This window comes from Cinclus cinclus, chromosome 1 (assembly GCF_963662255.1).
Source record: "Cinclus cinclus chromosome 1, bCinCin1.1, whole genome shotgun sequence".
In the NCBI taxonomy this organism is placed as follows: Eukaryota; Metazoa; Chordata; class Aves; order Passeriformes; family Cinclidae; genus Cinclus; species Cinclus cinclus.
Window position 1 is genome coordinate 47,955,836 of NC_085046.1, and position 144,179 is coordinate 48,100,014.

General features: G+C 38.6%; 1 protein-coding gene across 2 annotated transcripts; it reads right to left on the bottom strand.

The window, feature by feature from the left end:
* Positions 1-21,083: 21,083 nt before the first annotated feature.
* STAC (SH3 and cysteine rich domain) lies at positions 21,084-90,010 on the bottom strand. Of its 2 annotated transcripts, XM_062497433.1 has the most exons (11): positions 89,894-90,010; positions 66,496-66,769; positions 46,537-46,637; positions 44,366-44,447; positions 42,830-42,945; positions 38,455-38,536; positions 34,199-34,263; positions 33,196-33,284; positions 29,478-29,529; positions 29,218-29,355; positions 21,084-21,182 (listed from the first exon to the last, which is right to left on the bottom strand). In XM_062497433.1, the coding sequence occupies exons 1-11, from the start codon at positions 90,008-90,010 to the stop codon at positions 21,084-21,086; spliced, it is 1,215 nt and encodes a 404-aa protein (XP_062353417.1). The 2 variants fall into 2 exon arrangements, with proteins under 2 accessions (XP_062353417.1, XP_062353426.1); XM_062497442.1 differs by lacking the exons at positions 44,366-44,447; positions 46,537-46,637.
* Positions 90,011-144,179: the final 54,169 nt, after the last annotated feature.

Sequence of the window (144,179 nt, forward strand, 5' to 3'; positions counted from 1 at the left end):
TCAGAGCCCACGGCAGTTATGTCTGCAACTTAGTGAAGCAAGTTTTTATCCCATTTTCACAAATGAAGATAAATCCCTGCTACTAAAAAAGGCAAGATAATGTTTTAATTATTTTTATTTTATATTCAGAAACACCTCAGTTAATAGAAACATCAGTGTAGGTACTGCAAACTGATCTAATGTGGTAAGGGAGACACAAGACAAGATAAGCATGGTAACTCAAAATGATCTTTCCAGTCATGTTTCAAAGATTTCTGTCACTGTGAACCTGAAAAGACAGGTATCCTTTCAAGCGCTTTGGATAAATGTCTGGTCATGATGTCAGAAATGCATGGGTGTTTCAGGGAACCAACACAATTCAAAGGACAGACATTAAAACACATTTTTAACTATATAGGACCTGTTTCCCCTTTCCCATATGTTTAGTAGATCAATATTAGCTCCTCTACAGTCAATAGAGCTCACTGATGCAAAACTTCTGAGTGCATGTTCTTAATGATTCATAGTTTTGAATCCTGACCAGTTCTGTAATTCAACCCTCACAAAAGCAAACAACCTTCTGCCAATCTGCTCTTTCTTCTCTCATCCTGTTATTTGTTAGGCATCTGTAGCCCACTAGCTGGCTTGATATGGTATTAATAAATCAGCCAGATCTGCTGATAAGAAATCGAATGCTCTGGTAAACAACTGATTATTTTTTGTCCGTGACATCAACAACAAAGTCAAACAGGGTACTGGAAAAAGGATAATTCCCATGACCATGCTAAAAGATTGCATGGTTATGTAGAAAACGAGAAAAGCTGCTTCAAAGCACTGATCAGGAATGTTCTGAGTAATTTCCAGCAGACACATGCCACCACGTCTTCTGCTCCACCAGCGACATATAAACTTACATGGCTGATCACTCCATGCCCAATCTGGCCACCAAGGGAACTTGTCTGATCTCACCATCTTTTCCTCCATAAAAGCAGTACCTCGGGGTATAGGAGAGCACAAGGGGCTATTGTATTAATTTACTTACCTACAATGAAACTGTTGCAAGTGGTTGCTGTCCCTCCCCGGCTAGGAGAGGGCCTTTGTGGGAAGATCTTTTGCGGCTGAGCAGGTGTCTGTCGGCACCCAAGGCTTCTTCTCACTGCTGGTGACTTGTGCCAGTCATGTTGGTATGGGCAGAATCCCCACAGTTAGAATATGTGTGATTTGCAATCTATGTGTGTTTTATATTATATGTGCTTTACATTACTGTGATATCTCTGGCTTTATTAGGGTTGCTCTGACACCCTGTGTGACATCAAACCTTTCTCCTCCTCCCCTTCCTCTCCCAGTGACTGCTTGATATTCAATGGTTTCGAGGCTGAGATTTACTGTGGTTAGAGAATTGAAAACTCTGACTAATGCTGTAAACACTTGGGCAGCTCTTCTTGACAAAGTAAGTGCCATTTTTAATTCTTAAAGTCATTCAAACTCTTTGTTCCTCTTTGTTCTTTGAATACTCTGCATAGGAATAAGGATACTTACAGGGAAATACCTCTCAGTGATTGAATACCATTTTAGGTCTCAGGTTAATAACAATGATTTTCAATGACAATTCAGATATTAAGTTCTGACATGACCCTTATACTGTCTTTCACATTTCCTGTGTTTTTCCTGGTCTGGCAGTGCTACTGCTTTTTTGAGGCTAGTAGGCTCTGTGCAGAATGAAGATATTTTTCTAAGTCTTCTCTTTGTCAAACTCTATCATTCTTCTGCCATCTTGTTCAATTCATCAGTTACCCTTGCTCCTCAAAACATTACAGAAAAATCTGAATTTTTCTCATCTTTGAGATCTTGGGGCTTTTTATGTCTTCTTTTGGCTGAAAGAACTTGTCACTGTCCTTGGCTTTGTTCTCTGAAAGCAATAACACGAGCTGAAAAAAAATTCTCAGAAACCATCTTTTTGATGAGTTTCTGAGTAACTGTCTTGCTGAAAGTAGTTTCTGATGCTTCTGCAATAATTTTTAATGCTTTTTCCAGCACAAGATATTTCAGCACCTAAATTGCAACTAGTTCTGTAGCTAGTATTCAACTTCTCTCTGTTGCCTGCACAGGTAACACAATATCCCTTAAAGGAGGTCACATATTATTTGTTTTTAAAGTGTGTTCTAGGATCTTTTATTGAATCCCTGGGGCTTCCTGCTGAAACTTCTTTTGTGCTGGGTGGGAAAGCCGTAGAACTTATATTCTTTTCAGTAAGTTTCAGAATGTGACTATCCTGATCTGAATGTCTGTGGTATCTCTAAAAGTCTGTCTGTGAGAGATCTTGTGTCTGTGGACTGTCAGAACACAGCATGTTTGAATGGGTCTGTTTACAGGTGATTCACCTCCTTGTGAGTATCTCTTGTTATGACTTTACAACAAGATTAGAGCTGTATTTGCCTAGTGATGAACTGGAACCTCTGCGTCAATATTAGCAGTTCTTAATATAACTTGAGTTTAACAGAGATACTCTGAAAACTTCTCTGTTCCAGTCCTGACCATTCTAGATCTTAAGCTGGTATCTTCAGCACAGAATTTTTATGTGTACAACATAAAAAATGAAAATTAAAGAATAAGGAGAAATCTAGAATAATTTTTATATGCTGTTATTTGTTCCATGTTAATTTCAACCAGTTTCTAGTCTTCTGTCTTGTAATATCATCAAATGCATCCTTTATTAGAGAACAAGACAGAGTGCTTAGCAAAGGATTACTTTCACATTGTTGCACTAGAACTCCTCTACAGACAGAGACAGGGATTTGATAGTGTCCTTGGGCTAGCATCCTTTTTTCCCAGAATGTATCTTCTCACACAAAAGTGACTTGGAAACTCAATCTTCTCTCCTGACAATCAGCCTCACCATCAACCTGGCTGTAACATCTTCTTAGGTGGGCATATATGAACTTCACTAGGTAGAGGATGTTTTTCTTTAAGGAATACGTATGTAGGAATCCTAAACATTCTAATTACTAACAGTGATGTTCCATTAATGGATCTCTTCTTGTCTTGAAATTTTAAGCTTTTTCCCAAATGCATGAATCTCCATCCCTTCCTTCTCTGCCTCTTGCATCGCACCTGTTTTGAAAAAAAAATTTCTTAATCCATCTTGTTTCACCTGCCCTACCCTGGCAGGGAGTGAGAGGTCAGATTCTAGTCTCTGTGAGAGTCTTTCAAGACTCCCAAGTCATCAGGAGAAGCAGGATTAGGACCTGTTTGGTCTGAGCCATGAGCTTTTGGCAGTTAACACTTTTGCCCACACAAAATCTCAATGGCATCTCTGGGATTTTACTCAATGGGGATGAAGGCCATCACATTTACAGCAAGGATGGAGCTCAAGTATTTCATTTATTCCTCTGGGATTCCATTCTTTTTCAGGATAATAGAGGCCATTGTCAGTGTTATTCTACTCCCAGTTGTTTCAAGGATAATCAAAGCTGAAGTGCCATATACACTTGCTCAAAGAAAGATGTAACCTGTTCTGTTGCCTTTCCAGTGGTATTAACAAAAGTTGTGTGTCAAGTGGGAGAGTGAGTGAGTGGGCCAACACAAGATGACTTTCCAGGGTATATATATCCTGGCATTTCTGAGTATGGAAAACAAGGCAGAACAAAAGGACAGGTGGCATGCCCAGTGAAAGGCTAAGGATAACAAACAATACACAAGTTGCCTAGATTTAGGTTTCAGCATTGTGGCAATTTGGGCATGAAAGCATACCAGCTCTTACAACAACATCTGATTTTTTTTTCCTAGAAGGTTGCTTATGTTCTAGAAAAGTCATTACAAAGTTAGTTTTATTTTAATTTAATTTAAAACCATCCACCCTTTGATAACATCATAGTCATTTGGAGAGAAAAATAAGAGGCCTGATAATTAACTTAGTTTTGTGTGTTTATCTACAGAGCCACTACAGAAGCAAGAGATTTGAGAGGACTGTTCCTTCTCTTTGTTTGCCTTCCAGTTGCTAAACATGCCATCTCTTCTGTTCTTCAAAGGAAGCAGCAGAGGTGATAAGTCACGATCTGCTCACTGTACTCTGCTTGTGTATTCCATTCAGTATGAAATACTGGAAATAAAAAAAGTACTTTCCTTAAAAAATGGGCAAAGTTTGCACAAATATTTATTAGTTGTAAGCAATGCTTGAAGTCACATAATGCCGTAAAAGACCCCACCCGACAAATACAAAGTTCATAGGAAGACCTTTGAAACAAATGTTTAAGTCAGATTATTCAATAAAGAAAACCAAACAAACAAACAAACCATCAAAAACAACTTAAAAAACTTGTGGTGGTAGTTGTACCATGGAGGTCTTTATAGTGGGGGCAAAGCTGGGCTGCAGCATTCCTCCCAAGGGAAGGTGTGTGGCTGGTCTTGGACCCACTACATCCAGAGCAAACAGGAGGTCTGCTGGGTGGGAATGGGTTGCAGTGCTGAGACCTGAATCACAGGGGAGTTGCTGTGGGTATCTGTCCTTCCAGGATGCCAGTGGGCAGAGCTGGCTGGTGGTCTAGGACTGTTTATCAGAGGACTAACAATGAGTGGATGCTGCAAAAAAAATACAAGTGTTTGATGCTCAAGAACCAGCATAACTTCACTTGGTAACAGGGGGCTTCATGCTGCACTTACAGTTATTTGACTATTCCTCTAGGATACTAGAAAGATAAACTGTGTCCACAGCCTACTGCCAGGGGTTGGATGACGGGCGGAAACTTATCCTGAGACATGTTTTCCCCCTTTAATTTCATTTTTCAGAAGCTCAATTTTCTCTAACTATCATTCTTATCATGAGTCATACCCCATGTACTCAGCAGTAATAGTGTATGCAAAGAGAATTTTACCAGCCAACATATACTGAGCAGTAATAGTGTATGCAAAGAGATTGTACCAGCCAACATAGCCGAAGAAAACACTATCTTGGTTTACAATACAATATATAAATTCTATTACCATCTGAGAAGGGTGATCATCCTTATCTCTGTGGGAAATGTCTTCTGTTGATGGGCCACTGAGTCCTACTGTATAACTGATAAGATTACATCATCCCACTGGGAGATGCTCCAGCCAGAAGAAGGAGCCAAGCCTTTCCTACCTAGATAAAAACTGAGGTTTAGAATGCCAAAAACAGCCTTTTCCCACTGGATTCCAGAGAAAGAACCAGGCTTTTTCCCCCACATCATCGCTAGACCTTTCGGAAGAAAACTGCACCTTCTACAATACCACTACTTCAACTGAACCGCATCTAAAATCCAAGAGGTCTATAGCTACCATCTGATTGGACTGCACCAGCACCCTGACTGTCAGGATATCAGGTTGTATTCTGACTCTGTCAGTGGTTTTCTTTTTTATTATTGCATATATTTTGTTTTTCCTTTTTCTCTTCCCTATTAAAAATTGTATTACTGACATGAAGTCTCACTGGTTTTGCTTTTCAAACCAGTACAAACAGCATTTTTGGAAAGTGGATCTGCTATATTGCAGCAGAGGTAGTTTCAGAGCAGAGCAAGTTCTTCTTCAGCAGAGCAAGTTCCAAATATTAATAAAATTGCTACCTGAAATTTTTTTTCCCTAGACGTACTTGCAGTTCTCTGAGATTTATTTCCAGTTCAAGAAAATGTGATACAGCAGCCTTAAAATACATCACAGATCATTGCAGAACAATTCCTCTCTGAAGCCATCAGGACTGTAATTAGTTTAATGTCCACTAAATGACAGCTCATTATGTGAACCTTAGTCACAGCTGCTTTGGGTGTTATCAGTCTTTCAAGACTTAGAATGAGCCAAGTAATGCATAAATGGCGTTTATCTTTGCAAAGCAAATATGTTAGAGACCTTATTACGAACTTCTCCAATTTCCTCCAGACTGATGCTTTAGATCAACCTGGCTCTGTATGCTTTTGCCTAGGAGCTGATCAGGATATGTATGCAAAAAAATGATAATTGCAACAAATGCTGAACTTTGAATAGAAGTCATCAAAGATTTATCAAAATCAGTCTTTTATATAACAGGAATTAAAAAGTAATGACTGGATTCATAACACACATAGCAGAGGAATCACTTGTCAGTTCCAAGGAGTGTGTGGATGCCTTTTTATAGTCATGCATGAAAACTCTAAGGGGATTCTTTAAGGTTTTTTTTCTCTTCTTTTTTTTTTTTTTTTTTTTTTTTTTAATGAAGGGGAGAGTAATGACTAATTTATCTGAAAACCACCATTCCAGGACCAAAGTCTGTTCCAAGAGGTAACTTCCAAGAGGTCCTGACCTTTGATGGTTGTGTGCCAGGATTCAGTAAGGGATGCTTATTTGAGGCACAGAGAAGATTAAAACTTCGTTCTCTGTACAGACTGTGAGTTATTCAGTAACAGCCAAGAGAGAAATTCTGAAAATATGACTGCCTATATATAAAATCTTAGTCCACTTTCCTTCTTTCTTCTAGATAGAAACAATCTATGAATTGTCAACAGATGATATTGATGAATTTATAATTAATTTTTCCTTCTGGAAACTTTTTCCTTTCTCAAGTTTCCTCTGAGACCAAAGGGTTTTTATAGCAGCTGCTTCAATAGCAAATTTGGATTGTGACAGCAGCATAGTGTGTTTTCCCTTTGTCATACCAGACCGTGGCTGAAAACACAAATAGTCTCAACAGGGAAGAATAGCAGACCCTGCAAATAGACACCTCATAACCTCCTACATTGTCTTTAAACATCTAAGTAAATAAGAAGCACCATCTATTACCAAGTTAATTTTTTTTCTATATGCCATTTTCTTATAGAAATGGCAATATGAAGTAGCTGAAGTTGGGATTTTTTTTTTTTTGATCTTCCAACTCAGAATACACCATCACAAAATTTTTTGCATGTTGCATGTTGTCCTGGTTTGAAAGACAGGTATTTGCTAAGAAAGGCAGAACCCTCGCTTTGCAATGGAGATAATCTCCCCTCCCTCCAAATTATTATAATTTTGGAATTCAGGGAGCTGTCATGCAAAGATATGGGAATAGGAATAACAGTTCTTTACTAATATATCTAACAAGACAAACAAAAACAACAACAGGTAAGAAATTAACAACAAAGAGAACAGTAATTCAGTCCCAGTCCTTTTTTGGCTGCAGGCACCCTCTCCCTGTGCTGTAGTTACCGGTGGTGCGGGCGGGCAGGTCCCGCAGAGCTGCAGGAGGGCTGGGGGGCGATGGCGGCATCCCATGTGGGAGAAGGATGGAGGAGACACTCATGGTGTCGGTGTCGGTTGCGACGCTCAGCAGGTGCCTGGAGATGGCAGGTTAGGAGCAAGAGGGCAGCAGTGCAGAGTCCGACAGCAGTGAGGATGGCTCCCAGTGCTCGGATGGCAGGGAATGGGGGGACAGTGGCAGTGGTTCTAGTTCTCCAACTCCGCAGCCAAAATGGGACAAGCCAGCGCCTCCCATCTCCTCTTCTGTCTTTTTGGATATTGTGGGATTTCCTTCTTCCCAACCCCCCTCCCCACCTTCCCCGTGCCACTAGGGCCAAGTCAAGATGCTTCTTAGCATGACAATGGGGAAAATTACACAGAGAGAAAATGGAAAACCAACCCCCAACACATGTACATGCTGTATCAAATTTATGTCATAGATGTGTGGAGCTTAATGAAGAGGGGAAAGTAACCCATGTGAAAACTGATTGCAGTTAAAAGATTGTTTGCTGGTCAAGTCTTATCTCCTTATGACTTTTATGAATGCAGCTTTTTTATTGCTGAACATGATAAAAAACATTTCATCCCCAATTGTTCTTAACATAAGACTTTTCAGAGGAAAGGCCTCATAGGAATCTGTTCAGTATTTTTAGATTGTGGGCAGGTTTTATTGTGTTGTGTTGGTTCTTCAAAGCAGTCTATTTCCTCAGTTTTTTGGCACCTCCTTCAGAAAGGACATAAAAGCTGAAGGTGTTGCAGTCATTTTGTCTGCCCAGTAAGACAACCTCCCTGTAAGTCTACAGCAAATGTGGGAGAGGTGTTCAGCAGAAACTTCCCAGACAGCTCTTTACACAGAGGAAAGCTTGTGTGAAAAGAAAGATGGTGGAATTGTCAGCAGATGTGCCAAAAGCACAGGATAAATAAAAAACAAAATTCAGCAAAATATAAAATGAGAGGTCATACAACTCAGCAGCTGCAGCATTCCAGGATATATACCCGGCAGTGTCTTCTGAGTTTAACTGGGATAGAAAACTTTGTCACAAATATACATAAAGCAATCACTGTAATGTTCTGCTCTGGGAGCCTGAAAGGTGCTGCTGATTGGTTCTCACTGCTTCATCTATGCAGTACGGGCACAGTACTACATATTAAGGAGGAAAGGCAGAGCCAGAGATTTCCAGATGAATAATTTGAAACAATAAATAAACTGGGATTATCACTATAAACTTTTTTCTCCATTCTTGTACTGTTTTTTCTTTTTACTTTATGACTAATTTTTTACTTTCCATCTTCATCAGCTAAGATTCTTCACTCATTTTTTCTTAATAGCAGTCCAAATCTGTTGCCTGTTACCTGGTATTTATTTTAAATGAAGAATCTGTCCCCATTTTACCAATTTCAATTAATTGTCATGCTTAAATTATCTTCTCCAATCCTCTTTAACCCCAAGGCAACTCCTATCTGCTGCCTTGACAGGTGATTAATGACTTTCCATTCCTGGGACCAATGTGAAAGACAAAAGAGAAATAATACAACCAAAGAAAGACTCTCTTTTTTAAACCTTTCTTTCACCTCAATAATTTCATATAGGAAGACAAGAAGGGTAATAAATGTTTCACTCTTCTTCAAGGAACATCAGCTTTGCTAGTGTCCAGTGCTAATTTCCTGAAAAACATTTAAATGAGGGAACACAACTTAAAAAGATAGTTATTTTCTCTTGTCAAGTTGAAGTGGTGGCACAAAATAGATTTGTTCTGTGCCTGTTGACACTGTTAACATCACCTTCCTTCAAGCTCTTATGTTGCTCCTCAAAATCCAGACAAGCCTAAGAACAAGAGCAATGCTTTTTGTGTGTGTAACTTCAGAGTTAATCTGATTCAGTCTACAGTGATTTATAGAGCACTAATTGCTGCCTAGTGTCTGTTTTGTGGTAACACTTTGTACTTAGGAGGTGCAAGACTCAAAGTGCTTTACAATCTGGACTCACCCATGGACATAGGATATGGTGTCCTATGTTTAATGGATTTTTATCACCCTTGTGAACTTGTTCTCAGTCCTCAGTAACATGGATGAACACAGATGCAAACTTCACACAGAATACAACTGTTGTGATATTCCATGCAGGAAACAGGGGATTAAAATTGATCTGTAAAGTCTTCTTTCTTCCCTTCATCTTCTCTAGGGCAACACCGAACACGCAAACACACCCTGTCTATTTGAGTGATGATCTGTCATGTTGGGCATTTTTTCAAGTGCTTGACAGTGATTTTGACAATCACCTGTGGCTTTTACACACTTGAAGGCTCCTTGTGCCATTCCCTCCATGGTGAGAGCTGCCTCTGTTCCCTCAGTGTCACATAATCTGACCAGTGAATATCAGCTGGGCCTCCTTCCTACAATAACATCAAACCCATGGTTAACTAGATGTTGGGGGTTGGTTCTTTCCCTTTTCCCTCTGTGGAATTTTCCCTACTGTCATGCTAAAATACCTGTTGACTAAGCCCTGGTGGCAAGGGGGAGAGGAGAGAGAAGAGGGAAACCCCGCGAGATTCAAACAGCCAGAAGAGGAAACAGAAGGCTCTGGCTCCGCCCATTTCCCCCACGGAGTTCGGACAAGAAAGACGATCGCTGCCTCAGCCCCATCTTGGCCATCCCAGCATCGGGAGCCACCCTCACTGCTGTCGGACCCTGCACTGCTGCCTTCTAGCTTTAACCTGCCATCATCCAGCACTCTGCTGAGCACTGGGACCGACACTGTGAGTGGAGGGGTCTGTCCATCTCTGTCTCCCCCTGGGACAGCACTGCCATCACCTCTAGTCCTCCTGCAGCTCTGCGGGACCTGCCTGTCCCCAGCACTGGGAACTGCAGCTCAAGGAAAAAGTGCCTGCAGCCAAAAAGGACTGGGACTGAGTTACTGTTCTGTTTGTGGCTAATTTCATAGCTCTTGTTGTTCTTGTTTGTCTTGTTAGATATACTAGTAAAGAACTGTTATTCCTATCCCCATATCTTTGCCTGAGAGCTCCCTTAATTTCAAAATCATAATAATCTGTAGGAAGGAAGAATCACCTTTTTCAGTTCAAAGGGAGGCTTCTGCTTTCCTTAGCAAACACCTGTCTTTCAAACTAGGACACTAGATTATTCTCAGCCTAAAGCCTAGTAGACAGTCACCATTCCTCAGCAGCTCTGTGCAAAGTGGATGATTCCATTTTGAGAATAAGGGACTTGTGGTGACATAATAGATTTGAGACAGATTCTCAGGAAGCAGGAATGCCATACTTGCTTTGTTTAAGAGTCATTTATGCCCCTGTTTACAGTTCCTGCTGGGACTTCTACTGGGAGCTTTGAGTATGGCTTTGATATCACCTACAGGTATTTGGTTTTACTGAAACCATGTAATATTTATTTAATTTAATTAATTCATTTTATGTTAATTCTTTCATTTAATATTAATCTGTATCTGGTGTGCCAAGGGATAGATCACATAAGCTGGTTAGCAGGTGTAGCTAATAGAGCAATAAACCGTAAAAGAAACATCTGTGCCATCCTACTCAGGCTTCTCAGATGATAATTACATCACCTGCTACATAGCTTATGAACAGCTCTTCCTTGGCTCCAAGGTGGGGGGAAAGCAAGGTACTTACTCTACCTGTGTTTGGATTTCCATTAAGCAGGTGTTGAATCTTCATCTTTTCAAAGAGAGACTCAGAGACTTTTATATTAGATTAGATGCTGCTCTATCTACTTGTCAAGACTTTGCTTGACTGGTTGATGTGAGACCAAAGCCACGGTGATATTGCTTAAAAGAAGGTGAAATCTGACTTACGAAATGGGACATCTTTAAAAGCTGACTTTGAAAATGGTATTACTCTGAAGGGCCAGGGAGTATCATCCTGATCTTGAAGCTAAAACATGCAAAGACCACTACCTGGTAATGCCTGCCTTCAGAAAGGACTTTTAGGGGCTGAGGATGGGGCTTAGTCTGGAGGTGTGTCCCAGTGCCCAAAAGTATGTATTCTATCACCATCTGCTGAAAGCATGTGGGACAGTGATCCTTATCTCTGTGGGACATATCCTCTGCTAATGGGCCAGCTGTTAAAATACAGGTGGGGCAATGTTCTTTATCTTTCCCAAGACCCATCCTTCCTCCAGGAAGATATCTTCTGTTAATGCGCCATTGATCGTCCCATTGTGAGATTCTCCAGCCAGGGGGAGAAGCCAAACAGTTTTACCTAGATAAAAACTGAGATTTGTAACAACAAGGCAGCCCTTGTCCACTGGTTTCCAGAGAACAAGAGCTACCAGACTTTTCTACAAGATCATTACTTCAACAAGACTACTTCATCTAGACTGCTACCACCACCCTAACTAGCGGGGTGTGAGATTGTAATCTGACTCTGTCAGTGGTTTTTGTTTTGCACTATTTCATGTATTTTATTTTTCTCTTTTTTTCCTATTAAATTATATTTCTGACTTCGAGTCTCTTGCTGGTTTTGCTTTCAAACCATTACAAGGTGGAACCTGGAACCCCCTTAAAAGATGGAGAGCAAAAGTGACCAATTCATATTACCTTCACTGCCCAATGCTACACTGATCTGGCAGGCAGAGGAGTTCATTCACAGAGACGGCACTGAAGGCCAGAGGCTCCTTTGATGCCTGTGGCATACTGCAGATTGTTTCATTAATTGCTAATATTAAATGTGACTAGTGACCTCTCTGAGGCATGCAATTGGAGCACTGAAGCAGGAAGTCTTCTTAAGGAGCGCCTCAAACTCCAGAAATTAAGGCACTTCCTTCTCAATTAGCAGACCTCATGTAACTGAAGTCTGAGGGATGAATACAGTGCAATCAGATGAAGAATTCTGTGTCTGCTCCAGCATCTGATCTCTTGGCTCATGTGATATGGTGATTGGATTTTTGTGATGGGGGATGCATTATGCAGAGAAGTGACATTACTGATGTCACATGAGCCAACATAAAGACGAAAGGGATTTTTGAGAAAGCAAGCTATAGCATCATGACCTGTTCTGCTGGTTATGCATTGAAGGCATCTGGGGGGAGGGCATACTAGGAAGTTTTCCTCCATGAGAACTTCCTCTGTGAATTGATGGGACCAATTCGAGGCTGGTTTAGTTGTTGACAGCCTGAGAAACCAATCAGAGAAATTAGTTCGCTCCGTAAATCACATTTTATTTGAAGCAAGTAAACCCTGGGAAAAGCTCTCTTTCATTTCTGGCCTCTCACAACGTAACGTCAACCTGGGCCAGGTAGGAATGGGCCCGGGAGGCTGCTGGGCCCCATTTGCAACCAGTGGCCCCGATAGCCTAAAGGAAGAAAAGCCCATTGATAAGATCCTAACCCTCCTCTGGTGTGGCTGCGGCATGGTGGGGCCCTGCCCTGCTGCTGGCTTGGAGCAGCTCTGGGGTGACTGAGCCTGCCCAGCTGCCCACACAGCCTGGGGGAAGGCAGATGGGCCCTAGTTTGGTGGAACCCCCCATGCCTTTGCTTGCTGGGCAAGGTAAAGGGAGTACCCGTGGCTGGAACTGGGTGCAGTTGGTGGTGAAGGGCAGCCTTGAAGTCAGAGGCTTGTCACCACTTTCTCCTATGGCTGGACTTTGCAGTTTTCATCCACACCCCTGCACCCCTCCCCACCCCCAGCATAGCCTGGGCGGCCTGAGATCCTAACACAGCTCCAGCATGGCCTGGCTCAGCCCCTGCAACTTCTGTGTGAAATTTTAACTCTTCCCATGCTCAGATAAGACTTACAGACCTTCAATCCTTCCTTAGGTGAGAGGAAAAAGAACAGAAAGGATACACCAAAGTCAATGAAGCAAGAGCTAAGTTTTTAGATGGATGGAGAATGAAACGCCATGAAGGTTGGCTGAAAAATCTTTTTTGTAAGCTATAGGGGTGGACTGTACTACACTAAAAATTCCTATAAACCATGGACAAAAGACATGGCGGGGGGGGTTTGGGGTGTTCAGAAGATCCTTTGCCCCAAGGGAAAAAGGGGATCTCTGTTCCTGGGAATGAACTATGAACAGAGAGAAGAGAGCTGAAGAGAACTTTTGCCTTTGAGCAGCTCATCCTTGAAAGTAATACCCCATGAGTTTGACATGGCCCACAAGCACAGCTCTGGGAAGGCTGTGAAGATGGGAGGAATTTCACAATTGCGGGTTCCCGGACGGCTGCTATTCATGAAAAAAGTGAAGTCATGAAAGAACTGGTTTTTTCCTCTCTTGAAAAAGATCCCTATAGCTGAACAAGAAGAAACTCCTCTCCCTAAAGTGAACTGAAAAAGATTATTTAAGTAAGGAATTGACTGTATGTTGTTAAGAAGGTGTGAAAAGGGGGAGGAGGGAGTGGTCAGAAGATCTATTCTGAATTGATTATTATTTTCTTTGCATTGTTACTGAAGTTTTCTTTAACCCCTTTTAAGTTTTAGGCCTGCTTTGCTCTTGCTCCTAATTCAGTTTCACAGCAGAAGGTGGAAATATTAAAATTGGCAAACCTAAACTATTATATTTATTGGTCCATTGGCTGGGAAATTCAAACTAAGCTGAGACACCTGTGAGTACAATATGGACAACCCCTGGCAGGTGCTGGCTGACCCCAGACTGGGAAGTTGTGCTTTCTGCACAGCTAACATTGCCCCTGCACTCCAGTCCTTCTGCAGTGCAGCTGAGACCTAGCCTAAGAAAAAAACTTCATTGTCTGCATGAGGTATTCTGTAGATACAGGAATGACCAGCTTGTCATCTTTTATTTGAACAAAATGCATGTAAGTGTGCAGGATACAGACATTTTCCCAGTTAACATTTCATGCAGGCTTGCATGTCCCATTGCACTCCTGGTACTTTGGTGGAGGATCAGCATGGCTTTTTTGTGGCATCTCTGGGTTCTTTAGAGCCGACCCTTGCCAGTGATGTGGAGGATAGCACAGATCTTGGTGCTGCAGTCTTCAGGAAGAAATGTCTCTCTTCCAGTCTGGGTATGTGGGAGCTTTTGCAGTCCCTAAGGACAACTGTAAGAAATGCCTTAGCATCCAATGAAGATTTATGTAAAGGAATTAAACAAATTTTCTGTTCTTTCCATAAAGCACCTGTGAGTTAATTGTAGGATGTCAGTAAAAGAGATTTGCCTGTCAGTTGTACTAATAATGTGTATTACAGTAACCTCCAGTAGCCGTAGGACTGTATGCATCTCTACAGAAAAACTACAGCAGGCAGTTGAAAAGCTGCAGGTATGAGGGATAAGAGTCTAGTAATTTTGTTTTGGATTATTTTGTGTTTATACTATTCTATTTACATGGTAAAATACTGCAAACTATATAAATACCCATAACACTGATGGGGGTCTGATCACACTCAATCCCTGAAATAAAATAATTCAGCTTCCCAGTACTCATCTATGGACTAATTGTGTTTAGGTGGTCTACTATGGAGTTTTAAAAAGCCCACATGACCCTATGTCACCTTTCAGCAGAATGAATTGTAAACCAGGTGGCTGCGCTGGCCATATTCAGCTCTGGCTAAGGTACAGCAATAGGGCTGGATGATGTTGCTGTACCTTGGATAATACACAGAAAGCATCACCTGTAGCAGGAGGGGAAAAGCCAGGGAGGGGAGACCTTTGCAAGACTGACCTGAATGACACAAGGTGACAGCTGATTAGGATGTGGAGTGAGTGAAAGAGAAGTCAAGAAAGGTTTGCATTCACTTTGCATTTCTTGAACCAAAATGTGGTGATACAGAGTAATAAAGAATGTGGATGGGCTAAAACCAGAAGTTGTTCCTCCATGTTTAGTATGACTCATGCAACACTTGGGCTTATAGACACAGACTTGTTCCAAATGCTCAAAATAACATAGCTCACCCTGTTCCAACCTTCATCATGTGGAAGTAGGCCCTGCCCATCCCCTGTGCTGGTGGGGATGGGGCTCACAGCAGGCCCATACCCCTTTGAAAGAGTCTTTTTCAAGCAGTTCATAGATAGATGTCCATGTGGGAAGGCTGATGAGCCAGGCTGCTGACTATTTTGAGACAACTAACTTGACAGCAAACATTTAACTGAGCAGATGCATTGGATGGGCCTAAAAGGACAGAGTGAGACTCAGTGGGTGTAAAATGAGGACAGCTTGTGAGAAAGGTGCTGCAGACTGCCCAGACAGAAAAGGACCAGGAGTAGAAGAGGTGACTGGCACCTCAGGGAGGCACAAAAAACCACTATTTTGTTTGCAGTGCAGTTTGCAACACCGTAGGGGCATGCAGGAAGGCCAGACTCCAAGATTTTGGGGACTGCTGCTTTGTTTGGTCACTGTTTTCCTTGAAATTATTTTCTTCTGATAGACACAAGGGCAAGCAGTTGGCAGCCAGAAGCTGAACTGGCATGACCCTTGAAATGAAGAATGGGTGGAAAGTTAGTGATTGAAATGAAGAGTTGCTGGCTCTGTTGGCAAGGGGTAGGCAGTCTGGAAAGAGCCCAGAGGTTTGCTTTTCAATTGTGCAGTTGTTCCTGCAGTGCTGCACTTGGAAGAGAGCAAGGGGTGGGATCTGCTGCCGTGGCCACCCGGACTGGGCCTGCCAGGGAGAGAAGGCTACATGGAATAGACAAGACATATTGAAGGACTTGCTTTAGTACCACTGCTGCACTGCTCCTTTTAAACATTGAATTTTACCCACAGCTGTGTCTCATTTTTTCCTGTTTGTGATGCAAAGCTGAAACAACTCTCATGGTCTCTCAGTAATGTGTTGTCAGCCTCTGATGCTGTCAGCTGGCAAACTGGTGGGTAGCATGGTAATTATCCAGATGTTGATTTACTTCATTCTAATGAAGGTAGATTTAGGTGTGCTCTCATGGTGTGCATGTGAGACTGATTAACACTTTTTAAAGCCTCCTGTCTTCCTCTCCTTCAGGCATCCCAGGAGAAGTTACTCTTTATTTTCAATAGCTCATAATTGTGAGGCTCTGGGTCAAAACAGTATGATTTACATGATGTTCTGACAATGTTTTTAGGCTGTCAATTTACGTGGCATGCAGTGTACGTGGCATGTACGTGGCATGCAGTGCTCTCTTTGCCTGATGAATGACACGCACTTCAGAGCTGTGAGCATCTAGACTGTGCTCAATGTATTGCATTATTTCCAGTTCAACTGATGAAACTCCAGCTTTATATATTATATACCTTGTCTAATACAGACAAAATTTCTAGACTTAGCCATCTAGCTGCCTGTCTCAATACTTACTAGGCACCATTCATTACTGTCACTTGGTGCTGAGCACAGTAAGGTAAGAAAAAACTCAGTCATGACAGAATTTTTAAGGGCATGTACTCTTGCAATTGGATTGATGTTAAAGTATGTAAGATATACATACATACATAAATATTTATGCATGTGTTGCCTGTATTACATGAATAAAATATGAAATTAATTTGGCTCATTTGATTGCAAAAAGGACATTAATGCAGGCAAGTGCTATGCAGAGTTTCTTGGGCCACTCAGGAGATGGATGTACATGCTGACCTGCAGCAGTCCTACTAAGGTTTTTCTGGGCTTCTTTTGTACCAACCCTGCCAACTGTTCATTCTTGAGGCACATAACAGTTTTCTATATAAAAGATGGTTTTAAAAATAACTCTCATGTACCTCTTAGATCCAAATACTCTTTTTAGCCATGGAAAACTGAACATTGTGATGGCATATATTCTTGCAGGGGAAAATATTTATTCTCCTTGTGTTGCAAAATATAGTGTGCAAAATCTGAGAATTTGTTACTGCATTTATTACAAAATGCCTCAAATATGAAATTAAACACTTGTGTTTGTCTGATCCTATTTGTAGTAGAACAAAGTACAGAAGGAGTATGCATAGGAATATCATTCACACTCCTCCCTCTTTATATTTTATGTGTTCTACTTAGGAAGCGACCCTTACCCACCAGACACTACAAGAAATTCTATAAAAAGAAAAAGGGGAAAAAATGCACCTCTTTTCTCATTTCTAATAATAATCATGAGCAGTACCTTCAGAGGTACGGTAAAAAGTACAAGATATGTGGTAGTCAGGTGTTACCTGGTACAGATATAAATAGATCAGACAAATGACATCATAGGTTTTTGGGACAATGCTAACACTGACAAGCCTTTTGCAAGACAATGAACTTCAGTCCCTATGGCGTTCAAAAGCTCTTTTTTACTTTGGATTTGAATGGGATAAGATTGATATGGCATACTGCATTTACTTGGCATCCTTTATGGAAAGATGTCTTTTAAATACTCAATAAATCAGAGTTTTCTGCACATGGGTTGGGTTCACTTTACAAAGGCATCTGTCCATAGTTCCATTTTAGAAAACCTACATGGTCTCCAGTAGCTTAGAAGGTTATGCTCTTCCAAATCTCCCATGACACTTTCTGCTCACCCTGTGCATGTTCCTCTGATGGCACTGAGTGCTATATTAAACAATTGAATCTGAACAAATAATTAGAAAAAAGGGCTGTAAGCAATTCTAAGGTATCTAGTGTTTGTAGGCAGTGTGGTAGCTCCCCTGGGACAATGAATCCGCAGCTGAATGGTGTTGTGCTGCAGCACTCATCTCCAGATGGAGTCACTGAGTCAAAATGGCCAAGTGTAGGAAGAGGTCATAGTAAACTGTGATGCTGTGTTATTTACTGATGGGAGATCATGATTCGTGCAGCTTACACTCAATTCGTATTTGTCAGCTGTTCTTAGCACACTGGAAAATAGTCTGTAGGCAGTTTTATGCTGTGATAAGATATTGAATGGCTAAAACTACTTTCTAATATGCCAGAAACAAGTGTTCAGGGTGGCCACACCACAAAACTTCCCTCTGAGTCTACATGTTACATACATTGCAGAAACATGTTAGAAATGGTTTGCTAAATGTGGCAAATGCAAATGCTGTAAATTTGAAATGGAAATGCTCAGTAACATCTGTTGCTGATGGGTTTAGTAACTGTGTTTCAAGATGGGTAACTGAAAATTCCATAGTCAATGCAAGAAAGCCAAGACACATAAACTTCTATTCTCCTTCCAATCATCAGATAGTCTTTATTAAGCTGAATATTAAATTAAGTCTGAGCAGTATTTATCTTCTAAAATTCAATTTTTCTGAACATATGTCAGAATAAAATATGTTCCATCTTCTGTCTGATTTTTAACTGCTTGTTAACACAGTATCTATTGCAAACAGCATATGGCAGTAAAAAACATGATGAGATACTTGTCTGGAATCAGAGTAAGGTATCCAAAATAAATCTGAGTAAAATTACCTTAATTTAGCAAAGTACTTCAGCTTTAAGCATGGAAATAGACAACGAATCACATGCTTAAAGTAAGACTCATGTATGATATTTGCTTCTTGCTAAATTAGGCATAAATTACATCTACATATTGAATGGCAGCAAAAGCCCAGTAAAAAGACAAAACCAATCAACCAACCAAACACACAAAGAAAAGACAAACATGAAAGCTTTGGTTCAGAAGCAATAATTTCTCAGATGTAACGCAGTCCACATAAGGCCTGTTTTGTTTTCCCTCAGTCACTTTATTATTTATTGCTCAGTATCAAAAGGAACAAAACTGACATTGATTAAAGGCCATTGTGATTTGTAGGTAATATTCATATAATTCTTTGAATAGTATGATGTACATTGTGGGGATAAATCAAAGTAATAGAAGACTGAAAAAGGGGGGAATCACAGTATGATGCAATCATGTAAATAATAGCCCATATGTAGAGATTAATACAGATTTCCTTTTGTCCATTTGACAGGCCTGATCAAAAGTAGCAAATATTTTAGTTGTAGCAAACAGGATTAATATGTCCCTACTTCTTTTCCTCTTGATCCTTAAGGATCATCAGAATCTTCTCCCACAGAGTTTATTGGTTACTTAAGAAAATGAGCTGAGCAAATGGTGTTTGAAGTGGAAAAAAAGCCCTGCTGATATTCCCACAGAAGATAAGAATTCAGATACTTTTGATCTGCCAGGAGTTTGGTAATAATCCATATGGACTGTTTGCATTACAAAGGGCCATGTTTCAGCAGTTGGTAGCTCTGCAACTTTCTCTGCAATTAAATGATGCATAAGAGCTGCAAAATATGTCTCTGAGAGGCTGAAGACCAATCTGCTCTGAGAACTTCTGGTCAAGTATAGAGTTCACCTGGATTTTATAGGGCTTTGAATAAGACCAACTATTCAAATAGGGCATTTCAGTTACTGAGACCTGGGCTATGCAACACAGATCTGACTCAATATATGGGAACAGGACAAGTAACTGCTTTTTTTAGAAAGAGCATCAATTTTGCAAAGACCTATACTAGCCTGGCATGCAGTATCAGGATACAGGACACCAATCTGTGGTTAGTCAGAGAAAAGACAGGCATTCAGTTTCAAGCTAGTCAAAGAAGGCATGAATTCAGCAGGGAGCTTTAGGATAGGGCTTAATCTCTATGTCATAATACATGCTAAGCTGTTTAAATGTATTTGGTGCGATTACATCCAATTAAATACTTGGAAATTAGGTTCCCTGTCTTCAAATATCAAAGGGCCCTTGCTCTACAACAGAATTGGCACTGACTGACTTGTGTAATTTAGTCAAGACCCACAGGTCTCACAGACTGCTCCCCAGTACTGAAAGGTTCCTGTGCCCAGAACACATTTGAGATGGAGGCTTATATGGAATAAACAGGGATGTCTGCACAGTCTCACTAGCATGGAAAAGACTCAAGGGATGATCATGGTTTATGCCAAGGAAAAATTTATGTAGGTGTATTTACTGCTGAATCTGCAAAACTTCTATTTAGCAAATGGAGAAGAGAGCTTTGATGTGTGAACACACCAAGACACTCTTTCTGTCATGACTTCTGCATTTTGATAATTACAGACTTCAGTCCTGCATGCAGCCTGTCCTTTCCTAACTATTTCAGCCTTCCCGTGGGTTATATAACTGTTTTATTTTTTTATAAATAGGATTAATATATAAAATGTTTTAAGTGAAATAAACACAGAAAAATATAAAATGTTTCAATCCTGTGACTGTCTCCCAGTATTTTACCCATTTTCTGTATCACCAGATAAGGGTGAAGGAAACACAGAGCAATTCTTCCAAGCAGTCTTGTGAATCCAAGGACCAGAAATTTTTGTGACCTGTGAAAGCAGCCAACACACACCCAACGTATGCTGAGAGCTTTTGTTCATATACAGAGAAAACAGAGGACACACAGATTTGCTACTCTTTCTTATGGGAAGATTGCACAGAAAGAAAAAGTTGACAGCTTCTAGGGCACAGTGCATTTCTTGAACTGACATTCACACGGTGTCTCCAAACTGATTTGTTGTGAGACTAAATACCAGGACTAAATGCTTAAATTCAGTTGTTATTGGGGACAAAACTGTAGAACCACAGCCACAATTAGTAAAGTGGATTGTACAGCAGTGTATAGCATTGGACTGTAGTACAAGGACAGTATTTTCTCCCCTCCCCCAAAATACACACTTCAAACAAGAAAGCAGTCCAACAGTTTTCCAAGACACAAGAACAGTCCTTTGGAACAAGCTGTCTCTCTCCATCAGGGTTGTAGCAGCCATCTTGCACTAGAAATCAGCCCAGGTTTTGTTTTTCTCCCTTCCTTACCTTATTCCTGTGAGAATCCAAGGACCTGTAATTTCTCTGGTGGTTTTTGACTAGATTTTCTTTCAAATATTCAACTTTTCATATTTCTAGTGCTACTGTGGCAGTCTGAATGTCTTTTTCTTCATGTTGCAGTTTTCTTACTATTTCCCTGAACATTTGCAAGACAGCTCATCTGGGTTGACACAGTGTAAGTTGAGGCAGACAGGCATTGCCAACAAAGGGCTCCCACTTCAGTGGCTGGGCTGTGGGAATCAGATGTTTTCTAAGACATCTATGGGGACAAAGCCTTTCTTCTTCCCGCTGTATACCTTGATAAAGCCACCATGTTCCTTTTCAGAAGTCACACAAATCTGAATACAAAAAAGGTGTGAAAATGTTAAACTCTTTGCCATGATCAAATAGTCAAATTATTCCAGGGTGTTTATCAAGCAGGTTATACATCCTGCTAGTTACTCCTACAAGTAGTGCAATCTCTGTTAGACTCTCACTGCTTTGATAAGAATCTCAAACTCATGTATTTAGAGTTACCTTTCCCTTGTCTCCCTGAATTGCCAGATAAGCATGAGAGATATCAAAATTGTTAAGAATAAAAGATTCTGAAATCTTGAGAAGGTTTGAATATCCTTGAAAAGGATAAAAGATTTTGAAACTTGAATTTTGACTTCAGCCTACTGTGATGATCATGCTGTAGTTGTCTGTGTATGAGAGAAATGGGTATTTCAGATCACAAGCTATCTGACTCCTTCAACACCTGGTGGTGAAATGTAATTGTGGGTGACTTGTAGCAGCTGACATGAATGCAAGCATATTCTCTTTTGCATGGTAAAGGAGCCTCAGTATGTCTGATTATTTTATTTGCTCAGTCTTTGCACCTGCAGATGTTTGTTTTGGATACCAAAATGTGTAACCAAAATCCAGGTCTGTGAGAATGTTTCCATAACACCTACTCCACAGGGAAGCAGTTGTGGAATCATGTGGTCTTTATAATAGCAGAAATATTACATTGTGGTAAAGGTTTTAATTTCCTCCTGACCTCTGTGATCTCTGGCATTTCCATTTTAAGGCCCTTCTTGAAACATTTGATAATGGCCAAGCCATTTGAAAGCCTAATGGCACAGGCACTTTAGACTGGGCACAGCACCACACAGAATACATACTTGTTTTCAAATGTCTGTGCCAAATAACTATATATTTCCTACCAATCAAGGTATTTCCTAGCAAACAAGGTTAAAATATAACTGGAAAACTGATGGTCCTATTGAGATCACTCCACACACTGATTTCTCATGATGTCAGTGCCAGCCCTCTATCAGGACTAACACTCATCTCTGTCTGATAAGCAATTATAATGTTTATTTACAATAATTCAGAGTATATGAAATGAACAAAAATAGCTCTAAAGTGTTCCTGGATAAATCCATTTCAGCATGACTATTATGGGTGACACCTAAATATAACATCTGAATTCTGGGCCAGCTTGTCCTGTTGTTGCATACATAAAATTTATTAGCAGCACTGATGCTGCCAGAATGAAATGAAAGGTTATAAGAAGGAGGTGATGCTGCTTCATATATTTACTACCTCTAGTATTTGGAAATAGGGAGGCAGATCTCTGTACCTGTAAGCAAAGTTTTGGAAAGCAAATGGACTCATTAATTTTCTTACTTATTGTGCCTACTCAACACTAACTGAATTTGGATCCCTGGGGCAGAATGACTGAGCACACCAACAGGGCTGACATGCGATTAAAAAGAATAATATATTGTTGTTTGGGCTAAATCACATGGAAAGTGTGGGAGAGGTCTAGAATTGATGCAGCCTAGTTTAGGTTCTATTGAAAAACAGCCAAGCTTATTTATGTCATGAATCCCCAGCACAGCATCTACTTCCTCTGCAGTCACATCACTATTCAAAGCAGAGAGGTGCAAAGCACATGGACGAGAAAGGTGTTTCTAACTACTGCTACGTGTTTGTCTCTGTCTCTGAGAAAGAAATGATTAGAGAAAAAGCCTGCAAAGAAGCCCAAGATGAAGAATAGCCAAGTGTAGAAGACTATCCAAGTGTGGGAAGGAGCATTAGTTGAAAAGTTACTCTTCAGTAGTTGATCATTATGGCCATGAGCCTTTGCAGCTTCTCCGTAATTAGAGCTGGCTGGTTAAAAGGAATGATTCACTACATGATTGTTTTTTCATCTTAACTGGAGATGTCTGCAAAACATCTAGCTTTTTGATAGGATCCCCAAAATAATCACATCTCCAGCAGGTCTACATTGCTCACTAACCCTGGTGCATTTTTTTGCTTAACCTTCCGTTGTGCAGAACATATTACGAGAACAGAGTGGTTTTCCCTGTTGTCTTGTATTGTCAACAGAATGATTTGTGGACAAAAGAAAAATGCTGAGTTTTCTGAACACTGGTTTTCTTTGTTTTTGGAGTGAAAAACATGGCATATTTCTTATTTTTTCAGTGGTGTGGAGTATTACTTTTTTCTGTTGCTTGTTTGAGTTGGTATCAGTGAGAGTGCTCTGCTACAGCAGTAACTTTAGATCTTCACTGGGCATGAGGAGTACAATGCCTTTATGCGAGAGGTCTCACTCTACGTACCAATACACCTGAATTCTCCCAAATTCCAGCTGAAATTCTCTCATACAAAGACACTAAGCCTTGCACATGCCAGACCCCAGATGACAGAGTTTTTTTTCCACTACTTTCCTAGGAAAGGAGGGTAGGGTTCAGGGGCAAAGTAAGCTCGGCCACACTTTCATAATCCTGTGCAACTCAGAAAGTGTCCTTGGTTTCTGACAGCTGCTGGAACTTGTCAAAGCCCTGGAGCAGCTCCAAATTCTGCAGTTTTCAGAGAAGACTGAATAAAACACCATCTATGGCCACTTCTCCTCTCATCTCATTTTATGTATGCTTCCAAGGATTCCACCAACAAGTTGTGGTCTGGAGATTTGGCTCTTGATTTTCTTATGTGGGTGTAAATTTGGAGTAATCCCAGATGAGAACATGGTAGCATTCAGAGTTTGGATTTCACCCACTGAATCAGCTGTTGTTGAGGATTAGCCCTGATGAGAGATGGCAAAGATGACAGCTGTGAAGGCACAAGGTGCCACAGGTACTGACAGGTGGTCATGGTTTTCTGGATAAAGTTGGAAACTGCTTAAAATGACAGCTACTCAGGCTGGCATGCTTTGGGTGGCAGGCTGCTGGCCTGACTAGAAAAGTGAGACAGAGAAACCACACTCCAGTCATTTTAGTAGGATCACAAAGGGTGATGGTTGGGATTTTTCCCTAGCACTCTGGCTCAAGAGATCAGTAGTGGAGAATGCCACAGGATAAGAAACCACATCTCAGGCTATTTCTCACTCAACAAGTTATCTGCAGAATTATCTGAAAATGGGATCTATTATTATAAAATTACTTCCCCACTCTTTAATCTCATTTTCTTTAAGAAATTGTCAAAACATTAAAAAAGCCCCAAACAAATGTTCAGATTGTGAATGTTGTCTGAACTTGTCAACAGATATCTTGAGAATTTTTTTATCTGTCAGTCAGCCCTGAGCAGGTGGGGGAGATGAGCAATTAGGAAATTGTCCTTTGACCTGCATGGTCATTCCTGTTCCTCTAAATCCTCTGCTTTCAGTTTGGGCTTAAATGGCCAGTTCTCTTTGGGAGTAATTTTGAACTTGCTGTAACTTTTTTGTAGCTGTCTTCTTTCTTCCACATAATTAACCCATCTGACAGCCACGGACAGGTTCTGATGAAATAGGACTTTGGTTATGAGGGCAGTACAGTTTCAAGAGCTGTCTTGGAGCCTGCAAACAGCGCGAGGTCAAGAGGTCTGCAAGTTTACGTCTTCTGTTTGCAAGAATGACAGCACAGGGACATGGTGAGCTCCTACATCTGCTGCTGCCAGTGTACCAAGAGCCTTGCCTATGTGACCCTTGTGGATGGAAATGCTAAGCAGTTCAGTTTCCACACCCAGACAGTCATAGTACAAATTATAATGAAGGGTTTTATATGAGCTATTTCACTAACCTTTGGACCTAGAACACTGTCTTGTTTTACCTATATCAATTAGAGTTTTAAAGAAGGCCTGGACTAGACTGGATGCATAATAATCTGTGCCCTTGTTTTGGACTCTTGGAAATCTTTTGTGCCACTCAGCATCTCTGAATGAATGGGGACATCCATCCCTTCTCAGCAAGACTGATATCAAAGAAAATCAGAGAGCTGGAAAACAACCCTGTTCCCTTTTCAGCCTAGCTGTGCAGCACTTAGAGCTGGGGAGGACATGAAGAACTGCAACATTGCTTTCAGTGATGAGTTTTCATTTAAGTAATTTAATTTGAATGCATAAGTCACTGTGATGAAACTGATTTTCAAAGGCAGCTGACTCATGCTCTTAGAAGCTCAGCTTCTTTTACAGCATCCCAGAAATATGGGGACATAAAGCAACTCCTAGGAAATGAGGTGAAAAGCCAGGCAGCAACAAAGCACCCAGGCTAATCAAAAGACCTGAGGGAGGTAGATTTCCTGAGTGTGTAGATCTGTCCTCCAATCCTGTCTTATTAAGCCTAGCCTTGCGGATATGTGACATTTGTAAAACACCCGTCAGAAAATGGGTCTGTTGCACTGACCTTTATGTAAACTCACAGTGCACTCTGGATGAGGCAAAGAGCTTCTGATTCCCAGTTTGTTACAAATGTCATGGTTTGGAGTAATTTCTGTTGCTCAAGATCACTTGTGCAATTTAAAATCAATTGTGCTATTTAATTACAAAAAAGCCCAGCTCTAAACTAATTTGGGTTAGTGTGACTGTAGATATCAGAGGCAGTCAGGCAAAGGTATAAGTAGGATGTTTTCCAAAGTAAAAGCAGATATTCAAGAAGCAGATTATTTTGACTTCTTTAAAAATAAGGATGATCAAGTACCTTAAAGACATTTTAAGATATGCTTTTCCAAACGTTGATATATTAGATATTGTGATTTTTTTTTTCTTTTGTGAGCAGAAGTCAAATCAGGGCTTGTTGTCATGCAAAGAAGTGTTTGTATAATGTTTGATAATGAATTTGGGTAGTCTAGGGCAGAAGTTACAGGCTGGAGAAAATTTTACATATATACAAGTGATGATACAATCAATCAGAGTTGGAAATTATGCAGTTCATATTGTTTGTGAAAACAGCCTAAAAGTGTGGAAAGCCATCAAAATTGGTCAGGTTTGGTTTCTCTATTGCTTTACTGATGTCAGGGGCTATGCCTGCCTACCTCCTACAGAAACCTGACTGAGCCCTGTGGTGCCCAGTCATCTTCTGAAGTGTTTTTAAGACTCAAAAATCTGTTAGTGAGCCCTCAACTCCAAGATATTGGCATCTCTGAAGCAGAACACTTTTCCCCCTCCAGCCTGGGTTTTATATTACATAGTGAAAATTTCAGGGGATGCTTTGTGAAGACTATCTCGTGCATATTGCTCAAGATGGGTGATGTGGTTATTCCTCAGCCCTCTCCCTGAATATTGGCTTTGCCAGAAAGGTTTGTATGAAGCTGAAACTACAAATGTTATTGTCAAGGCATGAAACTGTCAAATGACTCGGGAAAAGGTATCACTTGCTGTGCTTCAAATTTTGAAAATATCCCTGCTTGCCTAAAATGGCTTTTCTTAGGGTAGTCATGTGGCTTTGTTGATTTGAATTTATTGCCTTTTGCCTAACAAGAGTAGACTCTCTACCCAGAAAAATTAATGTAGGGAATGAGGGGGCAGAGACCTGAAGGATAAACTATGGAAGATAACAAGCAATGTGAAGAAAATTCATATTGTCACTGGGTATGTTTTTCTGTTAGTGTATCATTCTTGCTTTCATTGTCAGAATGGTTCTATACTCATTAGAACACACAGACAGTGACTCAGTGAAGTAACTTGGCCATACTATAGTCACAGGACTTGACAGGAATAAGTAGTGATGAATAATCTTCCCTGTTTGCTAATCTGGAAGTCAGTGCTTTGCACATAGTACATGTATTGCAGTCACAGCACTCTGAACACTGTGCCCAGAGACAGGTAACATGGTTGATGACATCCCACAGAAATTCTCAACAGAACAAAAGACAACCAAAAAGTTCTGCCAAAGTTTTCCCACAAGTCCCATTCAGATGACTTTGTTTTTTTCATGCCTTTCCCTATTGCACCTCTCTTTCTGCTTTACATGGAAAACAATGGAGAAATAAAACACAGAAAATAAGAGAAGTAGCTGAAGAAATAAGAAAGGAAATTTGACTTTGGAAATATAAAATAAAAAATTAAGGTAAAATATTCACAGTAACAGTTAAAATGTTTTTCATAATAAGAGTTTTTCTGCAGTGAAGACAGAAGTTTTTTAATTAAAAAAGATACAAAAAATTGTGCCTTGTATGGAGGGACAGCAGAAGCTGATAAGTGTTCATGGCCTCACTGTGGCTGTCCCACCTGGGAAGTACCCCAAATGGCCTTCAGGCTACTTAAATGTCCCCCTTTTGCATAATTTTTGTGAGAGTGGAGTGGAATCTGTTTGCTATGCTCCTTTCCTCTCATGTCTGTGTATTCATGTGTTTGTGAAGTCTGATCTCTGTCCCCTGTTTCACAACAAATATTTCTTTCTTCGTCTGAAGCCTCTTCCATGTAGTGAGCACCCAACAGCATTAATATTAAACCTCAGCATTTGTGTAGGCTTGAGATAGAGCTGAAAAAGTTTTTTTAATAAAAGGAGGTAGTAGAGAGACATGATAGATTAATCCCTTTCTTTACCTCCTGCCTTGCCAGAGATGATGAAGCACCCGTGACTCTGAGCCACCTTTGTGACACTATTATGAAATAGGGACAGTAGGAGGGTCCTTGTGTTTAGAGGAAGCTGCCACAGCTGCCCACTTGGAAACCATCATTTTGTGAGAACTGAGGCAAACAACTGTGCTTTCACTGCTTGCAGCAGTAGCCACGCTGACAGAGATGATCAGGTACGCCCCCTAATGAGAAGTGACACAGATCTTGACCATTCGCTCATGCTGGCATGCCATGCTCCAACACTACCATTTCCTACCTTTGCCCTTGTGTATTGCTTATTTTAGAACATAAAGACTCCAAAAGCTGTTGTTCTGCTCTGGTAATATTTCTTTTGTCTATGTGCACAGACATAAAAAAATGCAAAGAGATGTTGGGTAAGAAGAATTTAGGAACTTTCTTTCTAGAAACTGCAAAGCTGCCCAATTTCCTATGTGTACAGGGGCAGTTAAAATATATTCTGATCACTGTATTTCTGTGCCTTCCTTAAAAATCTGTGTGCACCCAAGTATTGTTAGCACTTTCACATTTTGCTATGGTACAAATCAGCAGCAGCCAAGCTGTAAGTTAATCTTATCTACCAGTGGAGTGAAGCACTAAAGAAGTTCTGAAAAATCTGCAGCCCTGAAGTGCACACTGGTTCTGACTTCTTTTCTACTTAATTAAAATCAGCGGCTGCTCAGGCTGTAAGGCAAAGGAGAGACCTAATGAGGCAGAAGAACACTGGGCTTCACAAGGTACAGTAAGAAAAAAATCTACCTTTATTGCATCCACGTTTCAGAGAACTCAAGCTGTACATCACCCTTAGCATGTCATCATCCTATTTAGAGGAGCTGATGCCACAAACCTGTCCCTTAGTGCAAGTATTGAGTCATGGCTTATGTCTAGTGAACCCACCTGAAGGACACAAAGTAGAAGGAGCTGCTGAAAATACACCAGGGTGAATGAACCCTGCAAGTCCTCACTATATGTAGTGTACTTAAACTTACAAGAGCACTTATACCTTAAAATATATTACGGCCTGTAGAGAGGGTATTTAAGTGGTGACACACATACAAAAGCATTAAATACACCTTGCAACTGGCAAACAGATGTTGCATTTAGGATTTACAGCTTTGTGTGATACTATCTTCACTCTGTTCCTGTTGAAGCAAAGACAATGGGCTGTATTTAGATCTTTTGGTAAGTTAAGGTCTGGGGAAGCAGGTACTATCTTAGATTAGCTCTAACAGTGAGGAGAAAACCAAATCATTTTTCAGGCACACAAGGTCTACTGCTAAGGTTCATCTCTCTGAAGTCAGTAAGAGAGTGAGAAATACGTTAAGCATATGTTAAGTATGAATGTCTGTGAGACTGAAAATTCAGCCTATGTTAGGCATCAAGTATGTGTTTGCACAAGGCAAACACTGCTCTTAACTGGCTACTAGACACTGGTTACCCTACGAATAATAAATCTTGCAAAATTGCAGTGAAAACATCTGCCTGTCCTCATCTTGCACAATTTTCTCTTCAGTCATTGGTAAGACTGCTGGATGCTCTAGTTCAGTGAGGGTCCAGTACAGAGGATCTTACCTGCTTCTCTTTCAGAGTTATCTGTCCCTGTTCCTTGCAGCCAATGAATGTCCTGATACACCTGTAAACCTTCTCATTTTGTTGCACTCTCTGAACAAAGTTAGCAGGAAAAAATCCAGTTCTGTCATCAATTCTTCCCTATGAAGGAAACATATTGATAGTAGAAGATTGTTAACAGTAGCAGCCTTAATAGAGTTCAGTATTGAAAACAAGATATTTTTCCTTTTGGAAGGAAAACATACAAACTGACTAGTACATACCTTCCACCAGTCTTCATTAGAGTCTTCCAGAAGTGTGATCATATCCCCTGGCCTGTAATTAGAAGAGGAACAGTATGTAAGATGACTCTTAATTGTCATGTTCAATCAGCTTCCAGTTCAATTCCCTTCTAATAAGAAGGTGGTCCTTCTTTGTTTATTTTTCTGAGCACTCGCTGAAGGTAGACTCAATAAGGTGGCAAGGTTTTCTTCAGTCTATATGTTAATGTAGAAAGAGAGTCTCTGTACCTGGGGGCTAGATCTTTAGTTGGAGACATCTGAGAACTGGAAGTTTTGCTCCCCGTTTATTAAGGAACAGTTTAAAATATAGTCCCTCTTTGTTAAAGGCATTATTGCTTTATTTTAAGACATTTCACACTGTTGGAACACACTACTTCATCTGTGTTTTCAAGCGGTGATTGCAGAAGGAAGGCAGCAGGAAAATAGTTCTATTTTACTGACAAAGGCAGTTAGTCAGCAGGAATATAATTCTGCCCAATAATGTCTTTTGGATTTGAATGGGACATATTTACGTTTATAATGTGTGGTGCTGAGTTGTGATTACGAAGTATCAGCATTCAGCTGACTAGTTCCAAAGCAGAGCTAGGAGAATAATTTGGCTTGGAAACACTAATAGCAAAATTTGCTAAGCTGATTTTGTGCAGTTATTTGACCTTCCATTTCCTGCTCTCCTCCCCCCCCCGCCCTTTGGTGACACATCATCAACATTCCTATGTAACTATAATAGTGGTATGTTGTTCTTAATAAAATTAATTGTTGACTCCTAATTATTCAGCTTTCCCTGTTATGCTCACTGTATTGCTGAGGTATCAGCACAAGCGCCTGCAAACACATCTGGAACATCTGTTATGATGGATAACAGGTCCAATTTAGCAGGGTGTTTCAGAGCATGCATAGAAAATGTGGATATGTCCAGGATGCAGCTGGAGGTGTGGTCAGTGGTGGGCCTCTTTGGTCCACTTTCCAAGTGGTTATTGTTCCTGCTGACAACTGGAGAAACAGGCATTTAGTCTTCTAACACTGCACAATCTGAAACAGGATTTTCCTCAAGCCCTTCTCAAGAAATTAATTCAATGTATTTGGTATATTTAAATGTTGCTGAGGTGAGGAAGGAAGCTAGAGAAAATGGACAATTTTGTATCCCAGTTGTGAAAGTTTTTTTTTTTTCAGTGGGAAAGAATATCTGAGTTCTTTTCTACAGTTAATATTTAATATGAAACACTAAAAGAGGTTTTAAGGGAACCCATAACTTCAAAGTGAATAAACTGGGGCCTACACCATTGGACCCCTTACACTGAAAGGAAAAAAACTTTCAATAAGAAGGATTTAGAGACCCTTGTCAACCCAGTACTCTTCAGCCTGTTTGTTAGAAAAATAACCCAGAAAATATAAATTTATTTGGCTGTCAGAGAAAGATGGCAGCTGGACCTAAACTCTCTCTCTTGTCACTTGTCTGAGCACAGAGAATTTTAGGTTGAAGGCCTGCTGATTTAGTTGATTTTTTTTTCCTAGAAGAGAGATAATATAGATGTCTTTAATCTCCAGAAAGGATTCAAAATAGAAATCCTATCTGGACCTGTTATTCTTATAGCCTAGATTTAGGCTGCTAATCCTTGATAGGGAGTAACCTGCTTGGTTCTTACTACTGGTTGTAATCAGTCTCTTATATTTTTCTTCTGTAAATCACAACTTTGGATAAATTGTTTGCTGTACCTCAGTGACCTAGATTTCAGGAAGTGGCAAGATAGGCACTCATGTAGGTCCCTTCCAACTATTCTATTCTATTCTATTCTATTCTATTCTATTCTATTCTATTCTATTCTATTCTATTCTATTCTATTCTATTCTATTTCTATTCTATTCCTGCAGTGTTTGAAACATGGGGTAGCTTGCCTTCAGGTTTCTCTCTTGTAATATAAGGCCATCTCTTAGAGTAAGTGTATTACTGCAAGTCCTACTTATGCTGAAGCACTGAAAAATCTGACTGACTGCTCCCACTGTTAGGGATGAAATCCAAGCTGTGGTAAATTATCATTTCAGTTGAAATCAGGGTTACACATCTTCATTGCAGTAATCTGCCACTCACTGTGTCCTCTCAGAGATGAGCTGGCAACTCCAGAAATCTGCCCTAACTCTTCCTCTCAGCTCAGGTCATTCCTCTGCCATTTGCCTTTGTTATGAAGGAGCTGATCAATGTCTGGCTGGTTTCCAACTTGGGTTCCCAGGACAGTGCTTGTCAATCTTGACAACAATCCTCTGCTGAACCCACCTCCAGCACCTCAATTATGCTAAATGGGAATTCGTGCAACTGAGTTGAATCCTGCCTGGCTCTGCAGTAACAAAACAACATCACCAGCTATTGGGCATCCCTTATGGAGCAATGTTAACACATATATTAATGAATTTCTGACCAAGGGACAAACAGCACTGCTGTGGTTGAGTACCACTAGTCTAAAACCTAGTATTCCTATTTCCTGGTATCCCTGGAAAAAGCCTGGTGTCCCCTGAAAGAGCACGTTTCAGACCACAGGCTACTTTTCCCCCTATAATGTGGAACAGGAGGATTTTGAAGGTTGATGTGTTTTCTGGATTTCTGTGGCTGGATGAGGATGGTAGTGCAGTGCAGGCTTGTCTGAGAGATGTTCTATGTCATGGAAAAAATGCACAAGATGGAATACACTTCTAAAGTGCAGGATGCAAATTGGAATCTTTCAAGCAACATAGCTGGTAAGTTCCACTAAAGGTTCCCATATACTGTGACTATTTCCTGAAGAGCTGACATTCTGAAAATAATGATCAGGAAATACCAGTAAAGCAGAATGATAGGAAAACTTTTAATTTCTGCGTTACATCCCACCCTTTAGTTCCAGAGCAGTGAGAAGGCACAGCTGGGAACAGGAAAAAGGTTTTCAGTGTTGGAGATGCTGAGGAGAGGGGGTTTTCTCTGTCAAATTCCCTAAATTCTGTGGCACATGCATGATTGTTTTGATATAGGGATGCCTTGAAGACAGGTGACATGTTTCACAGTAAGAACTCTAGCAAGACCATGTTAGTGAGTAGCATGAACAAAATAAGTTCTGTGAAAGAAATGCTGTCCTTTTCCTTCACTGGGCTTGGATTAGACCTTGTAATGCAACCAACTGATGCAGAACTGAGGAAGTAAGTGTTAAAAATAGCAATTAACAAGGTTATTTTGCAAAGTCCTCACATAAAAACACTGCCATCCAGCAGCTAGACATCATTCTCTTTTTTCAAATACAACTGAATAAGAGGGAGGATCAAACAGGACTGCAGAATTTTTAGCATTAGTATGAGAGCTGGTGTATAATTCCTAGCTTAAAACTTCTGATTGAAAAACAAAGCAACTGAGAACTTTTTATAGCTGAAAGCCATCCTGATACTAAACTGATTTAAATATTTTTGAAACTTTTGATCTATTGTATCCTTGCCAAAAGAATTGGTCATCTGTTCTTTCAAATGAATTTAATTTAATTTAATTTAAATAATTTTAAATTAATTTAATGAATTAATTTTAATTTAATTTAATTTAATGAGAATATCTTTGTATCTAGATGGTTACCTCTATAAGAATGTGTACTAAAAATGTTAGAAGAATTCCTCCCTTCCCCAAAGTCATATATAACCAAATGACCATTGGTGCAAATGTGTCAAATCAGCTAACAAATATTTTGGAGTTTACCTCATCTCCAAGTCTTCATTTTCCTGTGGTACAAATTTGTACAAGGCAACATAGGTGTTCATTTGTAACATGCTTTTATAAAATGGTCCCTTTAAGAAAAAAGAGAAATACAAAATTTAAATATCTGCTCCGTAAAGTAATTTGATTCACTTTGTTAGAGACAGAGGAACCAAAACCTGATCTTTCAATAAATTAGCCAGAATCATCTCTCTGTTCTCACAGCTTGGAGGACTATGGCCCTGATACATTGCAGGCCATTAAAGCAGTAACTATCTTATTTAGAAAAAAGATTATTTGAACTCCAAGATCAAATTCTAGGCTTCTGAAGAACAAAAGCAGAAATTTGCACTGGCTGGTCTTTGAGACAAGATCTTAAAAATGAGTGTGCCTTTTTTCTCTGTTTAGTATATATGATAGCTCTTATGAGCTGAGTAGGGTATTTTTGGAATTATATAAGGTATAAGGTGTCTAGTCTACAGTCTTCATTATGGATGGACCTAGAATTGTACAGTGCACAGGTCCAAATTCAGAGCAGGAAAATCACTTTCTTAAAGTGGTTTTAATGTGTGAAAGCTTTCTGTGCTGGGTTTTCAACAGAGAAGACTGGCTACTCTCTCGTTTTTTCCACTGTTAATTGGGTGGGGGGAGGGTGGGTGAGAAAAAGCAGCTAAAACAAACACTAAATAATTTTGAAAATCAAATATGTGATTTTTACATTATGGCAGTTCTATTGTAATTACATGACCTGCACACTGGATCTTTTTTATTCCCAAATAAATTTGCAATAAGCAGAGAAACATAAAGTGATGACAAATGATAAACCAAAAAGTCATCTGATAATGTATAATGCTTCATCTGTGGCCAGTGCCCAGAAATGGTGTTGAGAATACAACAGGTATCAGCGACCCATCAAACATAGTCAAGGTCCTCAGACAGCCATAGATACAAGAGTTTTATGTTACTTCCTATTACCATTGCATCATCACAAAATTTATGCTCATACCGGGGAATGTATACTTTTTGGTTCTTCTCCAAAGTGTTCTGTGCCATTTTCGGAGTATGTAAACACTGAAATAAAGAAAATACATGACATTTTAGGAATAGCTTCAGACCCTTCACCTTAACAGGATCACCTGGATTTTGTTGATCTCTTCCCTTTCTCCCTTATTTTCTGTGATTCCTTGTGGTCTCCTCTGAAGCCTTCTACATTTCCAAAAAACCACAGATGCTGTTGGCACATGACACAATCTCTGTCCTCCAGAATTTAGAAGTGTAACAAATGAACCATTTTGATCTGATGAATATACACAAGTACAGCACTACAAACAAAACCTAGGTACTATAAGTGCATTACTTTTTAAAGTCCAGCAGACTTTTTCTCATGTTGAGTACTGTATTTTCATGTTTAGGATAAGCAGTATTTCCATTTTAAAGCACCTAGAAAAGCAGATGATCATATATGAGCAATATTGGGAAAGTTTGTATGCAAAACGCCTTCCTTCTCCTCTTTGATCTCTACCGCTAAGTGTTTAATAGCCTTCGTTGCTCTCTCCACTAGTCCATGACTGGGATGCACTACTTCTCTCTCTGAATTTACAGGAGGTACCTGAATTGCTTTCAAATCAGAGTGGGTAAACTTATACACAGGCCTGTAGATGTAAAAATTTGCTTTTAAGTTACTAAATCAGAAACTCGTAGAATAAGACAAAGTCACAGCACCTAACATACCTGATAAGTAATCAGTTACCCTCTATTGTAATTGATGCATAAACAGACTGATACTTGTCCTCAGCTATCTCCCTAGAGAAAACACAGTGGCTTAATCATTTTGACTGAATTCCCCTTTCATGTTTTAAGAATTGCCCAGTGTTTGCTTCTGGATAAAGTCTGAATATGTTTTTATTTTAATAGCTGGAATCTTTGAGCAGCTACAACCATCAGTATCTTTTCCTATCATTTACCTCTGTAGGTGTTTTGAGCAGAAGCTGGACTTTGTAGTGTTTAACAATTTGGAAATCTCTAAAGTGATAGTATCAGGTGACTTGGGGACATTTTCTTTTTGTTTCTCTGTCATACAGTTGCATGCATTCAGGGGAAAAAAGGTTCAAGGAACGTCATACCACTGAATTTTTCTCCTCTGTTCTTCCACTTGCTCATCCTTTATTTCATTAACACGTATTTCTGGGATTAGTCTACATGGTAGTTGACAACCTAACAAAGCATGTGGAGAAGCTTCATGAGGTAAATAATAAGGTTCTTTGATAGTAGAGAACTGTACTTGGATATTGAAAAACATGACAGTGTTCTTGTAACAGACAAAAGACAAAAACAATGGCAGCCACAACATGCACAAGAAAGATTTTGTGCAAAGTGACAGGCATTCATGAGCAGACACATCTTCTCTGACAAAATGTAAGACAATGTGGTAGTAATGAAGTTCAATCTGTGAATGTGAAGGGGGCATGTGAGTTGATACCTGCCACACTTAACGTGGAAATGCCCCTAACTGTGTCTAGCTGTCCTGACTGCAGTGGACCTGGGGCCTCAATATGCTCCCCACCAAGTCCTGTTGCAAAGGGGCTCTGACCCTGCACATACCACAGGTATCAGAGGGAGAACCTTAGAAATAAATCTGATTTCCTGTACCATTTAATATAGGTGTACATGTATGTCTGGCATCTCTATGAAGGAGTTTAAAGCGCTGCTATTACAGTTTGGCAGTGTTTAAGTCCTACTCAAATCTCTATACTTTGTTTTTCATGTTCAGAGGAACTTGACTTATGAGGCAAATTGAAGATGTTCTGTTGAATATTGAGCTGGGTAACCAGGAGTCTTTTGAACTTGCAAAATGACACTCACCAGATGAAGTAAAAGTATTTCAGTGTCATGTCTGAAGTAATTCTATTTGGCGACAGAAAATAAAGCAAGTTAATAATGTAAAGCCTCATGAACTGTGGAGCTGACCTACTACATGGGGAGGGAGCTGGACTGTATCCTTGTGTTGGTTGAGAAGTGCTCACTAAAGTTGGGTTTGCAAGGAAGATATCCCATATTTGATTCAAGGTGAAAGTGCTCAAATCTCTGTTGAGAGATGTTACCTAAAGTACATTTTGGATTTTGGGACTTTTGTTACAGACAGCAGTTCAGAGCAGTGAAAGAGTGTAACTAGCTTAGAGGAGGCTGAAGGTCTGGAAATTAGATAATACATCTCACAGTTGTAAACTGGGAAGCTTTGCTTCACAGGATTTATGCCAGGACCTGAATGAAAGAATCACACCTTGAAGTTGTTGTCGTAGGAGTTCTACAGGAAAAATTACAGGGCCACACAGGTGCTGAATCCTTTTACCTCTCTGGAGGCTGTCTTTTCTTCAGTTTCCCTTTACCAAAGAGCATCAAGTGTTCATTTTCCTAAATACTTATTTGCAGAGCTGTATTTTAATAGGAAAACAAGCAAACAACATAAACTCAACCAGAACAGACCTGAGTCATCCAGGCATTAATGGGGAACTTCCTGATAAAGAGGCAGTGGACAACTGAGGGAAAAGGATTCTTTAGTAAGTTTTAGTAGTTTTTAGTAAAAACATTTTGAATGTACTTAAATTTTTAATCTATGTATAGTTTATGGATGTTAATAGGAGGCACTTGAATCTGAAAGCCATAGAGTATGTTGTTCATATCTCCACACGACAGAAATCCATCTATTTTCATATTTGTTTGCCCTAGAAGCAGCAGCCAAAAAAAAAAAAAAAAAAAGGAAAAAAACCCAGGGATTTTTACACTCTGAGAAGGATTTTACCATTTTCATAGCTTGTGCAAACAGTGCAGCCAGTTTATTAAAAATCTACCAGGAGGAAATTTTTGGAGTGACTGATGCACTGATGCATAATTTAAGGCTCTAAACGATGGATTGTAAAAAAGCCAGTGCAGAGCTGATCAAAGGAATCGTTAATGTATGGTGGAAGTTATTTGGAGGTTTGACACATGCTGAGTATTTAAACTAATCTGTTTAAGTAAGTTCATTGAATGATTTTCTGTGCATTCAGTGAATACAGATCTCAGAGAAAAAAAAAGTTTCTTTGGGTTTAAGAAATGAAACTATAGACTTGCAAAGAATTAAAGTTATCTGAACATTCAAACAGGGTCAATTTAATCTCAGGTGGGCAGGATTAAACAAAGTGGTGCAGACTGAATTCCCTATCTTTAACCAGGTCAGGTCAACTTGCACTTGCAAGACAGAAAACTTAACAAAATTTTCAAGAGAAATCAGATAATATGGATGAGATGTTCACAAAATGAAAGAAAGGAAATGATTGAACACAGTGAGGAGAGGTGATAGGACCAAGAGGGGAGGAAAAGAATAAGGAATAAGGCATAATATAGAAACAGACAGCTGAAGCTAGACTTTCACCTATATGAATTGGTAGCAGTATGTGAGGAGCACTGAGGGTACCATGAAGAAAAAAGCTATGCTCTTTGTGGTTGGTTTTTGTTCTGTACAACTTGTGAGATTCAGTAAAGCAGATTTCAGTTGCTGTTAGAGAAGTTGCCCTGACGGTTTGGGCCTGAAGTTGTGATGAGCAATAACTCTTTTTGTTAATGACTTCCACCACCATGACTGAATTCAAGAACAGGGTCACAAACACCAACTCTTAGTGGCTGAGATTTCATTACTAAACTCTTGATGCTATGTTGGTTTTCAAATCTCATCAAGCCAATGCTGTAAAGAAAAATACTTTTGTACTGCAAATCAACAAAGGAATTGGGGCATCAATATTACTGGGCACACACTACAGTTGTACTGAGAAACTGCAATTAGAATCAAAATTCACTGTGTTGTGTATTTTACAGACACAAAGATCTTTTATGATTCACTTTCTGTCTCAAAGAAGTTATGATATACAAAATCACATGGAAAAAATCATAAATATGGAAAATAAAGTATTTTTTGGCTCCACTTTGCCAATGTGGAAATGAAATATGTTAAGTCTATGGTCAAGATCATGAAGTAAAGATAGGAGATAGGGAATGGACCTGAACTGTATCTAGTTGCAGTTTTGGACACACCACATTAAGGAAAGTGGTGGCTTCAATTTCATCTGAATGGCAAAAAACATTCCCCAAATTCTTGCACCAACTCACCTCCTGCTTTGAAAATGAGAAGACTGCTAAAACCTGGACATGCCATAACCCCCCATCTGATACAGGCTGTCCATGGGCCTTTACACCTGAAGGTGCTGTCCTGGTTTGGAGGGCACTCACCACTGTTGCTGCGTTTTCTGCTTATGTCAAGGGTGCCTGCAGAGCTATAGCCTTCCTCTGGAACTTCCACCAAGTCAGCTGTCTGCATGGACAGAAACAGCAAATGAGACAGGATAATCCAGAAAAAGGGAACGATGAAGTGAAATAAAACCACAGCAAGAGTCTTTGGGAAATGCAGTACCTGAGTGGTGTTAGAGGAGAGCAGAGTCAGCCTAATGGGATGAGAGGAAAAATTGGATCTGGTGATGCACAACACATACCTACTGAACAAGGAGCAGTGTAATCCCAGAAAAAAATTCCAGACCAAGTTTGGGGTCTGGACCACAAAAGATTTCTGCAGTATAAAATAAAACGAAAGTTAAGGAACAAAGGATAATGTTAAGCTATATGCTTCTCTGTACAAGACAGAAAGGGTATGAGGGAATTTGCAGATTCTGTAGGTATACTAGTTATCATCCAGGGAGACTGAATATTAGTTGAAACTACTGAGTTTTAATATATCAGCCCTGAATACCTTATTCAGTAAAATAACTGTAATGTAAGGATCATTTAAAATATGCTAAAATGCTGTAAAAGAAAGAACTAGAGTGTAATGGAGTAGATGAAGTCAGACTTTAAATATCTGCCCTCGCTTTCTTTTTAAATAGTCATTTGGCCAGTATGGTTAGGGAAATTGAAACCTAACTGTTGCTTTTAGAATTACTATGATGTCTTCTTTGTATCATATTAATGTCAGTCATGATTAGGGACCCAGTGTTCCAGGGTATAGGAAAATGTGGGATGACAATCTCAAACCTCAGAAGTATACTCTGAATACAGCACCAAATTTCTTGGTTGGGTAATTATCTTTTCCTTGTCAGTCAGCTTCTCTCCAACAGGAATCAGGAGGTGTTCCAAGTAACTGTGTGAGTCTGACCTTAATAAAATTTTAGTCTTTTAACTCTCTACATCTTTGATAACCAGAAAAAACCCAAAGATTGAATATGAGTCAGGTGCTTTCTCTAATCTCAATAAATGTAAATACTTACACTGTTCCTAAGCTTTATTTGTTTCTAGCTCATAAATTTTAAGTCACAAGAAGGATTTAATGTTATTGTATGACATTTTACAATTGTACCGTACACACAGCTTACTCTATTGCTTGCAGTCCTGTGCCTGAACGACAGGAACATTCCTGTTATTGTTTATAGATCAGAATCTGAATTGCTTTATAGATTTTATATGCTATTTTTTTCCCTTTTACTAGTGGTGACAGCAAAGCTTTTTTTACAAAATACTTTCACAATTTTATTTCTCTTATCTAGTACATTCCTAGCTATTTCTCCATGAAGGAAACCAATGAACAAAGAGGTTGAAAGTAGATTTGTGATACAGGTGTTTTGTGGCTATCTTGTTTCCCTTGCTATTTTAAGAATATATACTTTGCTGCTCTGTTGCTTTTTGTTTTTAGACTCAGCCTTTTGCAGCAGGTCATGTTTGTCTTGCATCTTGCCAAATAGGTCACTTGAGGACAAGAAGGCACTGCAATAGCAAAGTTTACACAGATCCAGTGCAAACAGTGTAGAGCATATCCATGGATTCTTGTTGTTGGGGGAAGAAGAGAAAGACTGGCTTTGTTGAAATACTAACTCCCAGCTCATTGCTACAACATGTTCCTTAGTTTTCACAGACTAGCTTCATTATTGCTGATTAGCAATTAATGTTATTTTGTTAAGTTCTAGTGCATATGGGATGTGTAGTGGCAGTCTCTTCAGTATATACCTCACACAAAATCTTCTGAGGCAATTTCATTTACCTTTAATGATTTTTCACTGAATGACTACATGACAAATAGTCTTATAGAAATTATAGAGATGCAAAGCTGATTTTGAGAGGAGCTGATCCACAAAAGAATAACAAGAACTAGATTCACATTTATATTACCTCAAGTGACTTTTTGTATAAATGTGGGTTGCAGAAGCAGAGTTTTGAAGCAAGCAGTAGGTAGTAAATCTGGAGCATATGGATGCTTTCTTTTACAAGAAATGCAGAATCCGGGCGGAAAAATCCATCTACACAGTTCAGTCATGTTAAAAATACTTCAGCTATTTTAGAAGAAGGTGATTGTCTTTACTTTCTGCAGAGACATGAACTGCATACACTATGAAAGTTTCATGGCTACAGGGGCAAGGTACAACTCCTAGGCCTGTCACCTTTGCTTTTAACCTTCAGCAGGAGCAGCTCTGCTGTGCTGACCCAGAGCAAAGCCTTCGACAGCTTGGACATCACCTTCAAGGTGAAGTAGTATCCCAGGTGTCCCCCATGTCCCTGGCATCCCTAGTTTGATGACATGGTAGAACCTTGAAGCACATTCCATCTCCCAGGGCTGGGACTCCACTCAGCCTTACAGCTACATTGCTGCTTCTGCTTGGAGAGGAGCAGAGCAGCCCAGAAGTGAGGATCACTGGGGAATGGTCGTAGTCCCTCTGAGTTAGTCCCACTAACTACACGTGCTTCTAAAGGCTCTGTGCCACATACCTGTTGCAGTCACTGATCAATACCTACTCCCAGGTCACACATCAGTTTTTAACGTCTACAGCTCCACCATTTTGTTCAGGGTTGTGTCTACCCTGTTTTTCATCCTTGTCTCAATCCACAAGTTCATACTGGCAAAATTTATGGTTTCTCAGGTCTGTTTATTCAGTTCTCCAATGTTTTCTATTTCCTGTATGCTGACAAATGTTACAATCTCTCTCACCTTCAATACCCTGGAGAAATTCTTGTAATGAACTTGTGTTCCTAATTCTACACCCACACTTCACTTAACTGTGATCAGCTCCCTAGAGGAATTTGACACAACATTAGTGATTTCTATGTTAGAGTTTTCATTTATAATTCAACATAAACTTTATTGATTTAGAAAGCAATGATTACATTTGTGGAAATTTTGTTTCGAAGGAAATTAAATAATTGAAAGAAAGAAATGTAATAATGCGACAGAAGGTAGAGTCACTTTGGATCAAAAAAAAACAAAACAGGGAGTTAGCAAATTCCTTTTAAGGCACAAATGGGGGTTGGATAGATGACATATCCCTTAATAAATCCCTTGCAGGCTTCACTTAGTTCTTGCTTAAATTAGTTTGTCTTCTTTCGCATCTGACATGAATTGATGCCTATTTAGAGTCCACCTTTACCACCTGAGATTACAGGTCAGCCGTGTGAGTGAGCATGCATTTAAATGTCGGAGGAATTTTGTACCAAACATATACAGATACTAGCATGATTTAATATTAAGCATATAAGTATTTGCTTTGAGACCTGGAGACCAACGCTCCTCATGACTCTGTGCCCAGTGATTTGTCTTATGAGGTGTGTGCAGAAGAGACTGTCAGATAATATGAGTTTGACTTTTAGAGATGACAATCAGCTTTAGCCTCTAGTGGATTCAGGTGTGATTTTTTTTTTTTTTTTTAAGGGGGGGAGGGGAGGAGTGGGGAGGATCTCTTGGGAACAGAAGGGAACCTTGAACATAGGTGTAAGCGCCTGTTTATGAGAGGATGGGAAATGTTCTTTCAACACCATGAAGGAGCTCCTGATCTTGTGGATCTAAATACCAGGATGAAAAACAATTTCTGTAAGGAAGAAATTGGAAATGTTATTGTTGAACAAGGTATGGATACAGCAAAGGCAAGGCCAAGGGAACTATCACTTGTTCTCTACCTCTTCTGCCATGGTCCTTAGGAAAGTGACTCTTATGATTTGAGGGAGGGGATGACAAATATTAGCATTAAGGCTAAAACCTCCCTGTCTGGATAAAGCAATCACACCTGTCTGTATTGGGGTTTGGAGAGAGAAGCCTTGATCTGTAATGCCTCCCTCACAATTCTGCACTGGACAGAGGTGGAGGTCCCAGTCCCTTGCTTTGCTGCAGTAGCAGTGTCTTAATTTTGTCTGGGCTTGTACTGGGGTCATGTACTTTTAAATCAAGGTTCTGAGGACTCCAACTCAATCATTATCACTTGTACAAAGGGCAAATGGCCACCATCAACAACAGGCACTATGCATCTACTCTAGCCTGACAGTTCAAAATCTGTTACACTTCTATATGGATATGTAAAATAAAAATATTAATATTTCCTTTCCCAATCTGATAAAAACAGTTAAGTAATTTAATTAGTATTTCTCTTTTTTTCTTAAATCATCTAAATGATACATAAAACTTGAATTGGCAAAGATAACAAGTTTTCTGGTCTCAATATGGAAGCTAAGAGTAAGATTTTAGGGTTTTTTTTTACCCTTTGAAATACAAGTTTTGTGAACTCTGACACAAGCTCATGTGAATGAATATCTGTTGCTCCTCCAGAAAGAAAATGGAAGAAAGATGTGGGATACTTACAGAGTTTCTGTTGGGAGAGTCAGACCCACTTCCAGAACTTCCCTTTTTGGTTTTCTGTGCTAAAGAAGTCCCAAAACGGAGAGTTTCATACACAGGGTCAACCTTATTTCCACAGGCTGCAACAGAAGGAGCAAAACATGCATCTTTCAATACTTTGAGGATATTTCTGGTCATGTTCCTGCTTAACTTGGAGCAATACCTGCCTCCACCAAGAGATTGAGTTGTATGCTTGGAAACAATTTGAGAAACTATCCTGATAAAAAGTGAGTGTAGAACTTCATGGAATTGCTATCAGTTTTCTGCTGCCTCTCTAGTCCCATAAAGATCATCCTCCTCTCATACTGGCTTTTCCATTCTTGGCCATTGCCTTGTCTCTCATCACCTGCTATTCTCCTTCCCTTATCATCACTGATGCGACCTACGTAGAGGTAAGGAAGACAAAGTACAAAGAGGTTCTAATCCATGTTTGTCTCTACCAGTAACTTCTTGGATTGCTCTCAACAGTAGCTTTCCCTCATAGCTAGCCACAAAAATCATCTCCCATGGAAGAGAAATGGAAGTCTTCAGTGGGAACAAGAAAATTCAACTTAAACTCTCTTCTACAAATTGCATTCTTGGACTTCAACTTCCCTTGTGACACTAGGCTGTGGGCATGTAGAATACGGCACATTTGTAGCACTATGTAGAAGAAGGGAAATTTTAGCCAAAGTACTGAGAAAATAGAACAGATTTTGGATTTTGATTAGAGCAAAGCACACCTCATTTTGAGCCAGAGTTTATTCAAAATGTTTCTATTACTTCTGATAAAATGATGGGTATGTTTTAGAAAGAGAAACTTAGATGAAATCCTTGTAATTATTTTTTTTAAACTGCTGACAGTAACAATGTAAATGTGATCAGAAAAGTAGTTTTAAATTGACTTCCTAGTTTTAGCTTTGAGTTTTTGCACTTCCAGGTCTGACTGCTTAGTGTACTGGTGGGGAAAAATATTTTCCAGAATAAACTTAACTTCTCAATTTCAAAATGTTTATTTTCAGAAATTTGGTATTACAGTGACAAAAAAGTGGTCTTTCAAGTACTCATACAATGTGTAGACATGATCAATAAGGAAAAATATGAAGAAAGTAAGAAATATGGATGAAAAAGGATAGGAACCTAGCAGCACCCCTCAGAAGCCAGACCAGTAATTTGAATACCCCCTGCTGTTTTGATCTTCCTGTCTTTTATCTGTTTCTTCCTAGCTCAGATCCTCATCTCAATATTTCAGTGTTTCTTCACTTCTAAGTTCCTACCTTGATTTCAGGTAGTTGTTATTATAAACAGGGTAATTGCTAAGAGGTATGCATAAAGGGTTTTGAGTGAAACACACAAAGACACACCCTCTCCTCTTTCAGCTTTGTATCTTTGAAGTGATCGTTTCCTGAGATGGCAGAAGGGCCTCCAGTCACCAAAAGGAGCTGGACGGCTGTTGAGGGTAAATACCATGGCTGGAAATCTGCCAAAGGAAGACTGAATAGAAAAGCAGTCAAAACCTACCAATAGGCATCACTTCTTTGATGCAGCCAAACTGTTCGTGAATGAGTAGTGGTGAGCTGTAGTACCGCCGAAATCCCTTTGGCTGGAGGGAGAAAAAGCAAAAAAAAGTGAAGTGCATTGCTTGCCTTGATTTATGAAGTAGAAATAGCCTCAGCTCTTTGGTTAATGGTGGAATATTGTGGTGAGGCTGGAAATTTGCTTCCTGTTGTTCTAACTGTGAGGTTTAGAGATCAGATGTTTATTTCATTTTTCTCTTAGAAAAAAACAAATTTCCTATATTTATGTGGAAGGAGGGACTCATTTTCAGCTTTCCTTTTTCTTTTGTCTTACACAAAAGCAGCACTAATTAATTGCAGAAGGAGTGCTGAATCATTTGAGGTTCTGGGAAGTTTCCCTCTTCCTATCTTCTTACATAATGTGAATTTGCATTGTGTTGTATTTGTTAAACATGTGACTATCCTTCCCCACCCTAACTCCAAATTCTCATGTTCCCACATACGCACATGTAAAACCCAAGGAATTTGGAACCTTTCTATAGGTTTTTCTAAGGTTTACTGCTGACTGACTGCAGTTTCACTTTTTTTCCCCCTTTTGTCTTGTAAGGTCAAAAAACTCTCCCAGATATTCCCACAGTGTCCAGTAGGGAAATGGACCATAACAACTCAAGCTATGTTAAAGAATATCACAGCATGGCAAATAGTGGTGCCTATACCACTCTAAAAAAATATATCTCAATTTAGGCAAATGCTTAATACTCAAAATTAATGCCTCTAAGGCACTGGAGTTTCACAAATGGTCTCTCCAATTTCTAATGTCTGCAAGCTGTGAGAACTTCTAGTCACAGTGACAAGTGAGGAAGATTTGAGGAGACGTGCATGTTTTCCATATCCTCTGTTCAGTGTACATCAAAATCTGATAGACAACTAGTTCTTTAGGTAATGAGCTGCAGAAAAGACTGAAAAAGACTGAAGGGACTGATAATCTTGGAGACTTAGAGGAATAAGTTCCAGATGTTTTAGCCTTTGTTTACCCCAAAGCTAGATTCAGACAGAGCATCAGCATGAATTCACAAAACTCCTGTGACTTTGCTATAAATTTGGCCTCTATTTTTTTTTGCTTTGGTAAACCAGTAACAACAAGAGCTGAGGCTGGAATCAAGAAATACATGGATCAATTAATATGTGATAATATTTGTCTTGTCCAGGGCTTGTAATTCAGCTCTTCACAAACCAACTTCCTATACCAGAATGCCTCATACTAGAACTATGATTATGGTTTAGATACAGAAATACTTGCCTCAGGCATATAAACAACAATAGCTTTCAGTGAACACTCTTGGACAGAAAAGACCTTTCCAGTGAAAGGTGGGGTTTGTAGGACTTTTGAAGTCAGTGCTTGCATTTTTCCATCAATTAACACAGTAAAACTGTTTGATTTTACCTTATAGTTGTCTCAAGTGCCTTCAAATTGCAACAAATCTGAGAACATCTGAAACATGAATCGACATACTCACTTTTCATATTCCAATTGGCATTTTTCCAAGTTCTTTTCCCAAAAGTAATCAGAAGGAACCATATTCCCGTAACAGTCAACAAGGTGGGTTAGAATTATTTCAGACACAATCTACTGCCATTGCCAAGTAATGAGACTTTGCTGCTCAGAAGGCAACCCAGCCTCTCCTAATGAGAGATTACTTCAGGCTCTGTAGTGTCTTACTGTGAAATATCCTTTGGATTTCTTTTTAAGGTGAATTATGGTTTTTTTTTATTCAAGCCCTAACAGTAACAATAAAACATAATTTGAAGGATTTTTCATTTGTGAAACCCTACTAAAATACTATGATTAATTTATAGCATTCTTTGAGAAGTCTACACGACAGCGAGCAGAGTTGAAATCAAGGCAATTAATTTTTTTAGCTAGCTAAATTTTTATTCTCTAACTGTATTTTAACATCTACAAAGCAGACCAGGTTTGTGCTTTGGTTTTGTTTGCATTCTTGTGCAGCAGCAATTGCCCAAATTGACAATAGGGTACCACCTGGCTTCACTTTTCCCTCCTCAATAAAGTGATCTGCTGTGGGTTCTGTTAATGCAGAAGCTAAATGCACACCTGAGGTTCAGGCACACAAAGGAAGTGGCTCCAGCATAAGCTGCCCTGGGCTGCTCACTTACCAGCTTGCCCATGCAATGCTGCTGTCCAATACTGTCTGCACACTTGTGATGGATGCTCATCTTACAAGCCTTACAGCGCAGTCCGTGCTTAGTGTTTATCCCTGTGAAATACACAGGAAAGATTGAATTAGACAAAATCAATAGTTTCCATCCATTTAAACAAGTGACCTGAAAGAATCGATGGGGTCAGTTGCAGTAGAGCAAATATTGACAGCATTCTTTGCCTTACCTACTTTTAAAAATGTACATTCATGCACACATTTTCTTTACCATCTCTCCATTTTAGACATTTGTTCCCCAGGTGCTTTCCCAGGCTGTTGCTGCCTTTAGATATATATTGGATTATGCTCTGCTATATGATTATCTGACCAACAGTGTCTCTGCCTTAGGAACACCAAACAAAACCCCTTTGAAAGGTCTTGGCATGGCTGTACATGGCTTAGGGAGCCACTGAAGGAGCACCCAGGCTTTGGAGGAGCTCTGGGGAGCTCGGCTATCAGTGAAGGCCCAAATTTTTTGGGTGAGAGATAGCTCCAGGCATGTGTGAGAGGGTTAACCCTTGCCATCATCCACCCACAGGGAAACACATCCCTGTTTGTGTGGTTTCCTTTTCCAGCATGATTGCACTGGATTAGTGTGCTGTAAGGATTTTTCCAGTTGTAGTTTCTTTTCAATTACACGTGTTCAAAACACTACTGACAATTTCTCCCAGGGACTGCTGCTCTCACCATCCTGGGCCAGTGCTCAGAGAGTGCAGGGAGGACTCCTTGCATGTCCCTTAGTGGGGCAGTGAGGGTGCCACGAGTTTGACAGTGCTTTCCTCCCTTGTCAATTGAAAAGTTATGTGTCACAGGTAGGGAAGCTACAGCAGAAATTTTGCTTTAACGAAGCAGAATTCTCCCACTAGGCCAAATGTAGTTCTGCATTAGCTTCAGTGAGGACCTACTCGTAACTGGCAGACCCAAGTCTGCTTGCTTCCAGGCAGGAACAGTCACTTTTATTCATACAATCATAACACTTTCTAAACTATGTAGAGGCAGTGATACTGCAGCAATCTTTTATCCCTACAGGACTGTGTAAACGGAATGAGTAAACAACATATTTGTTCATTGTATCTACTGTGAGAATGAGTAGGAAAGGAGGTAATAAAAACCACTAAAAGCTCTTGACATTGTAGCCAGCCCTCATTAGTCAGACATGATAAATGTTAGTCAGAAGCATCCTGCATCCAAAAGTACTCATTTAGCTCACTGGTTATTTGAATAGTCAACACCATGTACATGCTGCCAGTTTCATTCAGTGAAATGCCTCAGAAAGAAGCACTTCAGGGAAGGTTTCATCAAGTTGGTGCCAAAACCCAAGTCTTGTCTTCCACTTGCAGAGGAAGAGGTGTCTGAAGTGGCCACTTTTAAGCCAGATAAGGCAGGCTGAGGTAGCCATGGGTTGTTGTGACGAGCTGGGCTCAGATGAGCTCAACGAGCTGCCAGCCACAGCTTGGAGCAGGCCCAAAAGAGCAAGAGAGTAAGAGTAAGAGCAATAGTAAAAGGAAGGGTAAGAGAATAAGAGAGTAAAAAGTAAGAGAGTGAGGTTCCCATTACAATACAAAAAATCTTCTTTTGTGCTTGTGCTGAATATTCTAATTTTCATTAACCAATATAATACAATATACAAATCCTGTCGCGTTTACCTACAGCCCATAAGAATCATTACATTACCATACTGTGTTACATTTTAAAACCTAAAAACAACTCTTTGGACCCCTTCTGCCAAGCAAGTAGGGTCTGCTCTAACCTTTGGACCTGCCTGCAAGCACAGGGAAATGTTCAGTCAAGAGGGGATTACTTTTAGCTGGCCATACTATTGTTTTGCAGTTGTTCAGTAACTAAGGTTTGGTATCTCAAAGATGTCTTCCATTTCAATCCTGCTTATAGGTTCCATATTCGCAAAATCTTTTGCCAGGCAATCATATTTATATGGTTTTCCTGTTTCATCTTCCCCAACACTTTCTATCCTCTTCTCTGGGGTATTTTTTCATAGCAAGCACAGGATTTCTAGAAGAACACATGCCTGTTTGTTTGATTTCTTTTTCCTGCATGGTTGCACTCGTATTAGTGTGCTGTGAGGATTTTTTCAGTTAAAGTTTCTTTTCCGTTACATGTACCCAAACCATTATTGGCTTCTGTGGCTTTGTGCTTTTTTTACTGATGATGAAATGCTGAATCACCCTTCCTGGTGATCAACAATAGGCATTGAGAAAAGAGTAGTTCCCTAAAAGTTTTCCATTATATTTATAGGGCAGAATGAAAAAAGGAAAATGACAGTTGGACTATGCTACACATCAGTGCTTATACATGGTCTAATTCTGCTCTCATGCTGGTACCAAGTTACTCCTAAGATTTAGCTGTGAAAAGGCAGTCTCACAGTCCTTCCTGCTAGCTATATTATGCTCTTCCAGCCATTTTACTGTTAACTTTACAAGGTGGATATTGGTCCTTACATGTTATAACCATGCGATCACAGAAGATACACACTTGCCAAAATGACTGTGCCCCCAGATGATGTGCAAAATGAATGTGAAGCCTCTGTGTTGCTTTCAAAAATCAAACTGAAACATTTTCAGAACAGAAATCTGTGGTTAGTGAAAATGAGTAAAACAATTACAGAATAACAACACTGTATTTCCATTGCTGAATGCCATATTTTTTATATCTGAGTAGCTAAGCAGAGGCTTCAATGAGAAGTATTTCAGTCAAACACTTGAGTCTACAAGAAGTCTTTGTAAATACAAATGTAATCCCTGTAAATACCAAAAGCTCCAATCTTCAACCTATTTTCAGTTCTAACTACTTGGTTTATGGCAGGGCTAGCTTGGGAAAAATTTCCTTGTGTCTCCCTGCCTCCCACTGAATAATAACTACAGAGCTTAGAGAAGAAGCATTTATGCTGTACTTATGCTTAACCACCTTAGCTCCAGCTCTGAATATGGCATTTCTACAAGACACATATTGTTTTTCTCACAGAATAATTCTTTCTTCGGTTTCTCTTGCCCATTACACTAAATCATTCAGAGAACCATGGCTAAACTATTTCAAATCTAGTGCATGCCAAGAGTCAGATAACTACGTACTGGCAATATACCTGACCCAAAAGTTCCTGAGATTCAGAAGTGAGGCACAATCACAGCTCACATCATGGAGAAGAGATTGCATTTAGTGCATGTGTAAATGAGACCAGGGTTTGACTCATTGCGTCAATTTCCGGCTTCCCACTTACACAAATTTACTGACCCTGAAGATGCCTGAATGGGACAAGTTTTAGGAGACATCTGATAGCTTGACATAGTGAAAAAGCAGTCAGAACATGGATCTTGCAAGGAAGGTATTTAATACTGAGTGAGTACAGTGAGAGTTCTACAGTCATGCACTGGTATAAGAGAGTTATTTCATTATGCCTAAGGTACTGGCACAGGATATAGCAATGTGTTGAAACACTATTTTCAAATAAATTCTGGAAATCATAAGAAAGTTAGGAATTTGGTCCAAACATACATTAAATGATAGAAAATAAGTGGTACTACTGACTCTTATAAAAGTAAAAAAAAATTGACCATGACAAAGATAGTAACAATAGTAGCAACAGCTGTGACAACAAAATAGGGCAGATTATTTGAGGATAATTTTCTTCATTGCCATAGGATACAAGGTGTTGTTTGAAGCTGAAAGCCTCTCTATGGCATGCTTATTCCCACTGGGTTAATCTTTCTGTGGATTGAAACATGGGGAAGGGTAAGGAGAGAGTTCACATTTGAGCCAGTTACAGCATTGACTGGAGAGTACAATGTTCTGATTACTGAAGTATTGGACACTAACACAGTCTCCTCAGGGACGTCTGCTGAACACATACTGATGACCTACAAGGCTGACCATCGCTTTCTAGGTTGATTCCTGTTCCCCTAAATTGTTGATGGCTTGATTGCAGCCTACTGTTTATTCCCACCAGCAGATATTCCCCTGTATCAACCTTAAAGCAAAGCTGGAAGCTACTGATACTCACATACAGTAGTCACTGCTATGTCTTAGTCCTCCGGGAATAATTTCAGTCAGTGGTGGATCAGAAATACAGGAACTAAAGGCTTAACAATTAAGCAGAGTAACCTAGCTTTTTTCTCTGGTTTTCATTCAAAAGAGGAGTAGACTAACAGCTTTGATAGCTTTGGTATGGCTCTCATTTAGGGGACTAAGAGATAAAATTGTCAGAGGTTTCACTATAATTATTTTGGCCTACATACTGGTGTTTAAGTTATAAAAACTGCAAACACTAAAAGAGGGTGTTTAGAATGGAAAGCACTAGATATGTTTAGCTGACTTATAGCATCCATGAACACTTAACATGTCCTGTTCAGTGAACGAATTAGTGTCAATGTAGTAATGAAATTCATATAGGAAAAAAACCACACAGACATTTGAACAAATGTCCTTTGTGTCCTATTCATTAATGTATCAACTATCTCCAAGTCTGTATAGGCTGATATTCCTTTTCAAACAAAAAAAAGGGCAAAACTGATAAAAGAAACAGTATTTCACTGGAAAACAAAAGAAGTTTCAGGTCAGAATACCGAGTAGCTCTTAAATAAACTTACAAATAAGGTTCTGCCCAGTCATTTCCTTCAGATATTAGCTAATGTATCCAGGCACCTAGGTCTGGAAGGATGCACTGTTTTGAGAAGCAGGTCATGTTTAATAACACCTCGCTAGGAATACTCTGTGATTGGGTCAGCTCCCCTTTGAATATCTATACCAGTGACTAGGTTTTCCAGAACAGTCATGTAAAATTGAATCTTAAACTGTTCTGATAATATGACCTTAAATACCACTAAAAGGACACACTGCATCACTTTCGTAAATTTAAATATTTTTTTGAAGGAAGCTTGAAAAGAAAGAGTATCTCAATATAGATGAATGGAAATATTTGGAGGCAGAGAAGAACAGAGGGAACAGGGCAGAATTTGATTCCAACTCTTTTTGTCTGTGTTCCTACTAAAGCAGTTTAGTAACTGCTGCGCATTTCAGGAAAGTCACATTTTTCCTAAGGAATGCAAATGACAACCTGCTTGTTACACACACCAAAAGGGAACATGTATCATCCTCTTAGTCAGCACAGCTATGGCCACAGCACTGCTGGCTGATGCTTTTTGCCTATTGTTCCATGTTTCAACATAGGATTAATAACCGAAGAGGGAGAAGAAGCCCTACAGCCTTACATCATAATGGGATAAAAAACAAAAAGGAGAGGACAAAAACATTCAGGTCTATTAAAGAAAGAAAGAGGAAGGGAAAGAGACACAGAGAGACTGTCACCTCCAGCTAATCTAGCTATGACCCAACCACTATTTTTTATTATTCCAACTGAGAGGAACATACCAGTCAGAAATAGTTTTGATTTAAAACTTTCAAAAATAAATACATTTAACATCACGTAATTTCCCTAGCACTTCAACTTCTGCTGTGGGATGCTGATAAAAATAATGAGTGTCTTGTCCCTTTCTCCCTAAATGCATTTACAGTTGTCACCAGAAACCTTCATCCGTGCCAAAATTTATGGGAAACGGAGAACTTTAAGCAAGTTGGGCAGTATTGAACCTGTGAAGAGTTTAGGATGTCTCCTTAAAAAGAGGAAATCCCTGAAATGGGACTGGTGCCTCTGCAGCTATCTCTAAGCCTTTGTTCACTCTCATGCCCCCTTGTTAGTTTTTAATTAATTGGTTTTGCATAAAAGCTCTGATGCTGAAAGAGATGACTATTTTAAAAAATTCATCTGCAGCTGCTTCCTGCCCCTGCGGCTGGCTGCTGCTGGACAAATGTTTCTCCTTCTCCTGCTCTATCTCAGTCAAGAGCTGTGAGGAGATCAGAAAATGGCATTTTCTACGTGAGACATTCAGATCTTTAAAGTTAAATACCTTGAGCCTAATTAATCCAAGATATTTGCTTTGTAAGAATGAGCTGGGAAGTCCTTTTCTCACCCTTCCTCAGCCTCCAGCCTCCCTGAATTCTTCCTGCCACCTTGGGAGCTATGCTCTATCCTAATGCCTGGCACCCTTCTGATTATTTTTTTAACTGATGCTGCCCCATCACTTTCCCCAGCTGACATTGTATAGAGATGCAGATCCTCAGCTGTTCATTAGGTGAGTCATAGACCAAAGCCTGAACACAGATTTCCCCAGCCACCCTAGAGGGCTGAACATTGGAAGTTATTGCTGCCTGATACCTGATTGAGAATTCAAATTGATGGACACAGAGTTACTCTTATTAATGAGATTTTTTCTTTATTGAATTGTAGGTTGGATTTTTTTCATTTAAATCTGCCAGTTCAAAATGTACAGTGGGTGCATTAAATTTATATAATTTATTGCAATTTTATTATTTACATAATTTATTATAATTTTAGGTGTATTAAATTTATAGTTTCTTGGGATTAGGTACACTGTACAGGGATGTTCAACAACATGGAGCTAGAGGAGGAATCTCTGAACTTGGGAGCAAGCTGCCAGGTCTTAACCTGCTGCCTTGACTGCCTGAAATGTCCTGTTCCCCTGAGTCCACCTTGTGTCACTCTAAACCAAAAAGCACATGGAGAGAGGCTGGAGCTTGTATATTTATGTTCTGCAGAGTAAGACATATCCAGTCATGGTACCTATCCTGTCAAATGAATAAATTTTATATTACATGTCACTGAGATGTGTGAGTCCATTCAAGTGCCTACCCCAGTTTCTCCATAACAATATCCAATGTTTAAATAGCAAGAAAAGTTGCCTTACATGTAGGCAGGCTACAAAACAGTGCATAAAATTAGAACTGAATTCCTAGTGACATAGTTTTCTTTACAAATGACATGCTGGGAAAAAAATAGGCAGTATTACATTTTTCTACAAGACTGTTATAGAGATAAAAAATATGCCTTCTAAAATAAAGTCTTTTAAAAATTTGGCCATAAGAATTCTTTTCAAAATGCACTTTTCACATATTCAGCAACTTTGCTATAAAAGTTTATCCCTGAAAAGAAATATTCACCTCCTCACTTCTTAAAGTATCATCTCAGGTTTTTGATCATCTAAATGTTAATTAGGATGCTAGAATGCCATGGTAAATAAACTAACAGCTATTATTAAAAGATGAAGTCCCTGTCCCCTGAACACTAAACATGCTAAATCATGTCTTACATTCTTTGCTCTGAACAAACTGGAACTGATATGTCAATACCTAATTTTCTGGATAATTTTTAAGATTGATGAGCCTATGCTTATAGATCTTTAAAATGGGCTGCTTTGCTGAGAAGGAAAATATTTCAGAGAAGACAGGCATAGATTTGCCTGTGGCAAGTGATGATGCCAGAGCTGAACAGGACAAGGGAACATGGAGAAATTAAGCTTGATCTGTTATCTCAAATGAGGACAAGCAGAGATTAATTGCTGATCTTGGTCTCAGTAGTATTAGTAAACACAGTAACCCTTCTTGAGATGGAGATGATGAAATTTAGATTTCAAATAAGATCTCCATTTTAAAAGGCTCAGGTTACTTGCCCCTGTGTTCTTACATGCTTTGAAATGAAAAGTCATCAGTTGCAGCTTTTTTTTTTCCAGTGTTTTGAAATGCTTTGAAAAAGCAGTTGAATTTTGTAAGGCTGCTCACATGTGCCAAAACCTTTATCTTCCAACGGCCCTGTACCATTACAGAGGAGTTGGAAAACAGAAACTAGAAATCTGAACAAAAACTGTGATGCAAAATGAAGATCAGGACAGTGAGCTTGCTGAAAATGTGGGGAATTACAGAACAAGAGTCTGCTCAGCAAAGGGACAATGTCCTCTCTCCTCTGCTAATGGATTTTTAGCACAGCCTGTTGCTTATGTGGCTCCATCATCATCAATGGTCTTGAAATGAGAGACTGCTATTAGCCAGAAGATCAGGAAAATCAATTACAGTTATAAAATGTTTAGTTAAAAAAAAGCCCCATTATATATATCTATATATCTATATATCTATATATATATATATATCTGGTTCTTCACTGGCCTTCTGCTGTTTCAGACTTTCTGAGGGTTTGGAATCTATCTTCCTGCAGTAAAACCACTCCCTCACCAGTGCAAGCTCCCAGTGTTGTTGCACATCTATGTTAGCACAAACTGATTAGCAGTGTGTGCAGTGATGGGCCTTGCATGGAAAGTGCTGATGTATGACTTACCAGGACCACAATTCATTCCTCTTCCTCCCTCCTTTTTCCATTTTACAGTAGCTAGTGATGGAGATGGGACATGGAGCAAAGAAGATAACTACATGTGGATAAAATCTAGTGTTTGGTCAGGATTTGGCCACACGCACAGATTTCCATTCCAAAGCCATTTCTTTCCTAGGAGCATACATAGCTAAGGAGGATCACCAGAAGCTACAGGTGTAATTGACAGCATGATTTGCTTGGACTGGAGGCAATTTAGGGCACCACCATAAGTAACTGGGTAGTTACACTGCCACTACACTACTTTGGTGGGATCAGTTTTCAGGGTAGTTATTTCTACACTTAGTCACAATGTGCTTCTATCTTTTTGAATTTTGAAATCACATTTTATAGCAAAATATGTTTCAGTTTCTTTTCCATGTGGAAAATATACAATCACAGAATCAATTAGTTTGAGAAAGACCTCAGATAATCGATCCAACCCACAACCTAACACAATCTTGTCAACCAGACCATGGCACTGAATGCTACGTTGAGTCTTTCCTTAAACTCCAGGAACAGTGATTCCACTATTTCCCTGGGCAGCCCCTTGCAATATCTGTTTCTATTTTCTGTAAATTCTTCCTGATTTCCAATCAAAGGAAAAATATTCAAATGAAAACTTTCACACCAAGTGCAGGTTGGGGGTGGGGTGTGGTGGGGGGTGTTAATATTTTGCCAGAAATAGTTACCAATTTCAGTGAAATCACACAGGTTGGGCAGTAAAAAAACTTAATTTACAACAGGCATCTGCTCAAGGAGGTAATCTCAGCCTTCACTGTTATAAACGGAAAGAATTCATTACTTGACACATTGCAGTACTGGCATAAAGCACACCTACAGGTATACTTCCATGTGGCAGCAATTACTAATTAAATTAATAAGAAAAACTTCTGTCAAGTGATTATACAGAAGTTTATTTAGCTCAGCAAAGCAAAAAGAAAATTACCTGCCCAAGGGTCACTCTGGACAGTGAAAAAACATGGGGACATTAAGATGAAATTTCACTCTATTTCTAAATACTTAAATCATTAATCAAAATCACCAAAAACCTGCTTTTTAAGATTTTGTCTATTAACATGAATAATTAAATGTATCATTTATAAACTGCCCCTATTTAGACAGTATTTGCATTACCTGAATTCACCATGGGCTCCAGTAGGAACAAACCAAGCCAACACAAGCCATAGATTTTCTAATTTACACATGTACTTTGCACCTGCATGGCTACATGGTTTGTTGTCTAAAAACCTTAGTTAACATCAATCAAAATTGTGCTACCACTATCAGGGGTAGGGAAACCCACGGGGGCAACAAAAGTCTTGGCAGGTATTATCTGTCTGTTGTACAGTTGTACAGTGTACAAAGCTGTAACATGTAACAAAATCCAGCAAAAAGAAGATAATTGTGTCAGAAGGTACTGCACAGAGCTGAATATCAAACAGATATTAAGATTTAGGAGCTGTCATAGACAAAGAATACCTGAAATTGTGAACAGGAACAAGCAGAAGGTAACTGCTGCGTAAGTGCATGGGTGAATGTATGAAATGGAACCCCTGATCTCTCAGACAGGAGGCTGCTACTTGCAAGCTGCAACCACTATTTGCTGCTGGAAATGTTGATAACACTCTGACTAAACAAAAACAGTGTATCCCAAATCCTCCAATTAATAAAGAGACAGGAGACCAGAGCACTAGTAAAAAGGCTGATCATGTGCTGTTCTTATGCACATACATTACTTAGACTGGAGGAACTGTGAGCTTGGTTAAAGAAGATCTGGTGCCAAGAAATAAGTTTCTGAGAGGAAGAAGCGGTCTCAGAAAGAAGAAGGGGGCCAAAGGTGAAGATCCTGGCCTGGGGAGGGATCTGGGAAATGCAGAAAGATCCTGAAGATGAGGAAGCCATGAACATCTGTGTTGTACATCAGTGATGGACATTCAGTGATGGGCATTAATGCCAGGGGATGCCCAGGGCCTGTGCCTGAGATGGGCATCTTCAAACCACATCACAGCAGGAGTAAAAAATTACTTTCTGCCCAATACCAGTAGTAGTGACCCCTTCATGCAGGGAAGGGGAGACTTAGGGAAGGAAAGGCTGATGGGGAATGAAGAAGTTAGTGCAAGAAAAAATAAATAGGGCAAAATCTGTAAAGTCTTTGTTTCTTCAATAAAACTTGGTACCCAGATGCTCTCCACATTGGAATTTTTTACTGTGTAATAAACACTATAAGACAGACAATATCTCACCTTGCTGCTGTAAACAGGTATTATAACCTGATACAATTCATTATTTGACACATAGCAGTGCTTGCCTAAAGCACACCTATAGGTACACTTCCATGTGGCACCAATTACTAATTAAATGAATAAGGAAAACTTCTGTTCAGTGATGGATACAGACAACTCCCTGAATGCTATAAAAGAAACTACCATGAAGACACAATTTTGAACTACATGACATTTTCAGCTGAGAAATGTCTTCAGAATTAAAAGTCAGGACCCATGTGTTTGCAGCATTGTTCTGTGTACAAGATAAACTTAAGTTAAAAACGAAAACAGCTCCAGATTGTGTATACCTGGAAAACTAAAATTTCAGCAGTTCAGAGAACAGCATTGATGAAGTTGTGGTAGCTTGCATTCCTATTACCAAAGCAGAAAAACATGTGATGATCCACGTGAGCCACAAGGATCACTGCTCTCTGAGACATCCTTCTATATTAAGGACAGCAACAAGCAAATGTGGGCAGGCACTTTACATGATGGCAATGTGTTATTTCTCACAAAAGCATTTCTGTTAAGTGCCTCATTTTAAGATTTCTGCAACTCAGGGTAATGTAAAGCTTCTAATAATTTTGCTTCTAGATAGTGCTTTTGTCAGCTATTCAGCATTGTAATTATCCACATAACAGTCACACTGGTAGATAAGGACTCTAAAGAGAAAAATAATGTTTTTACAAGAAAGTCAGCTTTAAAGAAGATGCACTTAATTTGCTTATCTGTAGACACCCAATATCCCATGTGAGCTCTGGAAAAGTACATAGCAGGACATAAAAACCCCACTTGCATTCTGCTTCATCCCCTGGCCTTTAAAAAACCTTGAACTTGCCATTATGTTCTTCACTAGAGCTGATACCAGGAGCAATAGTACCAGAAGCCTACTCACTACTAAGTAGGGTGTTTGGTGGTTTTTATTGTACTTTTTGATTAAAAATCACCACGACTAACATAATATTAAAATATTAATTGTAGATTTTCTAGAAATGCTTATTGTTTTTCATCTAATTAAACAGCAAATGTTTCAATGGTCAACATTTTTTAAAGTCTCTTTTGACTGAGGATTAACTGCAGTTTCATATTAATAGCAGTTTCCCTCAAATTAAAGTGAGCTTGAAAATTGTCTAGTAACAAATGTGAAACATGTCTGATACTGTTCAAGGACAAATTAGAATTTAAAATATATTTCCACCCTCTTTTCTCAGATAAGCAGCTCCTGATTATCCAATTTACTGATAACATTCTTGCCTCATCTGAGAGGAGGGAGCCCTCCCAGAGGATAAACAAACTAAATATTTTCTTTTCAATATTTGCTTTAAAGTATGTTAAAGAAAAATAATAATTTAATGCAGGGATAATGTGTGGCTCCTTGCAGCTTTTTTACAAATGTGGGGCTGTATGAATTGGATACTTTTTGCCATGTTTATCAAAAAATAGGAGTAGAAGTTGATGGAGAATACCTATACTGCACATGCCATATGTGCTTGTGTTCACTTCTGTTTATTCCCACTTTATTTATTTTAACAGACAAGCTATCCACTGTTGGGAAATTTTGGAGTCCAGATGATATTACCTATACCTGACTTGTCTATAACTAGCAGTTAAATGCATATTGTACATTTTGGGTAAATTAGTACTTCATATTTCTGTAAGACTTTTGTTTGGTCCTTCTTACAGGGCTCCACTCAGAAGTGAGAAGGTCTATGATTATGGAGATTTATTAACACAAGAGATTGTAGGACTAAGCCAGGTTCAATTTCAATCTAACAGGGTAAAATGATTTATTTTACAGCGATTTTTAGCAGATGTGTGTTAAAAAAAATACAATGTTTTTGTTTGCCTTAAATCCTACTGCAGCAGAGAGAGATGACTTAAGTGTATCACTCACACTGACTCCCAAAAGTGCTAGAAGATTTAGGTGCCCAGAGCCATTCATTATCGTCAACTGAAACAAAGTATCCTAAATCCAGGAGGCAATTTAGTGGAGGGAAGGAGGAGGTAGAGGCAGGGATTGTAGATCATTTAGTAATATATGGGATGGCAACCAGTACCAGTTATTGAAAAGGTTACACAATGGCCCATTTTCAATAAATCACGGCATGACTGGGTTTGGAAATGACATCTGGAGATCATCTAGTCCAATTCCCTGCTGAATCAGGTTCTACTAGAGAAGGCTGTACAGGATAATGACTAGATGGGCCTTGAATATCTCTGCAACATGAAACCCCACAACCTCTCTGGACAAGCTGGTCCAGTGCTCTGTAACTCTCACAGTAAATGAGCTCTTCCTCATTTTCAGATGAATCTTCCTGTTTCAGTTTGGGCCTGTTGTCCCTTGTCCTCTCCCAGGGCACTGCTGAACCTGGCTTCATCCTCTTGCAAACCCCCTTCAGGTACTTAGGGACATTGATGAGATCCCTTCCCAGTTGTCTTCACTCCAGGTGGAACAACCACATCTCCCTTAGCCTGTCCTCTAAGTGAGGTCCTCCAGACCCCCAAATCATCTTTGTAGTGCTCCACTGGACCTGATTCAGGAGCTTCATGTGTCCCTTGCCCAGGGAGCCCAGAACTGGACACAACACTCCAGATGAGGCCTCAACAGGGCTGAGTAGAGGGGCAGGATCACCTCCCTCAGCCTGTTGGCAAAACTTTTCCTGATGCACTCCAGGATACCACTGGCCTTCTTGGCCACGAGAACACTATGGGGTCTTGGACAGCTTGTTGTCCACCAGGAGCTGCAAAGCTGTTTCAGGCAGGTCAGCTCCCAGCCTGTACTGGTGCCTGGGATTATTCCTACCCTGGTGCAGGACCCTGAATTTGCCTTAGTTGAATTTCTGGAGCTTTCCCTCTGTACAACTATCCAGGCTGTCCAGATCTCACTGAATGTCAACACAGGACTCTGGGGCCACTCCTGGTTTTGCAATATCAGTGAACTTGCTGAGGATGCCTCCATCCCTTCATCCAGGTCACAGATGAATGTGTTGCACAAGACTGAACCTAGTACCAACCCCTGGGGAACATCACTAGCAATGAGCCTCCAACTGGACTCTGTTTCTACCACTCAAGCAGTTCTCAATCCATATTATTGTCCACTCATCCAACACCTCCTGAGTTTGCCTACAAGGTGTTATGTGAGACAGTGTCAAAAGCCTTGATGAAGTCGAGGTAGTCAACATCCACCCCTCTCCCCTCATATACCCAGCCAGTCATGTGATCATAGAAGGCTATCAGATTGGGCTGGCATGATTTCATTATTTTTCCTCATAAATGAAAAAAAAAAAAGGAGTCTGGATTCAGCTGCTTTTGAAAGCTTCTTTCCATAGGAAAACTCTTAATAATAAACAACACAAATTTATTTTGTAATAGTAATAGTGTCTCTGGAGAAGAGATGTGGGAAAGCTTGGATGTGATTACATAAGCCCTGCTCCAGGGGTATGTCCACCTCACTGGAAGCTCTTTACCCTTCTCTACAGGGGACACCTCCTGTTCTGATGAAGTGGTGATGTGAATCTCTTCCCTCAAGGTCATCTGTGTTGGCTAGAGATACTAGGAAGAATGGAGGGCAGGATTGAATGAGTAACATTATTTTTTCCTTCGTCCTGCAAGATAAATAAAAATGCCTTTTTTTGGTTTTGTTTTTTTCCAAGATCTCTGTCAAAAGAGTCTTCCAAACTACTATAGCCTTGGAAAAAAGTCAGCTACAGTCATACTTCCAGGAGTACTTGTACTTTGTCTTGCTGCCAAGAAGTGGTGATCAATCTGTGACCATTTACTGCACCTTTGTACACCTGGATAATGCTGGATACAGGCAGGTTTGGACCAAAACAGAATGCCTACTTCATGAAATGAGGCAGCAAGCTTAAAAAAAGTCAAGCATATATTTTAAGAGAGAGTTGATCAGACTGGATGCAGAAAGCACTGTGTCATAGTTCCTGTGAAATTTTTTCTATATTTAGTAAACATCCACATAAATTACAGTTATATAAACACTTCCTCTAACCATGGAGTTTTCCCAGTACTAATTAGTTGTGGTTACTGATAGTCTAAGAGAAGAGTTCAAATACAGAATCTAAGAGAAAAGGGGAACCATAGCTTCAGTCTAGACCTCTTTCTTTCCTTTTTCCTGCATTTGAAAAGCTTGATCAGTTTATCAACTTGGATCCTAACATTCTGGAGGATTTTACAATACAGTTTTGGGGATAAAAGCAGCTGAAAGTTCTAGCAGTCATAACTTCACAGTGAAATAAAGAAATACAGACTGCTTTTAAAAGATGAAGGGACAAAGAATTTTTAATGGTCTTTTTTGGCTGTCTGAACCTCCAGAATTACTGACAGTGGAAGGAGTGAGTAAATTCTGAAGGGATAACACAATTTCACTGCTTAAGCACTATTGATTAATAGACTGAAAGGAAGCTATGTTACAGCTATATTTTGGTTTTATCTTTTTTACTTGTTTATTGGTTTTCCACAGGTTTCTCTAACTGCAGTCTGGTTAGTTCCCTAGAGAAGACAGGTGTTGAATTATTTACCTCCAGAGCTGCAAAGGTCCAGAGAATCTGCATCCAAACCAGAAACCCGGTTGCCCTGAGAACACCTAGAAGTGCATATATATCAGCTACCTAAACCAGGGGTGGCATGACCCAGAAAGACATGGTTTTAACTATTACTGGACATTGCAGACCACAATTGTTTTTTGGTCTTCCTGCAAGTTTGTTCCAGGCAAACTTCTAACAGGTTCTAACAGCTATGCAAAAAAACCCCAGGTGTATGATTAAAATTCTGTGCCATAGTTAAGGTTAAGAATGGAGTAAAACAGTTAAGTACACTTTGGAAACACAAAGAAAGATACAATAGAAACAAGCAGGTATTTCTTTAAAACACAGCTTTGAAAGATTGACTTGAAAGTAATATAATTTTTAAAACAAAGTGCCTTACTTTTTTTCTGCATTACTTATATTTGACTTAGATGGGAATACATTAATTGCATGTAATATGCTTGGAATATGTGGAAACTAACATTTTTCCCATGTGAATCAGCTCAGGAAATGATCTGCAAATGAGTAAAACGTTGAGAATTCTACAGATGGAGGTTTTCGTTAAAAAATACACAGTATTTTTCAACTATAGAGTACTGATATCATGTTTTCTTCAACAGTGAAGTGTCACAGAGATGACTGATGACACACCAGAGACTGAAGAAGAGCAAGAACTTGCTTCTGATCAGCATAGTTTAAGACTGTAATCTGATGTAACACTAATTTAATACTATCTATCTTTGCTGGTGCCAGGAGGTTTTGCCTCCCTTAATTTGCCCTTGCCAAAGTTTACCACACTCTTGCTAATCACAGAAAATGGCAGATAACACAATGCAAACTTGGAGGTATATGACTCGGTTTTCTTTTCACTGAGATGTGAAATAAAAACCCCATAAAACCAGTGTCTCCTAAATTAACCTAATAATATGTTCCACAAGGCACTTAGATTTTCAAAATTTCCCTTGCTGGGGTTAGATATTAAAATAATGATAAATACAGCTACTTAGTCCAGCAAATTAATGGCTTTCTAAGAGACATACTGTGAGAGGACGTTCAAGGGTGGATATGTTTAGGAAAACATGCACTTCTCCATGGAGCTGAAACCTCAGTCTTAAACTAACCGATTCTAGGCACTCACAGTGGCAAAACAGTGGGTGGGACAAAGGAATACACAGTCTGCTCCAACATGATTGATTTGCTCTGAAATTTTGTGAATTATTACTGTTGAATTCATTATTAGAAATGATTATTTTATTGGAGAATTAGATGCCATAAGAAGGCCCCATTAATGTAAAATGGATTCTGCATGCACTGTTCAAAGCTCCCTCAAATGTGAAATTTCCTCCATCATTTCATTTGACAGAAAACTACTGCTTCTATATCAAATTTTTCTTCTGTTTACCGAGGTGGACCTTGAATCCCAGTCTCGTACAATTCGTAGGAACACTCTGACTCCCGACTTTGAAGTGAGGTATGAAGCACACTATTAATATTCTTGTTTATTTCTTGAAATCAAATCAGTAAACAGATTTTCTTTTGAATATGTTGCATTTCACTCTGGGATGCATGTAAAACATTTGATAGAGTAAGTTTACTGATACATATATATATATACTGATTAGGATGCCTTGGGCTTTAGCTTTTATGTTTTTCAGATTCTCTGCTGCTTGGTGTGTAACACTGAAACTTCATATTAAGTCTTAGTAAGTTGTCTTCACAGGGTAGTTAGAAAAAACAATCCCTTCCCAGCTAGGGAATCAAGGACAACCGGTACCCAAAAAGCATAAACAATTGTGAGGGAAATGGGGCAAGCCAGGGGTTTGAGACTTCATAACCTGAAGCTGTTGGACAATTGACACCAATATGTAGATGAACTACTGTATCCCAAAGGCAATATTTGGCTCATAGTGCCCAGGAATCAAAGAGAGATGATGAATGCATTTTCTTCTAGTAAGATCATGTTCCAAGTTCTTTAATTTTGCTGTGAAAAGAACAGCACAGGAAACCTCCTGCCTGCTCCGTGTGTCCTGTTCACTTTGAAGCTACAGACAGATTCTGCCACATGAGTGAGACTGAAGCAGTCACTGCACATTCATGCTCTGCACTGTTCATTACACTGCTGTGTACCAAACAGAGCTGCTTAGTTCATAGATCAGAGTACCATTTAAGGTGAACCTGGAATCATTCTTGGTGGCAAAATTGAAACCATCTAAAGTCAAGACACAATTTTCCTGGAATCTTTCCTCCAGTCTTCAAAGCACGGATCTGTCTTCATCTTTATTCTCATCAATGAGGAATTTAAAGTCATAGACTCATTACTTTTAAGTGTAGCTGCCTGTGAAAAATGCAAATAGAGAAAACAAATAGGCTCCACGTTTCAACCATAAATTCAGAATCCCTGAACACAAATGAGGCTTTTTCAGTCTGTCTTTGGGAGCAGGCTTGACAGTTTCCTGAAAGCTGCCTGTTTCGCTTCTTTATTCCTATAACCCACAGCTGCACCTATATGGATTAAAACTGAATGGCAGACAGTAACATTGAGATCTACCATGCTGCTTAAAATACAATAAAGCAGAACCAGGCATGACTGCAGTAAGGATCAAAGAGAGAAGATAGCAGGAACAGAGAAAAGTTTGTCTATGAAAATCAGGGCATCTATACTCTAAGGCATCTTAAGGTAAAACTCTTAACATCTTTTCTGCCTTACCTCCAAACAAAGATGAGGTGGAGGAGGTCAGAGCAATTCACCTGATTCAGACTGCTACCAGACAAAATAGGTCACATTAGTTTCTTCAACAATTATAAAAGGCTTCTTTAGCTAATAAGGCGGCTAAGAACAGAACAGAAAAACAAAGCCCTCAGCAGAGAGAACAGAAAAAAAGTTCAGAAAGCACAGAGGCTTAAAGCTGATGTTTTGAAGCTTAGAGCTGTACTTCAGGACTTTCCTATTCTAGGAGGACACAGATTGCCCAGCAAAGGAGAAAGACAGGAGTGTTTATGAACTGGATTTACTCTCTGCAAAGTTTGCTGCCAGCAACAATTTGTCATGAGCAGCAGTATTTTGAAACACTACTGCTGAGTCATGCAGATTTGTGATGATATTTATGTCCATACAACTTCACAAGAAGTTGCCAGAAATTCAAGGAACTTAAATTTGCAGTATATAGTTGTGAATGTAAGCTTTGATAGAACATCCATCCACATTACTGAAGGAGACAAATTCTGGGGCTTTTCCCATATATAAAGTTATTTCAATTAACTGTCCTTCCAGACTTCCTGTCATTTCCTGGACCATGAACTTCCCTGATACTGGTACTTTACTGCTTCTCTTTCATTTATTTTACCACTTCAAGTAGAAAGAAACTTTAAAAGACTGGAAAGTGACACCAAAAAATTGTGATTAAAATTGCTTAGTTTCCTTGGATTCAGTTCAGTTGTGGTGAAGTGAGAATATAAGTTAATTTATGGAAGGAAGATTGCCTTGCATCAATTTTAATATTCTATAGACAGTTGCCTTTTCCAAAGACCACAAATTCCTCACACAAGTGGGGAACACTGAGCACCCTCATTTGATAAATGTTGATCAGTCCTATCAGCATCTTTAAAGAAATTACCATACTGTTACCTAAAAGGCAGTAACTTCCATGCCAGGGGACATAAGTTTCTGACAATAAGCTATATAAATTACAGACAATATTTTGAACTCAAAGACCTGTACTACTTCTACATGAAGCTAAATCAGTGTTTAACTCCTTGTCCTGGCTAAAAGCTTGGAAATTGTGTCACTCACTTTCACATTGGTAAATTGCCACTCAGTTTACTCCTGCTCTACTGTCCTGGGACAAGTAGATGGTAAGTAATCAGGAAGACCAAATCATGAGCACAACACTAGTCACAAGGATGTGAATTTCCAGTATCATATTACTGAATAACTCCTGAAGCTTCCCAGTGTGGTGGCCATGCAGGTTCTACACCTCCAGGCACTTGCATTCTCTCTTGACCTCTCCTTGCAAAGCACCATGGATGATCTGCATGAAGGCTGGCTTTTTAGGCCTTCACACTGCACTGAAAATTACCTTACAAGCAGGGCTTGGCATCGAGGTTTTTTCTGCACACTAGAGACAGTAACAAAATTATCTCCTGTCTGTCAGTCAGTTCCTGGCTGGAACTTACATACTCATGGACAGCTTCAGAGAGCAGATAGGCCTATCTTTCAAAGGTATAAAGTTAGTGCAAGGTTTGTGCGTAGGAGGGATCAGGTAGAAGAACCCCAAGAAAGTGTGCACTGTAAATTCGGCTGTTATATTTGGTTTTTGACCTGGTCTCCCAAAATATTCATCCTAGCTAGCCAACACCCACACCCATACACACAGATAAGAGCCTACCACTCAGCAGATGCTACTGCTTGACCCTTAAGTGACTTGTGGGACAGCTGGGGGACGTCGGTATGGTCAGCACAGTGAACAGGAATTGAAGGTGATGCAGGGTGTGAGGGCAGACACAAGGAGAAAGCGAGCTAAAATTACTGCTGTGGAAAAGAGTGAGGATAGTGGACAAGTTTGCAATATGGATTTCTGCTGCTTCTAGTGTAGCATACAGCTTGTGCTTGGTGCTCAGTATAATCTGAATGACAGAAGAGTTTGATTCCAGCTGAATCCTTCACCTGTAATTTGTGATAACAATGTGTGTCTACAGGGCAAGACATCTGTCAACAAACTAGAACTTCAAAATAGAACTTGTGTTAGCCTGTGGCAGACATGACATAAATCCATGTCTCTGCATGAATATTCTCAAGCTGACATCTGGACTCACAGAAGTTAGATAAAGGTCATCCTGCAAGTTCTATCATGGACACACAATGAGATTTTAAATAAAATGTTTCTTACCAACAATCATATGGTTGCAGACATCACAGAAGGTTGGTTTTTTGAAGATGTGCTCCTGGAAGATGTGAGTCTTGTTTTCTGGCAGCTGTTGGGCTCTGGTGGGTGAAGATGCCTGGCTCTCTGAGTTGGGGAGCTGCTCAGTGCTTGTGCTCACCTCAGGCATCAAGTCTATTTGCAGTTTCACGTCACTGTTAGTCCTCTGGAAGAAATTGTCTGCACTTTTACTCCTCAAACTTTTCGTCTTGAAGGAGAGGGATCGTTTGAGTTTCTGAAGCTGCAACAAATAAACCCATTATAATTACTATTTTTTCTACCCTAAAAGCGATGCAAGCCTCCTGATTTTGGGGTGTGTTGCTCCCAAGTGAACCTTGGAGCTCCTGTCAGACCTTGAACCACCTGAACAATAAAATTGACTTTGAAATTTAACCAGCAATTTCTGAGCAAAGAAAACAGATCCCAAATCAGAAAACAACCTACCCTACATATGTTTTCTGTTGGACAATAAACTTGATAGTCCTAATGAATGTTTCTTTTGGTCTTTATTTGCAGGCACGACAGAAAAGAAGTATTGTTGCAAGTTGTAAGCATTGGAGAATACACCTTTTGTATTCAAGCATAAGGGAACTTAGAGCATTCATCCTCTAAAAATACTTAATCAGTCTGTAAAGCCATTACAGGAATAGTTGTTTAATGGTGGTACATGACAAGTGAATTCAGTAAATATATTTGATATACTTAAATTTCTTGAATTTGACTGAAAAAAGATTTTAGATTATATGTACTTGATTAGCTTTGACTAAGAAATTCTAATTTATTTTTTTTTAAGGACAGGAGTCAAAAAAAAGCAGTAAAAATGTAATTAGTAGGCCAATTGATAGCTAATCCATTAACTAATACTAGTTAACACACTTTCACATGTGTTCTTGTATGTTGTATTGTGTGTTGATTGTCAGTCTATCAAGCACCACAATAAGGCATCACTAAATTAGAGTTGTTAACTCAAAGGCTTTATCTGTAAATGCTCTTGTGCAATATCAGCCACCCTCACATTTTTCATCCTCTTCCCCAGTTTTGTATAAGGCTGAGAAGGGTACTGGATGAGGCTTGGACATTATTAGGAAATTAGCCACACAAATTTGTGGCTTTGTCAGCTCCAACATCCCACAAGGAGAGGCCAGGTAAAATGAAAGCCAGCTCTAAGTCTGCTTTGTGTTTGCCCTCTGTGAAGTGCAATAATTCTGTATCACCTTCCACTCAGCATTATTCAAACCACTGCAAAGTAATTTCAATCACTGCTGCTATTCTCTGGGTGACTGTGATGTAACAACTGAAATTTTCCGTGCTGCTTAGGCTGTCTGTGGTAACCAGCAGGAATGGTTTACATTAGAAACTGCTTATGTTAGAAGCAATGATTATTTGGAATCATAATTCACATTAATATAAAGGGAGGAAGTGTACATGCTTTCCCATAAAAAGAATAGAACTGGTACATCAAGCTGACTTGGTAGCTTCAAAGCACTTGCTCTCCCTAGATTCTGTTCCTGATCCATCCATTTTCTTTATGATGTGGCTGACAGCACGCTGTTGAAAAGTCAAGACACTCTGGGCAGAATCCTCTCTTCCACCTTCAGAAACAAGCAGCTTGTTCCTGGAGAGGGATACACTAGCTCTCAACACAATATTTCACAATAAAATCACAGATTCAAATGAATAGACAAGGAGCTGCTGCTCTTGGCTTCAGTTAACAGTGTTTAGGTTTGCTATGTGGAAGCAAAATGCATTCTACTGCCTGAGCTGCTCCTCCACAGCAGCTTTGGGAATAGGGAGGCATCAGAGCCTGGGGCCCATCCCACATGCAACTCTCCCACCTGCAACTAACTCTGGGTTCAGGGGAGGAGCCCTGGATCCAAAGGAAGGAAATACCTATTTACAAGACACTTTCAGTCTCTAGGGGAATGTGAAAATAAGAGCAATTAAGTAATTAAATGCCAACTATGAGGTAAGTGCAGTTTATGGTTTCTGATGCTCTTCCAGCTGAAGCATAAGCCACAGACTGATTGAGCCTAAAAATCACTGTCAACTGCACCATCAAAATGTGAGATCTTCCCTCTTCCTCTTGGATGTTAAGCTACCAGCTCTTGAAATCACTGAGGGTTATTCAGTTCTGAGATTACTTCATCTCCCCAGTGACAGCCAGGAACTCAGCAATAATTCACCTCCTTGCTCCTGAAATGCTTCCTACTGAAGTCAGACCTAATTAGTGTAGCAAAACACAGAGAATTACAACACAAGGTGACTGAAATGGCATCCATTATTGATTTGTCATTCCTTTCTACTGTGCCACATGAAGCTAATTAAATTTAAAAACACTGTTCCTCTGCCAGAGAAGGAAACCTAAGCTGTGCAATACAGTATTTGTTTTGTCATAAAACAAACCGCTAGTTTGGACAACATATGCAGTACATTTTAAGAGGCTTTGCATTTACTATCCTTATCCTATTCTCCTATGCACAGCCATTTATCAGTTGAGGGGCCTACTAGCAGCTCTTCCTCCCCCAAGCAGAAAAGTTTTCCAAAGAAGAATAGTCCAGCATTCAGGCTATACCTGCCCAAACTTATGGATAAACACTAAAGAGCATGCAACTGTGTGTATTCTGTGCATTCCCTCCCAGAATATTCAGAGGACATAGGCGAGAATGAGTTGAGCAAGTTACCTTCACATATTTAGCAGGCATCTCTGTACAAGCTGATAGTCCTTTCTTGAAATTCACTGAGAACCTCCTGTGTTCATGTGGTTTAATAATTCCCGGACAAGATGGGCATCCTTGTCATTAGCCAAATACAGATTTCATGTCCATTTGCATTCAGACTGGAAGACACCTATATGTTTGTCTTGCACTGCATACCTAAAACACCAGTGGAAGTCTGGGACTATTACGTTCCAAATAGGTTATATGTGTGGAAAAGTGACTCTGAGAAAATGAAGAATATCAGCAAAATTTAGCATTTTGCACAGCTAATTACACACTTTTATTGTTAAAAATAACTCTCAGATCAGCAGGTTTTATGCCCTTCATGCATAAGAGACAGTATACCGGGCCACAGAAGATTAGCATCAGGTTTTAAAATCAGATCAAACTTTCCTTTCTCATATTAGGCTAATGAGAGAATTTGAAATAGGGGAATGGTATGTGATTGTTTACTTAAGAAAAGTTGGCCCAAGCAAGAGTGAGGGCTGGTTGTTATACATATAGTGTAAACTATAAAACCATAAAAGCTTAAATAATTATTAGACTGCAGTTGAGTAAGCATAATTTCCCTTACTTAAATATCACCATCTCCTCATTTTGAAATTTCCTATGGATTATCCCCATTCTTTTATTGCAAGATGTCAAATGTAATTAATTAAATATAAGCATGTAATATATGTCTGATTTTGGTCTGCTATAAACTGAGTTAATGCACTTGTGATGACACAGCTGCTATAACATTCACCTGAGGTGGGAATCAAATCTTTCAATAGAGAGGAACATATGCAGATTTTATTTTTTATACTTTATTTCTGCAGAGTGAATGAGTCCAAAGTCAAATCTTATGAAGAAACACTAAAATCTTTGGGAAAGAAATCCTGCAGCTAGGGTTGTTCTACACTCAATACTTAACTCTTCAGTGAAAAATCATGTATTGAGACTGAAGCAACCTCTAAACCAAGCACAAAGAGGCTTTAAGAAACATATTTGAAATAAATCTCCTAAGACGTTTCACATTTTCTCCATTGTGAACAGGGCTACAGTTTAGTTTTTGTTTAAAATAAAAATAATAAAAAACCAAAAAAACCCCCAAAAACAAAAACAAAAAAACATTCCCAAAAGCACAGGAGTTTTTCTAGATTTATGGTAGAATCCGAGACTTCACAATGTTGACACTTCAGAAACATGAGTCCTTGATTTTAAAGCCAGGATGTTCCTGTGGTGTGAAATTAGAGTAAGGGAAAAATCTTTGTTTCTAGATAAAAGCTTTTTATCAGTCACACAGATTCTCAGTGACTACACATACTAACCTCACAGGCAAGGTAGAGGTAAGTGCAGTAGCTCAACCTCAGAGCCTGATTAACCTTTTTTATTCTGTATCTTGCAGCACTATCTCAATTTTCCTCCAAGTCACTGAATGTTCAAGCTTCAAGGGATCAGAAAGCTCTGTTACCAGCACTCCTCCATCCCTAATTCCCCTATACTACAACTCCTTAGTTGCTATAAGCAGAAAACAGGAGGAAGCAAAAGAACAGGTTTTCAGATTCATTGTTAGTGGTAGCTATGTGCTACTGCTTTTGTTGTGAATGGGAATTGCACCTGCCCTGACCAGGACTTTATTTGATGTAATTATTGCAAGCATCCAATGCTTTTCTACAATTTTAATTTAAGAAATTCCAATGAAAATCAGAAAAACATAAATGATTTGAGCTGTTTTATAACCCCTAGCTTTGCAATTACAAAGATATACATCCACCCTGCAGAGTACTTTATTCAGGCTCCTAAGTACTCCCTGATACCTAGGAACAATTTTCCCTTTGATTCTCCAATTTGTCTACATTAGCAGTCAGGAGGGCTTGGTAGAAGCAGATGGGAAGAATGAATCTGGGGCTATTGAGCACCCAGCATGCACACATCAGGTTATTTCCCAACACGCTTAGTCTTGCTGCCTTCATGGTCACTGCTAACCATGCCTGCCAGCAGCAGAGGCTCCTGTGCAGTGTTGGGCCAATGGGGAGATTGTTTCATACATTTCCACTCTTAACTATTTTCCAGGAGAAATGAATAAATGAGTTCCACTTATGAACTGTAATTCATTGACTGATTATATGATGAAGCCCTTATTTTAAGACATTAGCTGTTTCCTATATTGTTACTGGACCAGCAATAAACTAAAAAAAATATTGCTTGCTGTTCTTTATCCCTTTCTATCCCTTTCTTTACACTGGTGTTAACAATATCATTAGATCCACTACAAATAATTCAGGATATTAACAGAGTTGGAATGAACCATCAAGCCTTTTTGAGTCATGCAAGCCTTATAAAACATAGCTATTTTGTTTAGTAAGCAGACTAAAAATGCTTTGTCAACAGATTTCACTCTGCTATGAGATAAACATCCACCTTCTGTAAGGAACCACTTCATCTTCCTTGCAGCTTCTTAGAGCAAATTTCTAAATTATTTGACTCTCACATTGTTATAAAAGAAGGATTTCAACACACATGGCTCAGATGATGCTGTGTAGAGATTTGCTAGAGAGAATGTCAGGTACAGGGGCTATTATCAAAAGGGACTCAGACCAAAAGCATTTCAAAAAAGGGAGAGAACAAAGCCTTGATGAATGGCATCACCTCTACTGAGTACAGTCCATTTTCTGGGTCAAGGAACATTCAATTTGTATTAGCAACTCTCAGAACATGCTTTGGTTGTTTACTTGCATTGTTGAAGGACTGGATGTTACCAGGGTGTAAGCTACCCTGGCAGCCTTGCTGGGTTCCAGCTGGCTATGCTGATCCAAAGACAACAGGGAACCAGCTCAAATAGAAGTGCTTATTTTTTTTGTGAGCAAGAAGGCTAATGGCTTTCTTCTTAAAACTGAGAGATACAAAAGCAAGTGATTTTTGAGGACAGACAAGAGTGAGTTTTTTACTGGGTTTGAGTTGAAAATGCTCTCCCTTAGCATCTTAATGAGCAAAATTAAGATTATAACATGCCTAAAGGCAGTATGCAATTTCATAAACAATATGTGTGTTTGCCTGCTGATGAGAAGAGTACCATGTCTTATAACATTAACAACATGAAAGGATATTTCTAATACTTGAAGGGTTGTATTTTTATTGGCAAAGCACCCACGATAAGACTTGTAAACAAAGCTGATTTCTTCTCTACCATCTTCTTTATAAATAATAGTCAAAATACTCTGCTAGTACAATTAGCTAAACTGACTTCAATTGTAGATGATTTATACAGTCTGAGAATCTGGCCTTATCATTAGATGCATTTGCTCTAACCAGCTCTCTTGGAAGCTGTATCTTTTTAATTCACTACACACAAAGAGGGAGGGTTCATTGTTGCAGAATCTGTTACATATTATATTTGTGTGTTTTCCCAAACAGATTGCATAGCTTTTGTTAGAAAAAAAATGTTTTTTAGTGTTGTAAAAAGTAAATAATTCAAACTTTCTGCTTGGATATTTTACAGAAATAGTCAAAGAGGAGACATTTTCCATAATACCTACCAATAACATTATCAGTGATTCATTAGGTACCTTCAACTAGTCTGTTTGGCTCTCACAGCTCTGATAATTGTCCTCAGATTCTCCTCTCTGTCTTGTATTATTTTTTTAATCCACTCACAAATTCTCACACTTATTTAGAATATAATCCTTTCTAGACAGGGCTCCTTATGTGATTTTGTTTCAAACATAGAGTTCTAAACTATAATGAAATGCTCTGATTGACATGACAGAGCATAGCAGCAAAAATCCTTGAAAGAGCCTCAGGGCTTGAAAACATGAAATCTGAAGGTGTGCCCAGGTGTCACTGCCCCCACAAATGTCTCTGTGAATCCCATGTCCTCAGCCCTCTCCTGATGTACTACATCCTTGCCACCTGTATGTTGCATCTCTAGTTAGCAGACTTATGAATTATCAAAAAGTCAGCCTGCACATGTAGCCAAACAGGCAGCTTGTTTAGCAGAGCTGTTCATTCTCTATGACTCTGGTTTGGTTCAAACCAAGCTAAAAGTTCACCTGGTTCTCAACAATTGCTCCTGCACTTTGTTCGAACTTATCCTACATTTTAATGTGTGTCTTCTTCTAACTCTGCAAGGAACCAGGAGTGGCACATATGTGAGGTAAAGGCGAAATAAACTACATGAAGTTTTAAAGACTAAAAATATGAAAAGTCTCTAATGTGATCCAATATCCTTTATGTATCTTCAAAATTCAGCATCAGATATGACAGAATAAAGTAATGCAGTCCAGTGAGTGATAAATTTGAGGAAACACAATTTTTTAAGTGTATCAACTGCCATAAAATCTCAGGGAAATTCTTTTCTCTCTCTTATATTCAGAACTGTCCATTTAGTCCTAAGGCATAAAAAGGGTAGATACTATTAAATTTTCTGCAATTGTGACTAACCCTGAGCTCACAGTACTTTCCGTGCAAAATTATATTTTCATTGTAACTTCAAAAGACTCACAGTCATTTAAAAAGTTTAAAATAGTTTATAAAAAGGAGGAAATATATGCAAAATAAATACTTGTATGAATTAAAATGAAGAAAAATGTAAGCATTTTTTAATCAAAAACTGAGTAAAATCCACACCCACACTCTCAAATTTTATATCTAACATAATTTTTGCTTCTATGTTTTTGAACAGCTGTATTTTGATATATTCCTTCGTATTTCTTTAAATCAAAATGTATTAGAAAGAGTAATCTAGAAAGGAAAGAGTTAATATTACATTATCTTCATGAGGTTTAGTGTCCATCAGTATATTTTTGAACTTCCTAACACATTTGATTCAACTTTATTTTTTGTGGGGAAAATGCTTGTAGTAATCTTCAACCACGGTTTGCATTCAGCCCGCTTCTAGCAGAGAATCTTTCTCAAATTTGCAGTATTTCAAGGTATCAAGTGACAATAACTTTCAGAGAATCTGTGCTGTAGCTTTCCAAAGTTTGTAATCCAATTGATGAAAATCAGATTAATAGTTCCAAAGTAAGAACTACTGAGTTCACAGTGTTGAGCTCAATGATCATCAATTCTCCATCCTTTGTCAACATGTGCATAAATCAAAACACTTTGCAATTCAAACTAGAGAGCCCTTCAGCCATTATAAAATTTCAGGGCTACAAAATATTTTGTCTCTTTGATCTCTCTTGCTGCCTCATTTAACAATAGAGGGGCTGCTTCTCTCAGGAGCAGAGGCAAAGACTACAAATCCTGTAGCTGTATCCAGGATTCTGTTCTCCCTGCTGCTAAATAACTGTTCCCACATGGGTAGCACCAGCTGCATTACATCCTTTGTAATTCAGGTTATGAAAAGTATCTGATGCAGACCTTTGTGTAGTTCCTGTCTCCCTTTCATGGTCTGATAATAGAACTGTGTCCAATTTTAACTCCTGAAACCAAAAGGAAAACTCATGAAGAAAGCAAGAGATAGCTAGGAATAGTTCTTTCATTAAAAAAAAAATCAGCCTGTACTTTCAATTTCAAGAAAAGGTGTTGTTTACAACACCTTTTTTTTTTTTAGTTTGGGGTTCACCTCAAGCACCTGGTTGCTAAGCAGCCAGTCATCTCCATACTTTGACTCTATTAGGATGTTGTTACTCTTGCCTCTTGATCTACATCAAGGCATTTGGACTGTTATCTCTTGAGGTCCCTTCTCAGACTCCCATATTTTGCATCTCTTTTTGGATAGCTCTTTTCCATTTCAGCTTCTAAATGGAGCACTCATTCCCCTCTGGTAACTCCTGATTCAGTAATTTATTAATCTTTGCACTGGTGGATATGGCACAATGAAATTTGGACATTAAAAGGCTGGGTTTCAGACTGGTGTAAATCCACGCAGCCCCGCAGAGGAGAAAAAAGCTACACTGGTAACTACCTGCTGAGAGTCTTCCAGTCTGATAATAATAGCACCTGAGTTTTACTTCTTTTCCTTCTCATGAATAATCTGGAACAAATGTGATTGTGAATGTAAGATTAATCATCCTTGACTGTATCTCCTCTATGAAATGTGCATTTCCCCTATTGATCTTATGCCTCAATATGACACCCTTGGACCTCTAAAAAAAAACGACAACCAAAACCACAATAGTGTTCTGTTAAAAAATGCTGGGCTACCTACAGCAACAGTTTCCACTAATATATTTATCCATTTTATTTTCTTTTATTTTTGTTAACAGAGCTGTTTTATAATACTTTAAATAGTAGTAAATCTCTTTAAGCAAATATGGAAATACATCTTGCAGAGAGGCTGATACCAACCAGGAGCAAATTAATATGAACACCACAACCCACATACTGAATTATCACATTTGTGCCATCTTAAAACAAAAAACAAATCCGAGACCTGCTGAGAGTTGTTATAGTTAATACTTTGTCAGTGTTTCCACTCTTACTTCTGGGGCTCTAAACTTACACTGTTAAAATTGCTTTGCAATGAAAACATGTAAGTACTCAGGTCTACAACAAAGTAATTGTCACTGGGCAAAATCCTAATGTCTTTGCTTATTGCTAACTTCCACTGACTTCAGTGAGCATGTATCCTGAGTAAAGGCTCCAGGTTTGGACAGGTTATTGGAGGTTAGGTTTTTTTGTTGTTTGTATGTTTTGAAATAAAACTTTTAAAAAATGTTTTATACTGTGAATTAAAATTAAAAGATTTCTGCATGCAGCATGAAAAAACACCTGGCCACATTTGACATTGTGTTCCCTGGCTGACTTTTATCTGACTTTTCAATTCCCTCCTCTTTTTCTTAAACTGTTCTCTTCTAAACAGCGCTGCTCCATAGCCAAATATAGATAGATCCAGGAAACATTATGCTTCTGCTTCTTCTGTCCATCCTAGACACTTGTATCAATTAATACTTTGTGTGAATAATTATGTCCAATTCTTGCTTAGCTACTGTGCTTTAACTTTGAGATGATATTGCTTTGCTTTTCAGTCAAAGAGCAAGCTAGAACACAACAGCAGAATTTGGATGCTGTACAGCCTATTGGTTTAAAAGAAGCCCACGGGCTGATATTTTGTTTTACTTGATCCCAAATGTTTCTTCACTCCCTTCTTTGCTGCCTGTTCACAGAGATTGAGATCCAAATTTTACAACTTGTTCCCATGCTTCCATTTCAAACTCTTCTCAGTGAAAGATGACAGAGGGACTTACACCTTACAGAATATTAGCAGTGTGTGTTGGTTCCCTTCCAATTTTTCTTTTTCATTGTTCCCTTCCTCCTCTTGTGCATATTTTTGCGATCTGGTAGCAGAGTTGCTGCCTTCTATCTTCCTTTTACTCCTTTGGAAGACTAACAATGTCTTACCATGTGAACTCTTCTTCTTACCAGCCACTCAGGAGGCCAGGGCATCTGGCCAACCAGGCAGTACCTGTTCAGACACCACAAGCCTAACAGGATCCATACAGTCCTGGTGCACACTGCTGCCCTGAAACTACTCTAGCATGAAGTCCTGGATCTGGGGGTAGAGCTGATAGCACACAGGGAGCAAAGCTGGTTAATCCTCTGGGCTTCTCCATGGGCTTTTTCTACCTGGGTACCCACAGGATTTCCTTCATCTCATATTTTCAGTTCTTAAGTCCTAGAGCATCTACCACATACATAACAAATGCTGTGTCAATTAAAAAAAATGTCTGCCTTGATAACATTTTCTTAGTAATTTCTTCTGCATCCAGTTATCTTACTGTCCACCATGACAAAGATACGTCTATTTTCAGATCCAGTACAGATCTGGTACATTTTCCATTAAAGCACTTCTCAAACTGCAACTTACAGTATGCATTCATCCCTTTAAACAAATCTACTCTAGTAGGTCTCTAATTTTAAAAAAAGCACTTCCAAAAATTTTTGGATAAATTATGCTTGTAGTACCAGCTTCCAGTGAATCTGTTACTGCTACAGCAAGTTTCCATTTCACTCTGTCTTTCATCTTTTTGTTATGAATTTTTAGTCATACCCAGCAAAATCTACATACAATGTCTTACAAAAGGAATAGGGCAATTCGCCACATGGAAAATCTGTTTAACTGATGATGGTATTGTCATACAGATGACATACAGTTACCTGGCACTTCATGGAGACACTTGAAGGCCTTAACACTGCTTCAAGAAGTTGACAATGTAAACACATATATTTGGAGATGTTAATATGAGTTGTTAAGTATGAGATTTATGATTTATCTTTGACTCTTTTTGCCCCAGGCTAATCAATTTCTTTTATATTTTTACCTAAACCTCCAAGCTGCTGAACGTATCTTTAGCCAGCTAATGTTTCAAAATAAACCCTGCAAGACAAAAACATTTTTATCCCCACCAGCAGCACAATTTTCCTTCTCAAATTACCTCTATCAAAATTCAAGATTATAATGACTCAACTGTAAAAATGTGGTTTCATACTGACATAGCTCATTTTGTGTAAAAAGATAGTTACATACAGAATGCCATATGCAGTAATGTAGAGAATTTAAGACTAAAACCCTTTCTGAAGAACTACATTTTTTTCTAAATGTTAAGACTCAAAACTGTCTAAAGTTAAAATTTTGTTAATGAAATTCTGCACACAAACATTCAATAATTGTAATAATGTTTTTGAAAATAAAGCTGGTAATACTGTCACAATGTTGTGTTCACCTAATAAATGAAGCTTCTAATCTTGGTGTTGCAAGAGAAAAGAGCCGTTGTCATTGACATAAGTTACCAACTATTTAATTTAATAAGAATTACTGCTTTGATATGAAATCCAGAGATCTTTAACCAGTAAAACTGTGAAGCCTTGTCTGACAAAAATAGTATCTGTGACTTCAAGAGGAACAGCATATTGCATGGGTCTACATGAGGGATTCAGGCAGGCAGGAAAGCAGGGACATAGGAGGAAAAGAAAGGAAATTCAAGTTAATAGCAAGAGAGTTTTAAAGAATGTAAATATGAATCCTATGAAAGAGGGGGATTTTCCATGAAGACTTTCCCTTTGTCTCATCTATTCTGCTGTTAAAGTAGGTGTAATTCTTGAATTCTTGATATTAGCTAAATAACACTGACTTACAAGGCATGTGAAATATTACAGCAGAAATACAATTACTGTCTAAATTAAAGAGCTGAACTAAAGAGAAAGTGCAGTGCTAAATTCTGTGACATATCAATTTTGTCTCATCAGTTGCTTTTTTTTATATGCAGAAAAGGCTATGTGTGGGACTGTACTGGAGGGATATTAACTCATGGAAAGGAGATTTTTTATTTTAGAATTCAGCAGCTGGTAGTAAAGATAAACTGACATTACCTCTATTGCTACTTTGGGAATATTGTATTTATTACAGTGTGTTCTCTAAAATGCCAAAAAAAAATAGGCTAGCTTTCTCATCTTGTTTAAAAAAGAAGTGATGCCTTTTTGACCAGACTGAGTGGCTATTTCTTATGGCCAGCATCTAGTCATAGTTGCATTCTCCTCCAAGGAAAATCACTCTATTAAGATTTTTCATTTATGGTTTGACTGTAATTTTTTTGACCTTTATGAAATGTTTTTAATTTGTCTACATTCTAGCAGATTCAGGTAGGTCTATTACAGCTGTTGGCATTCATGTTAGCTTTGATAATCTGTAAGGAAGATGTCCAGAGCATTTTTCTTGGATGCTAAGCAAATACTGCTAAAAAACCCAGTGCTGTTGAAGAGCAGAACTTCAGACTGAGGAAGTCTGTGGGAACCTAAACTTCTGGGGGAGGCAGGAGCTCAAAAGACCTTCAGCAGCAGTGCACTTGAAAAGGGCTTTTTTGATTAGCATTGGTCCTCAACTACCTAACCCAAAAGGAGAGGACAAGATGGGGAAACTAGGAAGAGGGCTTTATTTCTTCTCCATAAGGAATGTTCTTTATTACTTCATTGTTCAGGTCTTAAATTTGTGTATAGTTTCCTGCACAGACATATAAAGACATGATGAGGGATCATCAAGGGATAAATAGGTATCCACACACGAGGAACAGGCCACGTAAACCCAGAAAATGTAGGGAAATCAGATGCAACTGAAGGAATTGCTCTGTGAATAATGCAAGTACAGCTTGAGAATAGGTGACAGGGAAAGTACAAACTGTGGGGTTTGTGTTTTTCCCAAGTGTACTTATGGCACAAGCGTCAGCATCCACACAGTGTTTATGAAAGGTCGTTTTCCTTTACAGAAGAACACCATCCATTTTCTTAACAGAAATGTCTAAACTTGACTAAGCCTGAAAACATGGAAGTTTTCCTGGAAAGATTTATTGTATCAGAGAGCCTGGTCATGGTTTAAAGCATTAGTGTGAGACTAGGAACAGAGAGGGAGGGAAGAAATAAACATTGAAAAGCAGAGTGTAAGTGGGTGAGGTAGAAAAAAAGTTAACTGATTGCCTAGATCTTTAATGGTCAGGAGGATGAAATCCATTTGTCATAATAACTAACTAACTAACTACAGGAAGTAGATCAAACTGCTGCCAGAGACTCCAGCTTGCCCATATTGTGAAACCAATACATGATTCATCTTGTGGCTACAGCTTAACATCAGCACTTCGCATTCTGAAGCCTGAATAGGCTCACAACTTTCCTTTTCTTATAGGTGCATAACTTTCCATTATAGGACTGCCTGGAAACAGCAATTCTGCTTAGCAAAAATTTTCAAAGTTTGAATGATTTTGTTCCGCATTGGCATAAAAAAAAAAACAACTGCAACTTTTCAGAATGTCTTTGTGAGATGTGTGGGAAGGAGAAAGTCAGACAGACTAGTCATGCAGGGGAACAGACAGCTGACCAGTCTTTGTAGGCAAGGCTCAAGACCTCGCTCTAACAGAATCTCACTGGTGTTCACCTTACTTAAATTTGAGCTTTTAACTCAGCTGTAGCTGCTTTCTCTGGTAAATGGAAAAAGATTTCTGCTCAGAAAGGCTAATTTACATCATGCAAAGCAGGCTTTTCCTCTAAATCACCTTTAATAAAACAGTTTTGGTCTGTGTTCCATTTATAACATAGGGGGATTGAATGACTTACTTACCTGCCTATAGTTGGTCTCTAATTACAGGTGAAGCTGTACAATGTAACCTAGGATGCATTTTTTACTCTCCTCTTTTATCTAGAAATTTCACTTGCAATCAGGGAAAGCAGAAGTTTACACAATTAAGAAACTGAACAATTCCTCAAGACCAGATGTTTTGACATTAAAAAATAAACAGTAAGTGTTTTTTTGGTTTTTTTTTTAAAGCACTCAACAAGAATATATTTCACTGGAATGCCTGTTACAGAAATATTTGGCAAAACATTGTAAGTCACCTTATGTTTATTTGCAAATTATTCCTTATTAGATAATTTAAATTTAAAGAGGATGTGTGAATGTGAGAAATTATCTAATAGCACATATAAATAATATAAATAAGTACACTAAGAGATACAACAAAAAATTGTATATGCCACATCTTTGAGTTGACTAATACTGGCTGATAGGAGTAGGTACATTTTAAAAATGTATATGAGCCTGAAACATCTAAACAAATGGCTTCTGAAATTAACTGCAAAGAAGTCAACTACACTGACAAGTTTACCATGCTGAATGTTTTGTTGTGAACACAGAGTTGCCCAGTCCCAGGCCATTTCTCACTGTGCACAAAGGCAATAGAGGCTGGGTCAGGGCTTTTAGACTCTCATTTCAGTCTCAAGATATTTTGATTTTGGGAAACATAGTATATAAACCGGCAGGGAAAACACTGGCAAATCAATGAAGAATAGTACACTTATATAAGTACATTTTAGAAAGTGACTTGTTAGCATCAAGCCAGAAATCTGACCCTTGGCTGACAAAAGTGTCAAAACTCTCCCTTCAGTATGAATGAGCAATTTTTGTATTAAAAAAAAAAAAGGTTTCATACTGGGGTATTCAACTGAGGCATTTGTCTGTATGATCATATCTATCACTATTTGCTGTAACAATCTGTCAGGCTGACTTTGCCTTCTCACCTGTAGCTGCGCCTCCAAAACATACATTTCTTTGTCTTACTCTGATAAAAAAGTGAAAAAAATATTCTAAATGCAATTTTAATATCTCTGTGAATACCAGTTTATAGTATTTTGCTCCTTTCTTAGGAAATAAGTTAGTTAAGCCTAATAATCAGTTACTGTAGGTCAGCTTCATTTTCCTTTTCTATTCAGAATACTAGACTGCTAAAATGATCGTTATTAATTAAACATGTGTAGCATGCATGTACATAGTGCATGTGTAGCATTTTAATAAAGCTTTTAAATGGCACTCAGGGATGGAGCACATTTTGTCTACAAAAAAGAAAAGCATTAAAGTTGTTGCTGTTACTCACCTAAAGGACTGCAATTCCATATTGAACTTGCAACCTCCTGTGGCTGGGAAATACCTCTGTCTCACAATTATTCATGCTTTGGTATTTTTAACACCACTACAGCAATTTCATCTGACAGTACTTAGCAAACTACTCTCATCACTTAAAAACAGGTCAACTAAGAAATGCTGACCTGTCAGGGAGAAAAATTCCATGAGCCTGCAGTACGTTTATGTGAGACTATAGACATGAAACTCATTTCATTTTAATAAATAAGAAGATAGGCAAACCATTTGTAACATGTAACTGCTGTTGTCAGAGACACAAGAAATCTGTTTTTTAGTCATTGACTGTACAAATGTTTTACATGGCTCCTGAGTTAAACTCCGTGACAATGAGCATTTACTCTCTCAATTGGTCTACTGAATCAAAAGGAGTTTCCTCCAACAGAGGTGTATGTAAAAAAACCCCCAAAGTCAAACTATTTCAGTCACTTGCATATAGATTTCTCATTTTCACAGCTGGCCCTCTTTGCTAATGAACATGCAAAGTTTGCTTATGCTTCAGCCCTTTCCTGAGAAGTGCTCATTTAACACTGAATGACTACTTGCCTATGCAACTGGAAGTTGTGCAGCAGGACTGATACTGTGTTAAAAATATTCAACTCATGCTCACATCTGAAAGCCTAGTCCTCTGCCTGACAAATGTGAGCATATATTTATAAAATATGCAATATTATACCCATCAGGAGCGTGCAGCAATGGCTCCTAGGCCATAGGGAAAATGCTTGTCATACAAAGAATAAAGTTTTCTATCAAGTGATTATGATTTACTTGTATTTAAATTAAAGTGCATAGGAAAAATGAATCTCTAAGTCATGTTTTGGATTTCAAAAATCCAAAATTGATGTACTGCATTACCCTGAAGAAATTTCAAGCCTTCAGCTCTCTCATATATGTAGATGTATATTTTAGACCACATCACTCTTCGGAGTGTGACACAGAAGGACACGAACTAGTAACTGTAGGGAGGTATGAATGTTTCAGCAGTGATCTGGAAAGTAGCAGAGCTGTCTTGAATGTGTTTGGGTGTGTAAGAGACATATAATTTCTTCAAAGTTGTTAATACTAATACTAATCTATGAAATGAAGATAAATAAAAAGGTTCCATGAATGAGTGATCTTGGAAAACTGCAGGGAAACAGTCACCTCAAAAAGGAAATTTGGACTAAGAATAGTTTACAAAGAAGGTGGGGAGGGGAGCAAGAGCAAGAAATCAAGAAAAACAAATGGTATGGAAATAAAGCTGGACTTTGCAAGCACAGTTCCTCAGGTCAAAGGATATTACTTGCAAAAAAAGCTGAGTAAGTCCTTTGAAAATGTATGTCAGGAAATGTCAATGGGCAGATTCAGGCAAGGGAAAGAAAAAGAAGAAAAAGGCTGTGGTACAGTAAGGACAGAATAAAAGACTGGTTTGGACCTTCAGCAAACACCTCTTCCCAGAACCACGATCCTGGGGAAAAACAACAGGTATAACAGGAAAGAGATTACAGAAATTTATGGTACAAGATTAAAAAAGCAGTTTAATGCATCTGTTGAGGTGAAAGAGAGAAAAGAAACTAGTTAAACTCTGTTATAAAATTTTACTTTGAAAGTCCAGAAACAAGTTTCCTTAACAAGCTTTATCAAGACAGAAATGATGTATAATCAAATAGAGGTTTCTGTTGAGAAGCAGAAAATATGATCCCAGAAAATACAAATTTGTAGATCTGACTTCAATAGAATTCAACAAAACCAAATCAAAACTAAACAATAAAAAAGGATAAATCCTCCTAGATCAGTTGTAATGAATAAGATGAACAATTTTCTAGACAATTTTCTAGAAAATGTTTTAGGTCAAAGGTAGATTGTGTCTACTTGGATTTCATTTAAATTATTGAATATGCTTCGAAAAGGAAATTTATTAGCCAAGACAAAAAAGAAGGAAAGTTATAAAGTTTTATGGAAAGTTCAGTGGGATATAGTTACTGTTGAAAGGAGAGGTTGAGAGCTGGTAATTGGTGTTCAAAGAACAGCACTGACATAGTCTTAGGGTCAATATTGCTCTCTTTTATTACTGGATTTTTGGCAAAGATTATACGTCATAAGGCCATTTTGCTCTGGTATTGTTGAGGAATACATTCAGTGCAGACACCTCTGTGTTCAGCTGCAGATTGAGCTCTGGGTGGCATGACCCCAGGCAAGACTGTGAACCGCTGACCCTTTGCATAACAAAGAGTATGGGGACCTGTGGCACAGACTGGTGACCAGACATTCAGAGACACCGCAGGAGCAGAGAACTCTACACTTCCCACACTTTCCTGTAAAGTTATAAACCCCCAGGGTTTCCTTGGTTTGCCTCCTTCCTTGGAGGAAACCGCCTCAAGCTGTTACTTTGCTACTGCATTATGATTAAGGTGTTTTAAGGCATGAAACAGTTGAGAATGTTCTATGAGAAATCTGGGGTCAAGTGGGTAAGGAAACCTGGTGTGACTGTGTGAGTGTAGGATGTGAAGCTGAGAAGGGGCATTGGTCCCAGCCTGGGTGGTCCGAGTGTGCCACAGTGGCTCCTGCAGGTGGGAAGTTTAATATGAGGTGAGAGGCATTGTTATATATGGCCTAGAGACAAGGAAATGTGATGAAGTTCAGCCCCGGAAATACAAATTCTGTGCTTGAGACCTGATTCAAACCACTGCAGATGAGGACAGAAAAATGCATCCTGCCTGGATCCCCTGGAAATTCCAGAAAAATAGAATGGATACCTCTGGTTTACCAAGGGGTGGGTGACCAGGAAGCACAAACATTAGAAGCAAGATTTCTGGGAGTTAATGATACTGTACAAGCTCTTATAAAGAATACCATGCACAAATCAGTCACTTGTTTTTTCAAGGAAGATTATTCAATACTGAAATGGGCACACTGCTCTGCTACTAGAATGAGATGAAGAATGGAGAGTTTATTTTATGTCAATCCAGATTATTTAGTATAAAAAATAAAGGGTGGCGAGAGATATAAAAGTCTATTATGTGATGGAAAACTGCACCATGAATGGAAAGGAGATGTTTAAGCTAAAGCAATATTATTATAATTAAAATGCCACACAAGCTGGCAAAAAATAAGTGTACACTGGAATTAGAGAAGGATGAAGCATAGAGGACATCCCTTAGCCATTATTAGACCATACAGGTGTTGGCAGAGTCTTTTAAAATAGTGGTAAAAGCTGAATTCAACAGAATTACTTTATGAAGAAGAATACAGTGTAAGAGACTGAGACAGTGGACTGAACTCTCTTCCAGCTGTGTAAACAACTTGTTTTGTTTCAGTGAAAATTAGCACTATTTAAAAAATCTGTTTGCTTTTTTTTAACACACCAGATTTCAGCTGAGTAATTTTTAGTTGTTGAAAGGTAATAGATGTTTTCTCCATTTTGGCACCATTAAAAGTGTGGATAGAAGAGAATGAATTTCTATTTTCTAGAATGAACTTCTACTTCTTAGATATATCAGAGTGCCTAGAAACTTATCTGACATATATATCAAAGTAAAAATAACACCAGAGAGTTTCAATCAGAACAAGAGCAAGAAAGAAATGCCAAAATAAGTGTAAACACAATAATGACTCTGCTGAGGAGACATTGATAGGTTAGAGTATTACTTTCCTGCTTTAATGGAACTTTCCTTTGCATAATTTGTTGCAAAACACATAAAAATACGTAATCAAATTTCTTTCCCTTAGTCTTACCTTCACAGCATATACTCACTATTTTACAGGGAGGCATGGAAGTAACACTGAGAAGCAAAACTGTTCTTTCTTCTCCTTTCACGGGATGTTTTCAAGCTGTTTGGTATTCCTTTGAAAACTATAGCAGTATTTTATATGCTGAATATTTATCACTGGTGTGGAGGGTAAAACACTAACTGCACACCATACTCCCTGCCCTTTTAAAATATTTATGAGTAACCATCTATGGAGCGTCATAAGTTATTAACTCTTTAAATGAGGAAGATCTCTGCTTAACAGCATAGGACAAATTCTATGTGATTTAAATCCTACACAATCCAAGGAGTTTCAAGTTGTTTATGTCAGTTCAAAATCCAGCATTAATACCTAGTTTTGAAACCTCAAGAAATCAACATTGCTCTATTAATTCGCAGGACAGTGTGGGGATATTCAATGTGGGGATAGTTATAAATGAAGTCTACATCTTGAACTTCAATGTTTAATCCTTTTATTGGCTTCCTAATCTTTTCAACTTCCGTTTTATGTACTGCTTATCAGGTTAGCTCATGTTGGAACAAGTGCTGCATCTCCTGAATTTAAAGATAACGGTCTTCATTTCCCTGAATATTGTCCACTGGGCAGTAAGTGTGTGAAAGCATCAGAGTGAGACTGACTCATTTATTTTTTGAAATACATAGTCCAGATACCATAGTTATTTGTAGATCTAATTTATCTTTTTTTTCTTCAATTTTTTTATCTGTACAAATTACCTAGTTGACTTGAGTGTAAGAAATTTCTTTGACCCATGAATTTGTGGTTCAGAGAAAAATTCTGAATCCTTCCAAAAATGTGTAATTACAGTACAACACAATTATAGCTGTATTTTATCAAATAAAATAGATGAAAATTGGAAAACTGTGGGGGAAAAAAATGTCTTCACAGAAATCCATCAATGTTTTCAAATAAGTAAATTTTACATGACAGATTACTCCCAGTGGCAGGGGCAGGACTTGATACCTCTTCTGAGGTATATGAGAAAGCCTGAAAGACTTTTAACATATTGACATAGAACTCTAATAGCTTGAAGATCAGCAGTGCTAATCCACCCTAGTGGAACTAATTCAAACATTGTAGATGCTCAGGTGTCCCCTAAAACCTAAAAATGCTAATAGAATTTTCAAAGATAACCCTATTGGCAGGAATACCCCAGCCATTGCTCACAGAAGAGTGATTCATGGCTAAAGAAATGAGCAGATGGGTTCTTTCCTCTTCATATACAAACATCAGTGAGATAAAACAGGAATAAAGTTAACAGAATTATGTGCCAGCTATGCCAAAACCTAAAGAAATCATGCCATGTGTAGGATTCCTTTCTTTGGACATATATTCATTCAAATTTTAGTTTTCATTACTAGATTTCAAGGTACATTTAGGTAAAACACATCAGAAATATGATCTCTGCTGTCACTAGAGTTCTGCTTATCCACTAAGTGTGCATTATTCAATAAGTGTGCATTCTGTCTTTAATTACTACCACCCAGAAGAAATTTTCCCTCAGGATTTATTAACTAATGACTTCCTCCCTTGCTGAGTTGTAAATTTACAAAATACTTTGACAAACTAGTTATTTGCCCTCTTGGAAACCAGATGTAAATGTCCCAAACAGGTGGGAGCCATTACTATGAACACATGAATGTAATAAATTTAGCAATTGCATGTATTTGTGAGTTCTGAAGTCATTCTCTTGGTAAACTTTAAAGTATCCACCGAAGTCATACTGAGGTGAGAAGCAGATGTTTACAAGAGCCAATAAATTAGTTTAATATTTTTATATAATATATAAATGTATAATATATATTAATATAAAATTATACATATTATTTATTTATATATAAAATTTATAATATATATTTTACAATATTTATCTATATATAATATATATTTATATATTATATATTAGTTTTGCAAGATTCTTAGCCACTCAGGCTCTAGGGTTTTTAGCACAGTAGCGGTATGTGTAGTACCACAGGATGGCTCTTTCAACAGCCAGGGTGTGCTCATCTGCAATTATGCTTCTAATCCATAGGAAAAGGTGGTGGGAGGCTTTAGCATACGTTTAAGAGTGAGCTCCTTTCCTGCAACATAGGTGTGTGACTAACACGTGAGAGTAATCTTTCCAAATTTCAGCTACTTGGTAGCAGCCTAAAGTTCTACCTCTCAAACTCTACTCAGAAGTTGCAGTACCTGCTCTCTGACTTCTTCTAAGTACAGTCTGGAGGGTGCGAGATAAAATGTATTTCTGGACTTTAATGTGACAAGGGATTATATCCACCAACGCCTATGATTACATGGGACTGGAAAGAAGCTTGGAGCTCTTTAGTTCTACATTACTTTTTTCAAAATTGCTTTTCTACTGAAGTGTTTTCAAAGGCATTTTGAACGTTGTTATTATCCATGTTGGTTCTGTTCATATATTTGGAGTCATAATAAATGGAGTGTTTTGCCACAGAAAAAAAGTAATTGTGGGCTAATTAGATACTGCACAAACAGTTCTATAGTAACTGCAGCAGAGATGAACTTGTTAACCTAGGCATCAGAGAGTACCTGAAGAAAGCTTAGTTTTCTGTAAATGACAGGATAGCTCCCTCAGCATGGGACACCACAGTATAAAAGCATTTACCTGTGTTTCTGTCAGACTCTAGTTTTTGAAATATGTCAATTATCTTAGCAAATAAAAGAAAACCCAAACATAAACAACATTGTTATAAAATCACAGAATTTCTTCCATCCTCCTGTTTCCTTGGACCAAAAAAAGAGAAAGCTTATTACACAAGTGATCAGAAGGCTCTTTTGACTCTATCTATTGAAATGGCAATACATTATGCTATCTGATCTAAAACGCGAACGCACTGATCATTTCTTTACTAAGAATATCTCTATCCAAGTAATAGCATCAACTGCATTGTCATAGCTTTTGCCTATTCCAGTGTATTGCTTCAACTGCTAAAAAGAGTGAAAAAATTTGATGATGATAATGTTTGATTGTAAACTAGTTTGCAGACTATTTGTTCTCTGGCCAGATGTGCCTAATTCCTGTTGTCATCCTTGGAGGCACATGGGTGCACAAAGAGCAAGAAGAAACCCTCCGTGCAGCTCTTTACTTTCTCTGAGTTTTGGATCCATGCCAGTCTGTTTTGGGTGCAGCATTTCATGACCCAGTGGGAAAGTCCCTCAAGCACCATTGTTATCAAGTGGTACATGGAGCTCCTTAATCATTTGGGCACAGGGTAAGGATCATAGGGGGCACACGGTGAGGATCATAGGGGACACACAGTCCACCAGGCCCCATGCACAGCCCACAGCACTTGAGAAGCTGGTGCTGGCAGTGCAGTGAAGGCTGCAGTTACTTTTGTGACCTCACTAGGGGCACAGCTTCCCACTGCCCATGTAACACTTCAGTAATTCCAGAGAAATGGGCTCAAGGGGGGTGGGATTTAAGTCCTATATCCTTTTAGAGCCTTACAAAATCCATTTACTTTTATTTTTCCATTAATCAGGAAGACTCCAGCCGAGCTAAATGTGTATAGTGAATATTGTACGCTATTGTTACTGGAAAACCTCTTTTCTTTTAAAGAGGTTGTATTACACAGGGAATACCTCACTCCTTGGAGTATAGCTTCTAAATAAATACATAAAATAAAGAAGCCCAAAGCCTGCATCAAAACTCTACCCGCACGGACAGATTCACTATGTAAGGTTCTATCATGGTATCAATCATAAGTAACAGAGGATCAGTAAAAGCATATTATCCAAGCCAGATGCAAGGAACTTTCATTATGTAAGGTTACTATACCTTTTAACTTTCTGTCTTCCAAGTAACACCCTGGCAGCCAGAAAAACTTCTCACAAGCAAGTCAATTAAAAATTCAGAGGCAATGCCATTTGGGCTGAAAGTTGATTCTCAGTAAGGTAAATTGAACCACATTGCAAAACTCACGAACGGAAAAAAGGCTGTGAAAAAAATCCTTTTCTGGGCAGTGTACATTGTGATAAAGCTGTGGCTTAGCTCGTTTTAAAACTCATTAAATATGGAAGTTCACTGATGAGTCTGCCAGAGAAGTCAGGTGAAATATCCCAAGCCTCCAGACAAAATTATTTTCTCTGAACCTTTGAGAAAAATAATTTTTTTCCAACAAAAACGCCTTTTAGTGGTCTGATACTTGGCGTGAAAATAGGTAACAATGTCCATTGACAGCAATCCCCTCCCTGAGCCCTGCCACTACCCCAGGATGTTTCTGTAATAAGGAGAAAACACAGGCAAAAATCCACAAACGCAAACATCTCAGAAGGCAGGTAATTTCCCAGCTCACACTCCTGAGGTGACAGGGAGAATTCAGAAGCAGGGGTGTCGGAGCAGGCACCGCAGTCAGAGGTGGCTCAAAGCACTCTGCCGCTGATCCTGGCACAGGGCTCCAAATGAAAATCAAAGAAATACATCCCTTTTCAAAACAAAGAAAGCGGGGGGGGGGGGGGGGGGGGGGGGGGTGTCGAAATCTCGTTCTCTGAGTACCTTTGATTCCTGGCTGGTAGTTGATGCTGGAGACGGGGGCTGCTCAGTACTCTCCACTTCATTCTCTTTCTCCACGCTCTCCACGCTGACTTCAGTCGTGCTGCTCGGAGGAATCATTTTACCTCTAAAACACTGCTACAGATTGTTCTTGCTTTTTTTTTTTCATTTAACGTCCTCTTCTCTGCTCTTCTAGGGCAAATGAACTCCGCTTGGTTTCACTGTATTTGGCAGACGAGAATTCTCTGGATTTCTTTTTTTTATTCCCGTTCTCCTCCTCCTTCCTCCCTCCCCCTTCCTATGCAATTGCGCTGCGAAAGAGTACGTTATCGATGGTTCTGTAGGTCAGTTGTGTGCCTGCTTTTTCCCTGATACTCCTCCCCTGCATATGAAGCCTGGAGGTGTGGAGCAGCGTCGTGACCCTCAGCCCCGCAATCAGAAGAGAGTGAGCTGAAGCAGGAAGCCCAAACCACGCGCTCGCGCGCACACACAGACACACAGACAGACAGATAGACAGACACAGATACAAAGGGCACCGGAGGGAGGAGTTGCATTTCTAATGCTGTGAATAGCTCTGGAGGAGCATGTGCTGTCATAATAATGAAAGTAAGTAATGCACACACACAGAGGTAGGCAGTGTATATGAGGTTTGGAAGCATTTTACCTTTTAACAAACTGGAGAAGAGAGAGTTGAAGGATACCCTCATATCCTTTCATGTCTTTCAGTAAAGAAAAAGAATCCAGCAAAAGGGCTCTAGACAAAGAGGAGAAAAATTACTCTTTTTCCTTGTCCCAGGAGAAGATTGTTTAAAAATCCTAGCTACTCAGTGTCTCTAAGGCTCCCACCTTGCCCACATCCCAAACTTGCTAGCAAATGACAGAACGGAGTCAGGGGAGAGTTACCTGTGGATCCATGTGTTCCTTATTCCCCTCTCTGGCAGGGAAGCCCAGCTCTGAGCCACGAACACACAGTCTGGGTTGTCTGGAGCTCCCACTGTCATGCACATACTATACCTGTAGGTTGTCATGGTGATAACGCTCCATCAGGCAGCAGCAGAGCAGAGGCAGCCATTGGGAAGAGCCCGTTGGCTTCCCCTAGTGCCGTCATTCCTGAGAATGCAGCACCTGAAGTCATGCTTGGGTCTGCAGTACTACCGGCAGAAAGTCAGTGTGACTTAGCTCTCCGGCTTAGATTGCTTTATATTGCCTGTGGTTTTGCCTCTGATTTAAATCTGATGCAAAGGTGCCTGTCAGCTCTCTTCCCTGATGAATTAAGGTCTGTATTGTGAAAAGTTGAATGGATGTGCTTCTCACCAGATACACTTTGCTGAGCGGGAGCCACTCCATATGGCTGGTAGAGATGACTTTCATGTAAAGAAAACAGAAAAAGGTACCCAAATATATTTCTAATAGCAATACTTACATCCTAGAAAGTGAGAAGAAAAAAAAAATAGCTTTTTAGTGAATCTATACATGTGTTTGGAGGTGATTTGATGGGGTCTAAGTCAGAGATGTTCTTTAGTATCTTGGAGCTCTGGGAGAGGAGGCTAGATTCCCCTCTGGCCTCATCCCTTAGAAACACAATTGCTACTTGGAGCTGCCTTGCAGGCTCCCTTCACCTCAAATAATCAGTGTGTGAAAGTGAGAGCAAGTTTGCAAGATAGTAGAGGTTATATAGATGAAAGCCAGAGCAAAAATTGCCCTGCAGCTTCTATATTCTTAATAAGTATGCAGAAGCCAGAAAAAAAATCAGCTTCTCTTTGAATCTCCAGTGAATCTTCAGGACTAGATCTTAGATGGGGAAAAGATCTTAATGTTTTTGAAACAGAGCATATAGGATACCAAAATCATTAGCAGAGTATAACAATGAAATGTTGCAATGCTATTTGTTTGTACAGCTACTTCAGAGCAAAAGAGTGTTTTAAGGTTCTGCCAGTAGAACCTATTATTTGGCCTGTAGTTACTAACACAATTACAGACATCAAAATGAGTACACTGTTTGTTCTTGAGGCAGTGGCAGTGACAACTGAGATTAAAGCAAGGAAATACAGAGCTCAGAGGGGCAGATTTGGCAGGTAAGTAGAATTTATTTCCAAGGGCTTGCTTTCTAAAACACAGTAGTGTCTTAGACCATTCCCTTCAGTGCTATAGGAATTCTCCAGCTGAGAAGATAGTTTCTTCACTCAGCAAGTAAGATTTTGCCTTTGCTGTAAAATCATCCTCTTAGCAATGAGCAGTGACTTGTCAGAGACACAGTTTTGGAGAATTACGGCAGCTGTGGGCAAGGGAGATCTTGGCAGGGCAACAGAAATGGAATACTCCAGCTCTGGCAGTAGCATCCTTCCCTCATGGTCCAGCCTAGAACAGCCAAGCCATTGTCTGCCCCCTGCAAGGACTGTTCTGTAAGCTCAGGAACCTGACATGTGAGAATCATAAAACTAAATTCTGCCTGGTTCCCCACAAGTCTTGTGAACTGGTGTTTCCTGTTTAGAGGCTCAAAAACATCTTATGTTGAACTTACAGGTCACCTTTGAAATGGATGTGGAATGGCTGGTTAACAGTTAATTCTCTATACGTTGTAAAATCCTGCACACATTTTGTATGAAGAGCTTGTAACGTCATGACTGTGTAAGTGGTCATCATACCACTCTTTACTCTAATTGTTTTACCAAATTAGTACTAACACCTGCTGCACTCCTTCTCCCAATTATTTACTTGTCAACCATGATGGATTTGTCAGTTTCATGACAATTAGCTTGGGAAAGATGAACAAAACATAAAATTTTATCAAAAAAGCAAAAAGGAAAAGAAACTGGATTTGTTTCATTTTTATTTCCTTCCACAGGAGCTGGCTACTGAAAATCTAATACACAGTATAACAAAACAGACTGATCAAGTTAGGTGAACCTACATCTCTCACGCATGCTTCACTCCTGAGAAGCTGGACTTGTGATTACTACTGATCAGTCTCTCCGTGAAGGAATGCAGAAGAAATGGGAGCACTGCAGCACAGTGCTAAACAAGAGGAAGTTGAACAGCTTCTGTAGTGTAGAGGGGAGTGTAGATTTCTGGAGTGGGGAAAAGCAATTTGGATGAATAAAACATGAGCTACAATTATCAGCCCCCAGCTGAAGTTGTTTCACTGTGTAAAGGCCGTTGTGGGTTGCCTGGAGTTCCTGCCAAGCATTCTTTTGCTGGAGCTCTGATGCTGGCTGTGTGGGTGCTATGTCTTGTCTGCCCTCCTTCACTCCCAATCTTTGGTCCCACACACAAAGGTGACAGAGTGGGGTGTGGCACAGCCCTCCACGCTGGGGCTCCTGTAGTTCCTCCTAAGCTCTGGGTGAAGCCAGCCTGGTAAGAGCATCTTCAAGGCTCCTAACTCCAGGAATATATAAATACACACTTACTGTACTGCCAAGTCCTACCTGCTGGAGACCTCCACAGTGGCAAGAATAAGCTGGTGGGATCTGGCCCATGCCATAGTTTTTGCCTCTCTTTTTTTTGCTTTTCTGGTATGGACATTCCTTTGAAATATTTGAGCACCTCTCTGCCAATGATATACATGCACAGTGCTGGATTTCACTAAAGGAACATAAGAAATCAGTATTTATCAAATATTTTACTTCTGTTTAGACTCCCGTGTTAGTAGAGAAAAAATAATAAGGAAAAAGGAAAGAGGGTTATATAATTACAGTATTCAGAGCTTGGTGCATGAACCATCCCATGCTTCTGAGCAAAAAGGGTCTAAGAGAGCACATAGAGATGATACTGCTTGTTGATTACACTGGTTTAAATTACTCTCTAGAATTGTACAAAGCAATGAGGAAACAGTCTAGTTGCTGCAGTCTGGATTCCTCTACATCAGTCTCTTGAAGGAAAGCAGAATCAAGTCTGCTGAGTCCAGCTTCCAAGAGGATGCAGACTGAGAGCCACAGAAAATCATTAGACACACACAAAAAAAATGTTGTCATAGTAGCACTTGCAGTGAAACTTGATTGGCCTCACTCCAAGTCCCTCAGTCCACTTTGTGAGCATTCCAGGTGAGAAATAGTCCTTTCTTGAATATTCCAGGTGAGAAGTAGTTCTGTTTCTTCGTCGAATAGATTTTGTCATTGTGGAAACTGGCAACAAGATATCTTTTGCCATCTGTGATGGGAATTTTATTTTTGGCATGGTGCTTTTGCCCAGATGTACTGGTTGGTATCTTCACTCTCAAATATCTGCTTCACCCTCAGCAGGCTACTAGACTGCAAGGACCATTGCTCAGAGTATCTTTTTGTGTTTCTAAATGACAGAGTGGTGGGCTCTTCTCTCCAGCAAACAATGTACCCACAGAAAAACAGAGATTAATATAGTATCATGTGGCTGGGGTTTTTTGTTTATAATCACCCACCCTTGTTTGCTTACTATACAATCTTGGCAGTTCATTGAGCAGCTAACATACTAACAAATCCCTGTGGATTCTGCTTATCTAAATGCCATCTGAGGGCTACAATCATCATCTCATCAAGATGGAAGCAAAAAGCTGGTCATTGCCCTGAAAACATTCCCAGTACTAATGGAACACTGGTGGCTTGCATTTTGACTAAATCATCTCAATGTATTTTTTAGAGGTAAAGCAATAAGCTTCCCACTGCTCCTGGAAATGTAGCGAATAAGTAACTGTGGAGGAAGCCAAACCAATGGATTTGTGCTTGTACTTAAGCAGGAAAAAAACCAGAACCTCTGCTGAGTATTATTTTCAAAGCCCTCTTTCTCTCCATCCACCACAATGCCACAGGGAGTGATGCACAGATCACGCTGCATCTTGGGCAACTTGAATATATCTTTTAGGGAGGTCATTACGAAATTGAAACACTGTTACACAGATGTCTAGAACAGGAAAACAAAGAGTGCTCCATCCTCTTGTGGCAGTGAGAAATGTTTGAAAAGAGAAGAGGATGCAATTATAAAAGATGGAATTTAGCCAAGATGCAGCACATAATATGTTCAGTCTTACAAAAAGCATGGCAGTACCTTTAAATAACCAGCGACAGTCCTGACCTGATTTTACATCTCTGCTGGCAATAAATTCCTTCTCACTTTTTATAGGAATGCAATACAAAAAGAAAAATCAGTAGCAACATTTTCTGCAACTCACAGATGCTCCTAGAAATTCCTGGTTTTTAATAGCCATTTACGGATTTGGTCCAATATGACTGCAACAGGAATGACCTGACCAGTTTAGTGGGCTGCTGAAGTGCTGATTTAGCCATGTACTAAATCCTTTCAGGGTATCCATGCCACAAAAAAATTAAAGAGATAATAGAATTATGATGAATAACATAATCTCGTCTACTCTTTCTGGATTGCTTCCCTTCTATTTCCTTGGATAGTCATTAAGACTCTTCCTGGTGACTGTCAGTAGCAGTCAGAACAGTCTCACAAAATCATACCATCTCAGCCAGGTCTATGTCTCTTATCATCAGCATTTTCCAGGATATGGTGGGAGGAAGCCCCAACAGGGTAACCATGTTGAATCTCAGGTTTTTTTTCTTGTGAAAGGTTTTTGGTAGAAGAGGGTTTCAATCACTTCTTTCTTCCCTAGACCTTACTTGACCTGAATTGCTCCTTAAATTCCTTTGTCTGGTTGTTAGCTTTACCAGGTGTGAGCTGGATATTACAGATTGTAGAGCTTTCCTGGATTTGTTGCAGGTTCCTGTTCTTTCCTTTTACTCTGGTATTGAATGCCATCATCATGAGCTATTTCTTAACTAATGTCATCAAAAATGCATTGAGAGCAATATTTTGCTCAGACTGTAAATAGAATCCAAAATAAAATCTGGCAAACATTCCCAGCATAACTGGTGGTGAACACACAAGGGTGTATATATTGATATATATAATATATATATATAGTTTGCTTTTTTTCCTTTAGATATCATATGGGTATGCACCAATTTTTAACAGGCTGTGCATGCGCGGTATTTCCTGTCCTAGGTAGTTGCAGCATGCTTATCACTGTAATATTTAGGCACAAACACTCATGCTGAATGCAGAATGAACTTTACCATTGACTGCAACCTGCAACTGCTGTACTAATGCATTTTGCTTTGGAAGACAAAAATATTTCTTATTGTGCTAAAGACCTTGGTCAGGAAAGGGGGCTTTTCTACAGAGTTTGTAGAACTCAGTAGTGCACAGCAAATCTTTTAAATGCCTTTGGACATTAAAGAAGGAAAAGCTTTGTAGAAATAGAAGAAATTATTATAAAGATTAACATTTCACTCTATCAGATTAGTGCATGTGTCAACTGGAATAGAATTGTGTATGATGACTGTTGCCTGCAATTAAGTAATTTAGTATAAAGTTCTATCACAGCTCTCAAAAAAGAATCAAGAAAGTATTTCTTCAGCCCTTTATAAATTGGATGAAAAAGTTAATATCTTGAAGACCAAATATATTTGGTTTATTCCTTACTTCTTGGTAAGATGTAAAATTTGAAATATATTGATAGTAGCTGGGTTGTTAGTTCTCCAAATATTTACCAATTCAAAATAGAAATGGAAATAAAATTTTAAATAAACAAAAAGTAAACCTTAAAAACACTGCAAGAGGTTATCTATAATGATTTATGTTGTTCTATTTGAAACAACAAAAAGTCTTAGAGATCAGTGAAAAATGATAATAGACAGGCAAGTTTGTCTTTTTAGTAAAGCTAAGACTGTCACAGTCCGATGAGCCTGTGAAATATGCCATTTTATAGTATTCAGGTCAATTTACATAGAAAAAGTCAGATCTTACTAGTAAGAATACAAGCAGTATTTTAACCACTAAGTATTGCAGTTGAGAACATTTAAAATCTGGTTTCTTCATAGAAATAACACCTACTATTATTGTGCTTAATTTCATACAATTGTTTTATCTGTGATAACTGATGTCCATTTGAAATCTCAACACAGAGCATCCTGGACTCACTACTACTTTTAAGAGTTACAGATCACAGCCTCTTATTATTCAAAGGGGTCAAGCTCAGTGACAAGAGCAAATGATTTTATGATTTTACTAGCAGAGATATTAAAGATTTTAGAAATGCAAATGTCATAAAAGAGGAGGAAAAAAAAGGAAAAATGAGAGGGAAATTGTCCAAAGTATGAGTTCCTTTACCTTCCTTATTTATACAATTTTTTTTTATTGGAATCAAGAAAGAATCACACAAGTTTTCCTTACATTTGTTAGTCATACCACCTTCTGTAAAACCTCTCAGTAGTTGTCATTCTTATATCTCAGAATCTCTCTGAATTCTTCAGGCAGAATGGGAGTGCACTCTGGACACAGCAGGAGCTGGATCTTTCCTGCTGTTTCCATGGAAAGGGGTATCTCAAATTCACATGCCTGTGACTTCAGACTTTATATATGACTTCAGACTTTAAATAAGCTAGGTAGGGTACTGAAGTATGTAGGAGATTTATCCACATAGTTGGTCAAAATGATTTTGGTAAGATAATGGAGACAGCTAAAGTTACATGCATAATGATTTAGGTAATGAATCTCTATAATTTCAAAATTCTATTTTCATTTTGTAGTCCATAACACTCCTGTGTCTTATTAGCCTCTTTACCTGGACCATAAGGAAAGAAAAGATCAATGAGCACCAGGATGGTTGAAATTTAGCCAAAAGCAGAGCTAACAGAAATGAGTGCCAGTGGTTGGATATATGTAAACACAGTAAACAATTAAAGAAAGTAGTTTTAGCAGAAAGGATACTCATCATCTCCTAATGTAAGGGATTGTTTCAAACTAGGGCATTCCTCTGGAAGGCCAGAAACAAGGAAATTCAGCAGACTCTGCAGTCCACATTCAACATTCAAGAGATGAGACATTAGGAAAAGATAATTTCTGTCAGAAAAAGACTTTGATTCACAGGAAAATATGAAAAGAAAAGTTTAGTAATTAAACTGGAATAGAGAAGATGCTGTCTTCGCAAAGGGATGTGATCAGCCTTCCGATATGAACTTCTGTAAACACAGAAAATTTGTATGTAAATTGTGAGCTCTTCAAGCTAGGTATTGTTCTAATTTGAGCTTATACAGAAACTAGCAGATAGTTGAGGATTCTGTCTGATCTTAAATATTGCAGAAAAAGAAGGATCTTTTAAAAAGCAGATATGTGTCTATTCAATCCCAGTGGCACTGTAAATCTAACTTGTGCAATAAAATGACTGTGTTAAAAAATTTTATCACCAAAAGTTTTCTCTTTGCTTCTCCCCTCCTCTCAGTTTATTATGATAAACAGAGTGCCATTCTGCACTGACTACGAGAAACTGGAGGAAGAAGTATAAAGCCATTTTTCTTTTTAGAAAAGAGCACAGTGTTGTTTCCTGATACCTTAAGCAAAGACATTGAAATAAAAATGTGGAATCTAAACAGTAACTCTAAATGCACACACTTCTACATATGTTAACATGCTCTGTGTTTCTTGACCATCTAATGTGAGCTTTGTGTAGGAAGTCTGTTTATATTTTCTGCTTAGATAATCAAAGAATATGGAGTAATGTGAATGATATAATAATATGCTTTAACTGCAGAGAGTTGGTAAAGGTTTTGAATTCTTTGTGATCTATTTTTTTAATCCATTGCACCCAGTGGAATTATAAGGATGTTTGAAACCTGTCATAACAGCCATTTCTCCATTAAGTGTAATACACTGTTCTCAGACCATCGTGGGATTTTAAAACATGCTTATTGGACCTTTCTCTTATGCCAGAGATATGAAACCTGACTTCTGTGGCCTAGACTGAAAAGGTGGAACATAATCAAGCACTCAGCTGAAAATCCTAACCCACTTTGGTCCAAAACAATTTAGGCCTATTTTTATGGCTGTTATTATTTAATTTTTTAAAAAATTATTATTAGTCACATAAAAATTCCTCCTGGACACCATGCTCAGAAATAAAAATAAAAAGTAATATGGTGCTGGCTCCACTCACCTTGTAGCCGTATTTTTTTCTCCCTAAAAAATGAGAAGTGAAAGTTTTATTTTAGTAAACCAAAACTTTATCTGATCTGAATGAAAACAGTAAGCTGTAAGTAGCTTAAAAGACATGGTAACAAGCAGCTGAAAATGTTTTTTCCCCGTCCTTTATTGTCAGGTGGTGTTTCTTTAGCAGCTGGTAAATACGTTATTAAAAAAAAAGTCTTGGAGACAATTTTGCAGAAAATGTGAATGACACTCAGGTCCTGAACATTGGCTAACAACAGACAGATAAAGGTAATATTTTAGTTTAAAGAGAACCCATTTTCCTCCCACCCAGAGAGGCACATTTTGAAAATTACAGTAAAATCTTCTGTGTCACTTCTAACAAACATCTCTGAGCAACACAGCTTTGCACATGAAGTTTCATTCCTATTATTCTACTGCCATGGGGAGTCATTCAGATTCAACTATCAAAACAAAAAAAAAAGATGAAAAATTGTTATATTAGAAGGAAATTTTGAGGATGCATGCAAAATCCTGAAATCAGTAAAAAGTCCCAGAATTTCATCCTTTCAAACAAATTGAAGTAGTTCCAGATAGGCATCTCTGCTGCTATCTGTGGGAATAAAATTATTCCAAAAAAACCAGGTCATAACAGTAATATCGCAAACAGATCAGACTGTGCTATTATAGTCATCATGCAAGCCATTTTTCCTGTTAATTATATGCGTCTAATGTCAGAGATCTAATTATCCAAGAAAAATTAAAATTCCTAAAAGAGCACAGAACTGAAAAATCTGGAATACAGCCAAACATCCCTGAAGTTCCAACTCATTGAAATGTTAGCCAGAGAGATCAACATCAATTCTAATAATACTTTAACTATGTTGTGGGCTTTTTTTCAAGTGGAGTAAAAAAATAAAAATAAAAAAATCCTTGGAGTTATCACTCTCAAGTGCTTACTTCTTTCCAGTGAATTTTGCACCATCTGATTGTACCAAATTATGCCAATTACTTGTTTCTTTCATTCATTGTGAGAGAAGGATCTCCTGAGACATACAAATTTATTTTGTGAAACAGTTTTACACCAGTGTTCATATTATCTCTGAGAAGACCACTCAAAAATTCCCAAAGGCATGGAATAATACAAATAACTGCTCTGTTGAAGAGTTAAGGACATCAATTGTGATTAATATTTAAAATAGAAATTAAATTTTAGGTGAAATTTCTTCCTGAAAGCATACATTTTCTCTGCATAGATGTCCAGCTTGTTTCAAGAAATAAGTTAGATATTATGATGAGGAGTATTATTCCTTTCCATCTTCTGCCTAGAGGTTCCTTGGGCTGAGGACCAGGCCTCTTGGGAAGCAATATCCATGTCAACAGCACGTTTGCATTTGGCAACTTTGTCCTACTGTCTTCAGCTGAAATACACTGCCCTCCTCTTTAGTCAAGATGCTCTGGGACTGTGCTCTTCACATAAAAAATGTAAAAAGAATGGAGTGCAAGAAGAGGTAAAATTCTGTGAAATGTCAGGTATTGGGTTGGCCCCCCACTGAAAAGAGATTGGAAGCCATAACCCAATTTGCTGTTGAAGACATAGGTAGAAGTTTCATTTCTTAAGATCTTTCAAATTTTTTTAGCTCAAGTCCAAAGTCTGTGTTCCCAAGTTTCACAGAGGATATAATACAAGCTGAGGGCAAGTTTGTAAAAGAGTTCACCAAAAGGAGGAACAAGGATTATCTTGAAATGACAGAAACTATTTTAACTACATCACCTGGGACCACAGATGAGACACAAATTAATGGAATCATTGCTCTCATTGTTCCCACAAGGGAAGGAACAACTTGACAAAATATCAGTCACCGTTTTAAATGACAAAGCCAAACCAATTTGTTTTAGCTGTCAGACATTCCAATGCAGAAAGGACAGTCCCTGTTTTTAGCACATACTTTCCTATTTTCTGTATTTTTCTGTATAGTCTCTCTCACAAAGAAGTGTAACTATTCCAGCGCATTTCAGCACAGTTTAAAAGCCATGTCCCTATCTCAATCTCAGGGGGTCCTGTTAATTCCATTCAAATGTTATATGTTAATTCAGGAAGCAAAGGTTTTCTGCTTTAGTTAGTCACCTTAGTTATCAGCTCATATTCCACTATCTTTCCTGGATGTGTTTTATATATTCTCCGCAACAGTAGCCTTGATATTGGGGGCCTTATCTAATAAATGTTTGCCAGGTCTCTTCAAGAAATTTAGTCTACTATTTTTTCACTCAGATTATACTACAACACTATAATTCTTTTGGGATTTATTGGCAGATGTGAAGAAGAATTTTTACCATCGAAGGTAGCATTGTAACCAGCTGGATAAGTTTTCCCAATGTGGAGGAGGTGAACTGCTGTTCAGCAAGAGCATGACTAGTGTCCTGGCCTTTGTTAAAGACTCATTGGAGATCTGGAAGAAATTGATGAGCTGTAAGACTTCTTGAGTACATTTTCAAAAGGCACGTGAACATGTCCCTTTGAGCTGCTGCTTGAGGATTTTCCCTCTTTCCCCAGGTAGGGAAGGAAGGACCATGGAATTATTGAGTGATTTGTCTATTAATACATTTGATAGAATATGTGTGCCTGTGTTCACACCACGTGGACTCAAGAACAGACTGCAGGCAGTTTTCAAAACATCTTTAGGAGAAAGCTAGGGATTGGTCAGTGATTAGCTGATGGAGGTGAGAGGAAAAACTGCTTCCTCTTTATTAAAAGTGAACACCAATGCACCATAGACTCATAGGCTTCATTCAGCTTGATGCTAGCATGAAGGGCTGTTACACAAACTGAAGAGAAAGAGGTGGTCTTTTATTCCTTGAAATTCTAATTCAACAATATAAAGTATCTTATCAAAGACTGTTGAGCCTTCCCTAAGCCCAGCTTTTCAGCTGTAATGCCTTTAGCCATGTAGGCATGAAGACTAATACCTTTAATATTTATTGAGACACCAAACACAGCGCTGAACTCCCTCACACTGACAACAGTGCAAACTGCCCTCTCCCACCCATACTCTACCTTGGCCTTTGACTGCAATAGTTGTGCACAGTTTATCTCATCTCTTCAGACAAATCGCTCCAGTGTTTAACATTTATGACATGGACAAAGCCTTCCAAACCTGTGAGTCTCTACAGCTTGGTCAAGTCATGTGGGTGCATGGAAGGAGGAAGGAGTGTGCTTGTGGAAACACTTTGATTTCTTATCTGTCATGTGTCTGAAGTAAGACCCTTTCTCGACAACTACTCACAAGCAGTGGTCTTTCTATAAAAGGAGGTAATAGACTGTGGTTACTGTGTTTAAATGAGCTTTTAATTCTGAATGCAAAATTCTTTGTGGATGTCAGCTGTACATACCAGTGTATATTTGAAATGGAAAATGGATTGGATGTTGCACAGTGCTGCAGCTGTATCACCTTCCTTCTTTTTCAAAATGAAAAAATTTAATTGTTTTTTATCCTTTAAGAGTAAGCAAAGGTAAAAGAGCGGAATATTAAGAACTCAGTTTCTGAAAAGGAATATGGGGTTTAGTTTTGCTGAATCAGAGACATGGATGATGGATTTAACTGCAGTGCTTTCAGAGGTAATGGCAGCACTATAAATTTGCACAGCAGAACATCAGATTATGAAACACTCTCACATGTAATCAAATGAAACTGCAAAAACGTTCTCTGATTTTGATGTAAATCTGTCAGGTGGTTCATCGGTTTTAGAGGAACATGATTTCTGCAAATTGTGATGCACTTGACCTTAACTGTTAGTTAACCATAGCAGAACTTGAACCTCGTAGAGCACTTGATAGTTCTAGGTGTATAGATATTTAGAGACATTTTCATTACAAGGTTCAACAAAAAGGAACATTAGGTCATATTAAATTCACAGCCCATATTAAGTATTACACCATTCCTGTGATTGCTCATCAAAGTCAATGGAAAACTTGAAGGCTGTAATGTAAGAGCTGTGGCTCCTCTGAGAACAGAGCAATTGCACAATTAGGAGAGATCAAAACCCAATTTGACAAATATATATACATACATACATACATATATATATATTTGCTGCAAATGCTTTCCTAGGCACGATGTCTTGAAATAATTATTTTGATTACAAAAATTACAAGCAATAGATAATTAGCTCCCAGGTCACCACTATGGAGTGAATAAATCTCATTAATCTAAACATCTCTACGTTTTGGATGTAAAAGATGAACCAATGTGTGAATTCTGCTTCACACCATGCAGCCTCCTTCTCTCCCCTGTTTCCCTCTTGGTCTTGCCAAACAGAAGTCAGGCAGCTCATTCCAGGCACACCTCTGTCTCATCCTTCTCATTGCTCCAGTGTAATTAATCATCAGCCTCCTCATGTGTTTTCATGATACTTCTACTACGAAAATGTATTTCATATGCAACACTGGAAGCTGCGTTTCTGAGACCTGTGGTCCTAAGCAAATGTCTCTGGCCCTGGAGGAGAAAGGGATCACTGAGTTATGAATTGAATGGAATCACCGAGTTATGAAAGAGCTGCAAGAATTGTGGCCTGAAACTGTATCAGCTGTAGGCTCACAGCACCTGAAACAAGTACAATGGGCTTTTTGTTTACTTTCTACAAAACAGATTTAAAGCAATCTGGGATGGCCAAACTTAAATGGACCTTTAAATGGAAAATTAGTTTAATCAGCCTGCACTAATCTCTGTGTTTAGATCTCTGTTTTGTGAGTGTCTATCCAAAACCTTAATATTTGAATTCCATGTTTTTATCTCTCAGTGTAGTCACAACTTGAAACTAAGACCTCAAGGTGTTTGTAGCATAGCTCACCCACAGCATGTCAGCAGGATAGGTTTTACTTCTTCAGCATTACACTGGTCATGCATCTTTGCTTCAAGCTGGCAGAGTGGCTCCCAAAGGGCCTCAGCAAAGGTTCATTTAACACACAAAAAAGCAGTTAGAAATAAGGACACTGAGCCAAGCATACCTCTCAATCAGGTTGGCTTGGCACTGTGAAGCAGTCAGACTAATCAGACAGATGTGATGAGGAACTACTGACCTCTAGAAAGATCCAACTGTGCACAGAGCTGGAACAGCAACCAGCCTTTTGTCAGAGACAAGAAAAAAACAGTATTACCACAATAACCATGGACTGACACTCAGGTGCAGAACCCTGTCTATCTGTGTGTGTGAGGCACTGTGGCATTTTTAGGTTGTGATAAAACTCTGCTCCAGTAGCTAGACTTACAGAGAGAAAAAAGTAAGAAGAATGAAGGATGTACATTAAGTTCTAGTGGAATTAATTGAAAACTGTCAAATCTGTGACATGTTGAAAAAAAAAACTTCCAAAAGAGGCAGTTACATACCTGCAGTTTTATGAAGTTCTCTCTGTGTTGATACAAAAAGAATTGAACAAAACTTATTTTAAAATGTTGAAATAAGACAGAATTTCTTTTCATGCTGTTGTATCTGCACACTTTAAAAAATATATAATTTCCAGTCCTTATTATTATGACTATAATTTAGAAAACATTAATTGGAACACTATACAGAATAGGTGTGTCTGTAGTTACTGCCTGAAACAATATCTTGGATGGATACGAATTAGTTCATCTTAGAATATATTAACTCTGAAGACATATAAGAATAATACAATTACCATTTTACTAATATTAATTTAATTTGAAATACCTAGCTAAAGCACATCTCAAAAACTCTAATCATAAAACAAAGCATTGTCTCTGTGCATAAAACCCTCCCATCCGAATTCTGCGTAATCAATCATGAACATACATTTTTCTTCCAACCTGTTGGTTTTCTGGAGTTCCTCTGACAGAAATGTTTTCTTCAGGCAAATAGTTTCTTTCAGCACCTTTAAAAGGGTCTATTTTCAACAACATAACAACTTTGAATAAAGCCAAAAACATTTTTTCTGGAGTTTAAGACTGAATTGGAAGAGACAGTTCCTTTCATATTTGGGTTACATTCCTTGCCTCAGACTCAACTCCAAGGACCTAGAAAGCTGCGGGTCATATTTGCAAAGTAAGTTTTATTTAAGATTTTCTTTAAATGGTCTTTAATTTCCTTCAGGATCTGCTTAACCTAGTTACAAGCTGCACCATGTTAGACAAAGCCAGAAAACAGAAATGCCAGAAAATATTTTACATTTTTTTCTCCCAATAAAAGAAGGAAAAGACTTTGTTTTCTCCCAATCTAATTCCTCTTACATCTCATCTACTAACTATTGCTAGTTTTTTCCCCCTCACTTATATTTTCTTTCAGATGCAGATCTGGAAAGTAGTTCCCTGTTTCTAAATTTGTGTCATAGGCACAATGAGCCAGTGGGATATGAAGACAGTGGAACTCCACAGGCGCCCAGGCCCCCTGCAGACACCAACTAAAATGAGAACCAGAAAGCAATTATTCCCTGAATGTATCTGCAGCCACCTGGGAGGGGTGCCATTAATAAAGAGTTTTAATGCTGTTGCTTAATTAGGAGGAGGAGAGCTAAGGTTAGCAGTTTTGCATGTTGCAATGATTAAAAAAATGACAGAGGAGTGAGAAATACTACTCCTAAGGTAAAGAAAGCTTCACTTCCAAGCTTGAGCCAACTGCCCTTTCATCTCATAACTGTATGAAAGATGGAATGAGTCTAAGAATAACAGAATTTTCTAGGTTGGAAGAAACCCCTAAGATTATTTACATAGTACAACCATAATACAACCAATAAGAGTGTGTTACAGATTCTGGAATGCAGCATCTTCAAGAAAAAGAAAATCCACTCCCATTATTCCTATTAGGAAAGGAATCATCTTAATGTATTTCTTTTGAACTTCACTGCTATCCCACAGTACTCTACCTTGCTCCTCATGTCTCATATTTGGGCAGATGAGGGTGAGGGTGACTTAGTGAGGGGGACTCTTCGGACTCTGGGAGATCTTTAAATTTGCTGGTGCTTTTGTACCTTTCATCATTAAGTAGCAAGAAATTCAGGGGCTGAAACATCTTTGTTAATCTTATCTGGACCACTGTAAATTAATTTAAAAGTGAACATCATCCTACTCTTGATAGTCAGCTCTCCCTCCTTGCAATAACAGAGTGAACTTGATTGGTGGACTGCCAGGCAGGTAGGCTTCAGTCTCCATCCCTTCCTCTCAATGTCATCTGTATGAAAAGCCAAACCCTCACCTCTTCCAGAGGAGGTTGAAGGCAGGTTAGAAACCAGCTGTTCAGCCAAATCAAGCTGTGGCACAGAGTTTACTAGGAAACTTTTTCTAAGGGTGTTGCAATGCCTCCTCTGCCAAACTAGACTACCTTTTCCTGTGTGACAAGCTGGTCTGTACCAATTTACAAAGACAGATTCACTGGATCCTGTTCAGTCAGACTGGAAGAAGAACTTGAGACAGATATTAATGCAATCATCCTTACTAGAATGCGTAGGAAACTCCACTCACATAGCAAGGCATATGATACCATGCTCTGCCTGCTGTTCTTCAGAGCCTTTGAGTGTTTTTAATTTGGCAGTCCATCCAAACGGAGAGAATTCCCTACAGCTAATTTCATCATTGGTGAACTTGAGGTAGAAGCACAACTATAGAATCACCTCTTCCTCCAAGGTTCCAGATTTCCAGCCACTTAGCAGCCACCCTTACCCTATCTGTATAATCAGAATTTTTGAGGCCATGGCCCCATGGACAATAAGTGCTGCCTAGGCATACACATCCAGTAGGTTTATGTTGGACAAACTGGTACTGTAGGATGTTTATTAACAGAAATAACTACTTCTTACTTGTTAATTGTTTACTTTGCTACTGGAAAACATGCCACTGTAATATCAACATAGAGCAGAAAGCACATAACATTTACAGTGAACTTTGAGTCATTTCAGGTACTACCGGAACATTTAAGAACAGGAATCTTAGAAACAGCTACTACTCTCATATAGTTAGAGTATGACCAGAAAAAATTCAGTTGCTTTCAAATGCTAGGATCTCCTTATAGGTGGTCAGCAAGGTTAAAGGTGATAAAGGTAATCTTGTTGGTTTTTTTGTTTTTTTTCTTTTCCTCTTTACCTGGAATTTTCCCATTGACATTCTAAGAAGCACTCATGACTAGGTCCTTGAGACAGGGCAGGTGGTACCGCTCTGGTTTTTGGGAGTTTCTCTCGGAGGGGGACACTGTGAGATTTAGAAGCAGGTAATAAGAGAGGGAGGGGCAGTTGCTCTCTCTTGCTCGCTCTTGGCTTTGGAGAAGGAAGGTCACTGCTACCACCGCCATAGCCCAGCTGGGAGCTGCCTCTTCTTCTGCTGCCTTCTTCCCACACCCCTGCCCTGCTAGGATGCCCTGCCATTTCAGCTTGCTGTTTCCAAGTGTCCTGCTGGAGCACTGGGATTGACACTGCCCTAGGGTTCATGAAGCAAAGCCTCTCTTTTCCATCCCTTCCCATCTCAGACACAACTGCCATTATTGTGCGCTCCCCCAGTTCACACCACAGCGCCTCCTGCAGGAGTGGGGGAATCATCACAATCGGAGCCACCACCACTCCCTGCCGGCTGTGACCGGAACTGCACCAAAGGGGAAAGTGCTTGCGGCTGAGAGGACTGTTACTGGATTCCTGGTTCTGTTTGTTATTGATACCATAGTTGTTGTTTTGTTTGCCTTGTTATACATACTGGTAAAAAACTGTTATTCCTAGCCCCATATCTTTGCCTGAAAGCCCCTTAATTTCAAAGTTATACTAATTCAGAGGGAGGGAATTTACTTTCTCCATTTCAAGGGAGGCCCCTGCTTTCCCTAGCAGACACCTGTCTTTCAAACCAAGACAGATAGGTGTACATATATTTTTCCCTCCTTTGCTGCACAATTGAAACTATGTATACACATATTACAGTAAGACTGTTCAAGTCTCTTCCCAGGGCTTATATCAATCAGAAAGATATATGCTCCAGTGCTATTATGTCTCCATGTTATCAACTAGAAGAGGAAAAACTACCTCATCTACTTTTCTGACATCTCTCAATTGCACAGTTTTCCTCTCTGCAGCCAGTCAGCTGGGGAGGTCAGACAAGAGCAATCCCTGTATTTTAGGTCATTCGGAAACTATTCTTTCACTATTACGGTCATGAAGAGGAAGCAGGAATCTTACAAGAAGTCTGGAGAAATGACAGGGCTTTCTTCCGTTTTCACCACCCACACAACAGGTCCACACACAGGACAAGGAGAGCACTTCTGTTAGAGATTAAAAGCTTGCTCTCCCACTGCCTGGGAGGAATTAGACACTAGGGCTCTGGATTAAAATTCACCATCCATTTCATAGGGTCACAAGTGCATGCCAGGTTTCCTGTTGTCAGAAAAAGTCCTTTTAATAATTTCAGCTGGAGCTTGGCATATTTTACCTGTGGTACCTTGCTGGGTACTCCAGACTAAACTCCTATAGCCTAGAGTTTGAGCTAAAAACAAAGAGGGGACAGAAAGAAAACCATGGGACTTTAAAATAAATTTTAGAAAAATTAAAAATCTTACAGAAGTCAGAAAGATAGTGACTATATACAATGTGAGCATATTAAATGGTGAGTCATTCTGAGTGGACCTGGACGATACCAGGGGAGCTCTGAGCCAGTACAGGGTGTCAGTCTGCCATGAGATAGTAGAGAATTGTAGTACTGAGGAGCTCATTAATTTTTTACATTACACTGTGAAATGCAGAAGATTTTTATGATAAAATAACAATGCTACATCTACTCAGCATGTGTCTGCACCATGCATTTATTTTCGCTCTAGTCTGCCTGGTTTATTTTAGCTTGCGGCAAGTGTTTTACTAGAGCTTTGACTCCATTTTGAAATACTTGCCTTCTGTGCTGTTCTCGCTGCTTGATAATTGTCTCCTGAGTAGCAGACTTCTTACAGTGTTTCTGTGAGGATGTCACAACAGAAGCCTCTATTGAAGCTTCCTGACAACTGACTGGTTAATGTCACCTATAAGAATTAAAGGGAGGGGCCAGGGACTACAAAGAAAGAGAACAAAGTTTTTAACAGGGATTGTAAGACAAACTGATTCTTACCGGATTTCAAAATTATCTCTTTAATTTGTTAAAAGGGGAAAAAATGGTGCTCAGTTCTTGTCTTAAATCTCCTAATTCAATTTTCTACATCTCATTTCCATTTCTTCAGTCCTCATTCTTTCCCAGCTGAATCCAGGACATTTTAGATGCTTGAGGGAGAACTTTTCTTAATGCTACCACTTTGTGGAAATAACATATTTCCTCAATACACAACTGAAACCCTCCTTTCTGTAAGTGGAATTGAAGAGCCATTCTCCCAATTTTTATCTTAAGGTTAGCATAATACCCATGGGTCTCTCAAGAAATGCTGCAAACCATGTTAGACTGTGCTGCATCATACTTGGAAAGAAATTATTTATTATCTCTACTCAGCATCAGTACTTGCACAGTTTTTCTTGCCCATGTAGCCCACTACCAGGACCCTTTTGGTCTATGATCCCAAGTGTAGGCTTATCCTACTACCTTGGGCATGGCTTATGCTAAAGCCCTGCCTTTACCGGGATGAGTTAGAGAGCCATATAACTTGTAGGCCAGCCTCACAGTTTCTGTATCCACTGAGCACCACCAACTATGTAGCAAAAAGCAGAATATTTGCAGAGAGAAGGAGACTTTGAAGGTGAAATGGAAAGATAGGAAGTGGAAAGGGGCGACTTGGGTATTGGTTGTTGCTCATTATCAACAGGCACTTAGTCCTTTGTGTAACTTTAGAATAACAAGGCCTGGAAAAAAGCTGGCTGTGCCTTTACTTACAAATAAAAGACATCACAAATCACTGAAACCTCAAGGAATTGAGAAAGCTATCAAACAAATCCAACCAGACATGCTGGCCTCCAATTAAACTAGAAATGAAAATGCACTTTGCCTCAGCATTGTTATGGATTGAAAAACAAGTTTTACTCAAATTCTGAAAAGCAAAATCTGGAAAACTTGATAACAAAGGCAGATAAATTTTCTTTGCTGGCAGAATACACAAGACTTACAATTCTCTATTAGTGATAGGAAGAACTGTGTTATAACCAAATATATTGAACAATCAATCTAGGAGTATTTGCAGTGACATTTCCAGGAATTAGTGTCTGCAAATATAGGATGATTTTTCAAATTCTCTTTTCTCTTACAAAGACAATTTTTTTCTGTATGCTGTTTTGCAAACTAGAGAGCACTCAACATCTTACTGCTCTATCATTCATGGTGGAATTTTAAGTGTCTACACAGTCCAGCTTCTTGACTTCTTTTGAAAATCCAGCCTCTTAGCCTGGTGCCTAAATACTTACTGTGAATTAAACTAATTTGCAGAATGCGGCTTGGAATATGAGGACCACTTAACTTGTGCTAAGATTAGATCATAAACATCTAAAGAACCACGAAAACAGGCAAGAGATACAAGCACTTTAAAAATGAATTAATAAATCATTAAACCAATGAAAGGAAAAGAACTCCAAAAACAGTTTAGCCAAAGAGAGGTCCGCTTGCATATCAGGGAAGATCATAATGATTAAATGTTTCTGTATCTCTTTGCTAGATGCAAAGCTGAAACTGTTAAAACTCTGAGTTTTGGGGTCTGCTGATGAGGAAGAAAAGGGCAAAGTTCAGGCATCCCATGTAGATGTGACATGTTCATTCTGAGGTGATGGCAGTAAGAAAGGTGCCTTCAAGAGGCACAGCTCCAGCAGAAAGGTTGGAATTGCCACAGCCCCAGGGTTGCTCAGTAAGGCAGTGTCAAGGGTGCTTCATGGCTGCAGTCCAGGAGTGCATGGCCCTAGGAAGGAGGATTATCACAAATCATGGAATAATCTGAGTTGGAAGGTACCCACGAGAATGATCAGGGGCCTTTTGCATCTGTCTTCAGCCATACTGATCTCACCAGCTCCTATTACCAGCAGTACAACAGGGGCATAGGCCCCAAAAATATGCTCTGTGGACTCCCAGCATGCCAGGTGATGTGCTTGTATGATAATTCCTAGAATTTCATGGCTGACAGACAGGTGAGGCATTTGGCCTTGAACTTGCTGCTGGGGATGTCTTCATAGGACTATGTAGACACCATCACAACCATGAAATACCAAAGCAATTTTAACTTCTACAGGTTCACAGACACAAGAATATAAACAGCTAAGTCCCACATAAACTCTTTTTGTGTTCATTACTTTTTTTTCCTGGTGCCAGCCTAAAAGCACGTTATGTTTTTTTTTCTGTTGATTGGTTTGTTCATTTTTTTTTGTTTTGTTTGTTTTCTTTGGCTTTGTTTTGCTAGTTTCTTTTGTTTTTAATCTGACAGTTCATTTCTGAATAGTCTGACAAGGAAATTATATTATGAACTCCTGTTATCAATTTTTTCTCCCTTTTCAGTAGCCAAAACAATGTATTTAGAGGAAAACATGAAAAGAAGATTAAAGAAACAGACTTCCTATTATAGCATTTTTAATTACCTCAGAATCAAGAATCAAGAACACTTTCTAAAATAGCTTCTCTTTTTCTGACAAATGTGATAAAATACACAGAATACTTAAACTGAACTTCCTGCCAAAAAAACCCAACATAAAACAGCCTTATACACTGTATTTTTCCCTACAGCTGATTCTTCTTGAGAGAAGTAGATGGGAGGATATTCTTTTTGCTTAAATGAAACAAATTCACCAAAGCTAGCAAAATCTTAATAGCTTGGAAGCTCAGGAATCAGTTATAGCAGGACAGCAGCAAGAGGCCTTTTGAATATTTCTCTGAAGGTCTTGCAATGTTTTGGGGTGGATGGTAGTGGTTTCTTTTGGATTTTTTTGGGGGGTTGGGCTCTTTTTTTTTTGTTTTTGTTTTTGTTTTTGTTTTTGTTTTTGTTTTTGTTTTTGTTTTTGTTTTTGTTTTTGTTTTTGTTTTTGTTTACATTTTGGTCAATTTTGACATGTTTTCTGTGTCTAGTAAAAATAGGTCATCTCATGACTTTCTTAGACACATCCTTCTAGTTCCATACTTGAAAGCAAGACATTAAGCTTTCCTCCTGCTATTTTCCAAATTCTGTATGAACACAGAAATCCATAGTTTTAGGAATACTTAATGGAAGTCTTAAATATGTTAAGCTATATTTTTTCATAGCTCTTGGAAAGGTGGAACTTCAGAAATAATTGATTATTTTGGGCTACTGACTGAAACAATAAACCAGCCAGCATGAAATAAAACGTAGTTTGCAGAAGGTGCTTTCTTCCTGCAACTCATCACTAGATTAAATAGTTATTGTTTTAGAATTTAATGCTGCACTTTTCTATTAGCACTGGTATCTCCTGAATTTCAATTTTGTTTATCATGATCTAAAATTAGGATTTTTAGGATGAGAAAATGATTAGGAAGAGAAAATGCTTTCACTTTGAAAATGCTGCAAGAAACAAGAAAAAGAATATTATAAATTCCTCATTTTTACTGATAGATTTTTTTTCCCCTGAACTTAGGTCCCCACTGGGAGATTGTTTAGGTCATGCAAAAATTGATTTTCCAGCTAGTGAACAATATGACTGAAAAGTTTTGCTTTAATCTAATATTCCATCCAGTTTTATCTCAAACTGTTCAGTGATCCTAACCTCATTTCATAGGTTACTTTCCAGATCTCCTAACATTTACTTAAAGCTAGATATGCCATTCAATCAAGCAGTAATTGCACATTCAACTAAATAATATGTTTTTCAGTAACCACACATTTATATGAAATATATTAAAAGCTTTGGTCTTTTCTCATTGCACATTCCCTAGAATTCATTAACACCCACTAGGAATTCACACACTGGACCCTCAGGGTCCCTCTAAATGTAATCATATCATATACAAAAAATGTGTAATCATGGAAGAAAAAAAGTTCTCCATGAACAGGAATGTATTTATAAAATACGCTTACAGACAGATGCCCACACTTAGCATTCTGTGCACTTTAGAAATGTGGTGATGTCAGTTAGGGACATTTTAAGAAGGTCTAAAGAATACCAGGACACACAAAGAATACTTAAATCTACAAAAGTGTTGTGCTAGAAAAGGTTGTAAAACAACCTATATGTAACAATCTACAGAAATGCAGCTGGTTAATAAAAAATTAAGAACATGGTAGATAGTCCCACTATGGCTGGGAGAGGAAGAGAAATGGAGAAATAATTTGTAAGATTATTTTTTGGGGGAATCTAATGAAGAGAGGATAAAAGGATTATAAAACTTTTATGTCCTGGCTCTGTGCTCTATGGAACATACATTATAATGTGTTTCTCCTGAGAAAAACACATACATATAGAAACAGATAAATAAATAGGATGACATTTTCCTCCCTGTACCTGAAACTCACAGATAAAGCTGAAAAACAATAGTGTGTAGCAAAAATTCAAATGCTCTACCATAGTCTTGGGGCCTATTGGGCTTTTTTGCTGTAAGTCATAGCAGTTTCTGTAGCCAGGAGAGCTATTTTATTTTATTTGTCTGTTTGAAGGTGTCAACAATCTCATTAAAACTGATTAGGTTGTGGCTGATATTACCAACTCATAGACGGAGTGCAAAAGGATCTTGTTTTGGAGAAGTAATTTCACATTTGCCTAAATTATGGCAACTTACACGCTGCAGATATAGCAGGCAATGCAAGCAGAATATACCACATGAGACCATGCATGAAATGCACACCAAGGTCATGGTATCAGTGCCAGTGCTGATTGCATCTGCTGGGAATTAAAGCAGATCTGTATGCTTCCCAGGAGATGTGAGTGTCCCATCTTTGCTCTGCTAAACACTGAGTGGCAGAGAAAGTTGAAAGCTTGCATTTCCTGGGAGCAACACAGGACAGCTTTGAAGCTCAACACCCCAAACCACAGACAACAGTTTCAGCTGCTTGATGAGAAGCTGCTCAGAAGCAGCTCTTGTCCTCACTCTCCATCTTGGGTTTGGAGTATTTAGCCAAATTAGAAATTTGTTTCTACAGGCCTTGGGCTGATAGCTTTTAAGCTATAAATTTAACAGTGGGGCTATTTTTTTTCCCTTTGTAGCACATCTCAGTGATTCATAATTTGGAATTATTCATTTAAAACTCAGGGACATTAATAAGGAATTATTTTTGGAAATGGCTAAATATCCAAACATTGCAATAGCATTCTGAGGAGTTACTTATCCAAAGGCAGAGGAGATGTCTGAAGGATCATAAGCAGCTGAACCTACAGCTCTGTTACAGACCAGGGCGAGGAAATGCTCCTGTGTGTATGTCCATTTGTCTGCTAATAAGAGGCTGAAAAGGGTGGTAAGCAAAGCAGTGATATGACTCATTAAGGCCACCAAATTATTTTCTTCACAATCTCGATATTTCCCCATTGTATTTTCAGAATATTTTTTGGTCTGAGATTTAAAAAAATAAAGAGTGTTAGAGAACAGACATGGCTTTTTGATTTGAAAGGATTTTTGAGTTTCCCTCAAGGGAAATAACACTCTCTAACTGTTCCCAAACTAGCAAGTCACACAAAACTCGCTTAGTTATCCATCCTGTTGGAGTTGGAAAAAAGTCAGTAGAGAGGGAACAAACATCTTATTTCAAAGGGATACAACTCAACATCCCTCCCTGGGTGTAACTGACCAGTGCAGTGGAGAATGTTCAATGCAGCATCACTCCACTGAGCCTCAGGCAGACAAATTCTGCATTTAATGAGGGGGATGAGCTTCTTGCCCAATTCCCCACAGTATGAAAAAATGAATGGAGATAGCAGTAAGTGTAGGAGTAGTCCTGGTGTCTCTGTCTTGTCAAAAGAAGAGAAATAGCTGTCCTCAGCAGAAAAGGGAAGACCATCAGCTTGCGAAATAACCACACTCTCTCTAGACTTAAAGAGAGTTTCTCACACTCATCACTTCATTTTAGGGCCTTCTTGGTAGGTTTTTTTACCCCTAGGAAGAAGCTGTGCAAAGATACAATATTTTCTTTACAGGTTGCTTTGCTATCAAAAGGACAATACCTCCCCACAAAACTCTCCTCAAGTAACCTATCTGAGGTTTACTATGACTCTGAGTAAATACCAATCAAGAAGATGCAGGAATCAGCCTAAAGGAACAAAACCTCATGAAGACTAATTCTTGCCCTGAATAGGTGGAAAAATAAAATAAGATTAATTTACTCCATGTTTCCTGGTAATAAGCAAACACATGTCAAGTGAGAAAGGAAGTTTGATAGGCTCTGGAATACAATCTGGCTCTCTGTATTAAAACAGTTTTGGAGTGGAGTGTTTTTTGTTTAGATTCAATTTCTGCAGCTAGTCTTTTGAATCTTAGGTTCTCAAAAAGTTGCATTTTCTCATAAACTGTTTTCTTATATGTATATATATGTATAACTGTTTTCTTATATTTCTACCTTCTGTGTCTGAAAATCCATCCTCACATGGCAGGGAACATACTTTTGTCTACATTACAAGCTCCTGTCAGTTGAAGAACATGTCTTTCTGAAGATGGATTCTTTCTGGTTTCTCTTTCTGGCATGGGTCAGGACTCTTTTGACATTAGACAAATAGCAGTTTTATACTCCTGGTGATTATAATTCTCTCACACTGAGTTTGGGAGTTTGTGACTCTCATGCAGTCTGTCCACTGTCTATATTTAGATTCATAAAATTAATATCCTTCTCTCAGGAAATATCACATTTAGTCCTTTAATCCTCTGAGAATTTCACCACTCTGCAATTGTACAAAAATGACAGAAAGACTTAGTTTTCCCCTGTATATAGTCATGGGACAATATCAGAGTCTGAGGTCTTATTACTTTTTTTTTCCCTAAAAATTACAGCTTTCAGTAAGTGACTCAGCTACTTTTCCCCAATTCCATTGGAAATTCTGCTGCTGATTTTAGTACAGGAAGAACAGTTCAACTTATTACATCTAAATTTGATCAAACATAAATTATCTTTAGGATACCACACTGATATTAACTTTGTGCCATTACCTTTTTATCCACCACTGGTGGGTAGTTTGATGTAAACAAAGACAAAAATTATTATTATGTAATTTGAAAAATGCCTTTCTAAGCTACTGAATTTTAGAACCTTCATGACATATTTATCTAATTAAAGTGAACATTCTTGTTATCAGCTGAGATGGAGCATCAATAGTAAGTAGTATTATTTTGCAGTAATGACATTGTATTTTCATTCTGGAGAAGAGTGCAGTATTACTGTCCATTAATTGTTTCCTGGGGTGCATATATACTTGCTGGAAGGTTCAATCAGAACCTAATAGAGGATCACCTGGGGTTAAATAAGAATACAAATAATTAAGTGCAACATTTATTTTCCCAGTTTAAAGTACTGGTTTGTTTGATGATTTCATGTTTTTCATCAGACTGGCTGCTTAGCATATGAAAAATGATAGAATATACTCTCTGAACACAAGTATAAAAAGGTAATCAGAAGAAGTGAAAGCCAAAGATTCTCAGCGACAATATAACTTGAGACAGCTATACATCTTGCCTGGAAGAGAAAACTTATTTTACATAAAGAAAGGCAAACCATGGAGGAGGATTATCAAGCAAAAGAGATACTTAACTTGAAAGATACTCATTAAAACCAGATATAGGATAATATCCAAGGCATGGATTACAAAAGCTACATGCAGAAGAGAAAGGTGTGTGTATTATATCCTTTCTTAACCAAATGAGGATTCTTTCTTAACCAAATGAAAAAGTTGTTTATGGATGACTTTTATGCATAGTGTAATATTTTTCCACATGCACACAGCTGGAAAAGTACCTGAAGTAAAATGAGCATGAGCTTTCTGCTCATCATATACTTCATGTGACTCAGGTGGTTCTTCCAAATATAACTTTTCATGGGAAGAGTACATGCTGAAAACTCAAGTTTGCACTCAAATAAAGAGTTTTCTAAACTTGGGAGGCTTGACAGAAGTTGATGAATACCACAAATTGCAAATCTCCGTGCCCAGAAAGGACAATACTCTGATTTCCTGTTTACACTTCTGTAGATCAAGGTTACTAATTTAAATGGATGAGAGCTCACAAGAGAAAAGGCAAGGCTAGATATTGGAGGTGAGATACTGAAAAGGTTTCTGGGAAAACTGAAAGTGGAACATAAAAAGATATAACATTACAACCCTATCTCTACAAAAAACAAACTGAAGAGGAATTTCCAATGCATTCCCAGTATGTCTGGTTCCAGTTATGATCTTTTCAATCCAAAAGGGTAGCAGTCCCTTTGCACGCCTGGAAAAGGACCATACCCAGAGAGATGTATTTGAATGGTTTTATACATGAAGGTAGGAAGAACTGCATTTTTATTTGGTGCATTTGCCAAGAACATTTGGATTTACTATGTCTATACTAAGAAAAAAAATTCATGCACCTGTAGTAAATGAACAATCACAAAATATCTGTTTGTAGGATTTGTTAAGTGTCTAAGCAGTTGGCAGCATGGAAAAGTCACAAAGAAAATAAACACATTTAAGCTGAGAACTCTGAACACAGTAGTAGGGAAACAAGAATTACTAGATATACACTTTGAAAACAGTGAGCTACATTAATCTGGTGTTTTGCTCTGTGTTTAATCTGAAATATGAAAACACACACACACACAAAGTTGCAAAAAAAGCAGCAAAAATGGACTGATAGTTTCTTTGTCATACCTCACCTATTGAGACCTGATTTTTAGCAGATCTGCATCCGAAGTGTGTTAAATGTGGTAACAGAGCAAACACACCACCTCTCTCAGAGTGACACAATCTTGAGTCACCCTCTCTGACACAGCTTGTCATAAAAGGAAGTTCAGTTTCTGGCAGGTTTGGTTAAGATTGGCTAATGGTATCACAGATATCAGATACGTGAAGGAGAGGATTGCTAGTCAGACTTTTTTGTCAACCCTTAGTTGGAAATACAGCAAAAAAAAAGCTCTGTGAAATTGTTCTCCAACACCATTTAATGGAGTTAAGCATTAAGTTTAGCATTACTGGGGCTGTATTTATCCTCTAGACCAAAGTGACAGCAGAGAGGAGTTTGCTACAGCTCCAAATAAGGATTCAGTAGTACTATAACAGGCCATTGGATATTTTGGTCCAATTCTGCTTGCTTAGCCAACACGGAAACTCTCACACCAGCAGAAATTATCTTGGAAAAAAGTTCTGTAAGCTCTACCACATCATTGTTAACTCTGTATTTGCTAAGTATCAATACTGTAGCAGTATTACCTGCCAAGTAAGCATTAGCTAATCAAATAGGGAAGAAACTGGATAAGTAGGCAAATGCAAAACAAAGAAAGTGTGGGTTTGTTTTCAGCAAAGTGGAATTATAGAGAGGGCATCTCAGAGAATAACAGCAGCAGAGTCAAGTGTTTTGCAAGTATGTATGAGACCCCACTATCAACTTTAATTAAAATGCTTCTTCAAAACACTGTATAATGCACTTTGAATGTTCAGAAGTAGGCAGACATAAGAAGATGTGTTTTTTCTAGAATATTGCAAATAGAAGTGAGGAAAAAACCACTAACACTTAGAAATGTTTTGATGCTCCTGTCTCCATGTCCTTATAGGTCCAAATATAATAAAGTAGGAAAATTTAAACCCTAAATACCTAACCATGAATCAGTTTTATTGGAACATTCCTGTCTTTCTATGAAATTATTTGGTAAAACTCTCAAGCAAAATGCAGATTGTTAAACTGTGATTATAAAAATTTCTTTCAACATTTTCCCCTTGCTGTCATGCAGTAAGCTGTAAACAAATATTTATAAAACATACTATGCCTTTAATTAAAGAGATCACAGTGTTGGTAGTGAGAGGGCTGATTTGGTTTACATCACATTCTTCTTCTCAGAGCCCTTATTAATTTAAGAGATGAAGCTCTTAATAATTTTTCCAAAGTTTTTATCAAATCCGTAAGTGCTAGGAAATAAGAGGAAAAGCTCTTTCTTTCCCCTAAGCCTAAAATGCTGTAAACACCAAAGTTTTATTAGTTCAGTTAACAATTAATATAATAACCATTAATATTTCCAGCCAAGGATTTAAGTGAACCATTTGTGTGAATCATCTTCAGTGTGAAACTTGACTTTGGTTCTTTTAACTCTGCCCAAAATCTGGCAATTGATTTGTTGCTTAAGGATTGAAAAACTGCCTAAGGAAATCTCTCCCTTTTTGGGCCAGGTAGAGAGCGTCAATACTGAACTTTGCTCTTGAACAAAGATAGAAAATTTTTGCAATGCAAAATGGTCACCCTTTCTTTACCACTACACAGGGCATAAAGGAACTCTTGGAACTATGTTGCAGTGGAGCTGTTCCAAACCCATATTTTTTTCCTACAGAATGGAGGTGAAAATTATATCAAGGTTTTCTTGCATCTTGCATAACAATGCTTAAATGACACACAAATGTGTCCAAGAACTGTACTGGCTAATTGAATGCAGTAAGTCAGACTAAACATCTCATCAGTCTCTCAGACTAAATGTCCAATTCCCAGGCTGCCTTGCCTCTGAAATCTGCATGAGAAGAAGTCCCTAAGAAGGAGAGCCAATGAATAGAAAACATGAGGGAGAACACCACCCACAACAAAAATGCCACTTGTAGTACCTACACAGACTTGAGAAACTTTATCATGTGCTATGATGATAAGGAAGATTGCCTTAAAATCTTCAGGACACATCCAAATACTGCATGGAGAGGAAGGGTGCCAAGGTTTTGCCCTGCTTCTGTGTAGAATGAAAACTGAGGCTAGAAACTTGCAGATAAACTGTGTGAGTCACTTCCCAAAGCTGAGAACTCAACCTGGTGGCATTTAAACTTTAGATTAGAAGAAGATATTTTTCTGTCTTCCATCCTTTTGCTGTGCTTTCCACAGTAATTGGAGCTGGGCCTGTGTGTCACAGCCAGACTGCAGAGTACCAATCCCTCACTAGTCAAATAGCCACACCACAGCCTAACTGCTAAGCCTTCCATTTCTGTATCACATTCACCCTAGACTCCTGCCTGATATAGCTGGGCTACAACTGCAGCAATTTGCTGTGCAAATAAAATGAGAAATTGCTTTAATATTCTCTTTTCATGGACTCTTTTAAAGTACTGAGGTCACATTTTCCCAGTATCAGGAAATGTGTTGCTGGGGTTTTTGTTTTTTAGGTTCAATGTTATATGTTGTCCACAAGTGAAAAAACAACTGGTCTTTTCTTCTTTGTCCACCTTTTCCTTAATGTGACACAAGAAAGAAAAATCAAGAAAAATAAACATTTTGACTGACTTACTTGAGGCTTGCTCTTTTCTGCCTGCTACAAACACTGTTATAATTAATTTATTTTAGATTGTTCCCATTTTAGGGGCATGATGAGTTGTAGCACCATCTCTGCACTTAAATGGAGCACACTCCCTGGGTCTGGCAAAGACACCACAAACATTAAAACCTTCATTTAATGTGCCCATTATATTTTGTTTTTACATTACTTAATAATAACCAGTGGGGGAATTTTGACTTTGAATAACTTCTTGACAGATATTTTAGGAGGAGGGGAGCCAAGGGTTTTCCAATATGAAAACAGCCCTTGTTTTACATTCAGAAAATACACTACTGTAGTTTGTGACTGTTCAACCAAGAATATTTCAGTTTCTCCAGTTCATCAAAAAGCATTAAGTACATACCATGTTTGGTAAATCATTGTGCTGCTCTTCATATTACAGCATAGATTTGAGAAAAATGAGTGCAAGATCTGGTTTTATCCCCATGGTTGTGCATTTCCTAGAAGTGTAATTCTTTCAGAGTGAGGTTATACAGTACTTTTCCTTCTACAGCAAAAATGATAGAAGATACTCCACATCTGCCTGTTTCCATTCTCTACCTCCTGTGCCATTCTCTTGGAGATCATGCTCTAACCTAATTGGGCTCTAATTGGGCTGGGTAAGACTTTGTACTGGAGCCCTATTTTTACTCTGGTTTACATTGTGGCCCCCAAAATCTTCACCAACACAGAGGTGTGGAAAGAGCAGGTGAGGACCAGAGCATCTCAGTCTGACTTTAGTCCTAAGTGCAGCAAACCCTCACACTGTTCCTGTGCAATGGCCCCTGCAGCCATCCATCTGGCTTCTGATTCATGATCACAAGCTATGGGAGAATTGCATCTATGGGAGATGCATCCCATGGGAAGGATGCTTTGTCTGGAGGGAGATGCTGAAAGATCAGAAATTCAAAGGGTTTTTTTCCTTTTTTATTGAATTCACACTGATGAGAAAATGTACTGTAATAAGTTATACCAAAGTATTGCATGATTTCAAAGGAATCATCCTTTGTGAATTTTAATTTGAACAGCTGAAACATTCCTAAATAGAATGGCTTTTAAGAATTTCTACCTCAAAGCTATTCTGATTTTACCACTTTCACCAACTGACAAAATATCTTATACTTTTCTATGAGATAGAAAATGTTAGAGTGTTTATTTCAATATCATCAGATATCATGTAGAGAAATATCTTATTAACCTTTGTATATTTTTCAAAAGTTATATAAATACACAAGAAGTATAATAAAATAAGCTGCAACTGAAATAATTTAAAGCAATTTAACATATTCAAGGGTTGGACTCAGTATTTCACTTCTGTTTTGATTACTTAGACATTTTCAATCTTTTAGGGGGTATAGGAAGACATCAAGCAAGCAACGACATTAAAAAAAAATCAGATTTCATCAAACAAAGTTAATTGCTTTCAACATGTTTGTCACAGCAAAATATATTTCATATGAGGTGTTATCAGTTTGGAAAATATCACTCCAAGAAGCAACAAACAAAATATTTAAATCTCATTTTGATTTTCTTAGCAGTTTATCAAAATAAATGGGTTTGAAAAGTGAATTTGGTCAAGTCAAAAGTACAAATTTTTTTTTGGCTGTAAAATAATTTAGTTTTTTTCTCCCTTTTCTACTCCAGCTGCTAGTTGGTGATCAGTGCACATGGTTGATGCATCCAATCACAAACACAGATGTTGATGATTCACTAGCAAAAATGAAAGATAGAAATTGGAAACACTTGCCATACTCAGTGATGGTGGATAATTGTCCCTGGTTCATACTATTGCAAGACATTAATCTTATAATGGCAGAAGAATAAGTTTGGATTTCTGCTGGGGATGTCAAAAGGATTACAGTTCTAATCCTTCCTTTCTTCACTATGTATTGGTATAGAGCAGGAGTAAGCTTACTATAAATCTTTTGCATACATAAGCTTAGAAAACTCATCAGGTTTTGACATAAAGTGTATCTAGGCATCAAAAGAAAATTTCAGAGAGAACTGACTATATTGCATTAGGAAAACGAATTACCTAAAGCACAATCCAATTAGCATAGGCCATTTAGGGGACAGCTAGGATTGCTAGGGGACTGTTAGTAAAACACAGAACAGGGAGCTTCACAGTGAAGTATTTTATCTCCCACATTATACCATTGCCATTTTCTAGCAACACTCCTGAGAAATCACTTTGCTGCTTGAGGTCTTATATGCGATGCAATTTCATTGTATAACATAATGACTCTAAAACATATGTATTAAGCATAATTTAAGGGTTTCCACTTCTATATCCTGAGATCCTATGACCTTCTATTAAAGGCAATTTAAGCCAGATATGAGTATGGATATAATACAAGTAGTCTGTACAAAGCCAGTCTGGGTATGTAAGTAATGATACTTTGCAATTATTCTTTAATAGCCTCCACAGAACCAGCTCAGTCTTGGAAAAAAATAATAAATGAGTCATTTTTCACACTTAATTTGCAACAATCTTTAAAAAGCTTGGACATTCAGCTTTTTTAAGACCTACTGCTTTTGATGGTCTCCTGCTAGATACCCAAATCAACAAAAATCTCACTCTTTATAAATAACCATACATCAAAATTGGACTTGCCATAAATTGAAAGAATCAAGCAATTAAATACCTCATTTTTTTTTTTTTTAAACTTGGGTGTGAGGGAGAAAAAGTAAGAAGACTTGCTCAAAAATCTCAAAAAATGTTTCTGGAAAGTAGAGTTTCTGTCTAATTTCTATACTCTGCCTTTAGCCATGGGACTATCCATTCTGATGGGCTCAATACATGAAAAAATACCATGCAATGCTTGTCATCATGTTGTGGTGTCTCACTGAATAAGTGGCTCAAAAAGTTTGCAGAAATTAATATATTTAATGATTCAAGGTAGAGGGCATGAATTCTAGCACTTGCAGGAAGATAAACTTAATTAATTATTGAATACATTATTAAGAAATGCCATTTCTCTTAATGACTAAACTACGACATGTCCCAAAGATAACAATTTTGCTAGTCATTTAAAATGTAGCTTAGAGATTAAAATAAAAATAAAAACAAACATACAAACAAAAACCCCCAAACCAAAACCAAACCAAAACAAAAACCTGAAGTGTCCATAATCCAGTGACTGAAAAAGACATTATCAGAATATTTATCCTGGCTCTCCCATGATTTAGTGGTTTGACTGTATAGGTCCTTTAGGACTGATTTACTGTCATTGAATATGAATTTGAATATTACTATCAATATTCAATATCAATATTGAATTTGAATATGCTGAACATGGGCTGATGGATATAAGAGGAAGACTGTAACCATCCCTGCATCCCTGTAAAATTTTCTAATGCAAATTTTGAACAAATAGTTTTAGAAAAGCGTTGAAGTTGACCTATGCTATGGCAAGGTCAGTCTCCAGCCAAGAAGAGAATCACAGAGCTGTCAGCAACTACTCTGTTGCTTTTGTATTTGTTGAGAGAGGATATTTGGGTCATGCCAGAGGAACTGGCTCAAGTAATTAGAAAACAAAAAACACCAAAACCACCAAAAAATTGGGGAGAGGAAGTTGTGGTGAGAAAATAAAGAGGGAAAAAATGTACCTGGAGACTGATTTTACTATTTAAAATTGTTTATAGGTTAAAAATCTATTATGCATCAGATACTTTAATGTTATAACTGAAATACAAATCAGACTGCACAGTTTACTTAAATAATGGTGTAAAATAATATAAAACCAAGAATATTTCAGGCTTCTGCCATCAATTTAGAATAAACCATAGCAGTCAAGAAGAACACTCTACTGATATTTTTTTTAAAGTAATTGTCCTCATATAGCTGATATATCCCCAAAACCTTATCCTGAGATACTCTTCCCTAGGGTCACTCATAGTACTTTATGTCACTGCTTTAACTGTCTCTCAAACTCTTACTGCTCACAGTTAGTGCCACTTTTACATACTGCAATTTGTTCTTGCATGTAAATATATGATATGCACTGGAGAAACTACAGTGAATGAGCTCTGAATGGGCATCTGTATACTGGAAATCAGTATGTTTTCTGTGGAAATATGGAATATAAATTATATTTTGCATACTAATGAGATTTTGCTGAAGTTTCAAGTCTACTGAAATATAAGATTTATTATCAAGATGACCTACCTAGCAGCTACCAAGTTTCCATGACATTTTTATAAGTGGGCTGAACTAAAAATTTTGTATGCAAGCAAGAAAGATTTATTAGAAAGCTATTATTAGAAAATAATAAATGAAAAGCAGAGTTTTATCATAGGGTACAGCTACACCTTTATTCTATTTCAAATTAAGCCTACTTGGAATAGTAGACTCTTAGGAAATGAAACTACTGCTTCCAGAGTAAAAAACCAAACCATGATCAATTAATTTGATAATTCAAATATCCATATCTCTTGTCTAAAGAAGCAGTCTTGATGCCTTCCTAGTGAGAATTCCCAAAGAATGCCTTTATTTTTTCACAGCTTCCTTTTTTCATCTTCTCTGTCTTTAGGATACTGCATTATTGTTTGGTCTTGTGATAGCTGGAAAAATTATTTCTCTTGTTTTCAGACAGTTCTTTCCCAGCTTATGCCTGCACAACACTTTATCTCAAATTTTATACAAAAGGAAGGATGTAACTTCTTAGTCTGCATTGCTGGCATTCACTGCTCCTCTGGTAAATATGAAAATGATCTTACTGTATGCTTTCTGCTACTCTACATCTGAGGGTTGGGATGAGCGACCTAAACTGCAGTACTACATTTTTATCCACATCCACTAACTTCCCAAAAATTCAAACTTCAAAGGTTAAAAAACTGCATCTTTCTGTATTCAATAGATGTCAATATTATATTGACATCTATTAGTGTCCATGTGTTTCTTACATATTCACAGCTAATCTTGAATAATATTGATAATATAATCTTGAATTAAATCTTTAATAATAGACCACAGATATGCTAGATGCAATCATCATCCAAGTATTTCTTTGCATCTTTAAAATTCTCCTCATCTGTCTTGTAATTCTATTCTAAATTCTGGGGGGAGTATATTTCCAAGTTTTTATACAGCATACAAAATAAGGTGAGCCTAAACTATACCTTGAGATCCTAGTCACATGAGTTATAGATAATATCCTTTGACCATGAATTCTCTTCCTGCACTTAAAATAACAACTATTGGAACAACCTATTTTGCACAGTGTTTAAAGCATTTGAAATCTGAGCTTTTTGTGTATTTTATAGCTATTCAAGAGTATCCTATATAATGAATAAATGGCAAAAGCAAAAACTAATAAATACAACTGTTATAACAACAGTGATAGATGTGTAGGAGGTTATACCATAGCGGACTGTTGGTGACATGTTATTAACTCCTTTGGCTAGCTCCAAAGTTAACTCATTGATGGCTCTGGGAGATGCTTTGTGAACAAAAGTCAGCTATGCATCTTCTCTCAGTTAACGCTTTCCTGTTTTCATTTCAATACTGAAGTGAAACACATTTATATTTAATTAATTCTTTATGGTACTTCGCTAAATTGTTCACCTAAATTGGAAAGATTTTAGCAGATATAACTGGGAATTAATTTCTTCAAGGTTTTAATGTTCACTTAGATGCCAGAAAAGATGGCAAGCTTTTCAGAAGAGCTCATTGTGGTAGATACTGAATCAGCCTAGAAACACAGCCCTTACAGATGTGAATAAAAGTTCTTTTGAAAAGCTTGCGGTGAGCACTCTAGAACAGTTTACATTTAAGATGGGTACATTCACAAGTTCTCAGAAACTGAGGCTCTGGTACAGTGTTGCTTCAGCTAACTGATACAGAATGAGTATAGGACTAGCAGAATACTAACAAAGTACCAAATACACAGACAAGACATAAAATCTGTTCTTTCTAAATGATTATTGTAATCCATAATGATGTTACAACATTATTACATCATTATTAAAGGATCAAACAAAAGACATGACTTTTCTTTAAAATAACTAGTTCCATCAATTACAGAAGTTGCTAATATTTTTAAAAAGAAGGAGATGCAAAGTAACTTTAAAAATCATAAAACTCTATGAGCTAAAACTCTCCTTGAAGCTGCTGTAAGAATGAACTGAAATAATGAACCCAGGAACAGGGACTTCCAGAAATTTCTGCTTCTATGGAGAGCAAATTTGGAAGCAAAATTGTCAAAATCCTTCAGACATTAATTTTTCTTGGCTTAAGGGAAGCATAAGAGCAATTAAAGGGTCAGCCTTTTACTGGCATCCATCTTCACAGACTAGTATAATAACAGTGAAACACTTGATGTTTTCACCACAGCTACAATAACATTGGTCTCATTAAAGTTTCCTGTGGGAAGGATCCAAACTTGCAGAAAGGTCAGAGAAGATGACACATAAGAGAAATAACCACCTCTTTCAGACCTGGAATAAAACTGAGGGAAAGATTTTAGAGTAGCTCAGCCTAGAGGAATACCCAAGGTAGCTGATCTTATAATTCCTCAGCACTAGCAAAACCATGTTGATTATCAGCATGGCTCTTCCACAAAATTGGGACTTGAGAATAAGCATTGCAACAGCTTCAAAATCAAAGGCTAGAGCATGTTTTAACTATGCATATGATGAAAAATATTGAACTACTTTCCTTAGAGACTGCTATTTCTGACTTAAAAATAACGACATTTCTTCATGTAAAGATAGCAGCATAGTGGCAATGAAAACAAACCATCTAAATCACTACATAACCAAAAGGCCTTAAAGCCTTTGCAAAATGCTAGTTGTTTATATACCTTGAGTTCTGGAAGGAAATTAGAGCATCTAAGAAAAGGATGCATCTGAATTAACAAACAATGAATGGTTGCAAACAAGCATTTAATGTTTCAAGTATTTGTCATGTCATTAATTTTTCTAAGTAATGTCTTCCTTAGAGAACCTTCCAGTCCTTTTCAGCAAAATTATTTGGATTTATTAAAATAAATAAATCAGGATTATGAACCACAACAAATAACCAATTTAGTGGGACTTTTTTTTTAAATTATTATTTAAAAAGCCTGTCGAAACACCTCCGGTTTCCTCATGGAAGATGGATGATGTTTTCTCCTTCTTGCAGCATACAAAGACACAAACACACACACTCTCAAGGCATCAGGCAAAATTTCACATCTCATCTCCTGAAAGGAGATACATATCTACCAGGATATCTAGGGACAGTATTGCACTGTTTGCATAATTCATTTCCATTTTGAAAACATTGAGAAATTGTCCCTTTGGTATAATTCAAGTTTCAGTAACAAACAAAGAAAGGACCAGCATGATAAGTCAAATGGAACAAGGAAGGAACTATACATACTTGAAATAGTATTAAAATATAGAAATTTTATCCCTCTGTTTGCTCCTAGGCCTTTCTCCCATTTGACAAATATTCAAACATTTGACTGTTGTTGAATGTCTAGGTTCAAAGAATTAAATAAAAGTTAATAAGAATTGTAGTACAATACTATCTGCTGTGTGATACATGTGCTCTTTACCAAATTTTTAGGAGCATTTGAACAATAGGGTAAGACCCTCATAAAAATCCAGTACTATGAGATGTAGACACAGTAATGTTAATTTTAAGGCTTCCTTTTTAGTTTAAATAATTCAAAATCTTTGCAGCGTACAGCTGAATCCTCATCTACACATCAATTACCTTAACAAGTTCTAGATCAAAGCAGCCTATGTAAACTACATGGATTTTCAATTCTAGATCTAATTTTGTCCTTACTTCTCAGGGGTCACTACACACCACACATTGCACCATAACATATCCTCAGCTGAGGCATCTTTCTGCATCTAACATGAACAAGCTCATGTTTTGCAACAGGTGCTACCAAATCAAAAGTGGTTTTTCATCACTCTGAACTGTATTTGGATTGATTTTATTCCTTTCATAAGCAAATAAGCTGAAGACAAGACTTAGTGACTTGCTCCAACTACCTGTAGATTCAGCAGTAGAGATCAAGTCCAGCATTTTGCTGCAACTTAGCACCAAAGTGCAGCAAAAACCAGTGGTGAAATTCCCATGACTGCAGGCTTGCTTTGGATGACAGCAACAAGGAAGAAAAGGGAGAAGTATTAGCAGTCATATTAGGCTGAGTATTAGGCTGAGTAAAGGGACATAGTCTCAAAGACCACATTCACTCCTGAATGTTACAGGAGAATGTTAGTTTTCATGTTGTACATTTTTTAAAAAACATGTTTTTCATCACTGTTGGGGGTTGGTTCTTTCCCTTTTCCCTCTGTGGAATTTTCCCCATTGTCATGCTAAGATACCGGTTCATTAGGCCCTGGGGGCAGGGGGAGGGGGGGAGGGGAGGGAAGAGGGAAACCCCGCGAGATTCAAACAGCCAGAAGAGGAAACGGAACGCTCTGGCTTGGCTCATTTCCCCCACGGAGTTCGGATGAGAAGGGCGATCATCCCACCCCATCCCTACCATCCCAGCGCCAGGAGCCATCCTCACTGCTGTCAGACCCTGCACTGCTGCCTTCTCACTTTAACCTGCCATCATCCAGCACCCTGGTGAGCACTGTGACCAATGTCGTGAGCGGAGGGCTCTCTCTCCATCTCTGTCTCTCCCTGGGACAGCGCTGCCATCACCCCCAGCCCTCCTGCAGCTCTGCGGGACCTGCCTGCCCCCAGCACCGGGAACTGCAGCTCAGGGAAAAGGTGCCTGCAGCCAGAAAGGACTGGGACTGAGTTACTGTTCTATTTGTGGCTAATTTCATAGCTGTTGTTGTTGTTGTTTGTCTTGTTAGTTATACTAGTAAAGAACTGTTATTCCTATCCCCATATCTTTGCCTGAGAGCTCCCTTAATTTCAAAATCATAATAATCTGTAGGAAGGAAGGATCCCATTTTTCAGTCCAAAGGGAGGCTTCTGCTTTCCTTGGCAAACACCTGTCTTTCAAACTAGGACAATCACAAAACAAGTTAAAATGTTGTGAAAAGAAGACAGGAAGTGCTTTAGACAAAATGGCCACAAAATGTATTTCTGAATTAAAAATCTGATAGAAAAGAAAAAATTAGGGTTTTTTATAGTTGCTATCATTTCAGTCCTGCCAAAATATTTAAAATTCTCTGTTGGAAGCCACACTGTCATAATTCCTTGTATCTGGCTCAGTGCAATCAGTAATGCTGTGAATGCAGGTGAGCTTTTGTTTGGCAACACAACTGCATAGTTGCTTTCACATTATTTTCCACCAGCAATAGAGGTGAAGCTTTTGCCTTTTAATACTTTTAAAGTGGCAAGAATCCTTGATGAGATAAATGCAGTGTTTTTCAGAGGGAAGAACATTTTAATCTTCATGAGATTACTCTAATTGCTTGCCAGTACTTCATTAGGGCTGGGTTTTGTCACTGAATCAGGAAATGGATTGCTGGAATGCCAAGCACAAGATTTTGGCTGCTTTGACTTTCTCATTTGAATACTTGAAAAATCTAAACAGGTTTATTTTGTTTTTACTTTCATTTATTTCCTCATGAATTAATCAACAGGCTGCAGAGTAATCTGGAAAATGAAAATACTTTTAACATTAAAGCCTTTGCAAATGGCTCAGCTTCCGTAAACAAGACCCTAAAAAAATCAAGGGTATTTGGACCTGGTTCTCAATTTATTATCATTCAATCAAACTGAAAAATATTTTCTAGTTTTCATTCTGGATTCAAAGCATGCTGCTGTGGTAGAATGCATTTTCCAAAAACGTCTGTAAGCATTCAAGAAACAGCTTGCAGAGAAAAGGCTATGAGCAGAGGAAAGCTGTATCAGAGACTCCCTCTGCTCTTCCCACTGGGACCTGCATCAGGCTCAGAGTTGCAGAGGATTTCATCACATCTATGACCGCGCCAAGATCAATTGGATCTGTGTCTCTACAGCATGAATTAATACAGACTTGGAGCAGCTTTGAATCCTCTGGGAGCCAGGGCTGGCTTTGACATAACTTTCTAAAACTTCCCTCTCTTACTCTTCTTCCCTGAGTCAGGGATGGAGCAGTGCAACCTCTTCTTGGGCTGCTGGTTTAATTCAGCAGTACCAAAGTTAAAGCTGAGAAGAGTAGGGGTTGCAAGACCTTCTGAATGATGAAGCAGCACCATAGAAAGGACCCATCAAATTGCACATGAGTCAGTACTCAAAACTCTCTGCATCTAACTAAGGAGTGGAAAACAAGTGACTGAGGTCTAAAGTTAGGCTGTTACCTTGACCTGCACTCTTTTCTATTTTTTCTTTGTCCTCCATTTAAAACTGGCACAAGAAGGCAGCAGTAAAATTATTAAGGGATTACTTCAGAGTTTCAGGCTTTAGAAATTTTTTTCTCAACAAATACCAAGGGTGTTGGGAGAAAGCAATGGGAAAGATTTTAACAATTAATAGAATAAAAAAAATAGTGAGCAAACACTGTTTGCAGATCCCTCTTGGTATCACTGGATGCGTGTGCACAAATGTGATGTTTTATCAAAAAAGGTGCTATGTGCTTCAGTTTTATGTTATCAAATAAAAATAGCAGAGATAATTTCAGCTCCATCCACAGCACTGGGAGCTGGGAAGGAGATGAAAGTGGAAGTGGGAAAGAATATTTGCGGAGTGAAAAAATTCAGAATTTTTTGGGGGTGAAAAAAGAGGAAGAAAGATTTATGTAAAAGCTCTGGATAAACTGCTGGAAGAAGAGAACACATTTAATCCAGGCCTGGTTCATATGCAGCTTTGTGAGAGTCTGCCAGTCTATACATACAGTGCTATGTGCCACATATTGTCTATATAATTCTGTGAATATACTCACTCAGAAACATTTGTGCCATAGGCCTTTGCACAAATACCCTCTTCATCCATGCAGCATCATCAGAATACATGGCAGAGTTAGTAGGCCTATGAGAACTTAGACCTTGAAGAGACTGTAAAGCAACTACATGGAGAACTCTGCCAGCTGGACTCTGAGGTACACAACCGACAGCTATGGGTTTAGCCAGTGATGCAAGCAATTGACACAAATTCCTAGATGGGAAAAAATAAAAATCTTAGACATCAGCATTAATCTATGTTAGGACATTCAGGAAAGTTCATCTGGCATATTTTTTAATGTTTATTGACCAAACAATCTTAAAACCAGTAGGTGAACACTTACACAATATAAGCAGCTGACATTCAGCTTCTGTTAAAAAAAGAATTAAATAAAACAAGCTTAACTTCAGCCATTTGTTTCATTGAAAAAAGTCCACAGGAAAGGTACAATTCAGTTCAGCTCTAATAGAATTATATGCTATCTGAATTCACTGTAGTAGAAATAGAAACCCCAAAGAGATAAGCCTAGACATTGCCAAAAGAAAATTCTTACTAGAAAATCTCTCCCAAATAGATATCCATACAGATATATGCTGTCTATGCTAACAGATTAAGAACAATTTCCTTTTCTCAAATGAAAGTCTGTCACAAAATAACATATGTTGATTTATTACAAATTCTGAGCAAAGCAGATTTTCCTACACTTAATAAATATGATGAGGCAAATCTTTATATCACACAATGTGTGTTTTCAGCAGAATCATCCTTAAGGCAGACAAATATGACAATTTGTAGGGTTTTAAAGTCTTGGGTATAAATAGCACATACACATTCCAGGGATTTTTAGCCATTATTGACTTAGCAGGAGCAATATGGGATCTATGGACTATGGACTAAATTCTCTGTTATCTGTCTCTTCTTCACCTTTAATTTGCTCCTCCCTTCCTTTGCCTGAGCAAAGCAAAGCTCTCATATTCTACTCGATACCATGTACTGAAGTTTATTGAGAGACTGGGGAGCTTGTGGAAGAGTGTTTCTGCTTCTGAGCCAGCACCTTTGAGCAATTTCTTTTGAGAAGCTGAGAGCTTATTGAAGGGTACTGTACAGAATTAACAGCTTGTTACCAACCATCTGTGAAATTCTACTCTACAAACTTGAGGGCTTGTTAGCCAGCACCTTATGAGTCTAAATAGTGGGCTGGTTGCCAGAGTTAAGGCAACTGTACAATAAAGCACAGGAATTTCCTGACCTGTGGTCTGGTGTCTTTGTTTAGATGAAAGTTTATATCAAACATCATGGCCCCTCTACTGATGGGTCACAACATATGCCTTCCCCTCCACCCCCTTACATAATTGAACAAAATAAAAAAAAAACGAAGCAAGAAAAAAAAGGTTGCACATCTGGCTCCCTGTGCTATCTAAAGTTTTCCTCCTCTCAAACACTTGCTGGTACCTCTTCTCCAAGAAAATTCTTTCCCAGGAGACCCTAATTTTTCTAGAAGAGTTGTTTAGAGAAATGGATGTGTGGCATGGTCCAGGATAGACACAGTTGGGGCTTTCCATGTCCTGCATTGATGAAAGGTTTGCAACAGCTCTACTTACTGAAGGTAATTCAGGTTTAATCCTGTGTTCCATGACCACCCCCACAGGCCTGTCAGTACAGGAATTGTGGTGGGCTGTGTTTGAGCAGCCTGCTCCCCATGCCTTGTGGCAAAGGTTGTCTGCATCCCTGCTCTTCAATTCTCCTTTTTGGGGGCCTGTTTAATAGCACAGGATATTTTTACTGCTATTTTGTGCTGAGACTACAAGTGCACCTGTGTCTTCACACTTGCTCGACACTACACATTTGGGATATATCTGCAGCTGCCTCAGAGTACAGAGATACAATTGGTCTCTTCGTCCTCAGTCTCATCAGTCTTAGTCCCAAAACTTTCACATACGATGAATGAATTTCTATGAGTCGGAAGTGAATGTTTCTAAGTATTTTGGTTATCACAGGAGGAGACTGTGAGACAGAACAACATGCTCAAGCACTACCTGCTTGTGAGCAGCACTGACTCACCAAAATACAAAGGAACGGAAAGCAGCCTCTGCTTTTCCTTATTTCCCAGAGGTTTTTGTAATGTAACCATGTCCACTCTCAACCAGTAGCAAATCTGAAAGGAAAGACAAGTGGTTCTGGGAAAGTGTTATTCTACAAAAACAGTTTCAAGGCAAAGTGGATTTAAACAGAGCATCACCCTACAGATTCATTTTTGTAATTCCTTTTTGGACTCTAATATCTGATTACTCCACCAAATTAACTGGCTGCAATAGCAAAGCTGAGAAAGCCCTTTCCTTTAAGTGATGCTTGTCTTGCTAAACAAAGTCTTCCAAGGCAGCTGATCAGTGACTCTGTGGAAGCTTTGTCATTCTTCTCACAATATGCTTTTTTTGAGGGCTGTGTAACATTGCTCTGTCTGCTTTAAGGCTGCATGAACACAGCTGTCACTGGCTGAATTAAATGAAACAGTGACTCATGCTACATCTTTGATACAGCAAAAGGTGTGGGTAGCATTTTGTAGCTTTAAAAAAAGCTATGATTTCACTTTTTTTTTTTTTAATAAAGAAGGGCAATGTCTTTAGAACATATAAAGCCTAGATGATAGATGATATACTATGTATTAAAAAGTTTGGACAATATTTTATATGGCTTTTTCATCATCCATCATCATGAGGATCACAAGCAGAGGAGAAGTTCAGACAAACTTTCAGAAGAATAAGTACACATTGCAGGGAAATAAAGTAAGGAATTAGAAAAACAAAGCACTGCTCTATTCACTCCCAGATTTGATTTTTTTTTTTGGCAGGGTAAAAAGGAAAAACTGTACATGCAGAGGCTCTGGCTATATCTGGCTTCATCCCACGCATACAGTCACCTTTCTGCAAAGTGGATTTAAGTACTATTGTTATCGCAGAGTGGCATTTTCACATTTGCTTTCTGAAATGGTCCTAGCAATGTCCCAGGTCCTAGCAATGGAGAATTGTAGGCAAGTAATTTATGGTGTTAGAAACACATTTAAGTTCTGCTTCTCTCCATTCCTCCTTTCTTCTGCTACTTAGCCCAGATATGCAATTTAAAAAATATTTTTTAAAAATTGATTTCAAAGCTAATATGGTGGACACCAGAAGTACACTGTGCTGCTTAACCTCTGCAAGAAATAAAAGTAAGGAGAAAATACTAGGAATTTCTAGGATTATCATAAAATGTACATACTTAGGTGCATAGTGATGGTGCACTTATTCTCCTGAGAAACAAGCAGAAGACACAGTGGTCAAATTGGTAATGAAGACAAGCCATGAAAGCTTGATGAACACATTCTTTTTCATGCACTTCAAACTACGATCTGGTTAAGAATCACCTCTATTTTTAATACTGTTCTTCTGTTCTGTGTATTCCAACTCAGCACTACTCGTTTCAGGTAAGAAGCCAATGTAGAAGTTTAAGTAATCTGGGCAGTGTTAGGCAGATGATACCCTGGAGTCACTTGGAGGACTGAATTCAAATAACTTCTGAGCATAGTTTTGAACACCTGTAAAGTCTCACTTCTTCCTAAGTAGCCAATATAAGAGTGACTCAACCAAGACAGTTTTAATTTATTATGTGTACTTGCACCCACCTTTCTAATTTGCATAGTTCTCAATGATTTGCTGTCATTCTGCTTCAGTCCTCACCTCTGTCTTGTAGTTTATTCAAGTACCAATGCAAGTTTGAAATTCTCTAGGATGCCACAAAGTACTAAATAAAGAACAAGCCTTCCCCAGTATTTCCCCCATATTTCCTTTGCCTTCATCATGGCCCATTAAATCTAATTAAATCCACTGGAACATCCCCAGGGTGTTAATCCAACAGCTCTCCATATGTCAGATAAACTAATAGGACATTCTAGAGAAATGTACTCAAAAGTCTGTTTGTGATTCAGGCCCCACACACTGAAAGATACAGATACAGATTTACCTCTTCCTCTGACACTCATATCAGCTCAGTAAAGGGTCATTGAGAAGACATAGCAGGCTTGCAATTCAAGTTGCCTGTTTGCTTGCCAACCCTTTGAACAATATGGGAATTTCATGAGGAGCTAGGATAAACAGCTTTTATATGTTTCAGACAACGATCTGCTTTTCCTAGAATCTTGTCCTTGGCTACATAAAATATGACAAGATTTCAGATTTCAAAAGACCATAACTCTGGATTTAGATTGTTTCATAGATTCACTGGTGTGGCGTTACCTTGAATATTGGGTGCAAATTTGGGCACCACAATACAAGAAAGATATTAAATTATCATAGAGCACACAGAGCAGGGCAACAGAGTTGGTTAAGAGCCCTGAGGGCAAGCTGTATGAGGAGTGGCTGAGGTCACTTGGTCTGTTCAGCCTGGAGGAGACTGAGGGGAGACCTCACTGCAGTCTGCAATTTCCTTGTCAGGAAAAGAGGAGGGGAAGACACTGATCTCTGCACTGTGGTGACCAGTGACAGGACCTGAGAGAATGGCCTGAAGTTGTGTCTGGGGAAGTTTAGGTTGGATATTAGTAAAAAGTTCCTCCTGAAAGGGTGGTTAGGCACTCTAACAGGCTCCCAGGGAAGTGCTTACAGCAACAGCCTGACAGAGTCCAAGAAGCATTTGGACACTGCTCTTGGGCACATGCTGTGACTCTTGGGGTATCCTGTGTAGGGCCGGGAGTTGGATTCTATAGTCCTTATGGGTCCCTTCAAACTCAGATTATTCTATGATTCTGTAATTTACATCTGGTTCTTCTTGGTCCTTGGAAACACTCTAGGTACACAGAATTTTAGGCTTAGCATTAATTTTTTCAAAAAGCAAAAAGAGAAATAAGTATCTACTTTACACTACTACACAGGATTAAGACTAGGCGGTTTGGGTGGAGTTTTGTTTATGTTTTTAGAATAATAGAATAATTTTATTTGTTTGTTTTTAGAATACCAGAGTAATTTAGATTGAAAGGAACCTTTGGAGGTAATCTGGTTCATACTCACTGCACAGTCTTGGACAATGTCAAAGTGACATTGAGTTATGCAGACTTATTAATTAAAAGTGGGAAACATAATATGAAGGAAGGAATGGATTCTACTACCGAGGCTATTTCTCTATATTTTAAAAACTGTTTATTGAGATATTAGAGCAAGAGCTTTTCTTGCCTTTCATCTTACTCTTAGGAAGAAAGATACTGCTGATGGCATAGTGGAGATCCAGCCAATTAAAGAACGCAAAACCTTATGAAATATGTCTTTCTTCCTTGAAGCTTGTACACTCCACGATGAAGAGAGTTTGGGGAAAGAACATGGCATTGCAAAGCAATTCTGACAAAAAAATATGGAAGTGGTTTGCAAAGAATCTGCTTCCCAGTTGTAAGGACTTCAAGAATGAAGCCGAACTGTCTCAAAACATTGGCAAAGTGTTGAGGGTTAGTTCTTTCTTTTTTTTTTTTTTTCCCTCTGTGGAATTTTCCCCATTGTCATGCTAAGATACCTGTTGACTGGGCCCTGGTGACAAGGGGGAGGGGACGGGAGGGAAGAGGTAAGCCCCGCGACATTCAAACAGCCAGAAGAGGAAGCGGAAGGCTGGGCCTCGGCCCATTTCCCCCGCGGAGTTCGGACGAGAAGGACGATCGCCGCCGGTGTCCCATCCCAGCGTCGGGAAACCACCATCGGACCCTGCCCGGCTGTCTTCTCGCTGTGAACTACCACCATCCAGCATTCTGCTGTGCACCGGGACCGACACTGTGAGTGGAGAGCTCTCTCTCCATTTCTCTCTCCCCCTGAGACAGCGCTGCCACCACCCCCAGCCCTCCTGCGGCTCTGCGGGACCCGCCCGCCCCCAGCACCGGGAACTGCAGCTCAGGGAAAAGGTGCCTGCAGCCAAAAAACACTGGGACTGAGTTACTGTTCTGTTTGTGGGTAATTTCATAGCTGTTGTTGTTCTTGTTTGTCGTGTTAGATATACTAGTAAAGAACTGTTATTCCTACCCCCATATCTTTGCCTGAGAGCTCTCTCTTAATTCCAAAATTATAATAATCTGAAGAATCACATTTTCTTTCAGTCCAAGGGGAAGCTTCTGCTTTCCTTGGCAAACACCTGTCCTTCAAACCAGGACACAAAGACACAAGAAGGAACTTCCCATAAGATGAGCCACCAAACAGGAACTTGAGACAAATGCAGATGCCACAGCAGGAAGGAACTAGTTCCAGGCCTAATGGAGGTGAAGGTTTGGTTGCCATCCAGATGGAAATACCCACCACGGCATCTGTACCCTGTGGATACCTGGAACTTGGACTGTATAAAAGTTATACACCCAGAAGAACAACTCTTGGACCACCAACAGTAAGAAGACCAGGATGAAGAAGGACCAGCAAGACAATGTAGGGATCCATGCGATGGTGATATCTTTTGCTTAATCTCTCTCTCACTACTGCTTTTCTCTCCCACAAACTTATAAAGATTTTAACACAATACTACTAAGTTCCTATTCTGGATACACAACCTATTAGCAATGCATCAGCTCTGTTCCTAGCAGAATGCTCCCAGTCCATGGAGATCTCTGTCTTAGGCTATACTGCAATATAAATGAAAATGTTCTGGTAGAATAGTGTCAGAAAGAAAATTGACTGGAAAGATTAATTATCTACAGCTACCAAGTTATTTGGCCTATGTTTGGCCATGCAATAATGTGACTCCTTGTCCCTCCTCACCCTCTTCCCCTCCTCTTTGCCTCCAAATTATTTCCCTTAAAAGCAAGATTTATGAAGGAACAGGAGGTCTCTAGAATGATGACAATTGGCTAATTACGAATTTGCAAAATTGCTAATTCATTACCAAAGGAGTTTCTCTGCACACTCAAACTCTAGGATACAGAAGGACCATAAACCATAGTGGACAGTCAGAAAGGTACCATACCTCTTCCCTAATTCAATGATAATGAATGCTGCTGTTCCTTTGATAAAGGAGCTATTTCACAGCTCCTGCATGGGAGACAGTGCTCATCTGTAAAGGGACAAGGAATCGACATGCCCCCCTCCCCCTGCCCGAGGTATTTCTTCTGAATTCTCACTTTATTTGGTGCATTTCCCTCCTTCCAGGAGTAAAGCATAAGACACCAGTCACTTTGATCAAATACAATGACCCAGCTTCATTACCAAAACAGTACAAAGCATAAGACTTTGAAGAAAATCTTGGGAGACACATGATTCAATTTGTGAAATATGAACAGTGAAGGATAGAGGCTTGTTTTTTAGAGTGATGATCACTTAAAGAGACACTGTCACACATTACATGACATTAGATGACAAACACGGAGCAGATTATGTGAAAATTTAAGAAGGTGATTATGAATTAGAGGTCCCAAGCCACCATTCTTAATTTACACTCCTACACATCTACACCCCATGCACATTTACGATAAACATTCTGCCTGATAAAAAAGTATTGTGACAGAGTGAGTAGTGGTTACCAGTTTTCTGAAGCTGAAATTCTCAACCTGAGAGGTCACTGCAAGGACATGGGCAGAGTTAGGTCAGGAAGAGACTGCCACAAAGCTCTTCTGGCCAAATGAGATGACTGGAAGAGAAAACGCAAATGATCATCAAGTGTTCCAGAAGCGGAGACACGGACTAATAGTAACTGGCATCAGGCAGAAGACAAATAAAAAATTAATTCCCCAGATCAAACAAATGAAATTTCTTGCTGCATCATATTGTAGGTACTGAAAGCTGGCACAGTCTCAAGGCTTGATTGAACAGGTCCATGAAACTGGAACCAATTTGAAGCAATTAAAAACATACTATCTTCACCAAAAAAACAAACAGCTTTGTGGTAAAGCCCCAGATTATTTGAAGCTGAGAGAGTCTTTGAGAGAAACAGCATAATTTGTTTCTGCTCATCAACCATACCTCTGTAAGGATCAGCTTCTGAGTATTGCCAATAATCAACCTGAATCTGCTTCAGGGACTGTTTTCCTAGACATATTCTAGGAAAGCTCACTGACAGGAAAGAAGAGACTGATCACCAGTGTAACTGTAAAGGTATATTTGGCCCTTCTTTTCCAACAAATATGCTTTGTCTTCCAGCTTTACAATTGTGTAGAAGCCTGAATGGCACTTATGATTACTAATGACATTTTAGAGTAATGGAGCATTACAGGACTGCGAGGTTGTTGGGGGTTGGTTCTTTCCCTTTTCCCTCTGTGGAATTTTCCCCATTGTCATGCTAAGATACCTGTTCATTAGGCCCTGGTGGCAGGGGGAAGAGGGGAGGGAAGAGGGAAGCCCCTCGAGATTCAAGCAGACAGAAGAGGAGATGGAAGGCACTGGCTCCGCCCATTTCACCCACGGAGTTCGGACGAGAAGGACGATCGCCGTCTCATTCCATCCCTGCTGTTCAGCATCGGGAGCCATCCTCACTGCTGTCAGACCCTGCACTGCTGCCTTCTCGCTTTAACCTGCCATCATCCAGCGCTCTGCTGAGCACTGTGACCAACACTGTGAGCAGAGGGCTCTCTCCATCTCTCCCTCCCCTGTGGGACAGCGCTGCCATCACCCCCAGTCCTCCTGCAGCTCTGCAGGACCTGCCTGTCCCCAGCACTGGGAACTGCAACTCAAGGAAAAGGTGCCTGTAGCCAGAAAGGACTGGGACTGAGTTACTGTTCTGTTTGTTGTTAATTTTATAGCTGTTGTTGTTTTTGTTTGTCTTGTTAGATATATTAGTAAATAACTGTTATTCCTATCCCCATATCTTTGCCTGAGAGCTCCCTTAATTCCAAAATTATACTAATTTGTAGGGTGGAGGGATCACACTTTTGTTTTTGTTTTTTTTCATTTCAAAGGGAGGCTTCTGCCTTTCTTAGCAAATACCTGTCTTTGAAACTAGGACAGAGGTGAGGCTCTGAATTGAGGCAGGGTCCCCAGGTAGCTGTAAAGGAGAGCCCCTTTATTCCACAAATCCAGCCTTTTTAGGCAATTTAGCCGGTTATCAGTTACATACTTTTAAATCATAGCAAACATACCAACCACCATACACCATGATGGGAACACACAGTGGTTATGTGACATGTTTTTCTATCCCTAATTCAGCTGAGCCTCTTTCCCATAGTCCTATTCATACTTAGCTGAAGTAACAGGCCTGAGACATGATTTTACAAGGCCTTTCTTTGATAAAGCCTTACTTATTGGTAACAGGACAACTGTGATGCTAATGCAAACTATGTGCTCCAATACAGAGTCACAGGATATATTTATGTAAATCCCTTGGGCTTCCTACAGTTCCCAGTTTTAGACCTATCACCACCTGTGAATAATTTGCCATGCTGTATCCAGTCTCTGGAATGGTGGAAATGAGGGAAATTTACAAAGCTTCTAAGCCAGCATTTATTATGAATGTCACAGATGTCCTGGGAGAAAAGGCCAGATTCCAGTGACCTGATGCAATCATTGAGTAAATCCCATTGAGGGTAAAGTTAAAAAGAGAGCAAAATAAATCCATGCTGATATTTCAAATTTCTGGTTTAAGCAGAAATGAACTTTGTCCTTGGCGAAAGTACCTACAGTTCCCAAGAGCCATGCACACAAAATGGTGGCCTGCTTCTACTGGAATGTCCTTAAGGACAGTACCCTATACAGGCATTAACAGTGACTTGTATGGCACAAATGTCTGAGAGAACAGTTATCTGTCTTGATGAATTGCAAGGGAGAACAACTTTAATAATAGGCTGAAGTTCCACTCACAAAGTGCAATGTTCTGCAGGGCTGGGTGCTGGTCGTTCTTGTGTGCAATGAAAACTGGTGTTATGGCACTCTAAGCTTCTTATTTCAGCTCTGAAGAAAGACTGTCTTACTGTAGAGAAATCAAAACTATTTAAGAAATTGAGAACTTACACTTTTTAAAAAGGTATTTGGCTGCTTAAAAATGCAGATTAATTTTGAAAATTCCTAATGGGTGTTTTACTGCAGCTTCAACTATTCATCTTCACTATGTCTACAGATATCTAATCCATATCAGAGAAGGAAAAGGCTCATCAACAGCCTTTCTATCTTCTGCTTTGCAACAAAATGGTTGGGAATATACTTTTTTTTTTTCAAATCATCTTCAGTAGTCCAACTTACAGATATATATAGTTTGCAAAAAGCTTGACTCTTAGAACAAAAGTGGTTTCTACATAGTGCGTAGGGAAAACCTGGACTAGAGGTTTTATCTTCTCTCTTGAAATTCAAAAACCAATAAAAACCATTTATCTATTAATTAATTTATTTAAATTAAAGGTTTAGGATATTTGGGCTGCATTCAATCTGAGTTGACAAGAATGATGAATGATGGAACAGAAAATGTATATTAAGTTTCCTCTGGTTTGATTAGAACCGGTCTATTTTCATCTTCACTGTTTTAACTCAGTCTACCTTTAGAGAAAGAAGCACATTTCCTACTCTGAAAATTAAAAGGCATGCTTGTTTAATAGAGGCTTTGAATTAGTAAAAATTGCCCTCTGTTTTATAAACTATATTCCAGTTTGTTGTCACAATACGAAAGTCTGGCTTTGTTCTTTGAAGTCTTCTGAGATTAGTTCACAGGATGAAAAATCCCATAAATATGCATGGGGCGGCAGCGTGTCTTTTGTTTCCTAATTAAATATTTATGTCATTCAGAGGTCCAAACACTTCACCATATACAGAGCTGGAAACCATGTTATGTAGCCCAGTGATATAAATTATACAATGAAAAGTACCAGAGACAGACATTTCCTTCCACTATTTTCAAAGATTATTAGAAAAAAAAAAAAAACTATCTTGAATTACACCAATTGTAGACTCAGAGATAATTCTATTAAGAATTTTAAAGTGAGTTTCCCAAGAGGATAAAATCTTGACTTTATCTCCACAACCAGTGTTTTCAATCCCAGGAGGACATAAGAAGGAACACGTCACCAATGTCATTCTCTTGTGTCTCTACATTGGTTCATCTGTGCCTGACACCTTCTGATAGAAGTGTGAAATAAACATCATTAAAAATCAGTATGTCTAAAGACAAGGTAAGTATATTCATCTGACATATTCATCCATGATGAGAAACAGTGAAGATATATGGGATGTATGAATTGATAGAGTGAAGAAAACATTGGAAACTTGAGGAACACTCTTTGCATACTTTTGTATACCAAAGTCAGTTATCCCTTTTTTTTTTTTCCTATAGTTACATAGACCTGATGGGCATTACATTAAACTGGAGTTCTTTCCTGGAAGTTCAGAATCATTAAAAAGCATTATTAGCTAAAATAAATATAAGCCATGTGGCCACCTGATATTTAACTCAAAGAAGAACTGTAAAGTGTTTGAAAAAGCTAAATTATGTTCTAGAGAAATAGGAATTTTCTCCTACCAATACTGGACTAAACATGCTAGAAAATGTTAGAAGTTACTGAACAGAAAAAAATTCTCCAAAGATGAAATTTGACCAGGAACTGCAGTGGAGAAAAAGAACTGCATTATGAGATACAAATCATTCTCTCTTCTTACTACCCACCATGACAATTTCTTTTTATTACTTTTTTAAACATTTTCAAAATTTGTACAGTTTCAGATAGCTTGCAGTTTTAGCTGTTTGTTTTGGGGGGTTATTATCTTAATTTTTAGTATATTCAGTGATGGGAAAAGTAAGGAAAATAAAACAGGAGAAACAGCATATATCAGAAGATTTTTGCATAATTTTGAAGATAGAAGTGTTTCATTTTGACACCTGCAAAATCATAAAGGAAAAATGCATTTTAAGTGTCATTACAAAACAGACACACTTTCCTTAATTATTTCTATAGTAGGAACTCTGAAAACATTCAGATTGGACCTCTCATTCATAATGTTCCACATCAAGATTGCAGCTAATGAAATCATCCAGACTAAATTCTAAGATGCCGGATTTTCTAATTGTCAACACATGTAATAGTGAGTTGTTTCAGCTATCTTTCCTTGATAGGTCTCAAAGCACAATCACTAATTACAGACTAGAGCAATCTCATTTTCTTGAGAGTGTACTCCAAACAACACCAGAACATCCTGCATAAACTTTAACTGAACAACCTAATCCTTTATTTCAAACACATACCCTAGTTTACAGACAGAGTCTTCATGTGGTGTTACTAATTTTAGCAACTGCTCAAAGATAAGAAGGCTGAAAACCGTAAATCAATTGAAATACAAGATTTATGCACCAACATTTAAAGAACATGACTCAGAGTGCTTTCTGAAAAATACAGTGAAAATTCTTGAGTGCTTGAGTATCAAAAACCAAGAGAAAATTCTGGAAAAAACCTCACAAGTATAAATAAACCTAAAAGATAGGAGTTCATTGCATTGTTCCCTGTATGTCTTCACATTGCCAAGTTTTAGTTTCCAAAGCTCCCTACAGACATCTGAACCCATCTGGTAGGTATAATAGAAAGCACGCTGCAAAATACAAAGCAGGATGCTAAGCTTCTTGGTTAATTGAAAAACAAAACAAATGACCCAACAATTTCTTCATATTGCAATTAGAAGAGAGTTATTCAAGCATAAGATCATTTCATGTTTTACCATGTATACACAAGCCCTGGATGGAGGAAAAACAAAAATCTCCTGTCAGGTAATCTGTTTGTTTTAGCTGGTTGTATAAGGTGATAAAAATGAGTGCAGGGCAATAAGTTTCTGAGGAAACACTTAAAAATCTGCTTCTCTCTACTTGTCCTTACAAGTAAAATACAAGCCTTGCCTAATACACCATATTGTTCCAAGTATATCTATCAGTACGTTATCTGTAGCATAGGATGCAGGGTTACAAAATTTTTATGCAAGTACAGCTACAAGTGTGCTTGGGACTGACTGATCAGTAAAAGGCAAAAAAACCCAACAAACAAAAACAAGACAAAAAGAAAGCAACTAAACAACTCACAGATCTAATATACACAGGAATTCCGACTGATAAAAAGAGCACAATTCTGTATAATACATTGGAGCATGTGCTTATGCTGTTAAGAATTTACTAAAACATTGATGAAATCTTACAACCAACATATATTTATTTTTAACCAACATATATATATATATATTTCATATATATTCCAGACCACTGGAATGTGGAGTAAGATGTGCTTCCTTAACTAGTTCTTGA

Excerpts from the sequence above, each read along its gene's own strand:
- STAC (XM_062497433.1), bottom strand. The coding sequence starts at position 90,010 with ATGATTCCTCCGAGCAGCACGACTGAAGTCAGCGTGGAGAGCGTGGAG. Across the intron at positions 66,770-89,893 it reads CTACCAGCCAGGAATCAAAG|CTTCAGAAACTCAAACGATC; the intron begins GTACTCAGAGAA and ends TATTTGTTGCAG. Across the intron at positions 46,638-66,495 it reads CTGCAACCATATGATTGTTG|GGATAAACACTAAGCACGGA; the intron begins GTAAGAAACATT and ends TGTATTTCACAG.